Source organism: Astyanax mexicanus, chromosome 8 (genome assembly GCF_023375975.1).
Source record: "Astyanax mexicanus isolate ESR-SI-001 chromosome 8, AstMex3_surface, whole genome shotgun sequence".
NCBI classification, from domain to species: domain Eukaryota; kingdom Metazoa; phylum Chordata; class Actinopteri; order Characiformes; family Acestrorhamphidae; genus Astyanax; species Astyanax mexicanus.
The window spans coordinates 41858276-41987544 of NC_064415.1; the positions used below are offsets into that span (position 1 = coordinate 41858276).

General features: G+C 37.9%; 3 protein-coding genes across 7 annotated transcripts; 2 read left to right on the forward strand and 1 right to left on the reverse strand.

Moving 5' to 3' along the window:
- Window positions 1-3082: 3082 nt before the first annotated feature.
- Window positions 3083-32780, forward strand: plxdc2a (plexin domain containing 2a). 2 transcript variants are annotated; one of them, XM_049483059.1, is made up of 14 exons: window positions 3083-3170; window positions 9968-10197; window positions 11742-11882; window positions 13070-13139; window positions 15251-15373; window positions 15476-15594; window positions 15873-15972; window positions 18375-18470; window positions 18679-18760; window positions 20958-21018; window positions 21126-21339; window positions 25492-25530; window positions 27796-27956; window positions 31608-32780. In XM_049483059.1, the coding sequence occupies exons 1-14, from the start codon at window positions 3152-3154 to the stop codon at window positions 31833-31835; spliced, it is 1683 nt and encodes a 560-aa protein (XP_049339016.1). In that variant the 5' UTR covers window positions 3083-3151; the 3' UTR covers window positions 31836-32780. The 2 variants fall into 2 exon arrangements, with proteins under 2 accessions (XP_049339016.1, XP_049339015.1); XM_049483058.1 differs by lacking the exon at window positions 3083-3170 and adding an exon at window positions 4688-4825.
- A 1991-nt stretch (window positions 32781-34771) lies between these two features.
- myripa (myosin VIIA and Rab interacting protein a) lies at window positions 34772-91157 on the reverse strand. Of its 4 annotated transcripts, none has more exons than XM_022678026.2 (17): window positions 90958-91157; window positions 88261-88420; window positions 68919-69140; window positions 62575-62714; window positions 53523-53603; window positions 51520-51617; window positions 50604-50684; window positions 49356-49511; window positions 48761-48929; window positions 46606-47165; window positions 42207-43670; window positions 41258-41317; window positions 39512-39691; window positions 38178-38339; window positions 37268-37345; window positions 37118-37178; window positions 34772-35803 (listed from the first exon to the last, which is right to left on the reverse strand). In XM_022678026.2, the coding sequence occupies exons 2-17, from the start codon at window positions 88371-88373 to the stop codon at window positions 35790-35792; spliced, it is 3639 nt and encodes a 1212-aa protein (XP_022533747.2). In that variant the 5' UTR covers window positions 88374-88420; window positions 90958-91157; the 3' UTR covers window positions 34772-35789. The 4 variants fall into 4 exon arrangements, with proteins under 4 accessions (XP_022533747.2, XP_049338482.1, XP_022533750.2 ...); XM_049482525.1 differs by lacking the exon at window positions 90958-91157 and adding an exon at window positions 88709-88852; XM_022678029.2 differs by lacking the exon at window positions 41258-41317 and having other exon boundaries at window positions 90958-91156.
- Window positions 91158-120462: 29305 nt separating this feature from the next.
- On the forward strand, window positions 120463-128759 carry ackr4a (atypical chemokine receptor 4a). Its single transcript, XM_007232513.4, has 2 exons — window positions 120463-120787; window positions 124954-128759. The coding sequence occupies exon 2, from the start codon at window positions 124976-124978 to the stop codon at window positions 126068-126070; it is 1095 nt and encodes a 364-aa protein (XP_007232575.3). The 5' UTR covers window positions 120463-120787; window positions 124954-124975; the 3' UTR covers window positions 126071-128759.
- The last annotated feature ends 510 nt before the right edge of the window (window positions 128760-129269 follow it).

Sequence of the window (129269 nt, forward strand, 5' to 3'; positions counted from 1 at the left end):
CTAATGTCACATAATGTGCCTTATAATCCAGTGCACCTTATGTATCACAATAGACCAGAAAAAAGACGTTTATTAATATTGTGCTTTATAATCTAGTGTATTATAAGTATAAGTATTGTTAAAGGGGGCATTAAAAATGTGGAAACCATGTTTTATTTTCGTTCCACTTCACAATTATGTGCTACTTTGTGTTGGTCTATCACTTAAAGTCTCAATAAAATTATTTAAAATTTGTGGTTGTAAGGTGACAAAATGTGAAAAAGTTCAAGGGGTATGAATACTTTTGTAAGCCACTGTATTGTGATAACAGCTAATGGAGATCCAAATAAAACAATAAACCAGTAAATTGCTAACTTATCATTAGTCCCTAGAATTATCTTCAGGTTCTGTCTAGCAATAAATTACATTCTGGAACTCACAGAATCGTAATGGGTTTGACCCCGGCTGTGTCTGGAACAGTTGTGGTTGTAAAGCAGAACTTTCCCAGCCTCTGGTCCAGAGAGCTCTCTCAGGCACGTGAGACATGCCACACTCTCCTAATCCGCTCACTCTTCACAGGAAATGGCTTCTCTTCTACTGAGCAGACACGCACACACACATACGCAAGAATGATTACGTCCAGTTCCAGGTATCCAGAGTGTGGATATTGGATGTGTTGGTGCACATAGATAAGCATCTGCTAAACCCGTTCATAAACCACAAGAGAGGATTATGGTTTTATGCTTTGTGCTGACGCAGTGTCTGACATTCATCTTCTGGCCTGATACACTGATGGTGGTTACAATACCTTATCATTAAAAGAACGTAGAAAAAGAGTGTAAACATGAGGTTAGAACATGCAGTGGACCAAATGTGACTGTGAAAGTCTTTAGGTTTCTTCTCCTGTTATATTTGTGGGAGTACGGCACCCACCAAGCCAGAAGCTTGTGTCCCCGGGCCAAAAATCAGATCCTCCTGCTGGGATGTAAAATCAGTGTATTGTTCATGAGTTTACAAAAGATACAGGAAAGTCGATGGAATAGCATTCTATGTCTTTTTTCAAATATACAGAATTATTCCTCTGTATGTTGATCTGAAATTATTAGAGAGTCCCTTAAAAAAGAAGAGGCAGCTTCTCCAAGTGTTCTGTACGAGTCTCCAAAGCTTCTAAACGTTTTCAAAATGTAAACGAATTTTTTTACTGCAGAGAAAAAGGGTTTTGTATTACCTACACTTGTAGCCCATATATGAAACAATGCTTTGTAAGAAGTTAAAGCAACAGTCTGTAGGTTTGGGGAATTTGGGAGAATGTGTAATTGCACTGAGCTTCCAAGTACTTCTATAACAAGCATTATAGAATGGATGAATCTGGTGACTACAGCAACGATTCTGTTGTGCTTATTTTTAGCATACCAGCTCTCATCAGCTTATATTTCTGCATTTCTTAAGTTTAAAGCTGCAGTCTGTAATTTGTGCATTCCAAAAACAGGGTGATCTATGGCGTCAACTTAATGTCAAGAGTCGGGGTGCAAAAATACCAGATGAAAAAAATTACCCTCCGTGTTTTTGAGTGTGTGAATTAACTTCTTGTGAGTGCAAATGTGAAACTCTCAAGCAAAAAAAAAAAGGGAATTGTGTGCACGCTAACCAAAAAATCTCTCCCGAGCCTCACTTTTTGTCCTCTCAGGGTTTTTTTTTTTTTTTCATCTCAAATTCACAGTTCTCCTCGCTCGCTATGAGAATTATCTGTGGCTGTTTTTGCTTGAGTGTTGAAAGGGGTGGATTTCACAGTTTGGGTGCTCACTAAAGCAAAAACAGCAGCTGCAGATAATTCTCATAGCGAGCGACTGTGAATTCGAGAGGAAAAAAACAGCAAAGAGGAGTGTTCAGTGGACACAACTCCTTTTCGCTCACGAGAAGTAAATTTACACATGCAAAATGTTAAAACAGGTTGGTTAATTTTTTTTTATCTGGAATCTCTTTTCAGAGTAAATGAATTTGGTGATTTTATAGGTAGAAATATCTCACCACTCAGGAACTCTGCTACTTTCAATGTAAAAAAACAAACCTTAAGGACTGCTGCTTTGAACTAAAGAAACATAGAATACGATTTGAAGAGAGATTTGAAAAGCAAAAAAAATTGTGTTATACTCCTCACTAAATTTGCCAGACTATGAAAGGTGACCGCACCATAGTGCGGGTTTACCACATGGTTGTTGCAACAACACAATCTCATCAGAGAGAACAATAAAACTTGCAAAACTTCACTGTCAGATTAAAAAAAGAAATAAATGGGCAGACGAAGCCTAAGTTTGCTATTTTGATATCTCCATGTTTAAAGTAGCTCTTTAGCCACTGTCAGTCCTTTTATAACATGTCTTATGTGTAGAGGAATCCACTGATTGAGAGGATCTTCCTGAGAGATTTGATGAAACAACTGGAAGAGAAACTGAAGGCAGAGAAGGAGAGACAGGAAAGACTGGAGAAGAGTTAATGGAAGAAGAGGAATGTTTGGAAGAAGGAGAGAGAGAGAGTGGTTCAGGAGAGTTCATTCTTTCAGCTGGAAACCTGAAGGCTGAGAAACAGCAGATATCGGACTTTGAAAGAGAGACAAAACAAGAGGAACAATCAATCTGCTGTTAAACATAAAAGACCTGGAGAGAAAAGAAAAGTGAAAGAAAAGGAATGCTCAGAAAGTTGCAGGAAAGTTAAAGGATAAAGAGACAGTGGAAATCCTAAATCCAGAGAAAGAAGAGTCAAACAGATGGAGGAGAAGTAAAATAATAGAAGCTCACAGATTAAGAAAAGCTAAAAAAAAAAAAGTTTTATAAGACTTAGACAAGATTCAGTCAAGGAGAAAATGGGGAAAGTGTGGGATCAGCTAAAAAAGAAGAAAGAGCAGATCCAGTGATAAAGCAGCCACTTTGCACAGTAATTGGCGGTTTTCACTCGTCCAAAAATATAATATATTTAAAAATATAAATAAATGAATAAAGCTTTAAAGCCTATTTTTGGTGTGGGACAAAATGTATTTCTATTTACATACATATAAATGAATAAAATAGTTCCGGTCACAGTGCATGAATAATTCAGTTGGGCACCACTTTTGCTGAAAGGACAACCTGAGGTGGAAAAAAATAAATCATAAAAAAATTACTCAAAAACATTAAAAATGAGCAGCTGTTCTCCAGGTAAGCTGTAGTTTTTAAAGTATATTTATTAAGCATGGTACATTTGTTAAGAAAACAACACATATGTTGCTAGCTGCACATTTTTTACACTGAGAAACTGTTAGCTAACGCTAGCTAAATGTCTGAGCTAAAACTTAGCTAGCATTAGCGCTAACAAACTAGTTGTTGCACACAACAGCAGGCAGGAGAAAAGCACAGAAGCAAGATACACTCATACACTTATTTAGAACAGAACTGTGTGTAAGTAATTGTTTAAAATAGTTTAATAAATTTTCATTTATTTATTTTTTTAATTATTATGTAATTTAATTAATTTGTTGCACTTCTTTACTTTGGCAATGATTTTGTCACTAAAGCAATCTGCTTACTACATTAAAATGAGTTAAAACACACACAAACACACACTTTTTTCAAACAAACTTGTTGTAGAAAAGTTTTAACTATTAATAAGTCTGTACCATATTTAGACCAGATACAAAAACGAGCCAAATCTGGATCAAATGTAATGAATTTGAATGTAGGACTGTGCCAGTTCTGTCCCAAATTCAAACCAGATGTACAAAACCGGTTTGGTGCCTGTTAACCTGGTTTAGGTAGGCCAGTGTTACAGGTGTATTCAGATTCAGAGTTGTGCTACTGTAGTGTATTTTTATAATTAAAGCTAGCAAGCTGAATTAAATAGCTGGTGGAATACTTAGGCTAAAAGCACCATTATGAGAATATACTCCCAGCTGAATTACAGGCGGTATAAGGTGTATTGGGGTAGGAAGCTGTTTAAGATTTAAAATGAACACCAATGGGGGGGAGATTAGGGTGATCCACTTGACTAAGGAACTGCCACTGTGATCGGGAGATTGCAGGTTCGAATCCCGGTCATGCAGCTTGCCTTCAGGCTGCTGGAGCCCAAAAAGAGCACAACTGTCATTGCTGTCTCTGGGTGGGTAGATGGTGCTTTCTCCACACTTCACTCAAAAGGGTGATGTCAGTCAGCACAAGGCATCTGTGAGCTGATGTATCGGAACCGAGTCGATGCGCTTTCCTCTGAGTGCGCTGTGAGGCTGCTTGGCAATGCTGCATCAGCAGCATTTTGAAAAGCGGAGGTGGCTGACTTCACATGTGTTGGAAGAAGCATGTGTTGGTCTTCACCCTCCTTGTGTTGAACCATCAGTAGTGACGGGGGATATACAGCTGGCTAGCAATGGCCCGATAGAGTAGGAGAAAAAAGGAAAAAAAAGGTTATCACTAATTGAAAAACCTTAAAAATATACAAGTAATACCTAATGATATAGACACACTTTGAATACACTTTAGTATAATATACTTCATTTAATACTTAAAATAAATAGTCAATAATTACACATTTGTGAATGGAAACTATCAGCCAATCAGAGCACAGGGGGGCGGGACTTGTCTGAATAGGGGTGTTGAGAGCAGTCCTTCAGTTCAGTTTCAGCAGTGTAGAGCTCAGCAGTAGGACAGCTCGGATCAGATAGAGTACAGGTGTAGAGCTGCAGCGCTGGTTCTCCTGGCTGGTTCTAGCTGAGACTGAGAGCTGGAGCTGGGCATGGCGGGGGCAGCAGGACTCAGCTTTGTGTTTGGAGTGTTCTCAGTGATTCAGTGTGAGGGGGTCTTCACTGAGGGGCTGAGAGGTGGTGGTGAGTACTCCTTTCACTCTCACTGACTTTCTGAAAGAGCAGGAGGAAGAGGTGGAGGTGTGTGAGCATGACTGTATGGCCATCAACATGAGCTACAAAGTACTACAGTCTTATTTAACAGTAACAGTTCAGTCTAAATATGTTTAGAGTAAGAATCCGGATCTCAATTCAGTTCTTCTGGACAAGTGTGAACACACCAGGGATCTGACTTCAGATATACAGGAGTTCATAGTACCCTTTAGTTGTTGTGTCACACGCAGTCTCATACACAGTGTAATCTCTGAAGTACATGCTATGAATGACACATAATGACACTTTTGGCCGACTGTATGCAAACAATAAAAAAAAAGGTTTCTGCAGAGATTTTTCTTATATTCTTTGGTCAGTGTCGGCTAATTGTAGTAGCATACGATTTTCCAGACTACAGTCAATAAATTAGTAAGTGTCAGTTTGAAAATTTGGCCAAATAAAAGCATTGGGCTGATGCCGATGTTTCAATATCTTGTATTTTGCTGGTTACCTTGATAGCAAAGAACATTGAATAAACAATAATTAAACATAAATTGTTGGGTTGCATTACATCTTTTAAAGAGGCCAATGGAAAAACAACCTTATTATTTAACATTGCCCAATATGCATCAGTTAAAGCAGCACTAGGTAGGATTTCCTTGATTCTTTCTCTTTTTAAAGAAGTAAAATTACAGCTTGAAACTCACTGCAGCGCTGCATTGAGGTGTAACAGGAGGAATAGCGGTGCTCTCGTGTCTGTGCCGGAGCTCCTCTGAGCTCAAACCAGACTCTGTAAGTTTTCCGAAGCGGCCGCGACCAACGCTCGCGAGAACTGCGACCTGCTTTCCCACCTTTAGTTCTAACAGTTCTACAAGGACTACTGGTTCATTCTTTACAAACTAACATACAGACACTCTGGCAGAAGCTGAAAAGAGACCGAATATATCTGTGAAAGCCAGAAATCAAGAAAGAGAAACTAATCGGCCTGAAACATTTATTACACTCTGCAACGGTATGGGGGAGCCCACGCTCCATTCTACAATGCAAGAGCACAGTAAAGCACAAGATATACAAATTAAATGTAATTACAGTTTAATATAACCTATACTCATAAAACCAAGATATTGAATCAATGTCAAATTAGAATGTAAAATGTTTTATATGGTGTGTAAATGTTTTGATATTTGACAAATCTAATGATTATTTTTTCAGTAAGTCAATTAATCACTGCTTTTTTATGCCGTGCCCATAAGTTTAAATGAGGATAAAGTATTAATATTTAGCGAAAAAAGTTTAAATAGTTGAGTGTAAGCTGTGTGTGTGGGCCCATAAACCCCCTCCCACTGTGATTCTGCCCAGGACTTTGTGTAGTGTGATGCTGTTACAAATGATCTATTAGTCAATACTGAAATTTAGAGTCAACATTTTTTTTTATCTATATTGTCAATTATATTGACTAATTCTTGCAGTCCATATACAGACCAGGGCCTGAATACCACATTAACAGTTTTACATGCTGCCATAAGGGTTCCCAATAATATCGTTCCTGTTAGACAAAAACCTGAGAAACTTTCAATTACAACTGCCAGATTAATATTATGTCAAAGTGTAAAAAAAGGTGTTGTGCTATTTAAAAAAAAATGGCAACCCCAAGTATGCATTTACACTGACGCCATTTGAAAACAAACGCAAACTGCAGTACCATACATACGGGCGTATGATCAACTCTGCACCTGATTTATATACACTATATATTATATAAATGATATGAATTATATATTACAATCCACATTTCTTTAAATCAGTGCATATATTTTATTTTTTTTTGCATATAATGTTTTTGTTGTTGATATTGGTCACATTGACATGAATACAATGCAACACATATTCGGGGGTAAATATGGATGCATACATTTATGTATCGTTGCTGTCCAATGAAAAACAAGTATCTCCACAATGGCAATTTACAGGAGAGAGCTAAAACTTACTTACCTTTGAATGGAAGTTAATGAAAAAGAGTTTATTTTGTGTAATTTTTTAGAATGCCTATTGGTTTGTTCATAAAGACATTTTAGCACAGTGTAAGGCACAGTTTGTGTGTTTGAATTATGTGGTAAACTAAAAATCCACAAAAATGGAGATTCCTTTTTTTCATTGGACAGCGATGATATTAGGTTTCCATATATAAAAATGATTAAATTGATAAAAGAAAAAAAATTGCAATTGGTGTATGTTTTTTTTTTTAACAATGCTTGTACTCCTGTTATTAGAGCCTGTTATTAGAGTAATGTTGCTATAATATGTAAGGTACACACATGAACCCAAATTGCAGTTTTACCTGAAAATTTCTGTACAGATACAGGGCAGCTCTAGACTCACCAGATCCCACTAAACTGTCACATTGTGATTCATGCTATACTTGATGTTTGTACAGCTGTGTAAGTGAGTTGTCTGAGCAACTTCACAGCTTACGGTAGAGGTCACAGACCCCTATCTGTCTGTCCGTACGTGTGTGTACAGTATTGATGGTTTCATCATTCAACCTAAATCAAAAAACATTCTGTGGGAAACAAAACTAGCCATCAATAAAAAAAGTTTTCTTACTATGGTTGTAAAGAAAAACTTTCTGCCAGAAAAACACTATATATACACTAAGCAGTGCTGTGTAAAACTATGAAGTGCTCTCTGATGCCGAACGCACACTTCATATCCCTCATGCCCCAGGCCTGGGTTCTGGGATCTGTGTGAGGAGAATAACAACATGAAATTCTGATTAAAAACACAGAAAGTTAAACACATCCCCATCCGAATTCTCCTACGACCCCACATTGTTCCCCCGCCTGCCACTGCGAGGAATGTGAAGCATGTTTCACTCGGTCTTGTGAAAAGAGGAAGGAGTTTGACTGCACCGTCACTGGCAGGCCGGGGGAAAGGTGTTTATCTGCTCTGTGATTCAGACCGCTCTGCTTTTGGAGCTGCCCCCAGTCTCACAGTAGCTGAACATCTGCTCAGTGTGAATGAGATGCACAAGTCTGCCTGGGCTGATATGGATTTGCCATTTTATATCTAATAACAGCTGTGGTTGTAAAGCTAGCTCTGAACTTGATTTTTACAACATATATTTACAGTATATATTTATATTTATTTTCTGGTCTATTTTCATACATAAGGTGCACTGGATTATAAGGCACAATATAAGAGACACTATAGGGAACTTCTAATTCAGCAGGTCTCACCGCTGGGTGGTGGTGGAGTGGGGGGGGGGGGGTAGCTAACTAAGTTAAGTGAAGCTAAGCTAAGTAAACAAAACTGTAATAAAAAAGACGCTGGGTGTAAATCTTCACAGATTTGTGTCCAGAAAATGGTTTATTTGGGTGAGTAAAGCACTTCCATTTGTTTACAGTTAGCTTAGATTCTGAATTTCTCCAGCACTAAGGCTGGAGCATTAGCATTAGTGGCTAACTGTCAGCAGGTAATGCTAATGCTGCTCCAGCAGTGCTAGCCAGGGTTAGCAGCAGGCTACAGGCCGATAAAACTCACCTCTGAATGGAGAAATAGTGGTTAGCGGTTAATGCTAATCCAGCCTCGGTACTGGCGAAACTTCACTGAAACTCCTGTAAAATGCTGCACTTCAGTGGAGTGGTTTTACTGTTCCTTACAACCTGACTGATAGAATTCACACATAAGGCACACTGATGATATTTGGGACAATTTAAGGATTTTAAGTGTGCATTATAGTATGAAAAACATGGTGCAACAAAAGTTCCATACAGCTATTATTGCATGGACCTAAAATGTACATTAAAAACATACTCTATAAAACAGATTTCATTTAATTTGTAAAAATAATAAAAAAATAATAATAAAATATGAAAAAAAAACCCTCTTAATATTTCGTTCTTTTACCACAACGGTTGGTCAATATAATCAACAGCATCAACTATAGAAATCTGTTGTCACAGATTTTAATTGTCAATGCGTTGTTAAATGTGTGAGAGGTTTGCTGTGCAGAAACACGGGGAGGAGTAATGGGGTTCACACTCCTTAAAAAGGTCTAAACACGCCAGATAAGTGACAAGACAACAAGCTGTCAGATTCACATGCCAAAAAAATGAAAAACAAAACAAAACAAAAAAAACACATACATAGTTGACTTTTGCATACTGCAATAATAATTACAATGAAGAGTAGTGTTGATATTTTATTCTATAAAAACACAGTGTATAGATATCATTAAATATGCTGATAAATGAATTTACTAATAGAGCGGGACAGTATATCAATATTTTTTATTATATTGTAATGTATTTTCTTACCATATTGACAATAAGCATATCGAGGATTTTATCAGTGCTTACAGAACACCGACTGAACTGTAGATTTCATTATAGAGAGGGTAAAAAATTGTATTTTGAATAGCGGAACAGCAGAGTCTGCTTCAAATATTATTATGTTCGCTTCAAAATATGATAAATATTGTGTATTTTGACAAAGTCTTTAAATATTGTGATATAATTTATTATCAAATGGACAGGCTTTATCATTGCATATTTACATACACTAAGCACGGTGGCTTTTACACTGTTCATATAAATATTGCAATTGTATCATATGAATTTAATCGAAATTGAGAAACATATCATGGTATAGATTTTTGCCATATTGTAAAGCCCTGTTTATTACTAATAATTTATGCTGAGATTTGTAAACTGCTTTTCTTTTTTTCCTATTATTGTAATTATTGTTGTTGTAATATGAGTTTTCATGATAAACTACAACCGCCTTTAATAACAACACATTTATTTTTGCTTCGACAAAATAAGCACATACCTTATGCCCTGGCTTTTATATAAATGTTTCATTTATTTTAAAACATTAAAAAACAGCTGTAGTAACTGTAATATAATTTCTCAGGCAGTGTGTGAGTAATCAGTTTATCTGTATTTTTTTTGTAATGCTCATTCAACTTTCTAGATATCCAGAGCGTGCTAGAGGTTCTTATCAACAACACTATGAACAATTCTGACATTTTGTCTATTTTTTGTTTGTAAGCATTTAATTACAAGATATTTAAGAAAAAAAGAAGCTTTAAAACAGTAGTTTATCTGACTTTTTTTTCCTATTTGTTATCAGCCTCCAGTGCAGTCTTTCAGAGATTTTCTGATGTAGTGAGTGCAGCCATGGACGTGAACCTCCACAAAGCACAGAGAGAACCAGGGGCAGAGCCGCCACCGTCCCTCAGACAGGGAGGCCACTCACTGCTCCAAGAGCGAGGTCAATACCAGGAGCACGGCAAGCCGGACTCTGAGCGCCTCCATGATATAGTGACCAATGACAGTCATGGAAACAGCTCACAGATTGAGGTAATCTTTTACTTTTATAGGCAGACACTTCAAAGATGACCTGGCAGGTGTTTCACAAAGCAGAACATTCAGACTGCATTTCATTCACTTTTTCAGAGAAAATAAATCAGTGAGCAGTAGTAGCAGTGTAGCAGCAGTATGTACAGTGGTGTGCAAAATCATTTGCTCCCCCTACAGGTTTTTCTTTAGATTTTCCTTTTTTATTATACCCTATGTTTCGCACTATAAGGTGCAATGAATTATAAGGTGCACTATTAATGAACATATATTTTCTGGTCTATTTTTATACACATGCTGGATCATAAAGAGCATTTTAAGAGACACTATAAGGAACTTCTAAATTAGGCCTTGCTGCTGGGTGGTGGGGGGGGGGCAAGTAAAGTAAAGCTAAGCTTAGTAAACAAAACTGTAATGTAAAAGACTTTCTTTTAAGTTAAACAAACTCTGGATGTTAATCTACACAGATTTATCTCCTGAAAACTCTTTATTTGGGTGAGTAAAGTGCTTTCGTTTATTTACAGTAAGCTTAGATTCCAGAATTTCTCCAGCACTAAGGCTGGAGCATTAGCATTAGCAGTTAACTGCTAATGTCACTTCAGCCTCGGAGCTGGAGAACTAAACTAAAACTGCTGTATAACGCAGCTTTACTGCTCCTCACAACCTGACTGGTAAAATTCATACATAAGGCCCACTGGAATTATAAGGCACACTGGCAATCTTGGGAAATTTTACCCAGTCTCTTTGGTCATATTGAATTATTAACACTAATCTTAACTGAGGTAAGTGAGACCTGCAGTTCTTTATATGTTGTTTTAGGTTCTTTTGTGGCCTCTTGGATGAGATGTCCATGTCCTTTTGAAGTAATTTTGATAGGCCGGTCAATACTGGGAAGGTTCACCGCTGTTCCTGGGAAAGTTCACTTAGAGAGAGTTAATGTGTTGGTTTTACAAACCCTAATCCTACTGTAAATATAATCTATTGTGTGTCTGACTGAGGGTATATGCAGATTCTGAGGGCAAATGTGGCTAGACATGTACACTGATCAACCACAACATTACACCCATTATCCAGCTCATTACAGCATTATAGGGACCGTTTGTAGTTCTATAATTGTAAAATGTAGTCCTTCTGTGTCATGACAGAGCAGCTATTACTTGGGTGGTGGGTCATTCTCAGCACTGTAGTCAGTGGCACTGACATGGTGGTGGTGTGTGTAGTAGTGTGCGTTGTGCTGGTACAATAGAGTGGATCGGATACAGCAGTGCTGCTGGAGTTTTTAAACACTGTGTTGATTCAAGTTGATGTAAAAGTCAGAGAAAGAAGCTCATCTGTTGCTGTACAGTTTGTGTTAGTCATCCTTCATCTATGGCCAAAGGCCACTGCAGGTGTACTGTTCTCAGTCCAGCAGTCACAGTGAGCTTCGTATGAACTCTAGCAGTGAGTGGATAGACATTTCTGTTGTGCAGTTTTATAATTTAGCTAAAAGTATCCAATTAACCTCCATGAAATACCCTGATTTTAATGAATGCCCCTCTCCCTAACAGAGAGACATGGACCACATCTATTATGTCTCCAAAATCTACGGCCCCACGGAAGCTGCAGGCCGGGACCTGTGGATAAACATTGAGCAGATGGACAAAGGAAAGATTCATGGAGAGATTTCCAACACCCACAGACAAGCTTTGGTATGCCTGTGCAACCCATAAATAAGTTGTTACTGTTGCATTTTGTTTTATTATTGCTTCTCCATAAAAAAAGGACAACTCAAAATCACCTTGTTATAAAAGGGAAAACAATGTCTAATAACCATAAACTAATGTTAAGTACTCTTTATTCCAGTATTTCATATTTTTTAAATAATTAAAAAAATACTTCAGAGAGTCTACTCTGATCAGAAGCAAATATTTGAAATGTTGTTACAGCCATTATTTAATTAAAGGACAACTAAGCAAACGATAAAGCTAACTTAAAAAAAGAACAAGGCAGCACCATTGTAACAGCCACACATAGAAGCAATTATGTTTGATTAGCCTATAGGGTATTCTAGTTAATATACATATTTGTAGACCAAAAAGACATTCTACATTTCTTTGATAATATTGAGTGTATCTTCTTGCCAACCTTCGGACAAATGTGTTCTGACAGTGGTTAAGTGAATAGAATGCAAAGGCAGAAATTGGCCGCAAATGTCAGTTTAGGGAATCAGTCTCATTTTTACAAAAAAAATGAATAAATACAAATAATCCCACATTTAGGTGACTTCTCAAGCTTGCCATGATATGTGAGGTTCAGGTCACATATTATTGCGACCCTGCTTTTGCCTTATCAGTGTTTGAAATCTTTTCAGGAAGACGTTTTCGACATTTTAATTAAACGCAGCATAGCTGAGATGATATATACAGCTCTGGAAAAACATAAGATACCACTTTTGTTTTCATTTTACCAAATTGAAAACCTTTGGAATATAATTAAGAGGAAGATGGATGACCACAAACCATCAAACCAAACTGAACTGCTTGCATTTTTGCACCAGGAGTGGCATAAAATTATCCAAAAGCAGTGTGTATGACTGGTGGAGGAGAACATGCCAAGATGCATGAAAACTGTGATTAAAAACCAGGGTTATTCCACCAAATATTGATTTCTGTTCTATTAAAACTGTATGAATATGAACTTATTTTCTTTGCATTACTTGAGGTTTGAAAGCATCTTTTTTGTTATTTAAGTCATTTCTCATTTTCTGCAAAGAAAAGCTCTAAATGACACTATTTGACTGACACTAATTGTTTTATGTTTTGTATCATCTTAGAAACATAGATTTAGTGCAGATGTTTGTTTGAAACTATGTTTGATTTTATTCTTGTTTTTACAGAGAGTGAACTTGTCCTTCGAGTTTCCCTACTATGGACATTTACTGAGAGAGATCACCATCACTACAGGCGGTGAGTTCTCAAGACACATCTCATCACATCCTGCATTATTTTAAAGCGATGATCAAATACAAAATTAGCTTACAGAGTAACAGACTAAGTGAACACCATGTACTGTTGTGTAATAACTCAATAAACCATCAGTGTGACAAGCACTATTAACTGCACTTAATCAGGAGAACTGGAAACTATTTATCATTAGCTAAGTTAACAGGTAAACAGAATGACTGATGTTGGACAGAGAGGTTTTCAGGGGTGAGATATATTTTTAATTCTCCTTTCTTAAATATTTGGTCTCATTTTGTTTATAGGTGGTTGACATTATGTGGCCTTTTTTGGTCCAGTGTGTAAAATATATGTAAATAGTGTTTAAAAAGTGCTGTTTTATATGAATTTACAGAACATTCATGGGATTACCATTTAATTTTTTCACAATTTTCAGTCAAACCAGAAAAAGATCATATGGCGTGACTGTCCTGATCACATTTCACAAATTTAGATTTTGAATAAAAACAAGCAACTTATTTTTTTTAAAGTTTAATCAATCATATATTAATAACTCAGATGTCTACTTGTGAGTCTGCTTGACTAAAAGTTTGGGCATATTATTTTGAAGCCACCATTAACTAAAACATTTTGTTCCCAAAATGAATGTCATATGGTGTGACTCCATACTCAATTATTTGGAGACCTTTAGGGAGTGGGGGTCTTCCTTCTTTCAGGAGGAAGAATAACACCTCAGAAAGACACTGACAGTTACAGGGTGAATTATCACTCTTTATTTTTTCAGAAAAATCGAGTATATCCAGCACTCCTGCTTCAGTTCCATTTTGCACTGTCATATGGTGTGACACATTTTACACAAAAATGGCCAAATAAAATTACTTTTTTAGTCAATATTACCTTTAAAACTACATTGTCATATTGTAGTTAGCATGGTTTTATGATGTTAGCATAAAGCCACTTTGCTAAAAGTCATGCTAAGCACATGAAATGTCATATGGTGTGACACAACGTCATATGGTGGGAAAGCGTTTTCTTGTCACACTATTTGATATGAACCAAAATAACCAAAAATTTGGTTTGTCGCCTGAGGGCAACACTATACTATAGAGCAGGGGTCACTAATAGACGGACCGCGGTCCGGGTCCGGACCCAGACGTTGTCCAATCCGGACCCAAACCAATAAACTACTGAGAAGGATTTAATTCTGACCGTGTTCATTTAAAGCGGCGGAACGTTTATTGTCTTTATGGTTAATGTGGTTTACAGCGCAGTAAACTTACAGACCAATCACGTGTGCTTTAAGATCACCAAACGCTCTCCTCTGCCAATCAGATCTGTGCAGATGCGAGAGCGCGGAGCCACACAGGCGAAGCAGGCGGTGAGAAGTGGGAGAATAAAGCGAGAAAAGATGAGAATGCAGATGGTGCGCACCAGAAAAAAACATTAAAATACCTTTATAAAACATACTAGCAGTAATGTAACCGAGCGGTGTTACTTGGAGGAATTAAAGAGAAACAACCGAGACAAGAGTCCAAAATATTCCACTTTACTCCACCTGATCAGAACTCCCTCAAGAAAAAAAAAACCCTCGCTCGCAGGCGCTCTCTTTACTCCCCAAAAAAAACCCTACATCAAAACTAAGGCAACCCCCAGGGACAAAAAGCATTGGCAACTCCCCCCATCAGTTTTACCCAAAACATAAGAAAGTCTGATACAGTAATAATATTAAATAATATAAAACTACTGTTTTTTTTTAAAAGCCAAGTTCAGCAAACATTTCTCCATATATTGTACGATTTATCATTCATGTAATTATTATTATGACAGACAGGCCTAAATCTAATATAAATAAAATTAATTAGAATAAATATAACATTTTGAAACAAAGTGAACACACAGATTCACATTATTAGACTCGATATGTTAAATTATTGAGGGTGCTTCCATTTATTTTATGATACTATAGAGGGTTTAGCTGTGCTTTTGAATGCCGGTTTGGATTTGCTGATTAAATCAGATTGGTGCTACTTTACATGCTGTGTGCATGTAGCTTTATTTTGAGATACCATAATCAATTCCAGTCTAGTCTATATTATTACAGTGTTTTGTTTGTTCAGGCTTCCTCTACACCGGAGGGATCCTCCACAAGATGCTGACAGCCACTCAGTACATCGCTCCACTCATGGCCAACTTTGACCCAAGCATCTCTCCAAACTCCACCATAGTTTACTGTGACAATGGTACAGAGGAGAATAGTAAACATATTATCACATATTTAATACTTCAGTCATTTTCTTCTGATTGTTGTAATGAGATGGATGTAATTTTTTCTCTTTTTTTAGGTTCAGCTCTTGTTGTGCAGTGGGATCACGTTTACCTCCAAGACGCCTCACATCTGGGTAGTTTCACCTTCCAGGCTGCTCTACACAGCGATGGCAGGATCACCTTTGCCTACAAAGAGGTTAAGCCCTGTTTTAAGTATCTTTTATTGGTAGAGAACATTACAGTCAATGGAGGTTCTTTAAAAAAAGACTCATAACCTCTTTTTATTACAGATTTGTTCTTGTTTCATGCCATGAAAAAAATTAAAAACGAATTTTACTGTTAGAAAATGTAACCATGGAAGTTACAAAGCACATATTTTACTGCTTTGATACATACAATTATAAACAGTTAAGGGAAGTAATGAATCAATAAATCAATGTAATGAAATGTAATGAAAATGATTTCACTGTTCAGATTCCCACTGACATCAATGAGATCAGTTCAGTGAATCACCCTGTAAAAGTCGGCCTTTCTGATGCTTTTGTGGTGCTTCACAAGATTCAGCAGATTCCTGGTGAGTACTAACCCTAAATGACATTCTCCAAAAGATGACTAAATCGATCGACTGTGCATCAAATGAATCCAAAATGTAATTGGTGTGTGTGTGTGTGTGTGTGTGTGTGTTGGCTGAAGCTGCAGTTTCTTGTACAATCACTAGATGGAGCTAGCACACGGCTTTAGTCAGTGCAGGACTCTGCCATTGTTTTTTCTTTTCTCAGATAGTAGTGTATCTAAAAAATATATATATATATATCAATAAAAAGTTACTTTATTTTAGTAATTCAGTTAAAAATGTTAAACTCATATTATATAGATGTATTAAACACAGAGTGATCTATTTTAAGTGTTTATTGGCTCACAGCCAATGAAAACAAAAAAAAAACAGTGTCTTAGAAAATTAGACTATTATATAAGTTATGTAAGAACAATTGGTACATTTGGCAGTGTGCCAAGTACTGCTGGAAAATGAAATCTCCATAAAAGTCTCTCCACAGTGAACACAGTGGATCAACACCAGCAGATGACATGTCTCTCCAAACCATCACTGATTGTAGAAACTTCACACTAGACCTCAAGCAGTTTGATCTGTGTGTCTCTCCATGTAACGCGGGACCAGATGGGAGGCGGACGTAAAAGCGGGTAAGACAAGATTTATTAAACAAATAAGCAAATAAACAAGTAAACATAGAACAGAGAAGCAAACCAAAACAAGCGAGGGGTAACAATAACAAACGAGAGATAAACTAACAAACAAACAGGAAGAACAACAAAAGCAAAGCTAGACTGATAATAACTAAACAGGGCAGTGGATATATACGGGGATAAATACGTAAATATACAAAATAAACAAAGAAACAAACAGGAAATAAACGTAACTAGAAATAACGTGACCGATAAATAAACAAGAGCGAGTAAATAGAAAGCAATGACGTGTCGTGACAGACAACGGGGGAAGGTGCAAAGACCGACAGCAAACGTAGATTAACAGGTACTATTTATACTAAACAAGAAACAATGAACACCTGGGGAGACAGGTAACGAGGGGCGGAGCTACAAATTAGACACACGTGACGGAAAATTACAGGAGAAACACAGGGGAACAGAGCGAGACCGTGACACTCCACACTTCTTCCACTCTTCCTAAAATTTACTGATGGTCAGTGATGGTTTGGAGAGACATGTCATCTGCTGGTGTTGATCCACTGTGTTCTATCAAGTCATAACAAACATAAACAATATTAACTGCCCGTTGTTCATTCAAAATGTGCCAAAAACAGCTAAATATAGGCACCAGAAGTAGACCTTGAAATATTACGTATAATAAAACATACAGTACCAGACAAAAGTTTGGACACAATTTCTCATTCAATGTTTTTTTTATTTTTTCCTACATTAAAAATGAATACTGAAGTCATGCAGACTATGAAGGAACACATATGGAATCGTGTAGTAACTTAAAAGTGTTAAACAAACCAAAATACTCTGGTCACTCTGATAAACTTCTCCTTTCCGTGGTTGGTCCTGTTGAAAGTCAGTTTCATCATAACATTTTTGATGATCTTTGCAACTTATTAAAAAAGAGCTCCGGTATAAAAAGTACTTTTGGTGTAATAAAACACCTATGTTGAATAGCCCACGTCCATTCTCCCGCAGTGTTCAGAGATCCAGTCATTTTTCGCAGTTTGTCCAAACATGCTTTAGATTGGGTGATATGGGGCATATTCTTTCCCCTGCAGATAAATCGCTTTTTACACCGTTATCCAGGCTTAAAGTAGCTCCGCACCTCATTGATAGAGCCCTGACATTTTTATTTATTTATTTATTTTTAATTTTTTTCCCATTTTCTCCCCAATTTACACGGCCAATCACCCAACCCACTCATTAGAACTCCCCCTATTACTAATAATGCCCCAACACACCAGGAGGGTGAAGACTAACACATGCTTTCTCCGATACCTGTGAAGTCAGCCACTGCTTCTTTTCGAGCTGCTGCTGATGCAGCATTACCAAGCAGCATCACAGCGCGTTTGGAGGAAAGCACAGTGATTTGGTTTCACTACATCAGCTCACAGATGCCCTGTGCTGCAGACATCACCCTAGGAGTGATGTGGGGAGAGAGCGCCATCTACCCACCCAGAGGGAGCAGGGCCAATTGTGCTCCCTCTGAGCACAGAGCCCTGACATTTTTAATAACTTTCAAAGTGCATAAGAAGCTTATTAAGAACCACTGTTTACAACCTGTAGCATTACTGGATCTCTGAACGCTGTGGGAGAGTGGAGGTGGGCTATTCAACGAAGATTAGTTACTTTTTATCATGTTTTACTACACCCAAAGTCAATTTTACACCGGAGTTCTCCTTTAAGTTCTTGAACTTTTTTCTTTCTATATGCTTCTCATTTCTACTTCTCTCACAGATGTCCGAAGAAGAACAATATATGAATACCATCGAGTTGAGCTTCTGAAATCCAAGATTACCAACCGCTCCTCCGTTGAGATGCTGCCTCTGCCGAGTAAGTCGATGCGAGTTTGCAGGCAAGGCTGATGGAATCAGACCAGCCCTTGTTGTGTTTTCAGGACCGCTGTGCCAAGTGGTATTTCTCTCAGTGTAGTGGTGTGTATTTGTTTGTTTAGTGTGAGGGAACTGCGAGAGCACCCTCCCTGTTTTCTCACCTCTCTGCTAAATTGTGTCACTGTTTCCTGCTCTTCCCACGATGCTAGCCTGCCTCCAGTTCTCCAGCTGTGACAGCTGCACTACGGCTCACATCGGATTCAACTGTAGCTGGTGCAGCCGCCTTCAGAGGTACTCTCTCACAAATGTCTTTCACAGTGGAACTGCTTTCCATATCACATACTTTTGTAGGACGTTTGATACAAGTGATGATACAACCGATATTGGCTTCTTTATTCTGTTAGTACTGGTGCAACAAGACTAATTCAGCTTGAATTGAATTTGTTTTTTGGGTTTTTTAGTCCTGTTACAATCACAAATGTATAAATGTATAAAATCCTCATTAAATAATTACAATTATTTAAATCCACTGATATAATTACAACACAATAGCCTAAAATGCAATTAAAATGTTTTATAGGACAATTACATAAAAAAAAAAAAAAAAAATCTGGAAGATGCTTTTTCCCACATCTGTTGAAGTGTCAGACATCCTAAGCTTAAAAAAATGTAAAGAGTACAAAGGTTTAAATAAAAACCCAAATGTTTAAATATACTGTTTAATTGCATTATTATGTTATTATATGGTGCACAACATACACCCCCTTCTTAAGCTTTTAATATTTGGCATTTACATTTAAATAAAAAATCTGTGTTAAAAAACAAAACAAAACAAGAAAAATCGATTTTTGTTCCACTTCAAAATAATATGCTGCTGTGCGTTTGTCTATTTTGGAATGTGCTGTATGCTCAAAGTGCAGAAATTGATGTATATTAACAAATTGAAAGAAATCACAAGAGAAAACATCTAATATTTTGGGTTCCTAATGCCTGCAATTAAATACAAGTGAAAGTAAATGTAAGAAACTGTTTTTTCTTGCATTTTTATGTTTATTTTCATGATTTGGGGTTGTAATTTTATGATTCGGAAACTGTTTCAATGTGCAGATGATCTCAAATACATGTTTGCTTAGAGAGCATAGCAGAAATCAAATAAACATTTTTTCCTTTTAGTGCAGTGTTCTGACTGGAAAAACAGGGATGTGTATGAGTTCAGTGAAAGCTATATAGTTAGTTTGTCCTGTTAATTTCTTAAAGGATAGGGTACAAAAATGTGCAAGCCAATTTCGTTTGTAACTTATAACTCATAATTTGGACATCATTTTTAAAACATAATAATCATAAACTTCTCTTAAAACACTTGAAGATAAGTAACCTCGAATCTACTGTTACTGTCATACATCTTTCACATAGTGCCATGTAGGTTTGGTTATTTTTTTCCTCCCTTCATTTAAAAACCTTTTTGAACCTTTTTTTGCATTTTGTGTTGTCTTTGAAATATTTAAAGGTCACCTTCCGTCGTTTTTTCTTTCATTTTAAAATGTCTAGTTGTGGTCTCTAGTATGAATGAATGACATGTGAGCCGTTTTTGTAAAAAAAAAAGTGCTCAGGTGTCTCTGTATAGCTCTTTTTTAATGGACTGTTTTAGGGGTGTGTCCAAAATGACCGGATTCCAGCTTTGCTCATGAATATTCATACATGCAAACAGCATGCAAATATCTCTCCTCTGATTGGCTAGGAGCACTGCGACGCCCCTCCACCGCTCTGCCGCTCACTGCCTCCCACCTCCTAACTGATGAGCGGTGATGTTGCGTCGCTTCAGCTCCGCCTCTGGGAGTTTCTCGAGCCAAGGTGGGCTGGTCTGTGAGTTTCTGCCTACGTAGGCAGAAAGATAATTCAAAATTCACCCGTTTTTCGGAGGGGGGGAGGGGGGATTTCTTTGCTTAGCTCCTGCAGACAATGGGGGCTGTAAAACAGTTTAATGTGCAGGTGTACACATTCAACTCGGAGAGACCTACTGTATTCCACAAAAAACAAGAAAAATCGGATTTTCGCGGAAGGTGAGCTTTAAGAGTGGCAAATATGCAAAAAATAAGAAATAATGACGGCAGCAAACACTTTTTCATACCACTGAATATGTGGTTGATACAGTGTGGTTAATTTAGTTGTTATCAATTAAAACAGACCAATAAAAAAACTAACTAACCTTTTTTAACTGTTGCTTTTGGAGAAGAGAGTTGCACAAAAATATGTTATTTTATTCAAAACGTAATCAGCAAATCATGAGGCAAACCACACATTGCGATTCTGAAAGTTTTTTGAGGAATCGTTGATCAGCATGAATGCAGTTTACTAGACAGCTGGCCGTCACATTAAATCAGAAGTGTGATACATTAGCATGCTCGCCAATTCTGAGTTTACATCCAAATAAGATCTTGCAGGGCTGCATAATGGCTTCCAGAAATTTGATTTGCATTCTGATGTGCAGATGTTCCAGTGGCTTTGACCGAAATCGACAGGACTGGGTTGACAGCGGATGTCTGGATGAGGTATAATGACATGCATTTTAAATATTTCACAAGACCGTCGTCCTCTTCGCGCTGCTTGTTTGTAACCTCCCACCATTTTTCACAATGGCATGCCAATGTATTTCCAGATGAAGAACCAGAGCTGCAGTCAGACTGCAAATATATCCCAGCACCTCAGTGTAACCATTACACCGCCAATCAATAAAGCTGTGGACGCAGGAACGACAGGGAAGATCTCCAGGTCTAAGGCTTCAGCAAAGCCTACCAGAACCTCCACAACGACCAGAAGTACCAGAACCGGCTCAGCCACAGACTCTTCTCCCAACAGCACCCATACTGAGGGCGAGTACACTACAAAAAGTGCACTATTAACAGCACTTAACCCCATATCTGAAATATTACATTTTCATTTAGTTCTCTGATGTAGCCTGAACAAGCACTTTAATATATGCAATCATTTAATAATCAACCAATCACAGACCAGCAATGCAGTGCTTCAGGTAATGTCATGCAGCTTCAGGTAATGCTCACATCAGCAATCAGAAGGGGGAATTGCATTATAGTATAACATCACTGTTGTAAGCAGTCTTATAGACAGAAAGAAGTCGATAAGAGTTGATCAGAAAGGTCAATAAAGAATGGACAGACTGGTTGGAGCTGACAGAAAGGCTACAGTAACCCAGATAACCACTCTGTGTAGAGATTGAATGCAGAAAGCATCTCAGAATGCACAAACAACCTCATCATAGATTCTGTTCTTCAGTCAAAAACAGAAAGCTGAGGCTGCAGTGTGCTCAGCACAGAATCACACAGCTGGACTGTAAACAGCTGGGGAAAACTGTATGATAAATAAAAGCAGCATTAACAGCATTTACTTGTGGAAATTTATGCAGTGGTGTAAAAAAGTGTTTGCCCCCTTCCTAGTTTCATGATTTTTTGTATGTTTGTCACACTTAAATGTTTCGGAACATCAAACCAATTTAAATATTAGTCAAAGACAACACAGGTAAACACAAAATGCTATTTTTAAATGAAGATTATTAAGGGAGAAAAAATCCAAATCTACATGGCTGTGTGTGAAAAAATGATTGCCCCCTAAACCCAATAGCTGGTCGGACTAAGCGGACTGCAACCAAGCATTTGCGATAACTTGCACTGAGTCTTTTACAGCGCTGTGGAGGAATTTAGGCTCCACTCATCTTTACAGAATTATTGTAATTCAGCCACATTGGGGGATTTTCCAGCATGAACAGCCTTTTTAAGGTCATGCCACATCATCTCAATCAGATTCAGGTCAGGACTTTGACTAGGCCACTCTAAAAGCTTAATTTTGTTTTTCTTCAGCCATTCAGAGGTGGACTTGCTGGTGTGTTTTGGATCATTGTCCTGCTGCAGAACCCAAGTTCGTTTCAGCTTGAGGTCACAAACAGATGGTCAGACATTCTCCTTCAGGATCTTTTGGTAGAGAGCAGAATTCATAGTTCCATTTATCACTGCAAGTCTTCCAGGCCCTGACGCAGACCATCACACTACCACCACCATGTTTTACTGATGGTATAATGTTTTTTTCTGGAATGCAGTGTTTCTTTTACGCCAGATGTACTGGGACACACACCTTCCAAAGAGTTCAACTTTTGTCTCATCGGTCCACAGAATGTTTTCCCAAAAGTCTTGAGGATCATCAAGATGTGTTCTGGAAAAGTTTAGACGAGCTTTAATGTTCTTTTTGCTCAGCTGTGGTTTTCGTCTAGGAACGCTGCCATGTAGGCCAGTCTCTTTCGGAGGGTGCAGGCATGAACACTGACCCTAACTGAGGCAAGGGAGGCCTGCAGTTCTCTGGATGTTGTTGTGGGGTCTTTTGTGACCTCCTGGATGAGTCGTCGCTGCGCTCTTGCGATAATTTTGGGCGGCCGGTCACTCCTGGGAAGGTTCACCACTGTTCCATGTCTTCGCTATTTGTGAACAATGGCTCTCACTGTGGTTGGCTGGATTCCCAAAGCTTTGGAAATGGCTTTATAACCCTTTCCAGACTGATAGGTCTCAATTACCTTATTTCTCAATTGTTCCTGAATGTCTTTGGATCTCGGCATTATGTGTAGCTTTTAAGGATCAGTGAGGGTATGCTTTAAAGCTCCACTAAGTAGGATTGAGATGTTGTGCTCGTGGGCTCCCCCTACAGTTGCAGAGTGTAATTAATGTAATTAATAATAATATGCAGCGCTGCAGTGAGTTTCAAGCTGTAATTTCACTTATTTAAAAAGATTAAAAATCAAGGAAATCCTACCTAGTGGGGCTTTAACAAGGGGGAAATCACTTTTCACACAGGGCCATGTAGGTTTGAATTTTGCTCACTTAATAATAAACAACTTCATTTAAAAATAGCATTTTTGTGTTTACCTGTGTTGTCTTTGACTAATATTTAAATTGTTTTGATGTTCCAAAACATTTAAGTGTGACAAACATGCAAAAATCAGGAAATCAGGAAGGGGCAAACACTTTTTTCACACTATTTTACATGATTTGGTTTGGGCTTCTGGCCCTACTTTTGGGTTGATAAAACCAAGATGACTATATTTTATCAGGCTTTTATTGAATCGGTTTTATCTTTTTCCTTGGTGGCATGGTTTGGAAATTTGACATGTTGTGTAAAGGAATCATGAATTGCCTGAATCAGATTGTAAAATGGTCAACTGAGCCGATCAGTAAGCCATTGTTTAATTTGAAGGCTTTGTATGACAGACAATTGAAGTTGAAGTAAGTAACTAAGTAATGCTATCCATACACTACATGACTTTGAAAAGACTCTGAAAAGACTTTTAACAGACTGATGTCTGACACCCTCACATCTAAAGACTTTACTTACAGACTAATGCCGTTCTTAAACCTAATGATTTTCAAGCGTTTTCTCTGTCGCAGACAAATTTCCAGAGTCGGGATAAAATCACAAGAGTCTTGCTGTATTACAGGATTGACTGTAATTTAATCATTTGTAATTTAATATGTAATATGTATTGTATGTAAACTCTACCAGAAGCATGAACATGAGAAGTAATCTCAGAAAGAATCTAGTTGCAGTCTTGCAGTTAGTGATCCCCAGTCTTTGCATAATCTTTGTCTGTGAGTAAAAATTCTGTGACGAGAGTGTCAGACTTTAGTCTGTTAAGTCTGTTTAGTCTATAGACAGTCGTGTAGTGTATGGACAGCTTAAGATTTTACAGATTTTAAGACTGGGGATCTTGTTGGGTCACTATTTATAAGGCTGCCACTATATTCTTTCTGAGATTATTTATGAATATATATATATATATATATATATATATATATATATATATATATATATATATATAATTTTTTTTTTCTTAAAGATTTTTATCTTTTTGACTCTGTTGTGGTGTAAAAGGGAAGACATGTCAAAGAGACACTTTTGCTCACTCCACAGCTCTACCGGAGTCTCATACATGTCCACCTTCCGCAAACATTACCAAACTTGCCTTGCCTCTTCCTGTAGCTCTCCTATTGGTTGTTGACATTGTTCACGTCACTATTTGCGTGAGTCGAGTCTCAAGACTTGTTCTAATATTAAACATGGTTGATTTTATCGGAGCGCCAAGACTAAGGACTAAAACTTTCAGTCCTAACCATCTTACACTAAATGATCGAGACGACTCGACCGCAACTCCACTGCAATTCAACTCTCTAGCAAGACTCTCGTGATTTTATACCGACTCTCGAAATTTGTCTGCGACAAAGAAATCGCTAAAAAATGTTAGATGTATGGTCGGCGTGATTCAATTTTAAGTGACAGTACTCATCTTTTTTTATGTTGAATTTATTAATTATTTTATCTAAATGAGAGGTTTAGAGCTCCAAAAGTTATAAGTTATTCATCAAGAAAAGAACAAACAATATTAAGCACCTCTGCCAGACTGACATTATTTAAAAAGGGAAAAATCCAAAAAATGTAAATAGATACATACAAGGTTTTTGCAGGACACTGACAATATGTTTAAATGTGTTAATGGGACGTCCTAATATTTCTTCACATAACATATACTTAATTTCACCAAGCATTTAGTCAACAAGTCCAGCCACAGCTGGCTGAAGGAAATGGGAATATTAACACACACAGAACGGCCATACTGTTAACAAGGCCAAGAGCCAGAAGCACAAGCTGTATATAATGTTTACAAGGTCTCGCTCATACACTCCGCCTGCTTCCTCTCACTCTGCTGTGCTATAAATCTGTCAGAAAGCCTCGGTCTGACTGACATTAACTACAATTTACAGTCCACGGAGCTCAGCAGCAAGTCCTTAATTTAATAAAACCCCCATATTACATCTGTAAATTACACTGGCATAAACTCAGTGGAAAGTTTTATAAGTTAAATTTGTAATTTTCAAACCTCAAACTAAATGTCACAAGACATAAGCAGAAATGAAATGTGTTCATTATCATTACTTTAACCTGTAATTATTCTGTTGATCATCTTGCAGATGACACAAACATGGCACTTCATTTGACAGAAGATGGAGGTGAGTCATTTTAAAATTATTTTATCCATTTAAAAATAAAAGGAATTGATGAGTTTTAAACTTGGATTTTAAACTTTTAGTGAAACAATTAGTCAAAACCCTCCAATTCTAAAAATAGGACTCAGGAAAATCAGGAATAATCAGCACTTTCTAAAAATTAATAAATACAGTGGCATGCATATATGTGGGCTCCCCGTGTTCTTAACTGTGAATAGCAGTAGATTGTTTTTTCAACATAACAAACAAGATTTGTTTTTGGAATTATTTAAAAATGAAAAGAAATGAAAGAAGCATCACGAAGAGTTAAGGCACAAAGTATCTGTGCTCACAGGTAACTTTTCACAAGGTTTTAGGGCTATTTCCCATTTTTGTTTGGAAAGCTCAGGTGATGCAAATCTGGCTCCTCAAACCTTGTCCCAATAATCAGCCATCCACTCTTCTAGAAGCTGCCTGGCACGAACTGCTTGTAATACTGCAAGAAAGGCTGATCAAAACCTGTTTCTAACCGCAAACGTCAATCAGGACTCTTGAGAAACCAGAAGACTTTTGCAAGGAAGAATGGGGAAAAAATCTCCAGCAAGAAAACGTGTTCACAAGTATCTGGTACTAACAAAAAGGGTTGTTACATAGTGTTGATCATGCAGGGTGCCCAAACTTTAGCTTAACGCATAAGAGCCCACACCCATTTCTGAAAATTGAAACATAAAACATAAATTCAGGGAAAAACTCATTCAAGTTTATTTCTTATTGTGGGATAATTACTGTAATTATTTTAAGGTTAAAATCCTTAAAATACGATGTAACATTTTTTATAAATAGTACTTTATTTTTTTATCTATAAATTGTGTCAGAACTATGGAAAATAAACCATTTAAATAAAGCTTTTGAATTGTTAAAATGGTTAAAACACACTTTTAAAAGGAGCTAGTTTTATCTCCAGCACTAACCCAGCACACACACATTCTGTAAACGATGTAAGATGAACAAACACATGTTTACACACTGTCCTGCAGTGATGCTCTCAGGATGTTTAGTACAAGTCACATAGGAACATAATTATTGCACACTTTCTATAAATCCTATAAACGTCATTTTGCTTTTCAAATATCACTGTGTTCATCTGCTATATGATATATTTAACTAAAAGTGCTGATCTGAAAAATCAATGATTTATAAAGGAAAATCAGGGGTTCCCAGATTTTTTCATACCACTGTACAAGGGTGTGCACACATATGTCATCATGGGCTCTTTTTGAAAGATTAATCAAGATCAAGATTAATCTTACTTAAAATATTACAGAAATATGTCAATCTTAACTATGTTTTTTGAAAATTAGTTATTAGAAAATAGTATTGCTATTCACAATAACAGACATTTTTTGAAAGTCATTGTATGTAGTTCATTCAAAAGTTTGGAACCATTGTCTATTGCATATTAACTTTAAAACTACTGTGTAGGTGGACAATTCTATTATTTTATTTAACCCTCCTGTTATATTCCGGGTCAATTTGACCCATTTTAAAGTTTGAAGATTAAAAAAAATAGTTAAAAGTATTTTTTGTCAGAAACTTGCCTTAATTAGTGTAATCAACATATAATATAAAAATGGGGTATCTCACATATTTGCAATCATCCCCTAAAAAACTGAAACTAAAACAAAATTGCAATGTTATGTTTTAATGTTATGTAAAACTATTGTTTTATATGTTGGTCTTTCAAAAGTGAAAAAGCAGTGAAACATTAAAAAATGTTTGTAAATTTTTTTTTTTTTTAAAAACAAGTAAATTATCCTAATTGAAGTATTACCTGTTAGAGGTAAGGAACATCATTGCACTAAATATTGATAGAATAATTAGTAATGGATTTATTTAAAAATATATATTTACACTGTTTGTAAGGATTTTTTTGGGTTTCAGACATTTTTAAGATAATGAAACATGCACCGGGTCAAATTAACCCCGGAACACCATTGCTGTTCCCTATCCAATGAACATAATAGGAGGGTTAATATTTAATACCCATTAATCATGCATGAAAACTATTTATGCAGTAAATAATTTTACATTTTATATTTCTATTTCATTCACTTTACTTTGTAGAAATCTGTTTTTTTTACCATATATAAAATGTTTCCATATGTAAAAGCAACACAAAGGGAAAACATATTTTTATAGGCATTGTACAGCTTCCTATAGCATGCATTGATTGAGTTGTCTGCCACCTCTGATAGGAGTATGAATAAATGTGTTTTATTTGTTTACCAGCCTCTGCCACAGACAGTCTAGAGAATAAGAATGAAGAGAGGCTGCAGACGGGTCTGCTCGTGGGTATTTTGGTCACTATGCTGCTTTTGGTGACTGCAGTAATGGTGACACTCTACATGTACCACCACCCTACGTCCACCGCCAGTTTGTTCTTCATAGAGGTGAGTAGTGTTCTTTTCAGTAAACAGAACTGTACAAATGAAAATTAATTCTATTTGTGTGATACAACACCGGTTGAGGCACTTTGTAAAAAAAAAATTTAATAATAAATCTAAACAAGATCTCGCAAGATTAAAACGGACGATATTTCTCGTCAGGCTTAAACCTGTCTCGCGGGGCAAAAAAACAGTTATGTTAGGACTTTTGAAGAGGGATCTGGCAACCCAGTAGCGATAGCGATAGAGTATGATGGCTGAGAAGTAGGGCTGGGCGATATGGAAAAAAATCTTATTACGATATAGTTTTTCATATCAGCCGATATCGATATGTATCACGATATAAATCAAATCACTTTCTGTTACACTTAAAGGTTTCTATTTTTACTCAGAAGTGACAGAATAAGGGAGTTATGGACAAAATCACTAGCAGGCTCAGAGCCTTGTGGACAGACACTAGGATGTTAACATCTTGCCAGGTGGGTACAGCTTTTAAATTAATTTTAAAAAGGGGACAAATATATAAACTAAAAAATATGTAAGACCCTTTACATTATATGTCTGTTTAATTTAAATTGCAATAACACTTTATTTATTTTTATAAAATTATATTTAATCAAAAGATCATTCCCCTCCCTGAATGCAGGCAACTACATAAAGCAAAATACAAGAGTATATCACAGTGTTCATTTTGACAGGTGATTTTGATACAGTCTTAGTCTTTTCACTAAAATGTATAATAGTTTTAGTTACATTTTAGTCTATCGGATATTATTAGTTTTAGTCAGATTTCAGTCTAGTTTAATTTTGGTCATATAAAAAGTATGTATTACATATGTTTTACTGTTTTTCTATTTTCTATTTGTTGTAATTTTAGATAATTTACTGCTTATGTTTTTTTTTAAATAAGAGCCTTTAGTTTTTTTTTCATTTAAATTAAGCTAACATTTAAATATTTAAAAAAAAAAGTGGCCTATAATGGAGGTGGGAGGAATAAAGTCAAGTTTCTGAAATGATCCACTTCTACTGCAGTACAGATTTATACTAACATTACTGGCTTTCAGTAGACTAGACTTACATTACTTAAGTGTATTTAAAACTCCAGTTCAGTAACAGCAATGTTTAGCTCAGTTCAAATACAGCTAGACAGATTATATAATCTTCTGTATTTAGTAAAATATCCAGCATAACAGACTCTCTATCTGTTAAAAACTATAAAACACAAAGACAGAGGAGAATGCTGCCCTCAGGGTTTTCTAACAGAAACAGTGAGAGTTAGGAAAAAAGATGGAAAGTGCTTCCTTTCTGTGTGTTTATATACTAACCCCTCACTCGTGCTGAAGTTAACCTTAATTTACACGAAACGTGGATTAACACGGCTAACGTGCGTTACCCATTAGTTTATTAGAATGTAAAAAGCAGTGAAAGCATCTTAGCTAATGATGACAGATTGCACAGATCCCTTTTACACCTAAACATCGCTAACTTTAAACTGGAGACAAGCTAATCTAACTAGCAGCAAACAGAGCAGCGTTTACCTGCCTTCAGAAATCTGAACAAGCTCACCTCTCTAAATATCTTGGAGACGCATGCCTCATATTTAAAAGGTGAGTTTTCCAGTGTAGCGCCGCTGAATAGTATAAATGAAGTTTATCCAGTAAATGGGAGAGAAGGAGCCGCTATGTGAGGAGTTCAGAGTGGAGGGGCTCGGGGGGTGGGGCGGAGGGGGATGGTGGAGAGGGGAGGGGAGGGGTTGTACTGGGCTGAGCAGCAGTTCAGCGTGCTGCCTGATCTCGTGCTGCGCCTTTTCACAACGCTACTTAAACGGGAAATAGAAAATTTAGTTTATCGAATTTCTCGCCCCGACTTATCGCGATATATAGTTTCCTCGATAACTATCGATATCGTTTTATCGCCCAGCACTACTGAGAAGTGAGAGCAGCTCTCAGCAGAAGAGGAAAATTAGGGCATTTGTATAGAAGATGCTTCTGCTACTTTTAAGTTGTATGTCTGGCTGCATTTTGGCTCCAGTGGAAACAATAAACCGTAACAGAGTGACCAACAAGACACAAACCATATATAAATGCTGTAAGTAAATCCTTACTTTCATACACGTTTCATAGGCAGGTGTACTAATCCCTTAGCTCTGTACTGTATTTAAAAAAAAGTTCTGTCTCAGTTTGCACTTCAAGCATAGTCTTAATCTAACTGGTCATGGTTATGCATAGTTAAATTATAAGAGATTTAGGAGAAAAAAAACACAAACCATAGTCTTAATATGACTGGTTGTGGTTTGCACTTGTTGTTTGCACTATATAAGACCTAGAAAAGTTTAAAATTTTATTCTTATTTCTATTTCTTATAGAATCAATGTGTGAGAGAAACCAGTCTGTTAAGTTTGCGTTATATGATTTTGTCAAATAAAACTTTAGTTTTCAAGCCATTTTTCATTTTTGACTTTTTTTATTTTATTTTATTTTTAAATCTCGTCTCATCTCGTTCTCGTGAACCCCATATCGTGTCTCGTCTCATGATATTAGTGTCTCGTCACACCCCTAATAAACAATAATTAATTTTTCAGACCCATGTTTTACTCATTTACATCTTGATGTCAGCAACATATCTGAAAAATGCTGGGACAGAGCAAGAAAAAAATCAATATCACTTCAATTTTATGGTCTATTTTCATACATAAGGCACTCCTGACTTTAAGGCGCATTAAGGGACACTAGTAAGAATGCATACTTGAAGTAAACAAGGAAGTCACCATGTTTCTCTTCTAAATCTGAGGGGGGCTCATTTACAGTAAACTACACAGATTTCTCTTTTGAAAACTGTTTATTTGGGTTAGTAAATTCTTCTGTTCATTTACTGTAAACTCAGAATTCTAGTATTTTACAGAAGAGTGAGAGCTAGCCGCTGTTAGCAAACACTTAGGCAGCCACGGTTAGCAGTGCTAGCCAGCCACGGTTAGCAATGCTAGCCAGCCGCGGTTAGCAGTGCCAGCTAGCTGCGATTAGTGCTAGTAAATGCCGCCAAGTGGCAGTAGATTGAGGTGTTCCGGTAACCCAGGGCACTGTCAGCTAGCAGTTCATCCTACGCAGCTTGTTTTAACATGGTAAGCATGCAGACTACAGTCCGATATACTCACCTCTGAACGTCGAAAGAGCTAGCACCGCGGTTAGCGGCTAATGCTAATGCACTCAGCCTCAGTGCTGGAGAAACTCCCAAATAACACTGCACTTCAGCCGAGGAGCTTTACTGCTCCTTACAACCTTTTAGCATTTTTAGCACTGCTGCAATAGGAGCAATATGCAACTAACTCACATGACTGGGTATAAAAATAACTTTTTAGAGAGGCAGCATCTCTCAGAATCAAAGATGGCCAGAGGTTCAACAATTTGTGAAAAAAAAAGGCTTCCAAAAGATTCAGAGAATCTATAGAAATCCCTGTGCACAAGAGATAAGGTAGTCAGCACTGAATGCTGGTGATAGTTTTTATTAATGTTTTTAATTATATATCTTACTTTTGCAATTAGGTCAATGTACAAGACACTATGCTTAATATTTTAAAGTTCTGGGCACAGAAATGACACCCATTCAGCGGATGCCTTGTGTAAAGTAATAAATGTGTGTTGTTTGTCCACTGTCCATCAGAGAAGACCAAGGCACTGGCCTGCAATGAAGTTTCGTCGAGGCTCTGGCCATCCAGCCTATGCGGAAGTGGAAGCTATGGCCCGAGACAAGGAAGGCTTCATTGTAATGGAGCCCAAAGACAGCTTCATTATTTCAGACCGGCGAGAGAGCTCCGTCACCACTGACCAAAGAGACGGCTTCATCGTGCCTGACCAGAGAGAACGCTTTCTCGTCATGGAGACTTGCTGACATATAGTTCCAATCCCAGCCCACTGTGGAAGAGACTTACAGATAGAAACATACCTCAGAAAAAAGTTGTCTTCTTCTCTCAATTCTTTATTTATTTTGACAACAGCTGTGGATATAATCAGTTGAACACTGGGGGTGGTGAAAATGATGCTGTACTTTTTAAGAAGGGGACATTGTCTGTTCACAGTATCCTTTTTGCACTACAGACAGTTTTCTAACAAGGGGAAAGACATTTTCTTGACACAGTGTGAACATACACTCTCTTAGGCCATTTTCACATTACCAGGCTAGAACGACTCTGCCTTAATCAGACCTGCCAGCATGTACGCATTTTGCGTAACGGGTACAAATTTTTACCTTCAAGTAGACTTAAGTAAGAGTCCATGTTCTAAAGTATGCATATCATTTGATGTCACATTTCGCCATGCTGTACCAAGTTTGTTTTTGTGAATGTGTTTGCGTCCATTTGCGCAGGAAAGTTACCTACTGAGCCCTCAGGTACTTTCATCCACACTTCACTTTCCTCCAAACTGTCACTGTGCTGAAGACTCTCTCAATCTCTCTCTCTCTAACTTGAGATATGATAATACAGTAAAAAAAATAACTCTAGTCTTCCAGACTTAAACCACACAATGCTATTATTACTGCCCTTCTCCCAAACATACATGGGGAAAAAAAACTACCAGCATTAAAAAAAGTAAATCATGATTTTATTTGATTTAAGCGAGTGACACAATTAATATAAATACAATTCAATTTTGTCAAAATAATGCTGATTTTTTATTTTAAATTTTTGAATACCTAATAATAAAAGCTTAAGATAATCCGGTCGGTCACGTGGTTTACACATGTGCACTGTTTCATATTTGCACTGGTGATTTTAATATTTTTGTTTCAAGTAATTAAAAAAACTATTATATATATATATATTTTTTTTTATTACCTTTTTTTGATTAAATGACGAAGAAGCTAAATTGCTATTTAGCTGCTAAAATTATTATAACTGTCTGTTACAACAAGCTGCATATTTCATTAAAGGTTTAATGAACTATGATTTTAATTGTTTTTATTTTTAGTTAGCATATAGCTGAAATCTAATGTTGGTTGTATAATAGCAGCTGCATTCTATTGTGATAAACTGTGTTTTATATTCAATTAACGTATGATCCGATTAGTCGACTAATCATAAAAAATAATCGGTGATTAGTCGACTATAAAAATAATCGTTTGTGGCAGCCCTACCTCTGATACACGTGAAGTCAGCCACCGCCTCTTTACGAACTGCTGCTGATGCAGCATTACTGAGTAGCATCACAGCAACTCACAAAAACACCTTGTGCTGAGTGACATCACCCGTTGGAGTGATGTGGGGAGAGAGCCCCATCTACCCACCCAAAGTGAGCAAGGCCAATTGTGCTCTCTCAGGGCTCTGGCAGCCGATGACAAGCTGCATTAACAGGATTCGTACTGGCGATCCCCTGATCATAGTATTAAATATATAGTTATACAAAATATATTATCCTTTAAGGACAATTTCCTTTTAGTCAGGACTATGCAAACATTTTTAATTGCAAAATATTGTTTATACTCTTGTTAGCAATTTGAATCCTTTCAATGTTGGCAGGTCTGCTTAATGTGACACAGAGCTGAGGGAACATCTTAATTCTGAGCATTTTAATTCAGATTTGAGTCACTTTCATATGTGATGCTAAATCAGATGTGTATTTGATTCCTGGGCAGTAAACATGAATGTGTACAATCAGACTTGATTTTAAGACCAGGCTCTCATCTTTATGAATGGTAAAAGGTCAAATTGCCTTTTTAAAACATTGATAAAACGTGAAAATATGAAATGTAGTCAGTGATTCTGATATACTAAACAGTTTGTTCTGTCTATTGCGCTTGAATAGGTTTCCACATCCAGAGGGAACTTCCACTCTAGCACAACAACCCAAACACAGATGCCTTTTTTCTGAGGGGTGGGACTTTATCTAACATTCTTTATTATTATTATTATTATGAGCATTCTTAGAACTTCCTTTCATATTTGAATTAGTGACCAATCTGTCTTCAGGCACAGATTCATTCATATTACTCATGCCTACAGGTTACATTTATAAATACGTATTCTCACAACAGCTGATCTGAACTGATCTGATCTAAAAATCTGAATTGTTTAGTGAGGCCTGTAATGTGAATGTAGCCTTTGAGAGTTCTCACTCTGCAGGTAGTTTGAGATATATTCAGCAACATGAAAGCATTAATATTACAGTTACAACTGAATTATGAACAGTATTTGTCATGTTGCAACACTGAAACTTTAAAAATACCTTCAACAATATGAATTATTTTTCTATTTGTTTTATTGGTGACTTTTTTTATAGGATTAACTAAGGAAGAAGCTAAGGACCCCAGTTAACAGTTTGCTATAGCTCTGTTACCCAAGGAATTATGGGTCTGACTGCTTTGTACACTGAGAAGTGTGAATTCTATGTACCAAGATGTTCTTTTATTGTAACAACTTAGTAATCACAGTGTATATAATTGAAGGGTCATCAAATTAAATATATTTCTTTATTCATTTGCATCAATCCATCACATCTTTACAATAAATTAGTATCTGTGTTTGTTATACTTTATCCACAAATCTAACATCATAATAGGATGTGTGATTCCTGTGCTCTTTTTAGAGTTAAGATATTGACAGTTCTGAACATCATGATTTCATCATTTTGTTGACAGCCTAACACTGAACAAAGTGCACAGTCTTAATATTAAAAATCAATAATTGGCAGGCAATGCTTATTATCCAATAATTTAAAATATAAGGAACTGATTTCATTTTTTCTCATTGTGCAACACTGATTGCATGATCATATTCACACAATTTGAAAAAGAAATTACATACATACAGGGGTTGGACAATGAAACTGACATTTTAGTGTGGGAGGTTTCATGGCTAAATTGGAGCAGCCTGGTGGTCAATCTTCATTAATTGCACATTATTGCACCAGTAAGAGCAGAGAAGAGTGTGAAGGTTCAATTAGCAGGGTAAGAGCACAGTGTTGCTCAAAATACTGCAATGCACCCAACATTATGGGTGACATACCAGAGTTCAAAAGAGGACAAATTGTTGGTGCACGTCTTGCTGGCGCATCTTTAACCAAGACAGCAAGTCTTTGTGATGTATCAAGAGCCACGGTATCCAGGGTAATGTCAGCATACCACCAAGAAGGACTAACCACATCCAACAGGATTAACTGTGGACGCAAGAGGAAGCTGTCTGAAAGGGATGTTCGTTTGCTAACCCGGATTGTATCCAAAAAACATAAAACCACGGCTGCCCAAATCACGGCAGAATTCAATGTGCACCTCAACTCTCCTGTTTCCACCAGAACTGTCCGTCGGGACAATAAATTATTGTGGTCTAAAACCAGGTGTTTCAGTTGCATTGTCCAACTACTGTAACTGTTTGTAGTGTTAAAGCAACCTGATCCAAAAAATCTTAAATTATTTTTAGTCATTAATTACTCTCCAACTTCAATGTAACTATTTGCCTCAGGATCAATTATGAAGTTTAAGTTCTTCTCACATACATTTTAGCAAACTGAAATGAAAAGTTCAGCAAACTGTGTATTTGCCGTTTTTCACAGAATGTTGGAATTCTATTCTGTTTAACGTCATCAGTCTTGAACAGATCCACAACAATGCTGTGGACAAATACCTCAAACACTGTCTCAGAGTCTTCCCAGCGTCCTCCCAGCCCTGGGTGTTGGTTTAAGGCAAACCACAGTGGTCAGCATGGAGTGTAGGGCTTTTGGTCAAGGCTAGCAGTAAAACGCTGTCCTGTGGAACAACAGTTCACTGCTTGAAGGCACAAGTGAACAGAGGCTCCTCTGTTTTGGCAGGGATGTTGTTCGGCTGCGCAAGTTGTTTCCTGAGCTTTGACCTGCACTAGGCTTTTTTATCTAAAAACAGACAGAATAAAAACACTTAATAAAAGAGGACTGACATGCACTTTACATACACTGACATGTCAAATGGTATGAGGCAAGTATAATGTCCCACGACTTTTGATCAATGCACTGACGTAGGATATGCTGCATTTTGGGCATCCTGCACTGAACGTGAATGTGATTCCTGACAGAGTTGATTGTCTGTTCGCACGGACAGTCCTAGTCAGACACCACCAGTTATGAACATTACCACCCACTGCACTGTACACTGTGGGTGGTAATGACTTCTATGACATTTTTATTAAACACGTAACACTGTGGATCTAGGAATGATATATGTCCAAACAACTTCGAAAATTCAATGTAAAGTGGTATGAAAAAAGTTTGGGCACCTCTAAACATTTTTTTAAAGATTTTCCTTTATAAACCATTGGTTGGAACACAGTGATATTTAAGAAGTGAAATGAAGTTATAGGATTTACAAAAAAGTGTGTAATAATTCTTTAAACAAAATTAGACATGTGCATAAATTTGAGAACCCCAACAGAAAAATTACATCAATATTTAGTAGATTCTCGTTTTGCAAAAATAACATTCTCTAAGTGCTTCCTATAGTTTCCAATGAGAGTCTGGTTTGTTGAAGTATCCAGCCCCGGAGCAACTTCAACTTTCTCACTGATTCTTAAACATTGTTCTCAAGAATGAAATCCATGTAACCCTCAACTTTACCAAGATTCCCAATACCTGCACTGATCACACAGCCCCACAGCATGATGGAACCATCACCAGATTTTACTGTGGGGAGCAGTAAAGTGTTTGTCTTGGAATGCTGTGTTCTTTTTCCGCCATGCATACAACTCTCCAAATAACTCAATTTTAGATTCATCAGTCTACAGAACCTTATTCCAAAATGAAACTGGCCTGTACAAATGATGCAAAGAGGAGAAAAACTTGCATTTGGCCACATTAACCCTTTTTCATAATTGTATGACACTTTTTGTAAATCCTATAAACTTCATTTCACTTCTCAAATATCACTGTGTTCATCTGATATATAGCATAATGAACTGAAATTGATGATCTGAAAAACCAATGATTTATAAAGGAATTTTAATTGTCAGGGATGCCCAAACATTTTTATACTACTGTATCAGCCACTGATACACACTATCAGGCTCCATTTGAACGTATAGAGGTTTAGGCTTTTTTTAAGCCATAAGGTTACCCTGTATGATCAATTTACATAAGAAAATTCCATGAATTTTGTCATGTCAGTGCAATGTTTTTGTTTATCAATATATATTGATTATAAAAAATATATTGTACCTTGCATTGGAGGTGCTGGTAGTCGTCGTCTGTGCTGCCTTGATGAGTCTAAGGTTTGTGGCTGTAAGCAAAATAAATTTAAAGATTGAGATGTGTGTGTTGTAATCTGTATGTGTGTGGCTGTGTGCGAATTTTACAAAATCGTTTTACCCTGGCGAAACGTGTCTGCGCAGCAACATTAAGGCCTGCGTTTTTAAGAGCGGCGATTCTTGCTGCGATGTCCGTCACCTGAATAAACCAAAAATGAAAAACAGTTATACAGAAATGCAAGATTGCTTACCAATGGTAACTGCCTATAATAATGGTATATTGCGATTGTGATTGGGTGCGACAAGCCTAATTGTGATAAAAAGGAATGTTTTTTTTTCTAGGGATGCACATTAAAAAGGAGTCTAAAAGGCCTATTCACACTGAGACAGATTATTACTAGTGTGAACATGTTTAATGTTTAATATTTTAATGTCACATTTGCTAAAGCACTTCACAGTGTCCCTTGGGGCGGCACGGGGGCTTAGCACGTGGTTAGCACGTTCACCTCCGAGCACTGGGGTTTTGGGTTCAAGTTCCTATCTAGGCTGAGTTTCCATGTGCTCCCTGTGTCTCTGTGGGTTTCCTCCGGAGACACCGCTTTCTTCCCACAGTCCAAAAACATGAAGATCAAGTGAATGGGATAATTTAATACTCTAAATTGTTTTGTATATGTATTGTTATGTGTATCGCATATGATTGAGTGTGTGTGTAAGTGTATGTATGACTGTGTGCCCAGATATGGATTGGCATTCTGTCCTGGGTAAATGCTGTAGTGCTCGATGCAGTCCTCCAGGTCGCCGGTGGTTTCCGGTTGAGAGTACACTGTGTGCTATTGGCTGCCGCTTCTCACCGGTGTGTGGATGAGTGCTGAGTATGAATGGTTGTGTGTAAAACGTGTAAATTGTAAAGCGTCTTTGGGTTCCTAGAAAGGTGCTTTATAAGTGTAACTTCATTTATTTATTCAGCTGTAATGCTTCAGAAGAACTATTATGAGAAATGGCAGTGGAGGAGAAGAACAAGCTGAACACACCTGGAGGTCAGACTGCTGCACATGGGCGGCGACTGTGGCCACCTGCTCCTCCAGATGAGTAAGTTCTCCATCAGAGGTGGCTGCGCTGATGCTGCGTGCACACTCCTCCAGATCATCCAACTCAACCTCCAGCCCGAACACAGCACTCGCAGCTACATAAACCTGGAACGCAGCCATAGAGAAATGATGTCTGTTTATTTTGTTTATCAGTTCTTGATTTTTTTGGCTACAGGATCCTGAATTAATTAACAACTGATAAAAACAATGTCAGTCACTTGGACTGGGCGATTGTTGCTCTTTTGTTTCCTGTGCTCTGCTGTGAAATCCAATATATCACACAGGTTTAAAATCAGTCCTCTGACAGACGTAAGAGATTTAAATAAGGCAAGCCATGGGGCTGTTTACTTTACCATGACTACTGATGTCAATCACTGTGTGGTGTGAAATGACTACACAGTCCTGTCAAGGCACACGTTTTCTAACTTCTTATTCTGTTTTGTATCAGAATAAATATACGTTTTATTTAAAGTTGCTTTGATAACGATTGTTACAAAAATGAAACAAATATTAAATGATAAAAGATAATATATGCCTCTGATTTGACAGCCCATGTACTAGGGTTTAGATTCTCTGCCTGAGCCAAACCCAGTACCAACACCAAACCACTGTCCCTCTGCCCTGCACAGACTGGCTCAAGAAAATAGTCTGGGATGTAACCCTATGTGTTTAATGTTATTTTTTATTTTATATAAAGTTCTATAAAATAAAGTTTTTTATTTTATATAAAGTTCTATAAAATGGCCATTTACTTAACTCACTCAGTACTATCACTAATGTGGCCCCAACACCAGGAGGGTGAAGACTAGCAAATGCCTCTCCGATACATGTGAAGTCAGCCACCACCTCTATTCAAACTGCTGCTGATGTAGCATTACCAAGTAGCATCACAGCGCACTCCGAGGAAATTGCAACAACTTGGTTCTGATACATCAGCTCACAGATGCCTTGTGATGCCACCCTTTAGAATGATGTGTGGAGAGAGCGCCATCTACCCACCCAGAGAGAGCAAGGCCAATTGTTCTCTCTCAGGGTTACGGTAGACGATGGCAAGCTACATGAACAGGATTCAAACCACTTGCAAAGTAACAACTCAAACCGTGATCATAAAAAAGTTGCACAAGTTAAAAGTGTTATAATCACACAAAGCTGGCCTTAGACTCTTTACTGACACATATAAGTCACCTCCCCAGTGAAACTAATCCTGTCTGAATAGGTCTTTAGGGTGTGTAATAAGGTTAGGGAGCATACATGGGAAATGTAAGTTGAATACCTACATTCTCCTCTAGTCTGCTGAGCTGCTCGTCCAGTCTCTTGCTCTGGGCAGGAGGGAGTACAGGCAGGTTCCGGGATCGTGACTCTCCATCATTCATGGCACCCTGAATAAGATCTTCAGTGGCATTCAGGACCTTCAGCACCTCAGTGGTGATGCTGCGGAGTGATGCAGCTGTGTACTTCTACAGACACAATCAGGCACATACAGACACACACACACACAGGCATAACACATTCATTTATGATAAGGAAACATCTATATAGATCTATAGTAAAGGCATGAAGAGACAAGCTTGCATAATATATAGAAGCCAAGAACATAGAAGTTAGAAAAGAACAGAAGCATAGAATAGAAAAGAAAATCAGACTGAGTTTTTTCTAACTGAGCACACTATGAAAAATGTTAATTAATGCGCTTCACACAGTTTCAGATGAATAAATAGCTCCCATGTCTGAGCAGGAAGAAACAAGAAAAGAGCTCTCCACAGAGAGAGGAGTCAGACACAAGTGAACCACGAACAAACCTCTGAATGGCAGAGCTAAAAGGCTGATGCTAAGTAACCCTGGGATGATTTATCTCTTTCTGTGCATATTTGTGCTTTCATTACGGTAGGCATCGTTTGTAAAGGTGTTTGCTTGACTATTTTTATGGATGTGGTCTGTTGCTGGATACCTAATTGGCTAGTGGGAATGTTCGTTTAGATTGTTAGTAAGCTAAACAAGATCAGTGGCTAAACATTGTTGTTTCAGTATTAGCTAACCTACCGTATTTTTGCACTATAAGACCCCTTATGTATGAATATTATTAGTCAGTTTGTAAGGAGCAGCAAGTGCAGCTTTATACAGGAGTATCAGTTTAGTTCTCTGTTGGAGCAGTATTAGCATTAGCCGCTAACTGCGCTAAGCCCTAGCTCTTTCACCGTTCAGAGGCGGCATTTACTAGCTCTAGCCGCTAATGCTAATGCTGCTGCACCCAGCCTTAGTGGAAATCTGAAAATCTAAGCTTACTGTAAATAAACAGAAGCGCTTTACTCATCCAAAAAACCTATTTTCACGAGAGAAATCTGTGTAGAGTAACATCCAGCGCTCGTTTGACTCGTTTCACTCATTTTGAGAATATGTTTTTATAATAATTCGTTTTGTTTACTTAGCTTAGCTTTACTTATCTTAGTTACATCCTAGAAGGAAACATGGCAACACCCATGTTCCTTACTAGTGTCGCATAATGCGGCTTATAATCCATTGCGCCATATGTATGAAAATAGATCAGAATATTTCATTCATTTATTGGTAGTGCACATTATTATCCAGTGAAAATACTTTTTTGGCAAAAAATAGGGCAGATAAATGCTTTTCCCTCTCCTGCTATTTGGCAAACTTACTTTACACATGAAGGTCAGGTATGTTTATTTGCTAAATAGCCCATAATTTGGTGAAAATCTAGTTTGAACTGTGTTTTACAATGAGCTGCAGAAATCACAAAACCAGTACAAAATCTAATTTCATTTGCAGCCATAAAACTCAACACAAAACTAGACTTTTTTTGTATTTTACTTTGAACCATGCAATGCACAAAGAGGGGAGAAACTAGTAGAACAGCAGAGCGACAGTGAACATTTTTTTCCCGGCCTGTAGGGGGAGAAAAAAAGAAATCTAACCCAGGGTTTCCTAATGTGCCTTTAACTGCTTTCGACAATGTGAATATGATCTTGGGCATCAATTATTTTGTTGTAAAAAGCAAGAATCACCTGCTGTACCAAAGTGGAGAGGAACTGCAGGTCTTTTTCTAAGTCCAGATTGCGTGTACCCTTACAATCACAAAGAGAAGGAAGGCAGAAAGAAGGAAAAGAAAGAAAAAATACAGTGAAATAGTACAGAAAAAAGTGCCAGCATTTAATTAGCACATTAAAGCAAATTTGTTACCCTAATCCATGTTTCTCCAAAGTACCCTGTTTACTGCACTCCATCCCACATTAACAGCACCTCCACACATTTTCATAGTCAATGTTGTCAAAGTTGTTGATTATGTCGACTAATTGTTGCAGCCCCAGTTCAAAGCTGGGTGGGCAATATGACAATGTTTTATAATTTTGTGATCAATTCTGTTACTGTAATATACAATGTAAATTTTAGTATAGGAAAGCATCCGAATAGCAGTTTTTTAATGAATCTGCCACTACTGATAGATTTTGTCTGTTTCAAAACATAATAATAAATAATAATACTTTAAATGTTGTATATAAGTCATATATATATATATAAGTCAGGACTGCAACTAATGATTATTTTGGTAGTCGACTAATCTGGTGATTATTTTTTCGATTAGTCGATTAGTCATCGATTATTTCTGCCATGTCCTCCACCTCTATGATACAATGATAAAAATGATAGAAACAGCTGAACATGAGATTTAAAAGGCATACATATGTATAGATGTTTAAAAGTGGAAAGTACTGATATTTAAAGGTTAAAAATGTAATCTGTTGTGTTTGGGCACTATTGGAGTGAGCCATTTACCCATCTCCCATTGCACTTCTATGCCCATCACGTTGTGTAATGCAGTACTGTTACAGTACTGAAATTTGCAGTCAACAAATTTAAATAATCAACATTGTCGATTATATTGACTAATCGTTGCAGCCCTAGTTGTAAGTAAGAATATGTAACATCTTTACATTTATAACAACTCTTCCTTACTTTGTAGATTTCCTCAGGTGTGAGATACACCTCTTGACCATAGTGGGCGCTGTTCAGATCTTCCTTCAATATGTGCTCCTTGCAATCACACTCTTCTGCTCTTCCCACACAATTAGGTTCTTCGGTTTTCTCAACCAGGTCATGCTTGCTCTCGTCTTCGTCTTCCACAAAGCTCTCCTGCGTTTGTTCGTTCAAGCTCTTGTTCTCTCTGTCTTGTTCCACCTCAATATATTCCTCTCTCTCTCCACTCTTTATAATCTCCATTTCATTTTTCTTCCCCCTCACAATTTCCTCCTCGCTCTCACTCCTTTCAGTGTCATCTGATCTGCTGATTCTCATCTTGCTGTCTTGTGCTTCAGTGTCCTTTTGTGTGTTATCCAAAGGCTTGATTGCACTGTCAGTCATTCTTTCATATTCCACCTCTGATTCTTCACTCTGACATCCAGTTATAGCCTGATTACTGCAGCTGTCTTGCTCTGTTTCATCCGTTTCATCTATTATTCCACTTCTTGCATCATCTAGACTTGCATCTCCTCCAGTATTCGTTGTTGTTTTTTCCATATCTTTTGTTTGCTCGTCATCTTCTTGATTCTTAGATTCGTTATTTCTCTGGCCAACTGCTTTTCTTTGTCTCTCTGGCTCTTTGGGTATCTCCTCCTCAGTAGTGGTGCATTTTTTAATTTGTGTTAGCTCTGTTTTGTCATGTTTTTCTTGTGATCCACCTTCCTCAGCTTCCTTAATCCTTTCTCTATAACCAGCTGTGTCTTTAGTAGTTGTAATTCTTCCCTCAGTGTTAGTATTATTTATGTCTGCAAGCCTAATATGCTCTCCCGCCACCATGCTTTTAAGTCTTAATTCTGAGCACTCTTCCTGTTGATTTTCAGCAGTTCTCTGCTTATTATCTCCCTTAATATCTGTAGTCAACTTTCCTGAATTCTCCTTCTTACTACCTACCTTTCCTTCTTCTACTGCTGCCTCAAACATATCTCCTTCCTTCACTGATTCTGCACGGTTCTGTTTTTTCTCTGCAACATCTAAAAGATTCTCATTTGCTTTTTGCTCTCCACAGTCTTCCATTTCTGATACAGATTCCTCCTTCTTCATGTCCACTTCCATGTCCCATAAAGCTTCCCCTCTTTCACTTTCTCTCTCCTTATCTACATCATCATTTCTCTCTCCCACTATCTCCTCCACTCTATCAAGCTCATCTTCAATAGAGGAGAACTGTGTTTGACTGTCTTTATTGCTCAGTTCTCTCAGAGTGGATGTAAGCTGGTTTTCTCCTGAACCAAACAGAAGATGATTATTTTCCAGCTCCGACACACAAGCATCAGGAGTCCCAACCTCTGAGCTTTGCATATCTGAGGTTGTAGTATCCATGGTGTTGTCACTTAGGAAGTCTGAGGCACCTTGTCTCTTGTTTCGGTGTTTCACCACAACGTCCAATAGAATCCTGCTGTAGTCCTGGAGAATAGAACACTAAAATTATTGAACATATTAATGAATAAAAGCAACACAAAATCTAAAAATGCAATCAAAGATAAAATATACATTTATTTTATTTACTTTGGCCTTCATTTTACAGCAGACATCATGAACCCAAGGTATTTAATGTTTTTAACTTAACATAAGCTCTATACGTCTGTAAATAATATTTCACACTTCTTCTCAGTGATAAAACTCTTGCATACGGACTGTAATAAAAATAAAAAAAAGAAGGACCAGTGAGTTTTTTGGCTTTCTTAGCCACATGACATCGTGTTGTCACATGATGTCAGATTTTGCACACAGAGCACGATGGCAGCAATCTAAAAGACACTGGAGCAGAGAAGAGACACGAAACGAAATTTCAGCTGCAATTCGAAAATACAGTTTACAACCACAGTGTGGGAGTCCATATGGAAACGCGTCTGTGAGATGTGTTGTGTTTACGTGGATCTCCATGGAAACGCTCCCCCAACATGTCATTATGGTGCCTGACAGTGGACAAATCGCTATATTATTAAATGCGAGGTGAAGAAACTCAGAGAGCTGAGTCCGGACTGGACTAAAATTACTGGAGGAACACGGAGTTTAGCGAAAAACAGAAAATAATTAAGCCTGTAGGTAATTCAGAGGACGTCTGAGAAAAACACATAAAATAACAGAGGATCCCACATAAAAGAGAAAATTGCCCCCTGAGAAACTAATCCCATCTGGACAGGGCTATACATCCATTCTGGCATTTCAGCCTTGGACACATTCCAAAATAAAGTTGAGATGGTAAGGCACTCACCACTTTAAAATGCTGCCATCCGCTCTCACAAAATAAAGATGTTTTAGTATTAAGAATACCAAGCAATTACCGTATTTTTCGGACTATAAGGCGCACCGTATTATAAGACGCACTATCAAAGAACGCCTATTTTCTGCTATTTTTCCATACATAGGGCGCATCGCATTATAAGGCGCGTTAAGTGACACTAGAAAGGGTGCCTATATCAAAGTGAACAGGGGTGGCGCCATGTTTCCCTTCCCCCACCGGGGGTGGTCGCTTGCCGGTGGAGCGTCTCAGTATATATAAATCTAGCTCTTTCAAAGTCAAACGAGTGCTGGATATTAATCTACACAGATTCCTCTCCTGAAAACTGTTTATTTGGGTGAGTAACGTGCTTCAGTTTATTTACAGTAAGCTTAGATTTCCAGATGTCAACTAAGGCTTGCTGCACCAGCGTTAGCATAGCTATCCGCTAGCACGCTAGCTAGTCACCTAAACTAGTAAAGTTAACCCAAACTTAAACGACAGCGTTACACTGAGTAATCCTGCGTGTTCTGGTAAGACAGTGAGATATTAGCTAGCGATTCGTCCCCCGTAGCTTGTTTTAACACGGTAAACAAGCAGATTACAGGCTGATAAAACTCACCTCTGAGAGAGTTAGCGCTTAGCATCTAGCTAATGCTAGCCAGGCAAAGCAGCACAGACTTACAGGCCGATAACTCACCTCTGAACGGTGAACGCTTAGCGATTAGCATCTAACTCTAATAATACTGCTCCAGCAGTATTAAAAGTGCTAAATTTAGAAAATACTGATCTCTGAACAGTGAAAAAGCTAGCTAGCTAAGCGGTTAGCATCTAGCTAATGCTATTGCTGCTCCAGCCTCGGAGCGGCACGGCTCTGCACGGAGTGTGTGTTTACTGCTCCTTACACCCGACGGGTAAAATTTAGATAATACTGATCTCTGAACAGTGAATAAGCTAGCTAATGCTATTTGCTGCTCCAGCCTCGGAGCTGCACGGCTCTGGACTCTGTATAGCACTGAAACTCTGTATAACGCTGCACGGAGTGTGTGTTTACTGCTCCTTACAACCTGACGAGTAAAATTTAGATAATACTGATCTCAGTGAATAAGCTAGCTAGCTTAGCAGTTAGCATCTAGCTAATGCTATTGCTGCTCAGCCTCGGAGCTGCACGGCTCTGGACTCTGTATAGCACTGAAACTCTCTATAACGCTGCACGGAGTGTGTGTTTACTGCTCCTTACAACCTGACGAGTAAAATCCATACAAAAGGCGCACCGTATTATAAGACGCACTGTCAATTTTTGTGAAAATTAAAAGTTTTTAAGTGCGCCTTATAGTCCGAAAAATACGGTAAGTAAGTTTTTCAGGTGTTATTTTGTCCCACATTTCCTGTAAACAATCCTGTAAAAAAATCAGTCCAGTTCAGACCCGTACCCTCTGCTTCCACAGTCATGCTTTTATAACCTGTGCAGCATGTGGTCTTGCTGAACAATGCATGAATTTCGGTTAAAAAGATTTCAGGTGTTCAGCTTAGACCTGCGCCCTTGTTGTTTACACGCTGAAATTCGTCCTGATACCGTGAATTATTTAATTATAATATGCAATTTAGAGTTTTCAAAATATTGTTTTAATTTTTTCTTTTAGACACATTTGTTTAAAAACTGGAAATCAAGTTCAGCCTCTTGTAATGAATGCTGTTGTATCAAATCTGTTGACATTAATGTTTTTTTTTTTTTTTTTTGTTAGTAGCCCTAAATTTCTTATTTTTTTTGGCATGTGTTGCTGATCTGAAATGCAGGAATGGATGAATTTAATCAAATGTAATAAAGCTGATGGCACAAAACATAACATATTTTTTGTTCATACTGTCTGCAATCAAATAAAAGTCAAAGTAAATGTAAGAAACAGTGTGTTGTAATTTTTTGTTGTGTTGTTTGTTTTCTTCCAAGATTTTCTGATTCTGAATTCTATTTCATTTTATCTTGATTAAAACTAAAATAAGAAAATTAACAGTTTAACTTAACTGTCAATTTATTCAAACACTTATCTATTTATTTAAAATAAAAATAAAGCATGACTGATTATATTCTGCATAATTCCATTTCAAAGTTTTCCTCACTGGTTCAGCTGAAGACAGAGCTGAGAAACCTTTCACGTCTGCATCCTCTCTTTTGGTTCTTCTCCTGCGTCGTGTCCTTTTGACCCTGCTGTCCTCTAAGCCATCTTCGCTACTTTCTGTGCCCTCTGGATTAAAGTTAACGTCCAACACGCTGAGACGTTGAGAATACGGACGTTTGTACTCCAAAGGTACTTTCCTTTTTAAGAAAGGGAATGGAGATTTGTGGAATTTTGGTGCTGGGGTGTCCTGGTCAGAGTTAGTTTGGGGTTGGCTAGCAGCAGTCTGTGTGGATGATTTCAGGTTTGGCTCTGGGCTGCTGGACTGAAGGTCAAACGGCACGTTGCTGGTGGAGAGTTTTTGGCGAATCTCCAACACGGCTGCACCCAAGGTTCCATCGGCGTCTGGTTCAGTGTCAGAGCCCATACCGTCATAGGCAGAGACCACCCCAGACTCCTTCTCTAACACGCTGAACACCAGGCTCTTACGCTTGGTCAGCAGGCTGGGCCGAGACAGCTGGGTGCTCTGCAGGGCAATCCAATTACCGTCTGGACTCTGCAATACTGAGGATGCACACAGACATGCAGCATAAATAAACAACAATAACTGCATACAAGTACAGACAGAAGTGCCTTAAATTCCAGATTTTACTAATCTAACACAGCAGCTGTAACTGGTAAATAAATGATGAGATGCATCAGGTGTGTTTGAGTCAGAGGTGGAAACATGTCACTTCACACAGCACTTCTCTTCTATGTTCACACAGCAGGTGAATGAGGCCCAAATACTTAGGGACCTATTTTAGCAATATATAGATGTCAATTGCGCATTATGCAGCTGGATTTAGGGTGTTTCAATTGTCTTTGGTATCATGATGTACACAGTTCGAAACGCGCAAAAGGCTTACACGTATACTTAAACTTTTAATTAATCATGGGTGTGTTTTGCGCATACCAGGAAAAAAAAACAATCAGCGTGTCACTTGCCATTTCCTTTAGGAGCCAGGTGCGCACTGACTTTGGTGTGTTAGTATCTTAACATGGTAGTGCTTTTGTGCGTCTCAGAAGCATAAACTGGCCTGCGAATTCACACTGTGAAGGTACGCCAGCAGGTAATTTATGGGAATAGCAATGTATGTGTAAGGAGCGTGGGTGTATGCATGCCTCACGCACTGTGCACCTGCGTAGCTAAGGTATGGATGGGTGATGATTGACTGTTGTCAGAGTTTAAATCGTTCAGTGGCGCACCTGTGTTCTCCACTGCCACGATAGAAACACGCCAGAAATATACCTAAACACGCCCGATTTAGAGACCAACAGGCCCATCAGCAGGCCTATTAATGGTCGCGGATGCGTGAAAGATGTGAAAATAGACTGCTGACTGGGTGTAAGGTAGCAAAGAGCATTTGCCCATGTAAATGACATGTAAATGTGCAAATCAGCAAAGCTTTATGCCACGTTTCGTTGTTTCGTTGTCATGGCTAGTTATTTGATTTTTGTAGTTTCTTACTCACAGCCCTTTTTTCAGACAGAGTCTTATTGTTGTAAATCAGATATTTATTGCATTACGACATTCTGAGGCGCCTATATCGTAATTGAAAATTTCAGATTTTGTGCGTTTTTCCCTCACTCACACTTCCACACAAATGACACATCTGTGACACATAAGACATAAAGGTTGTATTTGGGCCACTTTTACCTGTTGTGTGACCAGAACCTGGCTGCCACATTACCCAGCACTATATAAGTATATATATATAAGTGACTATATATAGTTTTCCCATGCACCTGATTTAAAATAAACCCATAACTACTGTCAGTAGATTTAAGATCACACTCAGCATAAGCGAGAATATAAACCAGCATATTTGAGTCACATATTACTGCTTATAATTGATTAACTGGAATTAAGTAAATTTGATGCAAAACAATATAAAATATGAGTTACTACCAATTTAAAGTATAGAACCACAGATGAGTCTATTATAAAGGATGAATATAGATGAATACTATGAAGTGAAAACATCATTAGATTTCTAAACTTAACATACTCATATATTTCTTTATTTCTTTAAACTTATCTTTATCTTAAAAGCTATTGCCATATGTACAACTGCACATCAGCACATGATTAAAGGTATATTTATATAGAGTCATACTGGAAGTGTCCATTCGATCCACACTTTTCCAGCTAGGAAGGGTTGGGGCAGAGACTCCATCCTTCTTCAGTCCCTGTGTACAGTCTTTACAGAGCACTGGTCTCTGCTGGGCTTTGTCATTTTGATGCCGTTTTTCATCTGTCAGGAGAGAGACGGCTGATCGGGACCTCTGGGAAGAAAAATTAGATAAAAACAGCACAACAGTGAGCCATAATGAAATGATACTGCAGTAAAGCTCCAATAGTGGTTGGTTGTGCCAAAATATGTCTTGTGCATGATAAAGGCATACTGCTATGCTTCTGGCATGTACGCAAAAGTGGCAAACTTAATAATTCATTGTGAAAAAACACCCCCAAAAAAATAACATTAAGTCTTATTCACACACAATTCTGAAAAATCTTCTTGTATCAAGCTTTTGTACAGATTTCACATTCTGAACATACTGCTGAACATTTCTGTAGTTTTAAACAAATCACAAATTCTTTATAAGATTAATTATATGGTGAATTAGTCCCATTTAAACAATATAATGATCTAATGCTATATTGTACTGCCTTAAGAATTAGATTACAGTGATAAAGAACAGCCAAATTACCCATATGGAGACTTTGGGGCTGGACTGACAGGCCATGGCACTCCGTGGTCGATTAGTGGGAGAAGAAGGGAAGTTCACATCAGTCTTCTGATCAGGAGGCCAGTCTACATTACTCTCTGGCTGTGTCTCAGATTCTTCTTTTTTCCTGCGGATAATCTAAATCAGAAGACAAGGGGCTTCAAATGATACATCATTTCCTAATTCCAGATACAAGACGTGTGTTGGAATGGTTCTTATGAGGATTCACAAAAACAGATTAGCCACATCTAGCTAGATTACATATTTTCCACACAAATAAATACAATGTTAATAATAATATGATAAAGTAATTAACAAATACACAAAAAATTAAATGTGTCTTTAAACTGAATTAACTTATTAGGCCTTAACTGACCAAGTAGGACAAGGTTGAGACTTTTCTTTGGAAATGATTAGCTGTTTCTCTAAGCAGGGTCCTTTCACAACAAGTTTCATGTTTTGGACATTTTTTAACATATTGGAACTTGCTCACTAAAGCTGACAGGTCTTTGGCCTTTTGTGCTCTAGAAACTCCATACCTCTCATACCTCTCATTTTCCTTTCTTTTAAGGTAACTATAGATTGTGGACATAAACATGGATGAGAGGCATTTTATGAGTGACATTATTAGCCGATAATGCACTGTAACCGAAGTTCTCCATGTATTACTCCAACTAGCAACGATGCATTGCTTTCCAGCGAAACAGCACAGCTACAAACAGAGCAGCAATGGAACTATTTTAACTGGCAGAGTTCATAACCAAACAGATTGTATTTTCTCATCCTCTTTAACTCTTTCAATAAACAGTGATAATGAAATTGTAGTATAATTGCAATAATACACTCGAGGTTTGGGCTATAACATTTAATATTACACGTTATAGCAATCCCTGGTGTGTAATATTGCTTAATTATCACTTTAATAAATATAAATACTTGGATACACCCATCCAAGCACTTATAGCTAAAAAAAATGTAGAATGTTAAATTTGTTTATAATAAATTACACTTATAGCAGTTAATTTATAATATTTGTAATATCTATTTTACTGTCTTAGTTTTTATATTTTATTGCTGTGTATATTATATAGTTCAACCAGCATTTTGTGATTAATCTTTTCCCCAATTCTTATATATTTGAAAAAAAAAACTGTAAATAGTAAATGCACTGAACTTTGTCATAGAGAACAATAATAAATCTGAATCAGTCTTGAATACTCTGCTACTCACTTTCTGCACGATGGTTGTGGTTAGCTCTTCTATCAGTTCTCCTCTGTTGTCCCGCAGGTAGGAAGCTTCATTCTGTTTCTCCTTTAGAAGGAAAAAGAAAAGAGAGAAAAAAGAAATGTTAGTAATGTCATACTCTAGCAGTGCTCTGCTTTATGATATCCTGCAGGGAGATGAAGGAGGAGCTGGAATGAGACACACAAGTGGAGTTCTGTCCATCTGTTCCCAAGGTTGGCAGCGGTTCAGTAGTTACGCTGGCTACAGAGCTGTTGATCTGAGCTTATGGTCAGTCTATGTGATCAGCGTGGGCAGAGAGCATGCTGGGTAATCAGGGTGCATTAATGTAAGCTACATGTTCATTTGGGTGACCATTTATATGTGGAATTTATACATGATCTGTGTCTTTTCATAGATCCATGCTTATGCAATACAAAGGCTCTAATATTACCAAAGTGGACTGCAGTTCAGATAATCAGACAGAACCTCTCTAAAGCCCAGCACTTTTCATTTATTCAGTAATTGAAAAAGAGGATGAACTGAAAGATGCAAACAACTCAGGGGGCTTGCAGTGCTGGATTAGCGGATGGTATTAAGAGATCATGAAGAAAATGATTTCCAATAGTGCTTAAAGAGCTTTGTGATATTAGAAAGTGGACCTAAAGACCTTTCAGCCCCTGCAAACACAGGGAGTATGGTGACAATAAGCACTCACATAAAATACATTCCAAATCCTTTCCAAATATATGTTCTAAATATAAACCTGTGCCTCTACTAGAGCAAAAAGATCACGATAAAGACACTTACAAAATGTATTATGACCCTGGGAAGATTTTAAGCCAGACTGGCCTCTCAGTGTAATGTCTTTAGATTTTTTTTTTTAAATCAGAAACTTATCATAAACATAAAAGGGAAGAAGTACTTTGTTATCTGTATAAGTCTCTGCTTTGGCAATGGCTTCATCTATAGCCTCTTCTGCCACACGTAGTGCCACACTGATGGTTTCTGCCATGCTGTGCTCTGGAACAAAACAGAATAGCATTAAATCATTAAAACAACATAAAAGGTTGTTCTATTACACTTTGTACTGCATATAGTGCATATATTACATCACAGTTTATACAGTTGCAAGAAAAATAAACTGATTCCTTTGAAATTACATGGATTTTTGCATGTATTAATAATAAAATGTAATTAGATTTTTTTCTGATTTACAATTATAGACCAAAACATTATAACAACATCAATAAACCCAAAATGCTTTGAATGCACAGCCATGCTATAGCTTCAACACAAACGGCTAAAGCCTCTTAAGACTTTTAACCCTCCTGTTATGTTCCGGGTCAATTTGACCCGTAAAACTCTGCATCGCTTGCCACTGTGTGTCAATCTGACAACTAGTGCTGGGCGATATGGGAAAAATCATATATCACGATATGGAATTTTTTCATATCACGATAACGATATATATCATGATATACATTTATATTAATAAATTATAAATAAATTAACAAACACGAAAATGAGGGTATTCAATCTGTAATTTCAGTTCGTTTTAGTTTTTTCTTTTAATTATTGTTTTTAATTAGTTTCAGTTAAGGAGAACTTTCACTTTCAGTTTTCGTTATTTCGTTCGTTTTTGTTAACAATAATACTTGGCTATATGGTGATTATCAGGCCATAGCTTTATATAAAATAAAAATATTATTAAAAAACAGATGACTACATCACAGACTATTTCCTGGAGCCCATCCCGCCCGAGGAAAGTGATGTTAATAACAATTAATAACAATAATTATATAGTTGCATACTAGAGTTTAGATTGTCTGCCCGAACCCGAGCCTGAACACGAGCCTGACTGACCCGATGCCCGAATTTGGACCGGCGAGAATTCTTACTGCTTTCCTGGTGCGCTGTTGGGTTCAGCTGGTGAAAATGGTCTGTGACGTGACTTAGAACTAAGTTCAATGTAGTGCGTTTAAAGCTCAGCAGGTGGATTAATGGGTGCGCGGCTCGCAGGGATTTGGCGCTTCTTCTACTGCTTACGGTCTGCATGACATTCAGTCTCTCAGCCTGCCAGTCAGACTACAGTGTCAGCATATAAATCACGTGCGTTTTCCTACAGGACAAACCATTTAAACATGCGGATGAGATCTCAGCACCCGATAAAAAAAAAATCACACAGTGCCTGTCTGGCCTAAAGTAGTTAGATACAGCTATTAAATTAATAAATCAACATTAATTAAAAAGACCAGTGAGAAGTTCTGTATGCTAAATAACAAATAAGGCAGCAACAAGCTAGAAGCTAATAGCAACATTTAATAAAAACAGAAAAATAGATATAAAATAGGAAAATAACCAACTAAACTGAGCTCAAAACGCTAAAAGAAATATAATCTAACGAATTCTAAAAGATCAAAACGAAATAGTGAACACTCAAAGCAGTAGCTTAAAGACAGAATATAAAGCTTTACCAGCGCTATGAGATGCGACACCTATAGAACAGAAGGGGCAGGGGCAGCGTGACGGTTCAAGTGAAATAATTAAAATAAATACACAACAGAGCGCCGTGTACCACATAAAATCAGATCCTCACCAAAAATAGAAAACCATGATAGACACCCAACCCTAACGCAATCACATTTTATCATAGCCTACTTTATATATCTGCATGAATAACTGATGAAATTACTGTAGAAACGATAGGGTAAGTAGCACGATAGACACTGTTCTATCAGCCCCACGATATTTATCGTCATATCGCACAGCACTACTGGCAACCACCAAGAGCTTCGTGTCTGGGGAGGAGAGAGTGGTGCAGAAAACTCTATGCAGTGTTTAGAAATTGGACTCCTGTAGCTATTTTAGTCACTTGCTCACATTTCCTACTGATTGCTCCTTTAAAACATTTAATGTGTCACTTACCTTCACTGTGCTTGTAGAATGTGGTATCGCTCTCATACATACTGTCATCATTGCCCAAACTTTCATCATAAGTACTTTCTTCTGTAAAAAACAACAACAACACATCATTTAGGCACCAACTTAAACAATTCTTAATTTATTGTTACTTTTTTATTACTATATAAGACACTGACTAGTTGTAACCTCAGTGACAGATTTAGCATTAGCATAAATTCTATGTATTTGATTGGGTAAAAATACACATTTCCCAAAAATGCATTTTTCCATACGTAAGTGGCCAGTTGTGCAACTGCACTACTGAGGTCTTGTGCACAGTATTATGGTCTTATCCTGGAACATACTGTAAGCCTAGGCTGAGGATTACCATTGCTTAATAGTCATTAATATCTATTTCAACTGAAATGCAACAAACAATCCTGCACATATGGCATGCATTTGCCATATGTATCCATGTATCCACATGTATCCAAGACAAAACGTTAAAGGACTCATTGGTACAAATTCAATAAATTATGATTAAAGAGGAATAAGATTAATAACTGGAGATGCAATGTTTATGCAGCCCTGGAAAAATGTACTTAAATTGCACTGATGGGATTAAACAATATTAGCAAAGTGAACTTAGTTTTAAAGGTCTCATTACATAGTTTTTAAATTTATTTTAAAATGTCTGGTTGTGGTCTCTAGTATGAATGAATGCTATGTGAGCCGTTTTTTGCGGAAAAAAGCACTGCTTTAGATCACTGAAATAGATTTGGGCTCTTGCACACACATGCAAATACATCACCTCTGATTGGCTAAGAGGACTGCAGCAGAGAACACCTAGCTGCCCCCCATGGTCAGTTTTACAGCTCTCAAATTCAAAGGACAAAAGACTTGGTGATCGGGGAGTTCCACCACGTTGAAGCCCCAGAGTCCGCTCTATATCTCAAAATCCGACCGAAACGGCTCCTGTTTTGACCGGTGTTCTGTCGAGTTGAGCTGCCTTCTAAAACCGTGCTTCCATAGTGTAAACCTACAGTTACTCACACATGATAGCTAATGCTGACCAACTATGTAAACAGAGCTGTAAACAGAAACAGAGCTTTGAGCTCCTCCATAGCTATAGCTCCTAATGCTGTAGCCCGGGTTCAGCCCCGCCTGTGGGCAGTCCTGGGCTGAGGTGGGCGAGGCCATGTAGTCACTGGTTGACGTAGACACCCTAACGTCTCTCTGATCAACTCGTATTTCTGAGGATTTTCTTTTACTAGCTACTGCAGACAGTGGAGGCTGAGAAACATACTTCATATGCAGCATCATATACAACTCAGACAGACTTATAGTATTTCACAAAGAACAAGAAAAAATGGATTTTTGCAGAATTAGACCTTTAAGCCCGAATCAACAAACTCTTGGACACTGCATCAAATGCTAAAAAGGCTAAAACCTAAAAGCATTTTGAGGCATAACTGTATTCCCTAGACACTGTGTCATTTGTGGAAATCAGAAAGGTTTATCTAACTAGTCTGAAAATACATGACAGAATCTTGAACACACAATTTACCAGCAGCATTCCCACTTCAGCAGTCAGTGAGATTGCTCAGAGTGTTTAAGGACACATCATTTTTGATAGATAGCAGATGACACAAACAGAGACTTTATATGACCCCTGGAGATCTTTAAAAGCCTCCCCCTGAGCTACTGAAGGTCAGAGGGCTTCTGATGTCACCACCCACTGCTTTAAAAAAAAGCACCTGCCCTTTTTCTAATCCCACACGTTCTTCCAGACATATATAGAACATATAGAATACCAGTCAAATGTTTGGACACATCGTCTCATTCAATGATTTTTCCCTACATTGTAAATTAATACTGAAGTCATCCAGACTATGAAGGAACACATAAGGAATCATGTAGAAACGTAAAAGTGTTAAACAAATCAATATACTCTGTGAAGCATTTAGGTGACTCTTATCTGGTCTGCTGTTAACCTGCGATTTCTAAAGCTGTTATCTAGACCAATTTTACAGGATGTTTTGACAGATCAATGTACCTTTTTTTTTTTTTTACAAAAAAATATATATTATATACAAACATATGTCTTAATTTGTGATGCAAATATTAATAGAATGTATATACTTGCCCATATACTTGTCCTTCACTATAAGGCGCACTTAAAATCTTTTAATTTTCCCAAAAAATTGTCAGTACACCTTTTAATCCAGTGCTCCTTATGTATGAAGTTTACCAGTCAGGTTGTAAGGAGCAGTAAAGCCACTCAGCTGAACAACAGCGCTATACAGGAGTTTCAGTTTAGTTCTTCCCTGCTACTTCCCTGTTCCGACGTGAGCTCAGCGCTAGCTCTTTTGTCGTTCAGAGATGAGTATGATCAGACTGTGTGTTTACCGTGTTAAAACAAGCTACGTGAAATAAACCGCCAGCTAATATCACCCTGGCTTACCGGAATCCTAAGTGGTTAGCCGCGAATGCTAATGCTGCTGTAGGTAGATGTGTAGATTAATATCCAGCACTTGTTTGACTTTAATAGAAAAGGTTTTTTAACAATTACAGTTTTGTTTAATTTAGTTACCCCCCCCCACCACCACCCAGAGACGAGACCTGCTGAATCAGAAGGAAAACATGGTGACACCCCTGTTCCTTACTAGTGTTGCATAATGCGCTTCATGATCCAGTGCACTTTATCTATGAAAACAGATCAGAAAATAGACGTGCACTGATGCACGTGCGCCTCATAATCTGGTGCGGTTTATAGTGTGAAAAAATATATTTATTCACTAATAAATTGTTTGATTCAGACAAACTAAATAAACTATGCCAATGCCACCTCAGCAGTGTTGCAGCAGTTAGCTAAAATCCAGCCTAAAGAGTGTTGGAGTGGTTAGCTTCAATGCTAACAGCCAGCCATGGCTGTTTTTCTGAGCTGGATTACTCGCCAAACGTTTATGTTAAGTTTTGATATGTGTATTGTGTCTGTAGGTTACTCTGAACCTGTGTTATGAAGCTCACTGTAGCGGTTTAGCCACAAGCTTTAGAGAGAGATTCTAACTATTTTAGAGAGATTCTACAAGTTTACAGCAGATCGATGCCACCTTATTGGTTGAATTAGTAAACAGAAAAGTATTGCTGTTTTAAACATGATATGTGTATTATATCTGTATTTTGCCCTGGTCTTCAGTTATAAAGCTCAGAATGCTGGCATGTAGCCATCAGAGTAATGCGGCCCGTTTTTATTTCCTTTGTGCCTGGTGTACAGAGCTCACACCACAGGGAGGTATTTTCAGGACATATTTTTCTCTCCATCTCTCTCAGGTCACAGGGGTCTGCTGAGGTGACACTCATGCCCAGGCACACTCCCTTATCTGCAGTGAAAGTGCTTCATCCATACTTAATGTGCCCATGACCGACGCTTACTGCCCTTATCTGCTTTTTTTCTTGCCCAGTGTTTGGTGAGGTAAAATCAGTGCTGAAGCTGACAAGCGTATAGGGCCACAAAGCCCTGGAGCACGAGTTAGAGCACCGTGCCTAAGTCTCACTGTGACTAGACTCATGTTCACCGAGTTGAAAATGAGCTTTAAGGATTAGGTAGGAGACAATTTACACATTCAGCATTCAAGCTTCAAATTACTGATCATGCAGTAACAAATACATACACAACGGCCTTTAACCTAGCACAATTAGCATGAGTTTTATATGAGTTTATATGAGTTCAGCATCAGATCTTGCTTTCATGATTTATTCATTTGTGCTTGAGGCTTCAGATGCATAGCAAAATCCTCACAGCTGAATTAATGCCAAAAGTGCAAATCTCTGACATAATGATTTTATTTTATCACCTCTAAGGTTGTAAGGAAATTATTCAATGACTCATGGTTTCTTAGATTTCAATATTCTATTAGTCAGACTACATTATTTACATATGACTCAGTGTTACTTAAGCAAGAACACAACAGGCAAGCATAGTTTTGCCAGACCAACATTGGCTGCATAGAATAGTGGCATCTATGGCACTATATTACCATAGTTTAATGTGTAGTCTCAAAGTTTTTTGGTCGAATTCTCCATAACAAGCATGAAAAAAAGATCGCTAGTAGTTTGTCTCAGTAGCTAGCTTATCTTAGTTGCTAGTTCCACCTTAAATGGTGCAACAGACGGCAGGGGCTGCAGCATTTAAGGCAGAATGGAAAAATAAAGAACTTCGGGTTACTGAACTTTTGTGCTATTTTACACCCGGCACGTAGTATGCCATAATGCTAATTGCTATCTTAAACCTTTATCTTAACAGCCACACCTTGCACCTGCGCCACTAAAATTGCGACCAAGCTTACAAATGTATCTGAACTGATGGGCGTGATGGTCTGGAAGTTAAGTGTGTTTGGGTACATTTATGGTATATTGCAATCTTGGAAGGAAAACACAGTTGCACCACTGACTGATTAGAACCTTGACAACAGTCATCAGTCAGACGTTTATTGCTAGGCTGGTAACACAGGTGCGCGGCATGCACACATCCCTGCTCATTACAAACAAGGACACTCCGCAGTGTGCAAACCCAATGTTTACATCAACAATAAACACACTACAAAATAATATAACATTGCTGTTTCTGTAAATTACCTGCAGGAACACCTACACAGCATTAATGCGCCATGACTCTTAACGCCAATGGCAATTAACATACTGAATAGTTTATTTTACAGGGTGCACAAAACACATACATGATTCATTAAGAGAATTAGTATGTGCCTTTAACATATTTTATGCTGCGCAAGATGTATTTTTGTTGCCTCCTTACAATACAAAAGACACACAGACACAACCTAAATCAAGCTGCACAGTGCATGGTTAATGGCACACCTATAGATTGGTATAATGTGCAATACTAACGCCATCATAGCAACAATGGACAAGGCTAAAGGCACATTTACATTTTTCAGTTAACACTGGGTAGCGGTGCTGTGCAAGGCTGGCAGCCAGTGTGGTTGCAATACTAACGTCACAACACTAGGTGAGGCTAAACATTCATTTACACTTTCGATTACACGAGCCACTGATTCTTCCATTTTTGCGGTATTTCCTGAAAAGTAGCAGTACGAAGAAATACAACATAAAATACAGTTGAAAGTCCATTTTGAATGAAGCGTGAGGCATGGTCCAACACAGGGCCAGTGAGTGGGAGTGGAACAATCATGTTTGTGTGTCATTTGTGAGAGATCACATGCTCTCACACACTGCTACTTACGGATTTGTGCAAATACAGAGTGGAATACATAGCGGAATAAGCTAGAGTAAAGGGTGCTACGTAACTTTCTGTACCAAGACAAATGCATTCATACCACTGTAACAGTTATATCCTGTCCAATGGATTTTCAAATACAATACTTTCTTAACATTATTATAATCAACCATTACTGATGCTCAGAGGTGGAAAAAGTACTGAAAACTTGAAATTAATTAAAATTACCTTTACTTTGCTAAAATTCTACTCAAGTAAAAGTAAAAGTACCCATCTAAAAATCTACTTGAATAAAAGTAAAAAAGTACTCAATTTAAAATTTACTTTGAGTAAAAGTTACATAGTTACTTTTAATTATTTGATGTAAAAAAAGTACAAATCATAAATTAAATAATTATTAAATTAAATTATTTGGACATAAAACATTTTTAAGAACAAGTGGCATAGGTTTCTATGATCACTTTTTTTCTTTACTGTTAAAAGGTTATGGTCATATATGTGACTATAAACCGTATTTTTATAGTTTTACAGTTCATTATTGTTTTTTTTTAACTTGCCATTGCTATGCTTTAACTGCTATTTACATGTTTTTTAACGTTCAAGAAGATTGTTTAATGTTCCCAGTAAAAACTTAAGGAATTATCATTAAAAACATGAAATCATACAAAAAAAAATGTTTGTCGTAAAGCACATATCGACAGGTAGCATAACTCGTCAGAACACCGGTTCCCCCGAGCCTAGCACACAGACCCCAGGGTACACAGTTGATTCACACAGCGTCTCTCCCGCTAACAGTAATAAACACTGCTGGGAAAGGTTCAGCTGCGCTGCCATGGAGAACAAAACTGATGATTTTTTTTATTTAAACAATTTGTTTTTTTCCCAGCATTTAATTTTTTACTCAGTAACGGGGAGTTTTTCAAAGTAGTGAAGTAAATTACGTGTGTCAAAATGTACTTGAGTAAAAGTAAAATGACCTAATTTAAAAACTACTTTAAAAATTACAAATTACTCATACAATCTACTCAATTACAGTAATGTGAGTAAATGTAATTAGTTACTTTCCACCTCTGATGCTTGATATTTAATTGACTCATACAATATACTGGAGTGACTGGAGTAAAAGGAATGGAATTGCGCAATCGATTCACAGCTTGGACAAACGTTCCTCTTGTTCCCCAGACGAGCCCAGAAAAACTCTGGCTACAAGGAAGTAATTGTATCCCTTTTAAATATATTAATACTGTAGGTTGAAGGATAATATTAATGCACACTGAATTGAATTAATTTGTTAACTGGAGAAAGGGGAATTGTGGTTGATTTTAACACTGTAAAGCCTCTAATTGCTTCAGGAATAGCATATTGTAAATTGCTATTACAATATTTGTTTTTCTGCTAATAAAGTCTGATTTCTTAATATATTGTGTAATAATGTGGGGCAAAGTAAACCCAATAGTAATCAAAGCCCTAATTTTAAGCCTTTGTGTTTTATGTTATCCTACCAGTACAGTAAGTTACAAACCTATAAAAATACAGTTATATACAGTGAAACTGCCAGAATAAAATGTGTGGTACACATTTTTTTATCATACCGCCCAGCACTAATCAAGAGTATTATTTTTTTATTGTTTTATAATTATTGTAGTTCAGTTACTGCATGTAAAAACAAGATGTTTCAAATTTCTTATTAGTCAAGTCAAGTAGTTTTATTGTCAATACTGCATATGTACAGGACATACAGAGAATTGAAATGACGTTACTCTCCTTCCCAATTTTACAGCAAGTACAGATAATAGATATAATAAAGGAGAATGGGAGACACTATGTGTACAATACAGCAGGGACACAAATAGACATACATGAGACAAAAACAAGGTGCAGTGGTGTGGGGGAGGAATAGATATATAAATATAAGTAAATAAGTAAAAATAGATATATAATTATAATATAAAAGAGTGGGAGACACTATATGTTCAATACAGCAAGACACAATAAACATACGTAAGACAATAGTGCAATATTGATGGTGATTGAGATGGAATGACAGTAAAAATAGTAAATAACAGTAGTGCAAATACGGTATATGGTATATACCGTATTGTGACTGAAGCGTTGAAAACTGCCAGAGCTGCAGGCCAGTCCTCAGTGCTCATTCTGCTGGACCTCTCGGCCACCTTCGACACGGTCAACCACGACTTCCTCCTAACTATACTTTCAAACATGGGGATCTCAGACAATGTGCTGTCATGGTTTAGATCATACCACACTGGGCGCTCGTTCAAGGTGTTGTGGCAAGGACAGCTGTCCTCAGCCCACTCCCTATCCACTGGGGTTCCCCAGGGTTCGGTACTGGGTCCCCTTCTCTTCTCAATATACACTGCCTCTCCTGGTCAGGTTATCCACTCACATGGCTTTTCCTACCATTGCTTTGCTGATGACACCCAGCTATACCTGTCATTCTCACCTGAAGATAACTCAATCTCTGCACGGATATCGTCGTGTCTCTCTGACATATCCTCTTGGATGAAGGAGCATCACCTTCAATTAAATCTCTCAAAGACTGAACAAAACCATCTTTTCAACACAACCTCTCTATAAGCATCGACTCTCTCTCTCTCTCTCACCGACAAAGGTTGCTAGGAACCTGGGTGTTATGGTTGATGACCAGCTCTCCTTCACGCACCATGTGGCCTCAGCTGCTCGATACTGCCGCTTCGCGCTTTATAACATCAAGAAAATTAGACAGTTTCTGACGCAACAGGCCACCCAACTCCTGGTACAAGCAGTGTCATCTCACGCCTCGACTACTGCAATGCCCTGCTAACTGGCCTCCCGGCCTGCGTAGTAAAACCACTCCAAATGATCCAGAATGCAGCAGCACGTCTGGTCTTCAACCAACCAAAACGGGCACACGTCACCCCACTGCTCATTGAGCTCCACTGGCTACCAGTTGATGCTCGCATCAAATTCAAAACTCTTACAATCGCCTACAAGGTGATGACAGAACAGCTCCTTCCTACCTGCACTCGCTCCTGAAGGCTTACGCTACCTCCCGGCCGCTGCGCTCCTCCAATGAACGTCGCCTCGCTTTGCCAAACACTCACACAAAGCAATCCAGACTGTTCTCATACAGAGTTCCCCAATGGTGGAACAAACTACCTTCCACTACCAGATCAGGAGAATCTCTCGCTATCTTTAATAAACTCCTGAAGACAGAGCTCTTCAAAGAGCACTTACTCTCCTAACACCTCTAACACACTAACTACTTCTAACCCCATTTCCTTCTTCCCCTCCTTCACTTCTCTATCCCTTTATTTCCCTTCGACCTCCTTTAAGCCCTATCTAAAATGGGTTATCTAAATTCCTATTACTTTTGTACTTCATTATTGTAAGTCGCTTTGGACAAAAGCGTCTGCCAAATGAAATGTAATATAATGTATATAGCTTAAGGCTGGTAAAGTGAATGGGTGCGTAAGTCCTTAAAGTTCACAGTTTAATTAAGTGGAATTAAAGTGCGTATTGACAGTGCAAGTATATCAGTAGTGCAGGTGTTGTGTAGTGCAAGTCCGTTTGGAAGGGACCAGTACTTTGTGCATTGTAGTGCAGAGTTTCAGTACTTTATTAGTGGGGGGGTCAGGATGCTGAGTGAGTGTGTGCATTAGACTCAAGTTTTCCCAGCATCACACTTTATGTAGCTCACAACAGCTTGATTATTAGCAAATAAGTTGAATCTACTACATCACTGGTTTCGTTAACAGCACAGCACATGTCATCTACACTGAGAAAAACCTTGAAGTCACAAAGAGCTAAAGGAAGTACCTGTGAGTTCAGCAAGATCTCGGCCCTGTTCGGCAATGTGTCTCCTGTAGAGCGTCTTCAGGACTTTAGCACTGCCAAACCTCTTAAAGCGTCTCCTCACATTACTGTAGAACCACTCCAGAGACTGAGTCTTCAGCAGTCTGCAAAAACAAGTACAAACACACACAAATATAGCAAAGCAATTAGATTATGGGTGGGTGAAATGGCAAACATGATACTATTACATTTTCACAAAACATACACTGACATACAAAATTTAGCAGTATTCTATAATAACATGCTATATATTTTCAATTAAAGCTCCACTAGGTAGGATTTAAATTTTGTGCTCGTGGGCTCCCCCTACAGTTGTAGAGTGTAATAAATGTTTCAGCCGGATTAGTTTCTCTTTCTCATTTTCTGGCTTTCACAGACATATTCGGTCTCTTTTCAGCTTCTGCCAGAGTGTCTGTATGTTAGTTTGCAAAGAATGAACCAGTAGTCTTTGTAGAAATGTTAGAACTAAAGGTCAGAAAGCAGGTCGCAGTTCTCGCGAGCGTTGGTCGTGGCCACCTCTGAAAACTTAAAGTCTGGTTTGAGCTCAGAGGAGCCCGGCACAGACACGAGAGCACCACTATTCCTCCTACTACACCTCAATGCAGCGCTGCAGTAAGTTTCAAGCTGTAATTTTACTTCTATAAAAAAATAAAAAATTAAGGAATTCCTACCTAGTGCTGCTTTAAAGCTAAAAGAAACCCATTGTTCATTTTTTAAGTGAAAGAAATGTTCTCAGGAGTGATGGTGCTCCCAATATTTTCTGTCCATAATTTGTATGTTTAAGGAGTAAGGGTGAAGCACTTTACAAACTGTAAAGCATGTTGGTGGAGGCATCAAGCTTTGGGGAAAATGCTTTCAACTTGTATAGGTATAGGTCTACCTTAGAAATCTTCTGCATAACCTTAAACTATCAATCTAATCAATGACCCCCAAACACACATCAAAGGTTGTTATGGACTGGATGAATCAGGCTAGCATTATGTTTAAGAATGGCCTCATCAAGGTCCTGCCCTGAACCCTATTGAACATATACAGTGAGTCCAAGAAGTATTTGATCCCTTGCTGATTTTCTTCGTTGGCCCACTAATAAAGACATGATCATTCTATACTTTTAATGGTAGATGTATTCTTACATGGAGAGACAGAATATTAAAAAGAAAATCCAGAAAATAAATCTAAGGAATATATATTAATTGATTTGTATTTCATGGAGTGAAATAAGTATTTGATCCCTTAGTATTCATTAGCAGTTCTGGCTTTTACAGACCAGTTAGACACTCCCAATCAACTTGTTACCTGACCTGAAGCCACCTGTTCTCACTAATCACTTGTGTGAAAAACACCTGTCCACAGAATCAGACAGATCACACAGATTTCAAGTCTCCAACATGGGTAAAACCAAAGAGCTGTCACAGGACCTCAGAGTCAGAATTGTTGACCTTCACAAAGCTGGAATGGGCTACAAAAAGATTAGTAAGGTGTTGGATGTGAAAGTAACAACTATTGGTGCAATTATCAGAAAGTTTAAAGAGTATAACATGACAATCAACAGACCTCGGCCCGGTGCTCCAAAGAAGATTTCGCCTCGTGGGGTGGCAATGATGCTGAGAACGGTCAGAAATCGTCCTGCAACCACTCGGCAGGAGTTAGCAAATGACCTGAAGGCAGCTGGGACCACAGTTTGCAAGGAAACAATTGGCAACACTTTGCGCAACAATGGATTCACATCCTGCAGTGCCCGAAAGGTACCCCTGCTGAAGAGAGCACATGTGGAGGAGCGCCTCAAGTATGCCAATGATCATTTGAAAGATGAACCAAGTTATTGGGAGAAGGTTTTGTGGTCAGACGAGACCAAAATTGAACTTTTTGGCCTCAACTCCACCCGCCATGTGTGGAGGAAGAAAAATGCTGCCTATGACCCCAAGAACACTGTGCCCACCGTCAAGCATGGAGGTGGAAGCATAATGTTTTGGGGGCGTTTCTCTGCCAAGGGTACAGGGCTACTTCACCGCATCACTGGGAAGATGGATGGAGCCATGTACCGCACAATCCTGAGGGACAACCTCCTCCCCTCTGGCAGGGATCTGAAAATGGGCCGTGGTTGGGTCTTCCAACATGATAACGACCCTAAACATACAGCAAAGGCAACAAAGGATTGGCTCAAGAAAAATCACATTAAGGTCATGGAGTGGCCCAGCCAGTCACCAGACCTCAATCCGATCGAAAATCTATGGAGGGAGCTGAAGGTCAGAGTTGCCAAGCGACAGCCCACCAACCTTCATGATTTAGAGAGGATCTGCAAAGAAGAGTGGGCCAAAATTCCCCCTGGTGTGTGTGCTAAACTTGTGGTTAACTACAACAAACGTCTCACCGCTGTGCTTGCAAACAAAGGCTTTGCCACTAAGTATTGAGTGTGTTTGGCAAGAGGGATCAAATACTTATTTTCCTCATTGAAATACAAATTAATTAAAATATATTCTTTAAAATTATATTCTGGATTTTTGTCTTGATATTCTGTCTCTCCATGTTAGAATATATCTACCATTAAAAGTGCAGAAGGATAGTGTCTTTATTAGTGGGCAAACAAAGAAAATCAGCAAGGGATCAAATACTTCTTGGACTCACTGTATGTGCTTAAAAGACAGCTCTGTGTCAGGAAACCGATTATTTAATTATACTCCATCAATGCTGCCGAGAAGAGTGGCCACATAAACCACCAGAATTCCTTTAAAAGCTTTTTAATGGTATGTGGTCAAGGTGCAACTTGCTAAGGGACATTACACATTGTATATCAGATTAGCTGTATATTTTTGGCTCTTCATGTATAATTTTGGCTCTGTGTGAATTTCAGAAAACCACCACAAATAACGTTTTTAGGACAGATGTATGTTGTCATTCATTTTGCTAAGATAACTGTTAATGGAAATCAGTAAATGCCAAATACTATCCCCAGAAGTGTATGTAACCCCCTACTATAGTTTTACAGTGTTAAAATTTGATAAAATCATACAGATGTCTCTCCTCTCACTTAAATTTGTGTAAATTGTTAGCTCAGGGCTAAGCAGTGATGCTAACCAGGGTTGGCTATGCTACTAACCAGAGCTGAGTAGCGCTGATATCCGGGGCTGACTAACACTGCTATGGCTATGCTGCTAATCGGGGCAAGCTAGCGATGCTAACTGGGACAGTCTAGCACTGCTAACCAGGGCTGAGTAGCACTGCTAAACGCAGCTGGCTATGCTGCTAAGCGCAAAGAACTGAAATGTAACTTATGTATGAAAATAGACCTGAAAATAGACGTTCATTGACAGTGCGCTTTACAGTCCAAAAAATACGGTACTATGATTTGACAGTGATTTAGTTGTCTCCGGTAGTAGCTTTAAAATATGAACAGAGCTGCATCACTTTATCAAAACTGACAAGACTGCTATGAACAGATGGACCCATCCTAAAAATTCTCACATTGTACACAAGATCCATACTTATATATAACAATGCTAATATATAATTATGCACATTTATATGTTAAACTCAAATCCAGGCGACAGATATGACCTGTCAATCTGAATGGCTATACACAACGAAAGGAAAAAAACAGGGACGTCTCTGATCAGATCATTTTATTGTAAATCGATACCAATCACTGGATCACTTATATTGTTTCTCCATGAGTTCACTATAGACTATAGCAGTGGCAAGTGATCTCATGTCCCTCATGTCACCGAAGTTTATCTGTGTGTGTGTTTGTGAGCACTCGCACAGTTACACTGCTGAAGGCTCGCAGGCACCCTCTCTTTCACACATTCACGTGCACAAAAACACACACACACACACACACATATATAGTGTTATATGTAATGTAAAAAATTTTATATAGGCAGATACACTATCGTTTATTTCCTGCATTAAAGCTCTGTTACACTCAGTAAATCAAACCCTTAAACAATATTCTGAGATATTATAACACAGTAAAAATAAGATCTAGTCAAAATCTACTCTGCCAGGCCTAAACAAAACTACACTAGTTACTGTTTCCCTCCCCAAAATAAAAAAAAGGAATCATGATGTTAATTATGATTAATCACAGAATGTTTTTGTGTGACATTTTTTAGCTCGTTTACTTATGAAAAGATGCATATTATAATGAAACTAATTCATACTAGGGCTGTAACTAATGACTATTTTAGTAGTTGACTAATATGCCAATTATTTTTTGGATTAGTCGATAAGTCATGATTATTTTTTGTCATGCCCTCCATTTGTACTTCCTACTAGTGAGGACAGAAACTTCTAGGCCCCAAGACCAATTTTGCAATTTTGATAGTTTGACGTACCTCTAATAAGTAGTTACTATCACATATAACTAAATTTTAATGGAGCGTACAGTATCTCCTTAACACTTATCCAGCAGACATAAGTTTAATTAATGTTAGTAATGTTAATGGAGGAGTGAAGCCTAAAGGCATAAACTCACCTCAGCAGCTCTCCGCAGTAATTTCATTCACCACAGTTAATATAGGGCGTTTTCACACCAGCACTATTTGGTCCGGTTAAACCGAACCCTGGTCCGTTTGTAACTTTAGTGCGGTTCGATTGAGCAGGTGTGAAAACAGTAATCGCACTCGGGTGCGGATCAAAAGATCCGGTACCAAACGAACTCTGGAGCGGTTCGCTTGTGGTGAGAACGTGATCCGGTCTCGATCGGATCCAGCTTTTAAATATAAGCCATTTATTTGAGCTAAACTGCTGATAAAGCAAGCACAGTTTAAACTGATATATTAGCCAGATAACGCTAATTACCACAGCTGTGAACAAACACTGTGTCCGTGCACGCGCCGTCTGCGCTGCATTCACTGCTCACAGCCGCGTGACTCTGTTTATTATGTATAAATCTGCGCTGCACGTAGAAACACTGTGTTTGAAAGTGCAGCGTTTCAGCGTTCAGTGTTAAAGCACAGATATTTGCGCTGGAACACAAAATCTTCTCAATGTATTTATTTTTTCGTATATTTATATTTAACGTACTCCCGTGTCAGACAGCTCTGACCAATCAGAGGACACAGGCTGCTCGCGTGGTTTATTGATGCGTATTTTGGTGCGTTTACATTTATGCCTATGTGAAACCAGACCGAACAGAGCGAGGAAACGCTCCAAGTAAACGAACTCATTAACTGATTCGGACCAGAGAAACGAACTACAGGTGTGAAAACGCCCATAGAAGTCAGTGTTCAAACTGTACAGAACTAGTAAAGACAGGCTGTAGAGTTGTGTGGAGTCAGATGTTTTGTTTGTGTTTAATGGAGACAGTGCTGCTGTTACACTGTAATATGCCTGTCTCTCTCTCACACTCTTTCATGTGCTGCAAGTACAACCCACACTGAAACCACATTGGCCAACTAAGCATGAGGAGGGGCCAGTATTCGCTCTCTCACTATGAGTGTGTGTCTTCCTCTCTTTCCCTTTTTTTGTCTCCTTATGCTCTTTACCTCTCGCTCTAACACACATTAACGACGCATCAATAATGATTATTATATTGATTATTAACCGATTACACCAACTAATCGTTGCAGCCATAATTTATACAGCTATTTAGTACTAGTTTTGTGAAATACGCTGTTTTCATAGCTTTTGTTTTTTTTTTATAATAACTACAAATGAATTAAAAAAAATGCGGACAACAAAATTCTGTAATTTTTTTTTACTTGATTCACATTGTTTTCAGTTATTTAAATACTCTAAATTGCATGCAAAGTCTGTGAAGGCATACAGCAAGTACATGAAATGGCACTATTAAACTTTAATAATTATCAAAGCAGTTAGGGCAAAGTGAAAAGCTTAACGCCACAGCTAATCTCATTTCCTGGGCTCTGTGTAGTGCCACGTTGTGCAACGCATTTTTGATGGTTAGAGGCAAAGCATCCAAACGTAATAAACTCCCATTACAGAAACAGTACCCCATGCTGTCAGAGCCAATAAGTCTTTTAAGTATTAAATATAATACCCATTAACACACTTGAAATACACTCAGCCCTTATTAGAGATCCAAAGCTTGTTTTTTTAAGCACAGGAAAACTATCATGGAAATGAACAGACTTTATGTGAATTGTATGGGAACTTATATTTATAAAAAAAATAAACATCAAGAAAACTGAAGGCTGACCAGCAGAGAACCTTCACCAAGAACAGCATCTTTAGCCTCAAGCACCTCTAACTGATTTGTGTGCAGTGACAGCAGCATCACTGCCCAACCTGTAATCAGTCTTGTGACATATTAAGGCAGTAAAGCTCTCAGAGCTGCAATCACTCACCTGCTCTTCTCGCAGGCGGAGCAAAGCCAGCCTTTTTCGGTGCTGGAGTAGGAGCAGCAGCGCTTACAGATGTTGTAGTTGCAGTCCAGACAGCGGCGGCGCGGTTTGAGCAGGAAAGTGAAGGGCGAGCAGCAGCGAATGCAGCAGCGCTGGTTGAAGCCCTGCTGACGAGAGAGCAAAACACACCGGCTGTCCTCCTCATCCAGCTCCTGCTTTAAGTCACTGAGCGAGAGAGCGCGAGAGAGAGAGAGAGAGAGAGAGAGAGGAAGGGAGAAAGTGAGCAACAGGGAGCAAGAGAACAAAAAAAACAAACAATTAATAAAAATAAAAATTAATAAATAATAAAATCAGCTATGATTACACCCATACATATTACTGGAGTGAGTATATGTTTCTTAATAAAAAGAATTACAATACGAAAAAAATAAGAGACCACTTAAAATTATGTTTGATTTTACCAAATTAAAAACTATTATATAAAAAATTATAATCAAGAAGAAGACGGATGATCACAAGCCATCAAACCAAGCTGAACTGCTTGAATTTTTGCACCAGCAGTGGCATTAAGTTATCCAAAAGCAGTGTGTAAGACTGGTGGAGGAGAACAGGTCAAGATGTATGAAAACTGTCATTAAAAAACAGGGTTATTCCACCGATAATTTGAGGTCTAAAGTGGTTAAATCAGAGAAACTGATTTAGAAACTTAAGTGGTCTATACATTTTTTCCAGAGGTGTAAATGCCACACAAACAACTGCCAAGAACGGCCACATCGAATTTAATGTGTTCACAAAGAATGCTCAATAATGAAAGGCAGGCAGAAAAAGATACTTTAAGTAATGCACACTAAAGTTTCGGAAATGTGGTAAAATCATATTACTGTAGGGTGTAACGATGCACTCTGCTTGCGATTTAATTCGATGCAATTTACAAATCTGGATTTACAATTTGATTTCTTTCATGATATTTGGAACAAATTCTGAAAACAATCATTTCATAATTGTATAAACAATGCCAAATGCACCTTATATAAATGCTCCTTGTATAATATTTTACAGGTACTATTTATTATTAAGTATTATAAGTGGGGTTTTAAGCTTAAACAAACTCCTGTGCTGTTTAATTTCTTAATATATACATATTTTTTAAGTGATCTAGAGTGGATGTATCATAGTATAAGATGTCTAAGCTGAACAATGGTGAACAGTAATGAATGTAAATACGCTACTTAAATGTATCTTTACTTAATTATTTCCATTGTGGTGACTTTCATTTACTCAGAATTATCTGCATTTCAAATTAAAATATATATATTTTTTACTCCACTACACTATCTGAAATCATCCCTCCACCAAATGCCACGTGGAAACAAACCCTGCAGCAAAGGCTGCAACAAAAAATGATGGACAGCTAGTTCTGGCTGTTGATTGGCTTAAAAAATGTCATGTGGAAGAACCTGAAGTGCCCAATTAATGTAAGGAAACCCACCAACATCAATCAAGAAAAAATGATAGAGAGCTAAATCTGGCTGTTGATTGGCTTAGAAAAAGTGACACCAAAAAGTGGTCAAGTGATTAGCTTCAGTCCAAAAGGATTGACATGTCCTCCGCCCGTTGCTTACGCCCACTGGTTCTCTGGCCTGCATAAGTGGAATTCTGACCTCTGGTGTTTAAACAATGCAACTTGATTGCATTGAACTACATTGATATCGTAATAGTGTCCATTCCAACCCTGTATAAATTCAGTATTGTTCAAATAGAAGTTTTAACACAGAGAGTAAAAGAGAGAGAGAGAAAGAGAGAAAACCACGAGAAGGTGGGTCATGCAGAAAGACAACGACTCCTAAGCACCTAAGAACCCTAAGTTGTTTTACCAAAGAATGGTTTAATAAGAAAAAAGTTAATGCTTTGGAATGCCCAAGTCCTGTCCTTAATCCAATTAAAGTGTATGTGGAAGAACCTGAAGTGCACATTCAACATTAACCAACAAAAAATTATGGACAGCTAAAGTTTTTTCTGACCTCTGGTGTTTAAACATTTAAAGATTTCATAGTAACAGAACGTGCAATTGCCTAATCCCGCAATACACATTGTCAAAAATGTACACAATTTTTCACCCCTATATTATTAAAACACATTAATAGTTATTAAAAAATTTTATACTGTGATATACATTGATATTTTTATATTGTCCAGTCCTACCCCGTTTATTCAGTTTTTTTTTTTTCAAATAGAAGTTTTAACACAATGAGAGAGAGGACCTTGATGCACCTTTGTAAAGTGGTATGTAAATTCATGGCTGATTTCCTTCTGCTCAGACCAGCGGAACACAGCCCAGAGTGTCCTTATTATCAGTGATTACAGACTGCAGTCTAGGCTGATTACGTTTACTTAATGAGCACACACACGCACACGCACACGCACACGCACATAATGTAATCTCACTAGATTAAAAAAGAAGCCAAGAAAGAAGGAAAAAGTTGGTAAACAACGACTAGATCATGATACAATAAAGTTTACATGACACTTAATTATTCACAATACATGTCAGGACATTCTGATCCGATACAGTGATTCAGGATTGGGAACGATCCAGGATTATTTTAATGGTTTAGGTATTGACTATTTTAATTCCTGTCCAGTCCTGAGTCTTTGTTGTAACCACAGTGTTCAGAGCATCATCTTGTGTCCTCAAGGTGCCATTGCCGGATATAGTAGCACAACCAGCAGCACTGAGGAAAGTTCTCAGAAGCTAAAAAGAAGTTTACCATATTTTTTGCACTATAAGGCGCACTTAAAGTTCTTTAATTTTCCAAAAAATCATCAGTACGCTTTATAATCCAGTGCACCTTATGTATGAATTTTAACAGTCAGGTTGTAAGGAGCAGTAAAAACACTCGGCTGAAGTACAGCGTTATAGTCTAGTTCTACAGTTTAGTTCTCCTGCATCGAGACTCGAGACTAGAGCAGCATTAGCATTAGCTGCTAACCGTGCTAAGCGCTAGCTCTTTTGCCATTCAGAGGTGAGCCTTATTGGCCTGTAGCCTGCTGCTATCCCACACTAGCACTGCTGGAGCAGCATTAGCATTACCCCCTAACCATGCTAGCTCTTTTGCCATTCAGAGGTGAGTATTATCGGACTGTAGCTTGCTGCTAACCGCGGTTAGCACTGCTGGAGCAGCATTATCATTAGCCTCTAACAACCATAAGCGCTAGCTAGTTCTTTCACCGTTTAGAGGCGAGTATATCAGACTGTAGCTTTCCGTTTACCATTATAAAACAAGCTTTGTGGGACAAACCGCTAGTCTAAGTGGAAATCTGGAAATCTAAGCTTACTGTAAATAAACAGAAGTGCTTTACTCACCCAAATGAACAGTTTTCTTTGAACAGCCTTATTTGAACCATTGCTGAACACTGCACACATTACTAAGTGGAGGTTAATGTTAATACAAATATGCTATAGAAACGCAAATCATAGCATATCATTCAAACAGTTATAATAAGTTACTTGTTTGCAGTGTTGTAAAAGAACTGGAAGCTGAAAGGTCAGGTAAGTTAGTCAGACTGCTCCATTATTATATTAACACACACTATAAAGCAGTCATTTACAAAAAAAAACAAAAGGTCTAGTTATATAAACTGTTACTAAAAATAAAGTAATTTTAATTTAGTATATTATTATAATAATTGCGGCTAATTATAATATTATTAAAACAGTGTGGCCCTGATCAAAATCCCTATTTGCATGCAAACTTACCAGAACCAAGTGGCTTTGTACACATACCACATACACAATCCTGTGTCGATACAGACACCACAACTTAAAATGTGCTGCACAAACACAACACAATGACTCAGTGAGAAAGGTATACTTCTTTCTGCAGGTACTCTGGCTTGAACCATGATAAGAGTCACACAGTGTGCTGTTTCTGCTGAACTGTGCCTGTGGTCTGTTGTTTATGCACTGAGTGGTTGGCACAGACAGGAAAAGGCAACCTGTGCCAAGAGGTGCAGACTTAACCCAGGTGCAGTGAGCAGAGAGCACTCTGAAGCTAATGGCTTTAACTGCTGACATTTGCATGCTCATATATTATGCAAGAATACTATAGGACAGTCCTCTAATGTGTACATGACTATAGGAAGGAGGCAACAATATGATAACATGGTTGTAAAAAAATGGTGGCAAACTAGGAAAAACAATGAGATTGCAGAAACACTTCCTCTCCACCAGGGGTGCAATGTACTGGTCAGGTTCACACTGAAATTTGCACGTCATGGTTCCCCACCAAAAAGTGGCAAAAATATGTGAACCTCTAGAACTATCACTTTGTTTAAAGGTGAAATTAAATCAGGTGTTGTCAATCTATAGGATGAAATAGGAGAAAATAAAGCCTGTGCACCCTGTTTTATGTAAAGAACAGGGATTTATCAAAGCCTGCTCTTCCCAATACATGTTTTGTGGAAGTGTTTGAACATAGGAGATTTCTGAGGTCCTGAGAAAAATGGTTGTTGATGCTCAATGGCCTGGAAATATATCTTCATAGAGTTTGGACTCCACTAATCCACAGTAAGAAAGATTGTGTAGAAATAGAGGAAATTTAAAATCGTTGTTACCGACTTACAAAGATCACTCCAAGAGCAAGACGTGTAATAGAATGTGAGGTCTCAAAGGACCCCAGGGTAACTTCTAAGCAACTGAAGGCCTCTCTCACACTGGCTAATGTTTATGTTAATGAGTCCACCATTAATCCAATCAAAATATTGAAGCGAATAGTTAATGTGCAGTAACCTGAAGCAAACAGTTACAACAGAGTTATAACCAGAGTTAAGGCTGTTCAGTACGGAGTAATGGGCTAAAAAGCCAGTATGCAGGACTGATCTACGTATAATAAGTATCTAAGTATAATATCTAAGTATAATATTATGTTTTACTTGTTTGACTGGGGTTTGTTTTATCTACTGTTAAGACTTCTGATGATGTTTTTATGCTGATACACTGTCCTCTGACGATCCTGATTTCATAATTTAAAATAAGATGTAAACAGACCAGCATATTGATCAAATACCTGATGTTTATTTTAAGTAATTTCACTGCAAAAAAAAACATTAAACATGAACCACAGTGAGACATAGAGAATGTTGGTCTGTGTTAATGGACTGATGGCGTCTATGCTGTGGCATAGTTTAAAATGATGCCTGAACTGTTATACTCCTGTTCTCCACTGTAGTATAATCTACAATCTTAACTTCTGAAGCTTTACAAAACATCTTTACTCTAACTCCAAAGTCAGTTATCAGCTGAGCTAATCAGGGTGTTTGGGGTCTATTGTGATTGCCAAATGTCTATCAGGTTGATCGGCCCATCAAGCGCAGAGCTAGGTTACATTACACTTTGCAGACAAACTTGGCAATACATAATTGTACAGGGCTTTTATAATGTACTGTTACCTCATTAAACCTCCACACAAGGAAAAATAGAGGACATTGTTCCACAGTCTTGGTCTGATATAACACTGTCATTAGCATAACAATGGGCACTAAGTGGTTTACAACAGGGAAGCAAGGGAACAAGGTATGCTTTAGTTATTTCACTGTTAAGTCTATGCATATTTTAAAAAAACTCACTTTAAAATGCCCAGACTGGAACATGTTTAAAGTGACGCACGCTCAGGAATAGGTAGACTTTTTGCTAGTAATAGGCTTTTGCCCATTCACAGGTTTCTACCCAAAGACTAGCTTCGGCCTATTAACAGACTTCTTCCCAGGAATAACCTTTTACCCAGACATTCAGGGGTTGGACAATGAAACTGAAACACCTGGTTTTAGACCATAATAATTTATTGTCCTGACGGACAGTTCTGGTGGAAACAGGAGAGTTGAGGTGCACATTGAATTCTGCCGTGATTTGGGCAGCCGTGGTTTTATAATTTTTGGATACAATCCGGGTTAGCACCCGAACATCCCTTTCAGACAGCTTCCTCTTGCATCCACAGTTAATCCTGTTGGATGTGGTTCGTTCTTCATGGTGGTATGCTGACACTACCCTGGATACCGTGGCTCTTGATACATCACAAAGACTTGCTGTCTTGGTCACAGATGCACCAGCAATTTGTCCTCTTTTGAACTCTGGTATGTGACCCATAATGTGGTGTACATTGCAATATTTTGAGCAAAACTGTGCTCTTACCCTGCTAACTGAACCTTTACACTCTGCTCTTACTCGTGCAATGTGCAGTTAATGAAGATTGGTCACCAGGCTGCTCCAATTTAGCCATGAAATCTCCCACACTAAAATGACAGGTGTTTAAGTTTCACTGTCCAACCCCTGTAGGTTTCTGCCCATTCACAGCCTTTTACCCAGGTACAAGATTCTGCCCAGCCACAGGCTTCTGTTCATTCATACGCTTCTGTTCACTCAAAGGGTTCTGTCCAGGAACAGGCACAAGTTTCTGCCCAGCAAATGCCTTCTACACAAACACAGGTTTCTTCCCATTCACAGGCTTCTGCCTATTCCGAAGCTTTTTTACCCAGAGGCTGCTGCCCAGGTACAGGCTTCTACCCTTTCCCAGACCTCTGCCTATTTACAAGCTTCTAGCCACACACAAGCTTCTTTCTACACAGAAACTGCTGCCCAGGTACAGGGTTCTGCCCATTTACAGGCTTCTTTTCAGGCACAGGTTTCTGCCTGTTCACAGACTTCTGCCTATTCACAGGCTTCTACCCGCGCAGTAACTTAAGGTAAAGAACCCCTAATATACAGAACAATATGCACTGCAATGATATATGTATACAGTACAAATTATACTGTTTGCAATTAAAAACTGAATATCAAAATATGTCAATGTTAAAAAACAATGCCATTTTAATGACAAGCAAAGGAAAGCTGAATGAAGGAGCTCTATAACAGCTTTACGAGATTTACTGGCCAATTGAAAGAACAGATGTCTATATATAAGGGTACCAGTTAAACTAAATGAACAGGTATAAATACACAGACTATAAATAAATGGATATGCATAAATTTAAATATTAAGGCAAAATGATAAAAAAGGGTTTTTGTAATTTGTAAAACAACCGAGGAATAAGAATGGTACACAAGGTATGTTTCCAAACTTCACAAACATTATTGATTTCAGTGCTAAAGTCTCAGCAGTCCTATTACATTTTTGAGACAGCGGCATCTGTTTGGAATAAAACCCCACTGTTCTCTAAGATTACTTCTGTCTTTCCCCTGAAATTAATGCACTGCTGTTCACTGTCACCCACTGTTTTATTGAAGTATCTAAACCCAGATCTTAGAAAATATGAGACAACAGTGTCAAGCAAGCAAGCAATTGCATGCACTACACAAGGCTAAATGTGCTGCTAAAAGATTAATGCGGCATCCAAATGTTCTAATCAGAGCTCCGTAAAAGCCGACAAGTCACTTATTTTGATTTACCGAATTACAAGCAAGTGCTTATTGCCAAGCTTAGAAGTGGCTGCTCTGAACATTTAAGCTATTACATAATTTGCCATCTGTCTGAGGATGCTGATGTAATTACAATGAAAAGGACATGACTGCTTGTATTAGTGAGTCTCTTGGGTCTCCATTTCCTAGTGGGTAAGTTAAATATCAAATAGGAGAGACACAGCTACGGAGAGAAGGGCAAATGAAATGATATTGGGGTAAGGTGTTCCACTTCAAGGGTTTTTCAGTAAGAGCCAAGGTCCTATACAGGTCTCAACTCAAAGAACTATTTGCTGTATACAGTGCACTTCAAACTGATATTCAATCTGTTTGTCTGCATACTTTAATATCAAAGGCCAGGTCACCAACCCACCAGACCTGAGTGAGTGGTGGGTCATCCTCAACACGCATTAATACATGGTGGTGGTACGTTAGTGTGTGGTGTGCTGATACTAGTGGAACTGACACAATAGTGCTACTGGAATTATCATTGCTTTACTGTGTTTTTGAAATGTTTTGTTATACTGGAAAGTATGGGTATTAATTTTAGTAAAAATATATCTGTACAGTATCATTTATTTTACTTTAATCCCAGATATATGGAGATATTTGGAGTGCAATTTTAGTATTTTGGATCATTGACTGTTATAAATCTGGTAAGAATTCTTGTATTTTTTATATCTCAGTTAGGGGTGTGCCATATCATATCATATGCAATAATGGAATGTAATTTTCATTTTGCTGCAGTAGCGTATTTTTGAAGGTTTTTTTTTTTATTTCAGTGTTTTGTCATATGGCCAAGAATATTTTTATCTCAAAAATACCATGATATATTGTGATATTATTTTAGGGCCATATCGCCCTGTGCATGAGAAATTCCATTTTTGAATTAATTTTCTTTATTTAACATTTCCAAAGCCACAGTGTCACATGTTTACTGGGAATTAGGGGTGGGCCATATTGAAAAAAAAAATATTGATATTCTTGATATTCTTCAAATATATGAGCTTTTCACGATTACAATTTAGATTTTTAGTTTGTAAGTAACAATTTCATTTTTTGATTTGTAAACAAACCACCATTTAAAGTGATTATTTCCTTTTCCTTACATTTAATATCTCCTTTTTTATCACATTTTTTATGAATAGTATGCAGTCCTCTTCAAACCTACATGTGTCTTTTATATTCAAAGGTGCAAACTCACCTATAGGTGTCACGTCCTGGCCCTGTTTCTGTCTGTTCTCATGTCTCTGTACGTTTTCCCCCATGTGACCCGTGCCCCTCTGTGTCTCTTCCCCAGTACTTTTCCACCTGTGTCAATTTGTAGCGCCGCCCCCTAGCCCCAGGTGCTTCCACTTCCCGTGTTTGTATATTTAGTCCCCCTGTGCCACTTTGTTTTCGTCGGTCTTTGCACCTTCACCTGTCGTTTGTCTCTCAGTGTTTCTCTGTTTTTTCATAGCCATAGCCTTAGTCCTTTGTTCTTTGTATATCCTCTTGTTTATCCTTTGTTATTTTCTAGTTCCCTGTTTATTTCCTTTTATATTTCCCTGCTGTTTAGTTTACAGTCTTGTTTCAGTTATTAGTTTGTTTCCCTCCGTTAGCCTCCCTGTTTGTTTATTTATTATCTCTTGTTTGTTTAGGTTTATGTTCTCTTGTTTCTTTCGTTTGTTTTGGTTTGTTTCTTTGTTCTTTGTTTACTCGTTTGTTTGTTATTTATTTAATAAATTATATTTCTTTACCTGCGATTACGTCTGCCTCCACGTCTCGCTGCGTGCAAATCCTGACAATAGGAAAAGTGTAAAATATGAAAATCACTGCCACATAAAATAGTTCTTTACAGATTTCAGAATATTTATATTAGATTAGCTACATAAGCCTTCTTTTCAGAAAAAATATTGTACATTTGGAAACCTGTACATTAAAGTCCTTTATCCTTATCTGTTCTCTGAAAATCTTTATCTCCTCCTCTCTCTGTTATTGTTGTGTCTGCTGCATGCTGACAGATTGATTTCCTTCACAAGGTACTTTCTGTCCTGCACCTCTCTGCTTTTACCACACACTCATAAATCCACAGCTCTCTGCAGAGTGCACCCAAAGTGCAGCCCAGACTCATGCACTTTGTGCTACGTGCTAATGTAACAAATATGCACTGAAATAGCATAACAGCTTTGTGAAACACCATGTTCACTCTAAGCACCATAACAACATCTGAGTCTCCTGTAGGATAAACCCAAAGGATCAGGGTGTTATCTGAGACTTGTGGAGAGTGAAAACAGAAGGGTTATGAAATTCCTCTTGCACGTTGACTCAGACGTGAAGAATTATTTGCCAGTTGGGAAACTTAGGTTTGCACGACGCACGTTGTGAACAACAACAACAAAGTAGTGTGTTCTGAGCTCCAGAGTGAGAAAGCTGCCTTACTCACAATGAATGAACTTTCAAGCTTTAAAGAAAAGATCAGGGCAAACAATGTGGCCCACATAACAATATTCTCATTTACAAAGCACCAAACTCCCCTGAGATAAACAAATTCATTATGCACCCTGCACTTAACTTTACTAACTTACTTACTGTTATAACAAAGATATCACATCTCTGCCCCTTACAAACTCATTATGCACTCTGTCCTTACTTTACTTTTACTAATAGACCATTGAAGTCGTGCGTCATTCTGTAGTCCTCGTATGACTTCTGTGTCTACGTGTTTTTGTTCCCTATGAGGAAAATATATGGGCTTTTCAAAAACTGGCCTCTATCACATTCTGTGGTAAATAAATCTGATAAAAAAAACTTTACGTTTTACTCTGTGTATATTTTACTCCTAAACGTCCCTGGATCCTTTGAATTACGAGATCACGAGATGCTAGCTTTAAGCTAATGCTACAGCGAAGCTGCAGAGGGACTGCAGACTGCAGTCGGCAGGGGACTCTTTTCGGTGCAACACCGGCGAACTCCATCTGTATGTTGAAAGCATATTACACACAGCTGATACATGTTTAGACGTTTGATGTTTCTGGCTCAATGGTGCCAGAAGTTTGACCAGTTTTTCTAAAAGAATATCTTAAAGGGAATTCTACTTAGAGTTCAGAACCATACACCAACACCAGGGCCTGCCAATTTTGAGGGATTATATTATATTATAATGCCAACTTTGTCTGTAGCTTGTAGTCTAACTGGGCATATTTGAATTGACCAATCAAACCCACGATTAAACAATTAAAAGCCAGATTAATCAATGTTTTTCTTAATTTTTTTATTTAATTAATTTTCTACATTGTAGTAAACAAAAAGTTGCAGAACTACTTCAAGACACTGAGCAAACTATTACTCTACCTCATGAAGACACTGAGATAGATCTATCCTCAAAGATAAATGTATAAAGTATAAAACTGTGTGTGTTCCTATATCTGACCACCCCTGATCTGCGTCAGATTAAGGCAAAAAATCTAATATCACTCACTTCAGTCTGCCCTCTGACCTCTGACGACACAGACTCGCCATAAATGAATAGATATGGATTATTTTTTGTGCAATTATCTGCTGCTAAAATGAAGAGGCATAGCTAGTCAATAGGTATCACTACATCATTCAATAGGGGTGTGCCATATCGTTTCACACGTAAAAATACTGTTATAATAAATGAAACAATGACCAAAAACTCACAGTATAATAATTGCAATCTCAATTTTCTTTGCCATTTACAGTAATAAAGATATTTTTCTATAATTGTTTAAGTTTGCATGCATAAAATATACCACACTTTAATGTTGTGGTAGATTTTTTTTTATGCTACATGATTTATTGTGTTTCATTGTTACTATTTCATACTTAACCACTCTCTATAATTTACTGTTGTTTACTAAATAGATTGTATGTGTAAACTAAATGTGTGAAACTCTTATGCCATATACAACTGTATCCTTTATAATATTACAGCACAATATTCTCATGTTTTAGTGGTTTGTCATATCACCACAAGAAGTACTCTAAACCACAACATTCAGAAAATAAAACATCAAATTAGACACGGAAACAAAATGTGAAGCCTCACAGGCATTTACTGGACATATGCCTGATACACCAAGCTCCTCCATCTGTCCAGCAAAAATAAAGACATTCAAGCCAAGGAGTCAACCATTGCATGAGATAACTCACATTCCTGAGGGTATGATACAGAGTTTTTGGTGATTAACTAAACAAGTTAAATGTTTTCCATATTCTCAGCATGAGGTATGCAACCGCACACTGCCTCAGTCAAGAAACTCATCCTGCTATTAGAACTCAATAATTTGTTTGCAGCCTACTGGTCCCTTTGAAATTCTGTCCTGCTCCTGGTGTGTCAGTGAAGAAATTGAGAAACAAGATGCATGCAAGCAGAACCCACCAGGGAGAAGAAGAGGGAAGCAAAAGAGAAGTCACAGTTTGAATGAAATGAGAGTGGTTATAGCTTTGATGCAGTAATGCCTGACACAGGTTACCCAGGGATAGTCTTTCTGTCCATGTGTCTAAATCCCATCAAAAAGATCTTAGTATTCCACATACGTTTAAGGGTAAAAATGGAGGGGTTAAGGGGCAACAAAAGAGAAGGCACTTTTCTAATGCACTATTGAAGGAATATATGGGCTACAACCCATTTAAGTGCTTGTAATGCACAGAAAACACTTCATGCCCTCTTGTGTAAGGACCCAGTGTCTACTCTGACCACACCTGTAATCATTCACATTTCTGCCTGAGAAAAACGGCATGCTAAGCTTTGCAGCCATCTGGGTCAGTAAGTGTAAACCCATGTTGTGCAGCTAGCTTTATACAGCAGCGCAAGTTTACCACAGATTTCACAGTGAGAAAAGTGAGTTTATAAACTGTAGCAACTGCATTTCACACTCCATTTATCATCAGAGGACAAATGCATTATAGATAAGGCGATAAGTGTCCAAAGAAAGACGTAAATATTTTGCAATGAGTCAGGGCACAAATGGATTTCTGGGAACCAGTGTTTTCTTTTCTTTTTTTTAACAAATTAAGTGTTGAAAAACACATGCCCACCATTCCAGAGGGTTAATGACTGTGCCTCTGCGATAAAGCTCTAAAAGAGTTTGTCCTTGAGATAAGGTTGCCAATATAAGTACTGCAGCCTGTTTTACCATCTGAACACCAAGACAACTTCATATACTTTATATATTACATTTATGGTTTAATAAATAAACCCCAATGAAACATATAGAAATAGCAAGAACTGATTTAAAAAACAACAAGAACAAAGCTCTAGGATACTACCATTGAAAAATCTTTAAAAAATTGCCAGCATCTTGCTTAAAGCCAGAAAGCTATTCAGACAGGCCCACTAATGTGATGATTTGAACCATTAAATCCAAAAATAAAACACAATGGTTGCTCTGGAAAGGCTGAATATGGTTTGCTAAATGTACAAGCGATAATGAGACAGATGCTCTGCAGCAGTGTCGTCCTCATCTTCTAATGCTAAGGAGGCCATTAAAGAGAACAGAGAGTTTAATGAGTCAATACAGTCCTCATTAGGAGGCCAGTCAGATTGTGAATAAATGCGTGGACCATTGTGGGTCTGTTCCCAGGGGACTACCTCAATTAAAATGCTAGGATGCATGACAAAGCTTCCTTGTGATTAAAAATGTAATCTCCACAGAAACCAATCATTATACACTTTTATTCTGAATTATTATGCAGTCACACCACTCGGTCTGCACACTGTGTCTGTCTCATTAACCACATGAGAAAGAACACTTAAAAGTCAAACACTTTGACCATGTATCTAATATTCTGCTGGCCCTCCATGTAAATCCAAAATACAGGGGTTGGACAATGAAACTGAAACACCTGGTTTTAGACCACAATAATTTATTGTCCTGACGGACAGTTCTGGTGGAAACAGGAGAGTTGAGGTGTACATTGAATTCTGCCGTGATTTGGGCAGCCGTGGTTTTATTTTTTTGGGATACAATCCGGGTTATTACCCGAACATCCTTTTCAGACAGCTTCCTCTTACAGCGTCCACAGTTAATCCTGTTGGATGTGGTTCATCCCTCTTGGTGGTATGCTGACATTACCCTGGATACCTTGGCTCTTGATACATCACAAAGACTTGCTGTCCCTTACACTGTATCAAAACTTCTTGGTAAATGGACTTATAGAAATTTACCAATTTCATAATGACGGTTTTGGAGATACATGTTTTTCATTAGACAGTAGCAATAAACTCTATAATTAGAAATAATTAGACAAATTAGTAATGTATCTTTAATAGTTGCAAAAATGTTTGCACCCAGAAGAAAGTGTTGAATTGAAATGCTATTCAGAGGGCAGATAAAGGTATGGGTATGGGTAACTCTTAGTCATATTTATTAAGTTTCACTTACAGAACCACTGTGTAACGCATGTGTAACATTTGCCTTATAAGTTGCAGAGGTTCCTATTTATTCCTGTGATAATCCAACCCAGGCAGTATGAATATTTTTGCAGTTTCTGCATTAGGGGTTGACTCCTGATAATGCATCCAATTGCATCCCACTTCATTTTAATCAGGGCTAGTCTTGGCACCTTAGTACCTTTGTCTTTTAAGGCAAGTTTGTGAGGTTGGGCAGTATGTGGACAAGCCTTGTCCTGTTGTAAAATCCAGCATGCATTTAAACTTTATGTAAATGACCCATGGAAAGGTGGGCTGTCAAAGTGCCTGAAATAAAGACCAAAGTTGATCAGGCATCATACAAAATCTAACCCTACACTATGACACCAGGCCTTCTGGATACACTGGTCGTCTCCACCAAGACAAAAGGGAGACTAATTTCTAAATATGACCCACTGCCCGTCACTCCATAACACTGGCCGTCGGTATAATTACGTTTTTGACTAATCGCACAATAAATTAACATGACTTTAATAAATTTAAGCCTTGACATACCCTGTTGTGTTTAAAACCATGTATTTTTTTAACGGCATGACGACTACTCACCAAGTTTCAGTTCTGTCTGTTGATTCCTTCTGAGTACTAGATTTTTGATAATAAGTGTATATAAGAAAACAAAGTGAATTGTGATATCATTACTCCCTCCTCCTCACTCTAGGCTGTGCTCGATTACAGAAAAAAAACATACCAACAGCACAGATACAGGCACTAATGTTTGGTGAGATACATCTGTATCTCCATCTCTAAAGTCTTTTGTGCATTTGGCAAGATAAGGTTGCTGCCACAGCAGGACATCAGCTGCCCTACATCTACAAATCTGACAGTGCTCTGTTTACATTAGTAGCAGATATTTTACGTCCTGTAAGTTGCTTTGTGAAACACAGTTGCTTTTCCAGCAAATCCCACAGATGCTGAATAGTGAAATTCCGAAATTCCGAAGTCCATTTAATACCAGATGTCTTCTTTAACCTGAACCAACATGGTCAAACAAGGTATTAGTTTCATCTGGTTGCTTCAAGTGATTGTATTGCTTTGGCTTACTGCTGATTATGTAAGAGCTTTATAGGATTTGCTTTTACTGTAAAAGCAGCCCCCAAAAATGTTGACATTTCACTTGCCAAAAAGCTCAGTTAATCTCATTTAGGGGGGAAAAAACAAGATTAAGCCAGGCAGGACGTCTAATTTTCAAGCAGATAAAACAGTGGTGCCAGAAAGATTCATTAATCACGTTGAGGAATTCCATTCCTGAAGGTAGGGGTGGGGTTAAAAACCTTTTTTTTCTAAACACAAATCTGTATAGTTCATGATAGTTATAACTTGAACTTTTTCACATTTTGTTAAATGTATTTTATTTCGATTTTGAGTAATAGACCAACACAAAGTAGCACATAATTGTAAATTGTAAGAAAAAATACACGTGGTTTTCAAAATTTTAGTCAATAAAATCTGCAAAAGTATTCAGCCCCCCTAAATCAATGATTAATAGAGCCACCTTACACTGTAATTGTAGCTATAGTATTTTGGGGCATGTCTCTACCAGCTTTGCACATATAGAGACTGAGATTTTTCTGTGAACAGATGCTCAAATGAACTCTAACACATGAATATTCTCTGATCTAAATCATTCCACTTTGCTCTGACTGACTATTTATGGTCATTGTCTTGCTGGAAAGTGAATCCCCTTCCAGTCTTAAGTCTTTTGCAGCTTCCAACATGTTTCTTTAAGGATTGCAGTTGTCCTGTGGACAGATTATCCCACCTGAGCTGTGGATTTCTGCAGCTCCTCCAGAGTGACCATGGGCCTCTTGGCTGCTTCTCTAACTAGTGTTCTCTTTGCTCGCTCTGTCAGTTTGGGTGGATGGTATGTCTTGGTAGGTTTGTAGTTGTAGAATACTTTTTTTGCATTTTTGGATGATGGATTAAACAGTGCTGCATGTGGCTGCTCAAAGCTTGGGATATGTTTTAATAACCTGACCCTGCTTTAAACTTCTTTTAACACCACAACTTTATCTCTGACCTCTCTGGTAAGTTCCTTGGGCTTCATGGTGCTGTTTGTTATACACTGTGTATCTTGACAAAATTACACACAGCTTTTTGAAGGCAACTGATTATACTGTATTTTATTTAGGGTTTTTACAGTAAGGGGGGTGAATACTTTTGCACGTCACACTTGCACGTCAGATTTTAATTTGATTAAAATTTTAAAAACCATGTATCGTTTCATTCCACTTGACAATCATGTGCTACTTTGTGTTGGTCTATCACCTAACTTCTCAATAAAATACATTTAAGTTTGTGGTTGTAGGTGACATAATGTGACAAAATATGAATACTATACATAGTGCTAGGAGTGGCAATGAAAAACAACTCCCTAGTACATTCAGTGTACCATAAACACGATTCTGAAGCTTTTCAGGATTCTAAAGATGACTTTAAAAGGCTACATGAATTTGCTTTGAGTGCAAAATTTTGAAGTATTAAGGAGCGATATCCTTAAGAATGTCACTCATACATTATTAAGATATACTTTAATTGAGTTAGTCATCTGCAAACCAATGTGCAAAATGAAAAATGCCACATCACATAAGATGTAATATTACATATGAATTGTTTTCTAAGTCAAAGTGACTTTTACTTCAGTAATAATTAGAAGCACATTTTACTTTACTTTAATTGTTTTATTTATAGAAACACAAAGATCAGAAAATTTCCACAAAGAACCATTTTTTTCAAGAGTGTAGATCCATGAACAGTCAAAGCCTCTTTTCAAGCCTGTATAAACTCAAGGCTGAATGAGAAAAATCAGCTGCCTAAAAAACTCAGAGCATATTTTTGGTCTCAGGAAGTGAGCTGTAGCGAGACAGGGAAGGGAGGACCCTTCCTGCTCTTTGTGTCGCGTTTAAAAAGCATGACGACGTAAGATGGGAACTCTATCAAGTCTAGCAATGCCTGGAATGCCATTCAAAAGCACTTAGGGAGAAATTCATGTTCATTAGTCAAAGCATTGCAACAGTGTTCATGCTGAATGCTTTTTACACATTTCTATTTATCACCTTTTTTAAATCTAGACAACTGGACAGAAAATAACATTATTTTTCACAAATAATTTTCCAAGTTTATTAAAAAGGATTTAAAACATAAGAGTGTAAAATGGTGATGGAAACATTTTTTTAATAATGCACCAAACTAAAGCACGTTTTGCTGCAGTAAAGTTCCCACCCACAGGGTTTAGTGCTTAAGGCATAGTGCAGAAGTGAACTCAGCATGCATTAAATAGACAGGTGGCCATTATGTCTGCCATCACTGGACTGTTAGAACTACAGTCATGCACAGCTGACAGAGAGCTGTTCTAAAGACTGCTATTAAATATTTGAATCTTTTCATTACACACCACGCATTTTAAAGAAGACTGTTGCTCTGTGCAGCGCAGTGCAGGTCATGGTAACCTTTGGATTTTGGAAGTGTATCAGATCAGTGTATCAGATGATGCTAATAGTGATACATACACATTTAATAAAATGCAAAAAAAAAATTGTGACTAGAATCACATATGCATTATTTAATCATTCAATCAACTTGATATCTTCTGTAGTAAAGCTGATGCTTGGACATTACTGTGCCTTTCAACAGGTCAATGAACCTAAGCATACCTCAAAGTCCACTAAGACTTGGTTGGAAAAGAATTCACAATTGCCTGATTAAACCCCACAGCAAATCCTCTGTGGGATTTGAAGAAGGTGGTTGCAGCAAGCAAACCCAGGAACTTTAGTGAACTGCAGGCCACTGCCATGAGGAATGGGTAAAGATTCCTCAGGAACGCTGCCAGATGCTAAAGTCTGGCTAAGCATCTGGCTTGCATAACAGAAAAAGAGTTTATTAACTCTTACAGGGTTTTCATTTTTTTGTTACACAGGGAGTCCTGATTGCATTTTGGGTAGTCGTTTAATTAATACATTAATTAAATTTAAAATCAGACCTTTTGATACACAGCAGATGCTACCTTTATCCCAATTGCAAGTAATATAAACAACACTTAAATTTATTCCTTTACCTTTGTTAAACCACATTTATGAGTAGAAATGCCACTTGTTTTTGTTTATTTTATAGATAAAATAAACAGCAAATGTACAAAAAAAGCAGGTTTTCCAAAACTATAGTGCAGTATTTATTTGAAGTTAATTAGAAATTTAACATACTAAGGTAATTTTACACATAATATCTGTCTGAAAACACTGAAAGCACTGTTCATACCAGACTATACTACACATAAGGGGCAGAGTTTCACTGTGTGTGTATTGCATATGCGTTTATACTCTTCAAACTCAGTGTCAATAATAATAAGCTCCTCATATTCTAAAACTTCTTCCTCTGCATCACCATCTATCAGCACTATTCATAGTGTTAGACCCCCAGGATTGGTTTTCCACCAGACAGAGGGTGAAATGTGTGTTCAGATAAGTGTTGGGTCTCCAATTTTGCAACCTTGTGCAGAAACAGTGTGGGTGCTCACACCTGGAGCCCATTCATCCACTTTACTCTCTCCTTCTCCGTTTCTCTCTCACACACACACACACACACACACACACACACACACACACACAGGTTTAGAAAGGATGAACGGAAAAGTAGGCTGCACAGGACCTATGATTTCCACACTTTTATTAGCCCCTGTATGTAATATAAATGTGAAGTGGTGGTATACGAGGGGGGCATTGAAAAAGTTTTCTGATTTATGTTCCTCACACAAAATGAGAAAAGGCCAAAGAAAAACAATCAGTAAATGCTGAACTACGTAAAATTTTCTTATTTGATTGGTTTATTTTACAGCTGAAAGTTCATACATTTTGCTAACAAACATATTGCAGTGGGGGGTGAATAATTTTAAATGCAACTGTAAATATAATTTTGACAACTTTATCCTTTTTAGAGCTTGTGCACTTTCAAACAGAGCAATGTTGTATGTCTGCTGTAACTTCTGTTTTTTGTTCTTCACCTTTCACCTTTAAATGCAATTTTGCTTTTGTTTTATAACAAAATCACCTAAACATTTTGCTTTTCTTTAGTATATTAAACAATTTAAGTTGTTATTTACACTGTGCCTAAAATACCACCTGCACACAATAAGTTAATGATCACTACACCTTTAGAGCTTTACCTGTCACGATAATTATGATATATAAATGTCTTATAATGAATAATTAAAAGTTCATTGTTCTTTTAAAATCATTATGCGATTATATTAACATTAAATAAGTAGGAGAAAATTATCTTAAAATGACAATATTATAAATTATCGCAATTATTTACGGTCAATATATAATTGTGGCAAATACAGTTATCGTGACAGGCCTAATTAGAGCATTAATTTTTAATGAAAAACAATGTCATTAATATTTATTCACTGATGTATTCAAATCATTCTACCATTTACAATATGGTGACAATGGGCAGACACTGACCTCAGTCGCTCCTCTTCTGTTTTGCGCAGCCGCATGTCTCTTTGCACCACCTGTAGAACATGCTCTGCCTCCTCCTCAGTCAGAGTAGACAGGTCCAGCTTGCGTCTCATCATTTAAATCCTCACAGCGGATCAGCTAAGTGCACAGTCTCTGTTAAAGTCTGGGTGTAAAATCAGAATTGTTGGAGTTACTTCTAGTTTTGATTTATGAAAACACACAAATCACTGCAACCAGCACACTTAATCTGAGCTTCAATCCTCAACTCTGTTCCTGTTCCTGTACTGAGTCAGACACTTCCAGGAAAGAGCGTGAAATGAACCGGACAGGTCAATCGGGAGCACAATGACGCAAAAATCTGCTTCTGATCTGCCCCGTGTACCAAGGCGAACAGTTTCACCACAGCTGCAACAGAGGATTTTGTTTGTGTGTAAGAGAGAGAGGGACAAACCTTCCTGCATAACACTGCTAAATCTGCTGGCAGAGCTGTCTGCTGATAGGGTGCAGGCTTTTCTCATACGGTGAAACCTGGCAGGGCACTCCAGTCTGTTGAACCAACAGTGAGAGCAAACATTAAAAGCCCTCTCGTCCTTGAGGTGCAAAAGTGAAGCATGAAGCCGGACTGTGTGACAGGTTAAGTGGTCACCTCTCAAACGGAAGAGCACTGCTGCCAGTGTTTAAACTCCCATCAGCATCCAGGCACTGTGTGCTTCACTCTGTCACTCAGTGAGGAGAAGCAGAGTCCATTCCCACCATAGCAGTCAGCACATAATGTACACCACAAGGCTAGAAATAGACCTGCATTCAACTATAAATGGACAAATAATGTAATACAGCTCAAAAGACTGTAACACTGTAACAACCAATAGTATGTTATAGACTGTTATACAGATTACACAGACCACTATGGATGCCCTAATGTGTCAAACATAGAAAAATACACTTATCCTCAAAAGTCAGATAGTTGCGCCCAAAATAAAGTGTCAGACTGCAATGCCTTATCCAATGATTATAAAGTTGGACTGACATGGGCAATATTTATTGAGCTACACATACAGATGTAGTGCGTAACGCATGTGTAAAGCAACATGCAGACGTCTTAACATGAAGTTGTAGAGGTTCCTAATGGTGTTCTGCCAAAATACATTCCATACAGTTTAAATATTCTTACACTGTTCCTTTCACATTTTGTAGTAGGGGGATGGAGTGTAGATATCACCTCCAACAGCAATCAGGGATAGATCTGGCAATGCGACTGGCCATGGCACAAGCCAATATCTTGAGATGGCATCAGTGTGAGGACAAGCATAGTCCTGTTGAAAATGTGCACCCGAGTTCGCATTCAGAAAAGGTAGAGCCACTAGTTGCAGGACCTTACCGCATGCTTGATTTAACGACCAATTTTCTCAATGTAACAATCTGTTCGCTCAATTTAACAGTCCACTTCCACAATTTAATAAAACCTTGTCTCAATTTAACAATACAATCACAAAGTTTTTTCTTGATTCAAAATGTAATCTTCTCAATGTAATAAACTGTTCCCTCAATATGACAGTCCGTTTTTTTCACACAGGTTAATTACGTTACAAATTGACAGAGCCTGGTGATGCATTAGCATGTTTTATTTAGCACTATAATACAGCAATGCTTTCTGTTAGGTTCAGAAGGTAGATTATCTTTTATATGTGATGACGCTTATGCTCTCTTTCTCTCTGTCTTTGTCTGTCTCTCTCACACACAGCTGTTGAAGGTGGAATATGGAGCTACACTAGTTTTGATTTCCTCCATTAAAACGCTCAGTTAAACTCAGTAATTATACATTACAATATTCTAGTTTAAAAAGCATCAAAACTACCCTAAGAAATTTCAATGTAGTAAAAAAAGGATCTAGTCTGCGAGGTGTAAATCACAATAAACCAGTATTACTGTAACCACCCCAAAAATACAGGGAAGTACATGTATTAAAAAAATTGTAATCACGATTTTATCCATGATTTAGTCACATAATATTGAAGTGTTGAGGATTGGCACAAAAAATACAAATCTTAGTGTTTCTACATATTTTTTTTATTCACATTTAAATACACATTATTAAAAGCTTAGTCTTAAGGAAGAAAAAGTGTGATTAATCGTGATTGACACCACTAGTTATAGTTTCAACTAATTATTAATTGACAATAGGTAAAATATTATTAAACATTTCAATGCTTACGAATGTTGCAAATAATAATGAATTGAGATGTAAGTTTAATTATTTAAAAAATAATAATAAAATTACAATTAATAACTAGTGACAATTAATAATAAGTTGCTCTAAGTAGGTTCCCAATAACTTTAACCTCTACATAAGCGTTAAAAATGTAGTTAATGTAATATATACTATCTAATATATAAAAATCTAGTACACATAGATAAAAATGTTACCTACCTAGCTGAGGTTAATATTACACTGCACCTGCTGTTTTTATGTAATTTAGGGTAACTTAGCTGAAATAAACGGGTTATAAGTAGCTTCTACTGTTAAATAAAGTAAATTAATCTTACTAACCCGCCCTGACTAAAACTGCTGACAGGAAACATTAACTCCTATATTTAATGTATTTAAACGGAGGTTTTCCGGCGCCGCTCGCCGTTATTCCGCCGTTTAACGGTCGTGTGCGGAGCTGCGGGACCCCCCGCGGACTAACCGGCTGTACCGACCTCTCACCGGCTCTCCACCGGTAACCGCGGCGCCTCGGCTGGACACGGCGGGTTTAATAGCTGGGTGGGTCTGCTGCCGTTATTCCTGTCAGGTATCCGGATCCAGAATCAGCGGACACGGTCTCTGTTCCTCCAGAGGAGCTACCGATAACCGGGCACGAGCCATTCCCGCCACGCGCCCTCCTGCGCGACCAGCCGCTGGACTCAGCCAATCAGAGCGCTCCGGGCTCCCCGCGCGCTGAACCGATACGGTCCGTACCGGTCTGTTCCTCTGTCGGTTCATAGAGTCGTTAGGATTCGGCTCCCTGTAGCAGGTGGTATTCAGGGACTGTGAAAGCACGATTCAGTTCACGGAGTCAATTCTTTACAAACGTCTAACTCGCTGATTCATACTTTCACAGCTCCAGTCTATATGTGTCATTTATTTGAGTTAAGATTCGGTTCAGCGAGTTAATTGACTCGTTTCTCTCTTCAGCTACTGTGTTACATCCTTTTCCCTTTCAGTTCAGTGTTTATTTCATTTAATTCCATATACCTGAATACACAAGTACACAAACATGTCTGAAACATAGAAGAACATACAACATTTATTCATTTAGCTATTTTAACCTTATATGTCATGGACAAATCGTCTTTTTTTATGTATATCAGATTTGTGTAGGGAAATAATGAAATCAGGCATGTGTAGGCAAATAAGAAATAAATGATGTACAACTTCAGACTGCCTTGCGAAATAAAATGGGCCAGACCCTCCTCCTCCTTCACTAAGCCAGATCACATGAATGTTCAGTCAGCTGCTTAAAACTGTGGATGCCAAAGTGCACAGATTCCCTTTCTCACATTCACTCATTGCTCATTCGTCACAGTTCATGATTTGATTCGTCATTGTACAGATTCCTTGTGAGGTTAGAGTTTACTTAGTGTTTTACACCAAACACCATCTTGTTTCTGCATTATCATTTTTTTTAGCTCCACTAAGCATATAGGACACTTTGCAGTTCTACTAGGAAGACTCCAGGGGCAAGCATGCAATAATAACTTATTATTATAAATTTCAATATGTAACAGTTTATACAAAAAAGGAAGTCGTGGCATAGGCCTTGTCATCTGGACCCTGCCATATGTAGGAAGCAGGGGCGGATCCAACCCCTGGGCAGTCGGCGGGATCGAACTGGAGGCAGCGGGGAGGAAGGAGGGGAAACTAAAAAGCACTTGCAAGCAGAGAAGGGCGTCCAGGTGAAAGCTGGTGATTGGTAGTTGTAGAGATATGAGTGATGAACATTGGAGTTTCCTGCTAGAACTCGCACTGAAGCTTATAGTCTATAACTACTTTTTTCTCTGCTTATTTTATTTTTCTCATCTCACCCTGTTTTACAGTGGACATTGAGGTGGCATAGGTCAGGACCACACAAAGTCATAGAGCAGCTAATATTTGGTGGTGGGTCATTCACAGCACAGCAGTGACACTGGCACCGTGGTACTGTGTTAGTGTGTGTTGTGCTGGTACAAATGGATCCGATGCAACAGTGCTGCTGGAGTTTTTTTCTACTGCAAAATGTTCTACTTCAACTCAACTATCCCTGACCTCAGTCTTAAGAGACATGACTAATAAAATGTCTTGGGTTGAATTGAATTGAAAACTACAAAGTCTTGGTATTGCCTACTCCTAAATTTGACTTGGCCACTTATTGATGAAGTCGTGACTTAGACTAAAGGTAAAGTTAGCAAGGAGGTCAGACATAGGAAATTAACAACAAGGCAAAAGGGTAGTCAAAAACTAGGGAAAGAAAACAATGGCTATTTATACTGGGAAACCCAGGTGTGAGCAATCTCAGAAGTACGGTGAGCCAGAACGCTGAAGCATCACTTAATCCGAGAGGTTAAGAGGCATGTACGAAAGGTTGAGAGCAGGTGCATCATGGGAAGTGGAGTCTTTATTGAGAGCACTAGAGTCCATGGCAGGCAGAGAGACAGTGACAGGACTAACACTTGGAGTAAGCTTCTAAAAATCATGGACTTGACTTATACATAAAAATTGGTTGTCTTGGCTTGCACTTAGCTACTCCACCTGGACTTAACTTTGACTTAACTATTCCTGATCTTAGTCTTGAGGGACCTGACTACTACAAAGTCTTGGTCTTAACTTTAATTTAACTACTCTTGGTCTCAGTCTTGAGGGACATGATGATTAGAAAGTCTTGACTTTCTTGACTCGATTACTATAAAGTCTTGCTTTCCTTATCTTTCATAGTACTAATGAAGAAGTTTCTGGGGTTTTGCTTATTTTTATACTGTCAACTGAACCATGCATTAGATCCAAATAAAAGCATGCCTCATTCCTCTCTGGCCCACAGTGCAGACACACTGCATGCTCATAGAGCATTCCCTTTAGAGCTTTTGTAAACATGAAAATATTCATAGCATGTGTGCTCACAGCATGCAGGCTTTTTAATGGGGTGGGATTAAGGATTGTCAGCCAATTTTAAAGGATTATCAAGATCCACACTGAAATGAACTTGCCTTCCAGATCCAAGTCGCTGAGATAGTCAAGTTATTTTGCCTTTTTCAAAAGCTCATCCCTTGTTGTCACTCTATAGGAATAGAGACTAGTCACCCAGTCCTTTTAAGGACTGGATGATTTATATTTGTAAATATAAATACAGATTGCAGTGCTTGACAAAGATTTGCTGATGTAATCCCTTGCCCATGTGTTTCTATTAGCTCATACTAAATGATGGTTCTTGATGCAGTGACACTGGGCACTATACTAGAAACATTAAACTTTATTGACTGGTCACACAGACTGTAGAATGTCTTTTGCCACATACAAATTATAATTGTGTGTAGTCTATTTTGTATATGTTTCATATTTATCTTTTTGCATTATATATAAGCTATACAGTATAGATGTTGGTGCATGAAAGTCTGTCATGCCTTGCACTGATATCACTTCTCTCTCTACCACACTCAGCTCTAACTGCAATCTCCACTTTCCGGACTGCAATACCCAGGATGCACCAGACATCGACACTCACAATCACATGACACTACCTCCAGGAAGTCAATCACCAAATTACTGTCACCTGATACCTGGTCTATTTAAATCCCTCACTCCACTTCACCTGTGCTGAGTAGATTATCCTCATACAAAGCAATTGTTTTTGCCTGTGTTTCTCTCTCGTTGCCAACCACATTTTTTATTTACCAACCTTGATTTTGGATTGCTCTCTGATATTGCCTTGCCTGTGTATAGTTATCCAGTCCTTCAAAACATTTCTGAGTGGTGGTCCACTCTCAACTCTGCAGTGACAAAGGCACACATTGGAATGCCAGTGTTGCTGTTGCTGTGCTGATCCACTACCCAGTTGATATCTAATGAGTCATGGCCTACAACTGGCCTATTTTGTTTAGGATACATCATTATTAAAGGTCTCATTCCATCGTTTTTTCATTCATTTTAAAATGTCTAGTTGCTCTCTAGTATGAATGAATGCCATGTGAGCCTTTTTTTGTGTGAAAAAAGTGCTCCAGTGATCCAGTATAATGCTGCTTTAGTCCGGTGGAAGAGTGGAGAGGGGTGAAGAAATTATAGGATTTCGACTCTTACTCATGAATATTCATACATGCAAACATGTCGGCTCTGATTGGCTAACAGCACTGCGACACCAGCGAGACAGACAACAGTTAGAAACGTTTTTAAAGTAAGGACAGTTTTACATTAATAACAGTCTTGCAATGTCATATGTTACTTTATAACATGTGTAATGCCCTGCTAAGTGCAGTTCAGACACTGACCTAGTCTTAGAGTCTCTGTAAAATGCGAAATGTGTAGTCCAGGTGCAGAAAGTAAAAATCCACCCCAGGGTTTGCTGAGCAGCATCAGAGTCGCTAAGAAAGTTGGAACAAAACCCTGGGATAGATGTCCACTTTTGGTTTCATCTGTCCACAGTATATTTTGCCAGTACTGCTGGAACCTGGAACATCCAGGTACTCTTTTGCAAACTTGCAAACGTGCAGCAATGTTTTTTTTAGACAGCAGTAGCTTCCTCCATGGTGTCTTCCCATGAACTCTATTCTTGTTTAATTATTTCCTTATTGTAGATGTGCCAGAGATTTCTGTCTTCAGAAGTCTTCAGCTGACACTCTAGGATTCTTCCTCACCTCATTGATCATTCTGTGCTGTGCTCTGGCAGTTATCTTTACAGGATGACCATGTCTATGGAGAGTAGCTACACTGCTGAACTTTCTCCATTTGTAGACAGTCTGTCTTACCGTGGACACATGAACATCAAAGCTTTTAGAGATACTTTTGTAACCCTTTCCAGCTTCATGCAAGTCAACCATTGTTGAACGTAGGTCTTCTGGCTCTTTTGTTTGAGGCATGATTTACATCAAGCAATGCTTCTTAAGAACAGCAAACTCAAAACTGGGGTGTGTTTTTTATAGGGCAGGGCAGCTTTAACCAACACGTCCAATCTCATCACATTGATTGGACTCCAGGTTGGCTAACTCCTGGCTCCTGGAGTTTGATGCTCATAGAGCCTTCATTAACTCTAACACCTTGAGAGATTAGGACAGGCCAGCTAACATAGTGATAACATACCCATGGCTGGATTACTGACCGGGCCAGTGGGGCCAGCGCCCAGGGGCCCTTGAGGTCAGGGGGCCCCGGGGGGGCCCTGGCCGAAAACTTTTTGCCATGCCTATCAACATTTATGGTACAATATATTTTTATTTCCGAGGGCCCTCCATTTTAAGGATCCTCTGACTATTAGGGATTTGACCCCAGAGCCTCTTGGGGGCCCTAGCCATGCTTTTGGGGCCCTTAGCCATGCTTTTGGGGGCCCTAGCCATGCTTTTGGGCCCCTTAGGAAAATGGATGAGGCGTTGTGGCACTGCTCTGACTTCGACTTCTGATTATTATTGGTCCTAGGAAAGAGGGGGGCATATTTTTAGAGGGCCCTGGTTATGAGAGCCCCTACCAGGGGGCCCAAGAGAAGAGCAGGGCATACCATTAGAGGGCCCTTCATCATGAGGGCCCCTGCCCTTCCATAGAAGTCGTTTACCATGGCTCCTTGACTTTCTAGGGACCTACAAATTCAAGCCCTTACTTAATGTTTCTGAATTTGTATTGTTTCAAAATTATTATGTTCAATTTCTCTTAAGCGCAGAGACACAAATGAATTTAGCAATTTTGCAATTATTTAAATTTAAGACAAAATTGCTTGTCTGATGAATGCTATCTGATTAAATAATGACACCGATTAAATTGAGTGAATTTGGCCAAGGGTGTGATTTCACTTATGTGAAAACAACAAGCCATTTGACTAGTTTTATGTTTCCCCTTTAATAAACAACAGTAAAGAGACCAGTGGTCACTCTAGTTCTGGAGGAATGCATGAAAGGAAAAGTGCCTTTTCATACAACAGAACTGCAAGCTAATTTTACTGAGTAGCACAATTTTGGTTTGGTGACAGATGATGAAACAGCAAGTGGTTTTGTTGTAGTGTATACGTGTAAACCTGATATTGTGTTTGAGGATTATTTATTGGAAAACATATTTTATTCAGCTTGTTATTCAATGACTATTCAATGACAGTTTGACATGACTTGACATGTTTCAAGGCAGTGTGAAGGGGTCTTGACAATAATTAAACTTGATTTAATATCATTAACACAGCATTTTTAATATACTCAAAACCTTCCCTGTCTCCCTCTCCATGCCTCTCTCTCTCTCTCTCTCTCTCTCTCTCTCACACACACACACACACACACACAAAACAGCATTTTTGTAGTAGATAGTGGCTGCCCCTCCCCCACCCTCTCACTCAGTGGTGAAAAATTGTTACATTGCCCTAAATTCCCACGGGGGCTGAGCCAATCAGGTGTTGTGAGAACTTCCAAGTGAATATGCAAGATCTATATAAAACCCCCTGCCAGTATCAAAACTCCTCACATTCAGACAGTTCAGCTTGCAAACTTGCTCTGTGCTTTTACTACAACTTTTACCTTGCTATTACCAGATCAGCAACCAACAGCCTTTTTAAAGGCTCATTGCCCTTTATACTGCATTATATTATTTTATAATATATATAAATATTTTTATATTCTATTATACTATACTATATTGCATATATTCTGTTACATTATTTTCATAGTCTTTTCAAAGGCTTATATATTATATTATATTATATTACATGATATAATATTACATTACTATATTTACTATATTAAACTTTGAAAGGTTCACAGCCTTTTTCAAGGCTAGTGTAACGTTGCTAACTAGCAACTCACAGCTTTTTTAAAAGCTTATTGTTATTTGCATATTACATTATTGATAATAGTAGAAGTGTAAGCTTTATAATAGTACATACATACAATACATTTACAATAACAACAATTTATAGCTAAATAGTTATAGGTCAGCCTTTTTTATTACATATTGTATCTGGTTCTACAATTTTGTGATTGTATTTTTTTCCTGAACATACAACATAGAAACAACATAGTAAGTATTGGATAGGAATAGGAATTTGCAAGACAAGCTTCTATATTTGCATCTTAAGAAACACTTGCCATTAATAACATGGATCCCAAACAAAAAAGTGGTGCCTCAAAAAGAAAAGCAAAAAAGATTAAGGAAGCAAATCAGGCAGATTTCCTGAAAAGCGTACCTTTGATCTCAAACTTCTTTGAGAAACCGCTGGATATGAGTGAGACAAGTATTGCTAATGTTAGCAGTGATCAGAGTTCTAGCAATGAAGATGTGATCACCACTGGCTTAGTGTCACCTGTCAGTGACTATGTACCTTTGCAGACCCAGTCAGGTGCAGAGCAGGAACGCCAGCCCTGGCAGGCTACCACAGACCAGCAGCAGAAAGACCATGAAAGGAAAGTTTCAGGTGTGTCAGACCCACAATCAGACCAGCCAGCTGCATCGAGTGTCGTTTTTCAAATGAGGAGGGCAAGGACCCCAACTCCTGGTGTGAAACAGTCAACGACCCTGCTTTATGGCCCAGTACCATTACCGACCAAGCCAAGTCGATTCTTGTTAGTAGAGGAGAAACTGCATTTCAAAACAGAAGTGCTAAGTACCCAGCCTCAGTCAGGGATAGAGGCATTGGGGGTACCAGTAGGAGCTTTACAAATGCTCTACTCAGTTGCTCTCTACCCAACGGGCAAACTGTGATTAGGCAGTGGCTACTTTACTCTCCTTCAACTGGCTGTGTGTATTGTTTTGCTTGCAAACTGTTTTCCAGTAAGCACAATACTTTTGTTCATGGATTTTCTGACTGGAAACATTCAGAGCGGATTGGTGAGCATGAGGGGAGTGTGGAGCATAGGGCTTGCATGCTAGCATTATATAATCGCTCCAGAGGCACAGCAACAATTGATTCTGATATTGTTAAACAAATTGATGCAGAAAGACAATACTGGCGGGAAGTTTTGAAAAGAGTTGTTGCAGTCATCCAGTTTTTGGGGGAGAGGGGACTTGCTTTCAGGGGAGATGATGAGCTATTAGGATCAGCCCACAATGGTAATTTTTTGGGCATCATAGAACTCTTAGCCAAATTTGACCCATTCCTAGCTGAGCACCTCCAAAGGTTTGGAGGTAAGGGAAAAGGTTCTGTGTCCTACTTATCATCAACAGTGTGTGAAGAATTTATCCATTTGATGGGACAGAGAACAAAGCAGGCAATTGTTAATGAGATCAAAGAATCAAAATACTTCTCTGTTATAGTTGACTCCACTCCAGACCTTGCTCATGTGGACCAACTTACTTTTATTTTCAGGTTTGTTAATAATGACAGACATGTAGTTGAGCGTTTTCTAGCTTTTGAGCCTATTGAAAACCATAGTGGGGACAGTTTGGCAGAGTGTGTCGTTGCTATGGTGGAGAATCTGGGCCTAGACTTATCCAACTGTAGGGGCCAGTCATATGATAATGCAAGTAACATGTCGGGAAAGTACAATGGAATCCAAGCTCATCTTAAACAAAGAAACCCTTTGATTTGTTATGTCCCCTGTGCAGCACATTCACTGAATTTAGTTGGTGTCAATGCTGTTGACAGTAGCCCAGAAGCTGGACGTTTTTTTGACTTTGTACAGGCAATGTACACATTTTGTGCATCATCTACACACAGGTGGGGAAAGGTTTTCCGTGATACTGATATCAAACTCACACTGAAATCACTTATGCACAACTGAGAGAGGCATTGAATGATATGTCTAAAGATATGGAGGAGAAATGTGTAACTCGAAGTGAAGCCTCTGCACTCTGTGACAAATGGGACACGTTGGAGATGGCCTTCATGGCATACTTCTGGGACACAATACTACAGAGGTTCCAAGCCTCAAGCCTGCAGCTGCAGAAGCATGATATTGACATATGTACAGCTACAACTTCTCTTGTCTTTACGAGACTTTGTGGCAGCACAGAGAGATAACTTTGAGGTGTTTGAAGGGGCAGCTTTAAATGTCACCACTGCTGTCTCCCAAGAGTACAGGCATGACCTCCAGCGTACAAAGAAGCGCAAAATTATGTCTGATGATAGTGCAGAGTCAGGTGTAGCATTTAACGGAAAGGACAAGTTTCGGATTGAAACTTTCAATGTTGTCATTGACAAACTTGTGTCCTGTCTCAACCACCGTTTGAATGCATACACACACTTAACTGAGCTATTTGATGTTCTTTTCATGCCTGACAATATGTCCAACAGTGAGCTCACTTTAAAGGCTAACTCACTCGCTGCAGCATATCCTTCAGATCTGAACATGAGCCTGGCGGATGAATTGATACAATACAAATCATTCATAACAGAAAAAGAAAAACATCCTAGTAAAATGCTCAAAACCATGATAAATTTGAATTTACAGTCAACCTTTCCAAATGTCTACATAGCACTTAGACTTTTTTTGACTGTGCCTATCACAAATTGTGAATGGGAGCGTTCATTCTCCAAACTGGCTCGTATTAAGAATGAACTCAGGATTAGGATGCGCCAAAACCGCCTGAACTCACTGTCACTTCTGGCCATTGAATCAGATTTGGTCAGACAGCTTAATTTTCATGAATTAGTGGATGACTTTGCAAGAAAGAAGAGTAGAAAGAAACATATTTAAAATAGACTCTTGAGTTAGGGTTAGTTAGTGACTGGTTGTTTAATGTATTACTTTATTTATGTTTATTTCTCCACCTGCTTCTCCACCTTCGCTAAATTAGTAGTGATTGGATCTCTTCCTAACTGGTCCCTATAGGTATACCTTTTACAGAATCAGTTCTGATTGGATTTCGTCCCTGCCAAACATTTTCGTCTCGTTTTTATTCGTTGACGAAAATGTCAGTTAATTTCGTCTCGTTTAATTTTTTTAATACTGTTTTTATTTAGATTTAAATCAATGTTTCAGACAGCATTATTCCACACTTATATTGATTTTCTTTAGGTTACAGCCCACAGAAAACCCAACCACCTACATCAGCCAGAAAAAATGGGAACAGAGAAAAGGTCTGTGGCCACCACCTGCAGAACCACCCCTTTATAGGAGTTGTCTTGCTAATTGCCTCTCATTTCTACCTGTTATCTGTTCCATTTGCACAACAGCAGGTGAAATTGATTCACAATCAGCATTGCTTCCTAACTGGACAGGTTGATTTTGCAGAAGTGTGGTTGACTTGGGGTTACATTATGTTGTATAAGTTTACGTTTATGTTGTTCCCTTTATTTTTTTGAGCAGTGTATTTTTGTAAGCACATGTTTCTGGAATTAATAAATAAAATAAAAGAGATTGACCATACTGGATATGGTTGTTTATACTGTTCCTCATGTAAAGTACAACATAATGAAATGTATCTCATTATAATAATTACAGTCTTAAATTTGAAAAAATAAAATATTAAAGGATTCTAGTTCTAAAATTTAAGATTTTTTTTGCCAAGTGAGGTTTTATGAAAATTCCTAAAACAAGATTAATATGCTACTTTTGACATTTTATGGAATATTTTTACGATGTTTACTTGCAAATTCTGCTTACATCTATTCATAATGTCTTATAATCGTTAATGTTTACTGTTTTTTTAATTACAAGATCATTTACACTGCAAGATTATTTTTCCTTGTTTCAAAGATTCTTAACAAGCTACATTTTCTCACTATACTGGCATCAGTCCACAGAACCTTATTCTAAAATGAAGCTGATTGTCCAAATGTGCTATAGCATACCTCAAGCGACTCTGTTTGTGGCATGTGCACAGAAAAGGATTCCTCTGCATTACTCTCCCATACAGCCTCTGCTTGTGTTAAGTGCGCTGAATAATTTAACGATGCACAGTGACTCCATCTGCAGCAAGATGATGTTGTAGGTCTTTGGATCTGGTCTGTGGGTTGACTATGACTGTTCTCACCATCCTTCTCTGATTATCTGAGATTTTTCTTTGTCTGCCACTTCAGGTCTTAACTAGAACTGTGCCTGTGGTTCTTCCATTCCTCACTATGTTCTTCACAGTGGAAACTGACAGCTAAAATCTCTGAGATAGATTTTTGTATCCATCCTAATACAGGTCACTAATATGCGGATCGTGGTCCGGGTCCGGGTCCGGACCCAAACGTTGTCCAATGCAGACCCAAACCCACTGAGAAGGATTTAATTGTAAACGTGCTTTGTGGTGTAGTAAATTACAGACCAATCACGTGTGGTATAAGCAGAGGTGTAAAGTAACGAATTACATTTACTCACGTTACTGTAATTGAGTAGATTTTATGAGTAATTTGTAATTTTTTAAGTAGTTTTTAAAATAGGTAATTTTACTTTTACTCAACTACATTTTGACACAAGTAATTTACTTTGCTACATTGGAAAACTCCCCGTTACTGAGTAAAAAATAAAATGCTGGGAAAAAACTGTTACGGCGCACGGATAAAATAGCCTTGTTACTCATATTTCATTCCGGCAACATAAAAAAACAAACAGATAAATTGCGCCATGCGGAAAGCTTGTGGTTTGATAACAAGTATAAACATATACCATTCAGACCCTCTATTGGTATATATTTGATGCATGACCTGCACGTCACGTCAAACGTGCACCAGTGAGAAAGTTGGTAGCAGCAAGGAGCTTCGGAATGGTTGGATGCAAAAACAACTGTTTTCGGATGCGATACAGCTCAGCAGCACGAGCTAATGGCGTTCAAACATTCACCATCTAATTTGAAAAAGCATATTAAGGTAAACTGGATGTTTCCTACAGTTATATGTTGATAAGATATTGTAGTAAACTAGTGATGCACTATTGGGGTATTTGTAATGTTTGCGGGTGGCTTGGTAAATGCCAAGACATGCCATGGTTTGCTTGCTAGGTCTAGGCTATGATTCAGGGTTGTAATTTCGTTTGAAGAGCGTGTGTGAGCTTTTAATTTTATGAGTTTAGGTGTAGAGGTGTGTAATTTAGGTTCAAAAAGTAAAAATCCATCCCAGGATTTCGCTCCCCTTGCCTGGCTGGCTCTAGAGCTAGTTCAACCTAATCCATGGGATGGATTTTTAATCTGGACCTGGATTATCCACCTTTAGCTGCGTGTAAATTTGGCTCATTCTTTAAGAACCATTCTAGGTTCTAAGCTGGCTAAGATAGTGTTGAGAGTAGACAACACTGGCATCAAAAGCAAAAGCTTCTACTTTATCGTCTTAACGCGCCCTGGCCCACCCCTGGGCCAGAAAAATATCATAATTAATATCTGGCTGTGTTTATGAATAATTATAGGCTCAACACAAAATATGCCATATATTGAAGCTTAGAATCACTGCTTTTCAGTTGTCTAGCAGATTTAGCCTGTATTTCCTTTTAGAAAATAAACATTTACGGCGAAATATGCCTATTTATTAAAATGTTACTTATAATTTGCATATTTGCTTTTTACGTACGTCCATATTTGATCCAATGCGGCCATGTTATACATCATTGCAACCGCCTGACTCTCAGGATTACGGAACAGCAAACCGTTTCACTGTACATTTCCTGAATTAGAGCCTAAAGAGTGCGTTAGACTGTGTTATACAGTTTTACAGCATCTTGTGTAAATAATCCCCCTGGGTAACTAGAGGTCACTCAGTCACACACACGCAGCCCCCACCAGCGCTTACCGAGTCTTCTCTGAAGAAAGACATGTGAATCGGCCAACCAGGTGCCGCGTTAGGCGGAGACAGAGCTGGGGAGGGGTCTGTAACCCGACACGGTCACTGAGCAGATATAAAGAAACACATTCTTTACTGCAAAATAAGTTATAAAATTAGTAGTTTTTGTTCTTATAAAGTTTCCAGTCCTTTGGAGGAAGAAAGGAATATCCCAGGATCACTATAATATCTAACCAGTGAAAAGAGAGCAGTTTATAATTTTACAAGGTGAATGTAAACACCTTGTAGCTAAATAAAGAACTGTAAAACACTTATATAAACACACGTATGAATATTTCATTTTAAAATTAAAAATGGGAAAATCTGACCATATTTTGAATATTACATGTTCAATTGTATATTTCAGTTAATTTTGTAATATTAATTGATAAAATTAAAATTCTCTGAATAATTTAATATTAGTGTAAAAAGCTTTAAAATCCCTTTTAGACAGTAAACAACACTGAACTAAACTGGAGACATATCAAACTGCCTAGGTTAGCTAAAAAGTTAACTGAGCTGCGCTACCTTATGTGCTTAACCTGTGTTCATAAATAGAGTTTACCTTTCTGAAAGTCTTGGTGGTGAGAGAAATGCCTCATAATGTTCGCTGTGTTTATGTTCCGCTGATTTTATCACATAGTTTGCGCTGAGTTTTGTTCTCCATGGCAGCGCTGCTAAACTTTTCCCAGCAGTGTTTATTAGGATTAGTGGAGAGGCGCTGTGTAAATCAGCTGTGTAGCCTGGTGTTCTGTCGAGTTATGCTACCCATCGATATGTGCAGTGGCGGACTTAGCAATTTGGGGGCTCAAGGCGAATTTAGCTAGGGGGCCCATCAACATTAATATGCAAGAAATAGGGTTGTGCGATGGATGATATCATAGTCCATCCTCATTTATGACCCAACATTGCATGGATGGTAACCATAGCGATGCCACGCCCACTGTTTTGTTTTTCCAGAAACATGCACTGACCTTCTTTAGGTCTCCTTCACCTAAAACTTTAGCAGGCATTGTACGGAAAAAGATCAAATCAGGTATATAAATGAATGAATGAATTAGAGTCAGGGATGAAAAAATACCCTACTGCTACAAATATGCCTAATTGACATATTATTCTATTATTTATTATTATTTATTATTATTCTATTATTATTCTATTATTATAATTATATTATTATTTATATCTAGGTTACAGCTTGTCTTCGTTTTTCTACATGTCTGTATTAATTTTAAACATTTCATGTCATTCATGCTGGTTGTGCCAGGAAACTTGCTCATTGTCAGCCAGTGTTGGGCACGGTACTTTGAAAATAAATTATGTAAATTCTATTATTATTAGAAAAATAACAAACGAAAATAAACCCAAAATGTTGACAAAACTATAATCTAACGAATTTCAAAACATAGAAACGAAAAACTTGAAAATGGTATTAATATAATAAAATATAACAACTGGATCAAACAGTTTAGCGTCAGTCATAGCCTAAGGAACGCGCGCGTCAGTCAAAAGGAAAGCGCGCGGCATTGCGATTTAAAAAAAACGTTTTAATAAATAAGGTCCTATCAAGTGAATTAAAATATATGGTATTAAAAGGTATTAAATTCACATGTTTATTGAAATTTAATCAAGAGATATCAGGCAAAATGTGCCGCGCTGCTGCGCTGCGCTCTCTCTCTCCCCCTCCCTCCCTCCCTCCCTCCCGCAGCACGGAGCTAAATTCAGCGCGAGCCTAAAAATAATATAACAACTAAAATTAAGATGAGTGAGGACCTGTAAAGTAATCAAATATTGTCAAATATAAAGGATAGGTAGAGGTTTTGGTGAGCTGTTTCAATTATTTGAAACTGAAACTAACTGAAACTGATATTATTCTGTGCACTATTAGATAGCTTTTGATTGTGTTTTAAATGAGTTTTTATTTTATATTAATTACTTTTTATTCATTTTAAATATTTTTAGTATTTTATTTTTTCTTTTTGTAGCAAGTGGTGCTTCATGGCTTCGCTCAAAACCCACTTGTACACTTAATTTCACCTTAATTCCGCGCGGCGGTTCATGGCATGGCCACATGGCATGAATGGAATATTCCATTTTAACACGAAAGAGAGGGGATGTGGACTCAACTGTATTTCTTTGTAATTTATTGTGTTGTCTTTGTTTCCATTTTAAACATACAAGAATCACCATTTCTGAACGCACTATCTGTGAATTACTGTCCAAAGGGCCCCAATTACCGGCTGTAGGCCTATGGGAAGTTTGCAGCTAGTCAGGGGGCCCATACAGTGGGCTGCAGTGTGAGGGGCCCAAGGCAGTTGCCTAGCAATGCCTCTATTCAAAGACCGCCTCTGGATATGTGCTTCTTTACGGCACTGCGCATGCGCCGACGAACATTCTTTTTTGTATGATTTCATGTTTTTAATGATAATTTCTTAAGTTTTTACACTGCTTGAATGTAAAAAAACATGTAAATAGCAGTTAAAGCACAGCAATGGCAACTTAAAAAAATAACTATGAACTGTAAAACTATAAGAATACGGTTTATAGTCACCTATATGAATTAAAAGTAACTATGTAACTTTTACTCGAAGTATATTTTTAATTGAGTACTTTTTTACTTTTACTCGAGTAGATTTTTAGATGGATACTTTTACTTTTACTTGAGTAGAATTTTAGCAAAGTAAAGGTAATTTTACTCAATTACAATTTTTCAGTAGTTTTTCCACCTCTGGGTATAAGATCACCAAACACTCTCTTCTGTCAATCAGATCTGTGCAGACGCGGTAAGGATTAAATAAATAAAAAAACACACCGCTCCTTACGCGGGATCAAACCCGTGTTGTCAGGGTCGCGGTCCCGCTGCTCTGGCTAGTGAATTGGGACACGGCCATGAAAAAACGCCTTTATAAGGAGATAGGGAGCCCGAGAACGGGCGGAAACTAAAGTCACACTGAGCACGACAGAGAGACAGGCGAGGAATGTATACAAAATCTGCCCAGAGAGGCTTTTTTTTAATTTATTTTTTTATTATTATTATTATATATATTTTTCATCATTCAGTTCAAACAACCTTACAGGATATAGCACTTAATCATAACACAAGTTAAAAATCGGTCCGGACCTTGGCCTGTCGAAATTTTCTCTAACTGGACCATACTGAATTCTAATTAAATACCCCTGCTCTAAACCATGATGTTGAACAGTCTTTGTTTTCAGGTAATTTGAGAGTTGTGTTTCGAGGCCCCCATGTTGGCACCCTCCAGAGAAGTTGCAAAGAGGAGAAAAACTTGCAATTGGCCACAATAAACCTTATCAAACAAATTTTGTGTTCCAATAATTAGTGCTAAAGGTACTTAAATCAGTAAAACAACAAGGGTGCCCAAATGTACGCACCTGCCTAATTTTGTTTAAAGAATTATTGCACACTTTCTGTAAATCCTATACACTTCATTTCACTTCTCAAATATTACTGTGTTTGTCTGCTATATGATATATTTAACTGAAATTGCTGATCTGAACTACCAATTATTTATAAAGGAAAATCATGAAAATTATCGCTCAGTGATGATAAGTGGAATACTTTTTCATGGGAAAACAGAACTCAACCAACAACAAAGTGAAACCAAGCTCAACTAACAACATGTTTACAAAAGTACTTTTCTGGGAATGTGTGTGTGTGTGTGTGTGCTGTTACTCCCTCTGTCCAGCCTCCTGCATCTGGTAGTGATTAGATGGCTGAGTATAAAGCGAGAGTGCAGAGTGTGTTCAGTAGAGGAGCTTCAGGATGGGAGTGTTAAAAGTGCTGGGACTGCAGCTGTGCCTGCTTGCCTTCAGTATTGGAGCAGAAGCTCGTTTAGAATGGGCAGCTTCTGATACTAAAGACACAGATGAAGAACCAAATAGCATGATGGAACCTCCGGGTTTTGAAACTGGATACGAGGCTGAGGTAAGCTCTGAACTTAAGTAATTAAGTAAGGGATTTATAAAAAATATTTTTTTACTTAAATGTTTAAATGGTGATATGAAGCAAGGGATATGATGTGCTATTTGTGACAGTATGAGATATTCATATACAAGCTATGCAAACAAAGCCAAATTATTCAACAACCAAAACTTTAAAGCTGATGTCTTAGTTTTGGGATTTCGGTCTTTCTCTGGTGAGAATGGGTAATTGCACCGAGCATGCAGAAGAATCATTTTAAACTGGGCGTGTGTGATTCGGTCTCCTTTCACAGCGGATGAATCCGATTCAGTTTCATTCCATTTTAGAGGCTGTACATGTGACGTAAGTACGTAAAGACGCGTGACGTGGCCAGAGGAACTCCCGTGAAAAGCAACCCGACTTTCCAGTTTTTAGAATGAATATATTAGGCTTAATAAATTTAGCAGGAATGGTTGTTCCAGCACACTGGTTCTATTAAATACAATATTTTGTTCCTTCTTCACTCAGAAATGCTTTTGCTTTCAGTTTAGAAACAAAATAATACGGACTGCCACTTTAAGCAAGTACTTCACATGTCTCAGGTTTTATGCTTTGTCTTGGTAGAAGTCAGAAAAAAATGTGTTTTCTTTGGGGACTATTTTGCTTTACTATGCAGTACATGCAAGTACTATTTTATCATAGCCAAATTTATCTTTTAAAAAAATTGTAAATCAAAGGGGCTCCAAGTGCACAAAGATTTGCTATCTGCAGCCAAAGACCAAGGGAGCACAATTAGCCACACTCTCAGGCTTTGAGTGGGTAGATGGCGCTCTCTTCCCTCATGACTCCCACTGTAATACTGGCAGGCACAGGCTTCTATTAGCTGGGGATCCAGTGCTTTCCTCTAAGCGCATTGGATACCTAGTGATGCTGTACTGGCGGCAGTTGGAAAAGAGGTGTTGGCTGACTTTACATGTATCAGAAGAGGCATATGAGGAGAAGGAGAGGTGAAAGGACAAATACATTTCCATATCTAATATATATATATCGTGTACATGGGATGGTAGAGGTGGTGCACAAACCTTTAAAAGTAGGATTAACCCAGGTATTTTAAACAAACAGTTGTGCAACTTACAGGATGTTTTTTTCATCTAGTGCTGGCTGTATAGTGCCCTGCAGAGACAGTAAATTCTGTAGCCTCACTGCATCATGGCAGTGCCCTTTAAACAACTATAATTCCTACAGTCCCATACAAATACATCCCATACAACTTTCAGCTTAAAGTTTTCGGGTGGAATGTTTACTGTTTTAGTTACCGTATTTAAACCCTAATAGCGTGTACTGTGTGACTGCATGCACCACCCACAATTTTCACCCTTGTACCATGACAGTTTGGTGTGTTGACTGATGCTTATATACAGTGGCTTGCAAAATATTTTTTTTCACCATTCAACCACAAACTTAAATGTTTTTTATTAAGATTTTAAGTGATAGACCAACACAATGTAGCACATAATTGTGAGGTGGAATGAAAACTTAAATCTTAAAAGTGTGACGTACAAAAGTATTTAGCCCCCCTGTATCAGTACTTAGTGTAGCCAACTTTTGCTGCAGTTACAACTGCAATTCTTTTGGGGTTTGTCTCTACCAGCTTTGCACATCTAGAGACTAAGATTTTTGCTCATTCTTCTTTGCAGAACAGCTCAAGCTTAGCCAACTTATATGGAGAGCATCTGTGAACAGCAATTTTCATGTCTTGCCACAGATGCTCAATGCGATTTAATACTGGGCCATTCTAAGATATAAATATTCTTTAATCTAAACCATGCCACTATAGCTCTGGCTGTATGTTTAGAGTCATTGTCTTGCTGGAAGGTGAGTCTCCTTGCCAGTCTCAAATCCCAGTATCAACAGGTTTTCTTCCAGGATTGCCTTGTATTTAGCTCCATCCATCTTCTCATCAATTCCAAACGGTTTCCCTGTCCCTGCTGAAGAAAATAATCTCTAAAGCATGATCCTTCCACCACAATATTTCATTTTTGGGATGGTGTGTTTAGGGTGATGAGAAATGTTACTTTTTTCTGCCACACATAGTGCTTTGCATTTAAGCCAAAAAGTTAAACGTTGGTCTCATCTGACCACAGCATCTTTTTTCCATGTTTGCCGTGTCTCCTACATGGCTTATGGCATGTTTCTTTTAACAATGGTGTTCTTCTTGCCACTCTTCCATAAAAGCCAGATTTGTGGAGTGCACGACTTATAGTTGTCCTGTGCACAGATTTTCCCACCTGAGCTGTGGATTTCTGCAGCTCCTCCAGAGTGATCATGGACCTCTTGGCTGCTTCTCTGACCAGTGCTCTTCTTGCTTGATCTGTCAGTTTTAGTGGACAGTCATGTCTTGGTAGCCTTGCAGTTGTAGAATATTTTTTTTTCCATTTTTGGATAATGGATTGAACAGTGCTCCTTGGGATGCTCAAAGCTTGGGATATGTTTTTATAACCTAACCCTGCTTTAAACTTCTCCACAACTTTATCTCCCTGTCCTGTCTGGTGAGTTCCTTGGTCTTCGTGATTCTGTTTGTTCACTAGTGTTCTCTAACAAGCCTTCACAGAACGGGTGTATTCATATTAAGACTAAATTACACCCAGCTGGACTCTATAAACTAATTAAATGTCTTCTAAAGGCAATTAATTTCACCAGATTTGATTTAGAGGTCACTTAAAATCTCAATAAAATAAATTTAAGTTTGTGTTTGTAAGGTCACAGAATTATTATAAATAAATAGTATAAATACTTAGTGGGAATCTTTCATTGATAGTAAAGTATCTAAGTGAGTATCTAAGTCTAAGTGTTACAAAAGTGAGGAGGGGATGGACGTAAGTGCAGAATAATAATATTTATTAAATTAACAAACTAAAACAAATTAACAAAACAAAACAAACCAAAGTTACACTGAATACAAAACTACAAAACACTAAACTTGAAAACAGGAATCTAAGAAACAGCATGAAACAAACCTGACCACAGACAGCAAACAAACAAACAAACAAGATAAACCAAAGTTACACTAAATACAAAGAAAACTTAAACTAGAAAACAGGAAACTAACAAACAGCATGAGACAAGAACCAAACCTGACAAGACTACGGACAGCAAACAAACTAACAAAAGACTAGACAAAGAAGGCTTGAAACTAAGGGGCTTATATACACATAAAGGGAACAGGAAACTGGAAACACCTGAGGATCAATCAAGAGGGGGTGGGGTTACAAATAACTAATGACAGGGTGGGGCTAGGGCGGAGACAGGACCAAAACACAACAATAGCACATGGCTGGGAAACATGACAGGTTAACAGAGGGGCAGGAGCACATGGGACCAAATGAGGGAGAAACATAAGACAGACATGGGCTGAGTGTTTTGTTTTCTGACAGGCTCCAGAGTTTGGACTGGAAGAGAAACATCAGGACCCACAGGACTTTGACATCATGCAGATGGTATGATAATCCATTGCAGACATTATCTTTATTCTGCCCATCTTCTGAAGATGAAGTAAAGGTAATAAAGTTTTTATGAAATTGTTTTGGTATTTTTATTTTATTAGACACACAGAGTAAGGCGTTCGGAGGACAAGAAGAAGAAGAGAAAAAAGCTCAAAATAGGAGCATACGCAGCACTGGGGGTAAGTGCTATATGCAAAATCTGTTCTCACTTATTAAAAAAAAAATCTGTCAGTGTTTTGAATTTGAGGTCTGACTGCTCCTCCAACTTTTTTTTTTTTTTTTTTTTAGAGTATCGTACCTCCAAATCTGAAGCAAGGACCAGAGGTAAGCTAGTTCTTTTCAGTTACAAAACAACGTTTGCCTCTGTTTTAAACATTTGTCTACCCGTTTTAATTACAGACAAGTTCAAATCCCAAACACTGTTACCAACTTAGCGACTTTTCATACCCTCTAGCAACTTTTTTATTTTTTTTAAAGCGGCTAGCGACAAATTTAGTATGTTTTTGTGGTGTTAATTGGACACTTTTGGAGACTCTGAGATAAACACATGCTCTTTAGGCTCCACAGCGCCACTGACTGACCCCGCCCCGCATTAACAGAGCGAGATGTAAATATAAATGTGTCTTCAGTGTGACACGAAAATAAATCACTGAATTTAACTCACACAGTCTCAGCCAGTCACTCACCTCATTCAACACGCAGCCTTTCACTCAGCTCCTCCACAGTGTCTGCCTCTTTGTAAAAAGCTAAACATCTAGCTAGCTACCTCATCATTGAACAATTTGTCTATAATAGGTTTGAAACAGAGACTGTAAAAAAAGATGGACGTCGTGTCGCCGTTCCCATTCATTCAATGAAAATGAAGCCAAAATCTTCCGCCATGTTGCCGATCCTGACACCCGATTCTGCGCAGTAGAGACCAGAGGAAGGAGAAAGACTGTGGAGAGACAGCCTACTCATAATCCCTGAGGACTGCCTCGCGGTCACAGGCTGCAGAGCGGGGCGGAGCGGAGCTGACGGTCTGTTATTGGTCCCGCCCATAACCAGCCCTTTTACAATAACCACACCTTTTTTGAATAGAGCTGAATAACCTTCTTAAAAACGAATTCTGTCATTTAAATAAAGGAGGTAGAATTACAGTATATTGGGGAAAAAATGTGACTGAAAGTTGTCTGTTCTGCCATTGAAACCTATGGGAATGGGTGGGGTTACACGGCTTTCTGAAACCGAACAGCAGGGGGCGCCCGACCTGTGGTGGATTCACTTTTGAGAGACGATGCTCTGTCCAGTTATATACAGTCTATGGTTTGAAACTAAAGAAAACATAAAAAAACAAAAAAAAAAGTAGAATAACAGTTCCGGCTAGCTGCTGCTCTTATAATAACATTTAACAACACAGCAAAAAACTGATTTATGTAATTTACGTAAAAATGAAGTTATTTTGAGAAGTGACTGCCTATTTAAAAGGAAAAGGAGTTGTTCATTTGTTAGAGTTCATTTCTAACATATTTAGGGTGTTTTTTACTCACTTTTTTCTCTCCCACAACGTTAATTGTTTACAGCTTCAAAAACACTTATTATGCAAATTATGTGATGACCTCATTTAGCGACTTCTAGTGGCTTTCAGAACAGCCAATAGCTACTTTCCTCACTGAGGAGTTGGCAACACTAACCCCAAATGATGCCACAGTCATGCTCAAGAAAATCCACTTCATGATTGCTGAAGTTTCAAAGTTTACCAGCTGCTGGAATCAAAAACCTGGCTGACTGGCTACTGTCAACAACATCCAGTGAATCTTATTTACCTCGCGCCCACGTAAAAATGAAAGCTAGGCTGGGGGGTACATGCTTTAACTGGAAATTGCAAGGCAGCGAGGGAGCCGGCAGAATATCTACCAGTTTAAATGGCAGCGTCTGTGTAAACAACTAACCTCATACACCTCCCTGAATTAAAGGTAAAAGCAGTCAAAAAATAGGCCGAAAATAAGTCCCAAATTCCCCTGGCTGTTTTACTAAAAGGCTACAGCAACTGGATTGAGGGTTATGTGCAAGATTTGGAAGATAGCTAGTTAGGTAATTGCGTTTGTTTGCTGAATGGAAAACTCGCATGTTTGCTAGCATGCTAGCTAGTTAGTTACAGCTGTAACTAACCATAGAAAAATTGTAGAGAAATACCAGAAAAAATAAAATTCACGGTTAATATTTACAGGTTAAACATAATAAATAAATAAAAATAATTTTTTCCTAGGTGGTTCAAGCAAAGAGACAACTAAAGAACACCGGAACTCCCAAGAAACCAAGATACCAGCCAGGAAGATACTCTCATGTTGGACGTGAATCAGCGCCCACACCGGTAACGAATGCTGCACAACAACACCCCTGTGCAGAACAATATACAATAATGCAGTATATTGTATATTAAATATAACATTGCAATAATGTTGTGTGTGTGTGTGTGTCTTTTCAGACACAGGTTCCTCCAAAGAGCCTCGACTGAGAGGAAAGAGATACAGCAAACGGTAATGTAGCATATAAAAATAATGTATGAAAAAAACTGTAAAAACTATTATTAAAGTCAACTGCAATGTCATATATCTCATAGTTATTAATATGTTTCAATACAATTACTAGATCTTCAATCTATATTTTAATCAACAAGTTAATCAAAAATTAATAGCATTTCTTGGCAGTTAGCATCTAGCTTCTGGTTTGTACAGCTCTTCACTGACTGTAAGATAGAATTAAAGGAGACAACTGGTGTAAAAATAACTTGGGGTCTAATGAAACATGATAATGAGTACAAACTTTTGTCCAATAGCTCAACTCTGTTTTGCTTTTTGCGGATAGTGTTGCCCATCCATGTAAATCACACACTTAACAAGCTCAAAGCAGCTCCACACTTAGTCTTTAGAATTCTGAGGCCTCTGATATTTAAAACAAGGCACTGAGAACTTTAAAAGTCAACAGATCATTTATACATTTAGTACATTCAGGTAGTTCTCTGGGCACCGCCATCTTGAAATTAAGTCACGTTAATTCGACTGATGAGCATAAACATATAGGCAGGATAGGGGAACAGATTGCAAAATTAATTCAGTGAAAATGCATGATATACAGTGGCTTGCAAAAGTATTCATACCCCTTGATTTTTTTTTTTTACATTTTGTCACCTTACAACCACAAACTTCAATGTATTTTGTAGAGATTTAAAGCAATAAATCAACACAAAGTAGTACACAACTGTGAAGTGAAATGAAAATGATACATTGATCTCAAAATTTTTATCAAATTAAAATCTGAAAAGTGTAGTGTGCAAAGGTATAAAATAAAAAAAATAAAATAAAATCCAGAAGTCACTAAATAAGCTAATAGAGTCCAGCTGTGTGTAATTTAGTCTCAGTATAAACACAGCTGTTCTTGTGAAGGCCTCTGTGGTTTGTTAGAGAACACTAGTGAACAAACAGCATCATAAAGATGAAGAAACTCACCAGACAGGTCAGAGATAAAGTTGTGGAGACATTTAAAGCAGGGTCAGGTTATAAAAACATACCCCAAGCTTTAAGCATCCCAAAGAACACTGTACAATCATCCAAAATGAAAAATGTATTCTACAACTGCAAACCTACCAAGACATGACCGTCCACTCAAACTCGAGCAGGAAGAGCACTGGTCAGAGAAGCAGCCAAGAGGTCCATGGTCACTCTGGAGGAGCTGCAGAAATCCACAGCTCAGGTGGAAAAATCTATAAGTTGTGCACTCCACAAATCTGGCCTTTATGGAAGAGTAGCAAGAAGAACAAGAACAAATGGTAAAAGAAAGACATAAGAAGTGCTGTTCACAGATGCTCTCCATCCAACCTGGCTGAGCTTGAGCTGTTTTGTAAAGAAGAATTGGCAAAAATCTCACTCTTTAGATGCGCAAAGCTGGTAGAGACAAACCTCAAAGCACTTGCAGTTGTAATTGCAGAGAATGGAAGTATTGTGACGTATTGATATGGGGGGATGAATACTTTTGCACATCACACGTTTCAGATTTTTATTTGATAATTTTTTGAAAACCATGTATCATTTTCATTTCACTTTACAACTATGCAATACTTTGTGTTTGTCTTTCACTTAAAATCTCAATAAAATACATGTAAGTTTGTTAAGTTTGAAAAGTTCAAGGGGTATGTGTACTTTTGCAAGCCACTGTATTATAGAGATATTTTTAGCAACAGCTTGAATTCAGGCATTTCTACAGATTTATACTCATTATCATGTTTCACTACACCTCGAGTCCAGGGGTCCATTTCACACCAGAGTTCTCATTTAGGCCTTGGAGTTACTAAAATGCTGCACTGATTCTTGACTCAGTAATCTTTCTTTTTTATAGATGCTGTACTGATGAACGAAAAAGACAGACTGAACAAGATCAGACCAGCACTACAGTCTGTCACAGTCTGTCACCATCAATACGATAATACTTTATATATACGTAATAAGACTTCATATACATGTAACTTCATAGCAGAGGTATGGATTGCAGAGCAAAGAAGGTCATACTGACATGAATGTGCAGAATATATGGAGAAGAAGCTCTGTTAAAAGTCATCTGCTTAAAAAGGCACTTATAATCACTCTATGTTTTTATATAACAGCTGTTTCAGCTTTTCGTGCATTACTATTGGCACCACCAGGTGTCAGCATTTATCCATGCACTCTTTAATTGTATGCTGTGTGCTTCAGGAACTTCACTTAAGAGCAAAATATAAAAAATCCTTTCCATCAGTGTAATAAACTTTCATCCACCTGCTGAAATCTGCCTTTTTCACACTTTTTCAAGTGTTTGTGGTTTTTAGGTGTCATCTTTAAAATATTTCTGTGTGGGAGGAAATGGAAGTTGTGTGTCGGTTATGAGCTGAGTTTTTTACAGAGTGATCTAGTCATTGTTCTTGTGTTTGGGTGGAGCAGAAGGAAAAGCAAATCTCAGCTTCAAAACATTCAAAAAAGCACCGTAGCCAAGAAACAAATCAGCAGCGGCAGCAGATGGAACTTTCCTCACTTCCCTCGTGATGAGGAGCCAAACAGAAACAGAAAGTATGAAAACAGCACAGCTACAGTTACTCTGTTTCATCTGCAGAAACGGTTAGATTTCAGGCAGATATGTGAGAAGGGTGTTTTCAGGTCTGATCCAGTTTTAGCTAGTTTTTTTTTGATGTGCAAAAATGTGAAGTTCTGAGAACAGCCATTTAAAAAAAAAACTCTAGACAGGCAAAGAAATTATGTTTCTGACTGCACTGAAATCTATAGTACTTTAATCTCTTTCAGGAGCAGATTAACTGTTATTATTACTCTACAGTGCCATAAAAAAGTGTTTGCCCACCCACAGATTTTTTAGTTTTTCTTTTTTTTAAATCATACTTACATTTTTCTAATTATCTTTTTAAATCCACCTGGTCCTATGTGAAAAAAAAAAGGATGGAACCTGCTTTACCAGAAAGCAGAATTCATCAGTTCATGGCTTAGGTGTACTTGAGTTCTACAGCAGGACAATGATCCAAGCACACCAGCACGTCCACCTCAAAAAAAAAAAAAAACGTATTGTAGTGAAGTGGCAAGGACAAAGTCTGATTGAGATGCTGTGGCAAGATCTTAAACAGGGGTTTGTTTCCCAAAAGCATAGTTGCTAACTACCTTAGCAACTTACCAATTTACACTTAAACCGTGGTCTAAACCAACAAAGTCTAAATTATCGTTAAGTCACATAGTTCCACCAAACGTTCGCAAACACTGTCGTTAAGTTGCTTAGCTGAAACTACGGCTTAGTAGCTGTGGTTAAAGCTTAGTTTCTGCTGATTACGTCATTGATGACGGAGGACGCAGCTAAAACTATCATCAATCTTCTGACAGGAACATATAAAAGTAAAATTATTTGAATGAGTAGCTCTCACTGCACTTCTTAATGTACTCCTGTGTTTATGGTATCATGGTTGCAATCATCAATTACCATCGCTATAGGCCATGTGTGCACTGGCTGTGTACTGCTATCCAAACTGTACTTTAATCAGTCGATTAATCAATAAAATCAATCGTTACTTTTATGGCAGGAAAACATGTTGTCAGCAGCAGGGATCCGAACTCACATTCCCTTGTTTAGCACACTTTGTGATGAAACCACACGGGGTGTTAACACACGTTTACCCCCCTGCGCCACTAAAGCACATTAAGTTACATCTACCCGGCGCCGAGTTGTCCAGCGGTCTAAAGCGCTGCCACTATGAGCAGGAGGTTGCAGGTTCGAACCCCAGCTCATGCAGTTTGCCATCAAGCTGCCGGCGTTAGAGGGAGCAAAATTGGCCCTGCTCCCTCTGGGTGGGTAGATGGTGCTCTCTCCCCACATCACTCCTATGGTGATGTCTGCAGCACATGGCGTCTGTGAGCTGATGTACCGGAGCCGAGCCGCTGCGCTTTCCTCCAAGCACGCTGGCTGCTTGACAATGCTGCATCAGCAGCAGCTCAAAAAGAAGCAGTGGCTGACTTCACAGGTATCGGAGGAAGCATGTGTTAGTCTTCCCCCTCCTGGTGTGTTGGGGCATCACTAGTGATGGGGGGAGTCCTAATGAGTGGGTTGGGTAATTGGCCGTGTAAATTGGGGAGAAAATGGGAAAAATTAGAAATAAAAATATAAAAAAAAGTAACATCTACCCATCTGCTCATGTATTTCTGTGTATGTATTCATTTATATTTCTTTTTTAACTTGATTGCAAATAGTCTATTTTTTCCTCTAAAAGCGGCGTTTACTACTATTTTTAATTTATTTTTATATATTGTTATTTTATTTGTTGATTTTATACATATTAATGGTGATTGTGCTGATTTGTATGATTACAATATAAAAAAGTGAGTATCTCCTAAATAATACATTCATTAACATTACATATTCAGAGTTTAATAAACCTATAATATTCACAACTCCAACTACCAATTTTTACCCAATTTTCACACGGTTTGATTTGTTACAAACAGCACAGATGTAGTAATGATTCAGGACACTGTATCATTACTACAATCGGGTAAAACACGCCCACTCTATTGCATACACCACATTTCGACACGCCCACACCTTTCGACACGCCCACGCCTTTCGACATAGCCACTACTCCGGTCTGCAGAGTAGTAGGTTCCTATACTTGGAACAAAGGCAAGATTTCGATGGGCAAAAAAACTGGGTCAGTATGAAGGGGTCAGTACATATTAAGGCCCTATCCCATTTCTCTTTTGTACCCCCTACCCCTTGTTTTAGGTGAAATCCTCCCTCTAAGAATTGGGACAACTCTTCAAGCACCCAATACAAATATATAGCAGTGGAGCTCTAAAGTTCCGTGATCTAGCTGCTGGTTAAGTAGTTAACTTTTGGGCATCATACGTCTTCAGGAATTGAGGCAGGTGGTGCAGCAACTAATTATTATTTTCCATTCCTTAACCTTAATTCCTCTGTGGTTGGGAGAATTGGGAAATTAGCTTTTATTAGTTTAATTTTCTTTTATTTTTCTGTTCCACCTTAAATGCTGCAGACTATGCTGTCTGTTGCACCATTTAAGGTGGAACAGGAAAGTTAGCTAGCTAGCTATCCACTGAGACAAACTACTTGCGATTTGTTCAGTTTGTTATGAAGAAAATGGCCAAAAACACTGAAACTACATATGAAATTATGGTAATAATGGGTATCTTTTTTATAAGGAAAATACTTTTGTGGGTTTATTTTGGTTGGTGTTGCCCTAGGTGCACACACCTGGTGAACCAGAGATTTTCTCAAAAGACCCAAATCTTCCTCGCTATCTCTGACTGGACTGGCAAAATCATTGGCCTAACAGTTCTGGAAAATTATCACTATCTGTCCTGTAATTAGAGTTGTGTTGTTTGGCGTTCAGTGTGCCACCTTAGTAAGCTATTTAGCGTGGTAGCTAACAGGTACATATCTAACATAAGCTAAGATAACTATGCATATAAGTATGCGTCAGACCTTACATAAGACCTTAACCCCAGAAAATGACTCATCTTTAGGCATATTCAAGTTTATTAAAAAGCGCTTTATAAGTATAAATTATTATTAACATAGTAATGGACTGGAAAAAAGTTACATTTTGCAAAGTTACTGTATCGAAAACTGTTACTCCCCTTTACTCTGAACTGCTGTCTGATTCCCGATTTAATCCTGTGAACTCAGGCAGTGTCTCTATATGAGGCCAAAGAGTTAACACTTCATAGTGCAGAGAAGCAGCAATGTAGAGGTTAATTTGTGCCTTAGACAGTTTCCTTTTTTGAGTAGCACAAAAATAAGTTAATCATCGTTGGGGAAAAACAAACAGTTAGATACAAAATATTGTTCTACAGAATGATTAGGTTCTTCAGATTGAGTTACTAGCTTTAGCATGAAGCATATTCTGAGATGTTTATGCATTTTATTGCTTTTGATGGCTTGAAAATTTTAACATATACCTGCTGCAAATGGGAAAATAAATCAGATGTGAAAACGTCTGCCACTGCTATAAAATGTCATATGTCATATTTAAGACTGTTGTGTGGGTTTTTTAAGTACTTAGCAGTAACTTTAACCACCTGTCTTTCTTTTGCATTTACCAGCTAGTGAAGCATGATTTTTTTTGCATGAACATATGGTGGCTTTTCCTGTGTACCCCGCTTAAAAAGCAGCTGCAGTGGTTCAAATGAAGTTTACATAATCAGGATAGGGTTTCCCATGACAGACTACAGTATCTACCATACCTTTGCTGCAGATAGCTTACCTGCAACCAGAATTGTGTTCTGTTTTTTATTTAGCATGTATGTAACTTTGCTAACTTTTCTAATAAACAACACAATGTGACTGCTGCAATTTAATTGTATTGTAATATTATACTGTATAGTACAGGCAAATGCACGCTTAGTTTTCTTCGACTTAACCACCTTAATTAATGTGCATGAAAGGTGTAGTACACACAAACGCTATAGGGGCAGTGTATAGCAGCATCAAAACTAAGTTTGAAGAAGGATTACCTACATCTGTAGGATACCTGTAGCACATATATGGGCACAGTAACATTTAAAATGCAGCTGGTAATTCTGCCTGTAATTTTCTCAGGGGAGGAAGTATAAAAAAGCCAAAAACAGGATCTCGATGGAAATACAATAAAAACAGAGAATTACTACAAGAAACCATGCAAACATAATCTAAACCTAAAAGGGAGTTTATATGTAAGGCTGTGATAAAACTAACCCCGTGGTATGGAGGGTGTGTTATGTTAGCATGATTAGCTCTGACGGTAAGCTGTATATATGTGGGGAATATACACTGATGATGCGAAAATGTCACTCTTGTGGTATTTAGAAATATTTTTTTTATTGACTGCTGTCAAACATTGTGACTGCAGTGGAAATCCAAGATGACCAAAAGCTTGTTCAACTTGAAACTGCAACTTCATGAAGGTTATTTTCTGCTTTAGTTAACCGCTAACTGTAGTGGAAATGATGTAATGTAGTCTATGAATAAGAAGAAGTTACCCTTCGATTTTCCCGATCCTAGCCTTTTCACAATTGTGTAATGAACCCACAATGTTTAAAAAAAGACTTAAATGATTGACGATTAATGGCAGAAGACTTGAAATGAAAGTGCTGACTGAAAAGACGAGTGTCTGAGCTTGTGACAGAAGTGACAGCAGCACTGCCTTTCAAGCTCTTGGCAACTAAATCGACAGTGTTGTACATTTAAGACTTTATCAGATAAAACTTGTTTTTCTTCCTGCCAGAACATCCTCCAGGGAGGTCTGGAACATACTTAATAAACCACAATCACATCAGAAATGCCAAACAGTGCTGTAATTACTGTTAAATACAACATAGCAGCGCGTTCTCACCCACAGAATGCAGAAAGCACGCAGGAGAAGAGTGACTTCAAAATGACCACTAACACGCCGTGCACGCATCTCACACATATACAACCCCGAGCACAGTAAACACCACATGCACAGCAGGCGAGGATAGGCCTCTTTGCAATGCTGCTTTTAAGACACTTGACGGATAGAACAACCCTGCTCTGTGGCTGCTCTCCCTCCCCTTTTCTCTTTCTCTCTCTCTGTCTCTTTAATACACTCTCTCTCTCACACACACAAATCAGAGAGGTGTTCACTCATTCCCTTGGAGTTCGCTGCACAGGACGAGCCAGCGCTCAGTGCTCTCTGTCTTCATACGCAGCTCAGAGATAAGGTAAGAGACGTGCTATTAAACATTCAGAACATTGCTGAGGAATAGACTATAGAAGGTACAGACAACAGTGATTACTGTAGTTTAACAGTTATAATCTCACAGAGAGTTTAAGTGAAACAGTGAAGCTGAATGAAGCTTCTTTTGGACTTCAGTGTTGAGCAGAAGTATAAGGAATGTACTGAGAAAAGATTATTATTATTGTCACTTTGTTGCAAGTAATTTGTTCTGAAATTAAAAGTAAATTGTTCTAAAAAAAGTTCTAGAGTTTGGACACTGTAAATGTAAAGTTTTTACCTTTAAAACAATTCTGCATTGTAGATTAATATTAAAGTCACCCAAACTATGAAAAATAAAAACATTATTTAAAAAATTATTTATTAAACAAAACCTGATAAACAAATCAGGATATATTTAAGGATTTTTTTTAATATTTTAAATTCTTCAAAGTAGGCACCTGTTTCTTTCACAACAGCTTTGCACATCTTGGCTGGATTTTCTCAGTCAGCTTTATGAGGTAAAGTCATCTGGAATTCAGGCTTTCATTTAACAGCTGTGCTGAACTCGTCAAGAGTTAAATACTGAGAGTTAGTGGTATACAGTGAATAGCTCTGTTTGAGTAATGTTCTAATCCATATTATAGCAATTATCCTCAAGTTCAGTCGCAAAGATCATCAAAAGCTTTATGATGAAACTGGCTCTCATCAGGATCACCTCAGGAAAGGAAAAACAAGAATTCCCTCTGTTACCCAGGATAAGTTCACAAGTGTTACCAGCCTTAGAACCACAAGTTCAAGTTAACAGCACCCCGAATAAGAGTACTTTGGTTTGTTTAACACTAAGTTTTAGTACATGTGTTCCTTCATAGTCTGGATGACTTTGATATAAATGTACAATGTAGGATTTTTTTATTATTATTGAATAAGAACTTTAGACTGGTACTGTATATAAATACAACACATAATAAGGGTCAAACAAAGGTTGGAGCAGGACCTTGCTGCTATTTGTGTTTTTTTGAATATTATCTAAAACAAACAGAACCCAAACTTCCCTGAGATAACCTTCAGGATCCTGTTTACCCCAGTACCTGAATAAGAATGATCAGAATAAACTGTGTCTAATATATGTGACCCAAAACACTGACCTACAGATATGATGAAGCAAACCATTTGAGCTACGATCACATTACCATGACTGAAGTGAAATCTATTCAAGTAGATTTTTTAGACCAGATTTTTCCAGGGCTGTGTGGACACGGCAAATCCAAACTTTTCTACTCCGATTTAAATCACTTTTGCTACATCCACATAACAAGCCTTATACATACTGATGTATTGCTCAGACTGAATTTAGCAGTAACACTATATAATATGGGTACAACAAATAACAGCATTTAAGGCAGTAATAAACATTGTTAAATGGTTAAGTAATTCCTTAACTAATTATTAATTGACAATAGTTAATAACATGTCTTGGCCTGTATACGGGCTACAAATGTACCATTTGGAGGACATGAATTAATATTAATGACAAAATGAGATATTAATGAAACAATATTATTGTAAGCAGTTTATTTTGTATTTGTTTTGCTAGTTGCTGTTTTTTATTTTAAAATGTTTGTTTGCAAAAATTATGCACTTTAGTTTTGTGGTAGAGTTTTGTTACATTACTTTATTTTTGTAGCATTTTTTGCCAGATTATTATTATTTCATACAAACTCAGGGTCTTGGTAAATTACTGTTTATAAAATAGACAAGTGTTGGCCATGTCCAAGCAATTCTAAAAAAAAAAATCAGTGTGACATATAGGCAGAAAATCAGATTTGAGTCACTAATGTGACATGAATACAAATCAGCAGGTTAAAAACAGAAGTAGGAATTTAGATTAAAATAAAAAAAAACATTAAAGAGAAATACAAAAATAAAAAAAATATATAAAAAATTCTATATCCTCCTGCATCTATAATTCAGCATCTGCCCACAGATGCTGAATTCACAGAATCTATTCACAGAATCTATTCACAGAATCTATTCACAGAATAGATTCATAAAGACACATATAGACTACACTAAAAAAATGTTTGAGTTGTCATGGATCTATTCAGAGTCATAGATTTACATGGTGAACCCTTGAAAAACACTTAAAAACAAGGTTAAGTTGCGGATCTATATATTTATAGCTGTCATGGTTTTAACAAGGTTAAAACAGCAGTGTAAATTTAGAATTGTAAAATAAAACAATAAAGAAAAATATAGAGTTTAGTGTTTCTCAAGAGTCTTCTTCACTTAAATGAATGGTTCTTGTAGATCAATGACAACTGTGAGGACATTCAATTAACGATAATCATTTTATATTTACTTGTTCATTACACTAACTAAGCCCAGCAAAAATGGCTGAATGCTCTTTATATATATATATATATATATTTTTTTTTTTTTCTTTCTTTATTTTTTTTTTTCCTGTATATTTAACGTTGAAACAGAAGAGTCTAGGCCAGATTTATTTATGCACGTTTCTGCATTTCAAAGTAAAACTGGGAGGAAAAGGATGTGGCTGTACCCAAAATTCACAGTTTTAGATCTTCTCAAGAGTATTTAAGTATGTTCCCACAGCGCTTGATGAAAGCAGAGTGGAAATGTCAGGAATGATACTATCTCATGCTCAGGGCGATGCATTACACTGTCTGGTTAACATGTGCATACCTCCTGATGATAATGAAAGAAATATGTTGAAAAAAAACAACAAAGTTCTAATTTTTTAGAAATCAAATTTTTCTTTTTTAGTTGGATAGGATGTAGCTGATTATAATCAGTTTTACGTATTTTAATTTTAAACGCATTTACAATAAACAGTAATCATTAGCAAAGTGGGTAAGGCCCACACAGTAGCCCCAGTAAGTGGTACTTAAACGCTTTGCTTTGATCATGGGTGGTACACTGCTTTAAAAGTAAATAATCTTATCAATGATAAGTGTTTAACAATCAGAAGTAAAAGGCTTTTAATTTATATATTGCTTAAATATTATATGATTTCGCTTTCCAATATTTTTCTTCAGTCTAACACTGTGTACTAAGTGAAATTTTTTTCTAACTATCTGACCTACTCATAAATAAATCAGGAACATCGCGCTCAGAAATCCATCCAAAAAAACATTCCGTCCAGACTCAATCCTCAGGGATGTCAGGAAAATAAACTTTAACCACTTCCCTTGGAAATCCATTCTTTGGAATGCTGTAAGAATGATACAATCAAACAAAGCTGTGTTCAAAGTGTTTGAGGTACTCAAGTTACTCCGTTATGGATTGCCTGAAGTAAACATTTAAATGTAATGTAACTGTAATGTTAATGTAATGTTTAGTTACTTTAATGTGAATGAAAGGGCTAAACATCTGCAGGACAGATGTGAGCTTATATATAAAATGGCCTGATTTGGGATTTTTCATTGTCTATTAAAAGAATTAGGAAAATATTTCTGTCCAACACTGAACAAAATTAAACATTTGGCCAAAGGCCAAATAGTAACTACAGATTAATTGCGCTACTTTTTCTTTATTCAATACAGCCTAAATGTATTTTGTCTTGCTTTTTTAAATCTATTACAAAACTACAATTTAAAAATATTTATAGAATAGCTAACATTTTGAATATCCCAGCAGACATACCAACAACATTTACCTCAAGAATGTAGTTTTAGTCACACATTTACCTCAGCAGAGCCGTTCTAATAAAAACATTACGGCAGAAGTAATATTCTAATCAAGTCAAATCTGAGTGAAATGTATTCAGGAAAATGTGACCAGACTTTTGGTAAAAAAACAAATGCTAACATTATTAATCGAGATATGTACAGTTCCTATCTTTTCAGCTGAGGTTGTGGACTTAAGTATCAAGTGTGATTAGTTATGCTGAATGTTTTATTTAATTTCATTTATGTGCGTAAAGTGTACCAATGTACTTTTTTAATGAAAATAATTTTAATCAAATTTGTCGGCTGTGCACTAAGTGTGTGGGGGAGAAGTGGCTGGAGCATCAGTCAGCTTTTCAATTAATTATTTATTTATTTTGGTTGCCAAATATTCAGTGCATTCCTTCTAGGTATTTGTTCTTCTCATGATATGGGCTTGGGTTAAATTAGGTTTCTTAACATTTTGCTTTTTGTCTTCGTTTAGAAATTTGCCGACAGTGTTAAAAATGGTCCACACCACTGAGGACTACTACGATTTTGACGAGAATGAAAACATCAGCGGGAACTTTTCCTATGAGGACTACCAAACTGTCTGCCAGAAGGATGACATCCGTGCCTTCGCGCAGATCTTCTTACCGGTCATGTACGGGTTATGTCTTGTAGTAGGCATAGCTGGAAATGTCCTGGTGGTGGGCGTGTATGCTTATAGCAAACGCCTGAAGACGCTGACGGACGTCTTTGTGGTTCACCTGGCCGTGGCCGACCTGCTCCTGCTGCTGACCCTGCCTTTCTGGGCCACTGCTGCCGTGCAAGGCTGGGAGCTTGGGGCTTTTCTCTGCAAGTTGGTCACTGCCATGTATACCATCAACTTCACGTGTAGCATGCTGCTGCTAGCCTGCATTAGCCTGGATCGTTACTTGGCGATAACACCGGAACTTAGGGAAAAGAACCTGGGCAAGATTTTCAGAAGGAACCACACAGTCAAGCTCTGCCTTGCGGTGTGGACCATTGCGCTGCTTCTAGGGATTCCAGACTTGGTCCTGTCCACAGTCAAGACCTTCTCTGAGAGGAAGATGTGCATGGCTGTGTATCCGTCAGACATGGCCTTCCAAACTAAGATCAGTATGGAAGTACTGGAGGTGCTTCTCAGCTTTCTTGTTCCGTTGATGGTGATGTTGTACTGTTATACCCATGTGGTTCGGACCCTGCTGAAGCTGCCTCCAGAGAACCGTGGGAAGAGGTGGCGAGCCATTCGAGTGCTGTTAGCCGTGGTCTTAGCATTTGTCCTCACACAGCTTCCCTACAATGTGGTAAAGTTCTGCCGAGTGCTGGACGTGGCGCATGCCCTGGTGACCCACTGTGGTGTCAGTAAAGCACTGGACCGGGCCGCTCAGATCACAGAGACTTTCGCTCTGTTCCACTGCTGTTTGAACCCCGTACTCTACGTCTTTATCGGCTTGTCCTTCAGACAGCGTGTGCTGAAGGTCGCCAAGAGCTTCGGCCAGAGGAGGAGGTCGAGACAGAGGAGAGAAGATCAAGGAGTAGAGATCTCCTTCAATACACACTCAAACTCCCAGCACACAAGCACCTTCTCCATATGAGTATACCAAAGAGAGACATACTTCTTTTTATCCTGTAAATTTAAGCAGAGTATTTCGTTTATTTGGCTTAAGTCAGTTCACAAGTTTTATGTTGCTGTTGTTGATACACATATTGAAGCTAACAGAGAATGTTATAAGAATGTTTAGCAATTTTTAAAAAATGTTTTAGAAAGGTTAGCTGTTCACATAAGCAAAATAATGTTACAGGAAGATTCTGAAAACGTGAAATATAATAATGCTAGACGAATACTAACATCATGGAAATGTTAACAGTAACATTCCCAAAACGAAAAATTCAACATTGACGCAAGTGACGTTGCAGAAACGCCACCAGAGCATTTAAAAACATTAAACAAACTTTTAAATAACATCCAGAAAACTTGACAGATTTAACATTCATAGAACATTAACTGTAACGTTCAGAAAACATTTTACTAGCCTTTTTTTTTTTTTAAAAGACCAGTCTCCTATCTTTATGAATTAAGGAGGCTAAAGTACTTGAAACTGAAGGTTGAATTACCATTTTAAAACCATATTTTAAATCACTGATAGAATCTGATAAAAAAAATCTAATAAATAGTTTGTAGCTCAACAGCAGCTCAATAATGGCTCAATAATACACAAAAAACATGATTTTGTGTACCTTGGATTGTTCAAAGTGTACTATACTGAGTGTTCAAACTGTAAATGTTTAAATTTGAATGCGAGTACTGGTTACACCATTTAGTTATAAGTTTCTTACTTAAACCTTACTTAAACAATCTAGGGACAGAATTATCCAACATCTGCCAATATCTGTGCTTATGTTTATGCTAAGCAAGCTAGCAATCTGACATGTTAGATTGTTGGCTATAGCCTCCGTGCACAAGATGACGCCATTCTACTTCCAGCCTTTGAGGGTGTGAGTTAAAAGTTCTGGATAAAGCACTTCCGTAGTTTGAGAATTGATACCAACACGAAGAGATAGCGAGCTAGTAGGACATAATGAGTGCATCCAGTACCACTTTGTCACGCTATAATGCCAAGATAAGTTTTCGCAAATTTCCTGTTGACACTGCACTGCATGCTAAGTGGCTAACTATGATCCGTAGGGACAAGTTCACTCCAACAGTGAACCTCCATGTGTGTAGCCAGTGTTTATCAGCTGTACACCCCAGTTACCTTGGCACTGCTTTTTAAGCATATAATTATCCAATATGTTTTTTTTTTACTGTTTTTATATGGTACAGTCAAATGAAAAAGTTTGGGCACCCCTATTTATCTTAACCATTTTTAGTTCTAAATATTTGGGTGTTTGCAACAGCAATTTCAGTTTGATATATCTAATAACTGATGGATACAGTAATATTTCAGGATTGAAATGAGGTTTATTGTACCAACAGAAAATGTGCAATATGCATTAAACCAAAATTTGACCGGTGCAAAAGTATGGGCACCCTTATCATTTTATTAATTTGAATACTCCTAACTACTTTTTACTGACTTACTGAAGCACAAAATTGGTTTGGTAACCTCATTGACCTTTGAACTTCATAGCCAGGTGTATCCAATCATGAGAAAAGGTATTTAAGGTGGACAATTGCAAGTTGTTCTCCTATTTGAATCTCCTCTGAAGAGTGGCATCATGGGCTCATCAAAACAACTCTCAAATGATCTAAAAACAAAGATTGTTCAACATAGTTGTTCAGGGGAAGGATACAAAAAGTTGTCTCAGAGATTTAACCTGTCAGTTTCCACTGTGAGGAACATAGTAAGGAAATGGAAGACCACAGGGACAGTTCTTGTTAAGCCCAGAAGTGGCAGGCCCAGAAAAATATCAGAAAGGCAGAGAAGAAGAATGGTGAGAACAGTCAAGGACAATCCACAGACCACCTCCAAAGAGCTGCAGCATCATCTTGCTGCAGATGGTGTCACTGTGCATCGGTCAACAATACAGTGCACTTTGCACAAGGAGAAGCTGTATGGGAGAGTGATGCGAAAGAAGCCATTTCTGCAAGCACGCCACAGACAGAGTCGCCTGAGGTGTGCTTTTGTCCATCAGTTATTAGATATATCAAACTGAAATGGCTGTTGCAAACACCCAAATATTTAGAACTAAAAATGATTAAGATTAATAGGGGTGCCCAAACTTTTTCATATGACTGTATATATATATCATTTGTACTGTAGTATTGTGTAAAAATGTATTATATTTTCTTCTTTATTGGTGTTTATTTTTGTGATTTTACCGTACATGATTGCCATCTTGCTAACTACACCAAAATGTAGAATCTTTGTCATCAAAAATCTTTCAGTTCAGCTTTAGTCACGACCATTTCACAAGACAAAACAAACTGCAAATATCTGCACATTATCAACCAATGAAATGTGTTTAATATCTCAGATGTTTAGATAAATGACTCACAACAGGAACTAAAAGAAACAGGATGGGTCACATACAATTCTGCTCTGCATTGCACTTAACTAAACAGTTAAAGAATAGAATCATGAGAAAAAAAGGGTTACATAAAACTAGTTTTTTCACACTTCATGAACAAGAGCCTTTTTTGACATTTGAGAGCAGCAAAAGAGTTTATATACTGTATTTTTCACACTATAAGCACCAGATTTTCTGGTCTATTTTCACGCATTAGGTGTCGCCATATTTTCCTTCCTTCTAATCTAACGCTGGATGCTAATCTACAGACAGTGGCACAAAAGGGGGTATGCAGCCTACTAGAGGGGGCACCAAATCAAAATACTACGTTTGCATACACCCAAAAAGTATGTAGTTGCGCCCCTGTCTACAGAGATAACTCTCTTTAAAAAACTCTTTATTTGGGAGAATAAAGTGCTTCTAATTTTTTACAGTAAGCTTAATTAGATTTGCAGATTTCCACTAAGGCTAGCAATGTTTAGCGGCTAATGCTGTCCAACAGAGCTATACTGAGGAACCCTGAGTGCTCTGGTAAGCCAGGGTGATATTAATTAGCAGTTCTTTTCACGTAGCTTGTTTTAACACAGTAAACATGCAGGCTACAGTCTGATATACTCATCTCTGAATGGCAAAAGAGCTAGTGCTTAGCCTGTTTACAAAAATACGGTATTTCCTTTCAACCAGAATTTTACTGTATTCTCTAAATTACGAAATTAAGAAAGTAAGTTGACTTGTAATCTTTAACTGATAAAGAGAGTTATCAATAAAAAGAGTGTGATTGAT

What these genes read in the sequence shown, in the direction of transcription:
- plxdc2a (XM_049483058.1), top strand. Translation starts at nt 4,735, where the DNA reads ATGGCGGGGGCAGCAGGACTCAGCTTTGTGTTTGGAGTGTTCTCAGTG. An exon ending in CATAGTTTACTGTGACAATG is followed by an intron (nt 15,374 to 15,475) that starts GTACAGAGGAGA and finishes CTCTTTTTTTAG; the next exon opens with GTTCAGCTCTTGTTGTGCAG. An exon ending in TGAGATGCTGCCTCTGCCGA is followed by an intron (nt 18,471 to 18,678) that starts GTAAGTCGATGC and finishes CCACGATGCTAG; the next exon opens with CCTGCCTCCAGTTCTCCAGC.
- myripa (XM_022678026.2), bottom strand. Translation starts at nt 88,373, where the DNA reads ATGATGAGACGCAAGCTGGACCTGTCTACTCTGACTGAGGAGGAGGCA. An exon ending in GCCCCAAAGTCTCCATATGG is followed by an intron (nt 48,930 to 49,355) that starts GTAATTTGGCTG and finishes TTTTCTTCCCAG; the next exon opens with AGGTCCCGATCAGCCGTCTC. An exon ending in GGATCGAATGGACACTTCCA is followed by an intron (nt 47,166 to 48,760) that starts GTATGACTCTAT and finishes GTGCATCCTCAG; the next exon opens with TATTGCAGAGTCCAGACGGT.
- ackr4a (XM_007232513.4), top strand. Translation starts at nt 124,976, where the DNA reads ATGGTCCACACCACTGAGGACTACTACGATTTTGACGAGAATGAAAAC.